The sequence below is a fragment of the Anabrus simplex genome, chromosome 3 (assembly GCF_040414725.1).
Source record: "Anabrus simplex isolate iqAnaSimp1 chromosome 3, ASM4041472v1, whole genome shotgun sequence".
Taxonomy (NCBI): Eukaryota; Metazoa; Arthropoda; class Insecta; order Orthoptera; family Tettigoniidae; genus Anabrus; species Anabrus simplex.
Window position 1 is genome coordinate 394,123,741 of NC_090267.1, and position 123,180 is coordinate 394,246,920.

General features: G+C 43.1%; 30 non-coding genes across 30 annotated transcripts; 18 read left to right on the top strand and 12 right to left on the bottom strand.

Annotated features, from left to right (window-relative positions):
• The first annotated feature begins 8,346 nt into the window (after nucleotides 1-8,346).
• Nucleotides 8,347-8,419, top strand: TRNAR-ACG (transfer RNA arginine (anticodon ACG)). Its single transcript has one exon. It is a non-coding gene; the product is annotated as a tRNA-Arg (tRNA).
• Nucleotides 8,420-12,051: 3,632 nt separating this feature from the next.
• TRNAK-CUU (transfer RNA lysine (anticodon CUU)) lies at nucleotides 12,052-12,124 on the bottom strand. The gene has a single exon. It is a non-coding gene; the product is annotated as a tRNA-Lys (tRNA).
• A 2,488-nt stretch (nucleotides 12,125-14,612) lies between these two features.
• Nucleotides 14,613-14,685, top strand: TRNAR-ACG (transfer RNA arginine (anticodon ACG)). The gene has a single exon. It is a non-coding gene; the product is annotated as a tRNA-Arg (tRNA).
• Nucleotides 14,686-18,286: 3,601 nt separating this feature from the next.
• On the top strand, nucleotides 18,287-18,359 carry TRNAR-ACG (transfer RNA arginine (anticodon ACG)). Its single transcript has one exon. It is a non-coding gene; the product is annotated as a tRNA-Arg (tRNA).
• A 4,105-nt stretch (nucleotides 18,360-22,464) lies between these two features.
• On the top strand, nucleotides 22,465-22,537 carry TRNAR-ACG (transfer RNA arginine (anticodon ACG)). Its single transcript has one exon. It is a non-coding gene; the product is annotated as a tRNA-Arg (tRNA).
• A 1,060-nt stretch (nucleotides 22,538-23,597) lies between these two features.
• TRNAK-CUU (transfer RNA lysine (anticodon CUU)) lies at nucleotides 23,598-23,670 on the bottom strand. Its single transcript has one exon. It is a non-coding gene; the product is annotated as a tRNA-Lys (tRNA).
• A 2,486-nt stretch (nucleotides 23,671-26,156) lies between these two features.
• On the top strand, nucleotides 26,157-26,229 carry TRNAR-ACG (transfer RNA arginine (anticodon ACG)). The gene has a single exon. It is a non-coding gene; the product is annotated as a tRNA-Arg (tRNA).
• Nucleotides 26,230-27,271: 1,042 nt separating this feature from the next.
• On the bottom strand, nucleotides 27,272-27,344 carry TRNAK-CUU (transfer RNA lysine (anticodon CUU)). The gene has a single exon. It is a non-coding gene; the product is annotated as a tRNA-Lys (tRNA).
• Nucleotides 27,345-30,005: 2,661 nt separating this feature from the next.
• Nucleotides 30,006-30,078, top strand: TRNAR-ACG (transfer RNA arginine (anticodon ACG)). Its single transcript has one exon. It is a non-coding gene; the product is annotated as a tRNA-Arg (tRNA).
• A 1,038-nt stretch (nucleotides 30,079-31,116) lies between these two features.
• Nucleotides 31,117-31,189, bottom strand: TRNAK-CUU (transfer RNA lysine (anticodon CUU)). Its single transcript has one exon. It is a non-coding gene; the product is annotated as a tRNA-Lys (tRNA).
• An 11,142-nt stretch (nucleotides 31,190-42,331) lies between these two features.
• On the top strand, nucleotides 42,332-42,404 carry TRNAR-ACG (transfer RNA arginine (anticodon ACG)). The gene has a single exon. It is a non-coding gene; the product is annotated as a tRNA-Arg (tRNA).
• Nucleotides 42,405-44,836: 2,432 nt separating this feature from the next.
• TRNAK-CUU (transfer RNA lysine (anticodon CUU)) lies at nucleotides 44,837-44,909 on the bottom strand. The gene has a single exon. It is a non-coding gene; the product is annotated as a tRNA-Lys (tRNA).
• A 2,639-nt stretch (nucleotides 44,910-47,548) lies between these two features.
• On the top strand, nucleotides 47,549-47,621 carry TRNAR-ACG (transfer RNA arginine (anticodon ACG)). Its single transcript has one exon. It is a non-coding gene; the product is annotated as a tRNA-Arg (tRNA).
• A 1,024-nt stretch (nucleotides 47,622-48,645) lies between these two features.
• On the bottom strand, nucleotides 48,646-48,718 carry TRNAK-CUU (transfer RNA lysine (anticodon CUU)). The gene has a single exon. It is a non-coding gene; the product is annotated as a tRNA-Lys (tRNA).
• A 15,461-nt stretch (nucleotides 48,719-64,179) lies between these two features.
• On the top strand, nucleotides 64,180-64,252 carry TRNAR-ACG (transfer RNA arginine (anticodon ACG)). The gene has a single exon. It is a non-coding gene; the product is annotated as a tRNA-Arg (tRNA).
• Nucleotides 64,253-65,277: 1,025 nt separating this feature from the next.
• Nucleotides 65,278-65,350, bottom strand: TRNAK-CUU (transfer RNA lysine (anticodon CUU)). Its single transcript has one exon. It is a non-coding gene; the product is annotated as a tRNA-Lys (tRNA).
• A 2,665-nt stretch (nucleotides 65,351-68,015) lies between these two features.
• TRNAR-ACG (transfer RNA arginine (anticodon ACG)) lies at nucleotides 68,016-68,088 on the top strand. Its single transcript has one exon. It is a non-coding gene; the product is annotated as a tRNA-Arg (tRNA).
• Nucleotides 68,089-69,121: 1,033 nt separating this feature from the next.
• Nucleotides 69,122-69,194, bottom strand: TRNAK-CUU (transfer RNA lysine (anticodon CUU)). Its single transcript has one exon. It is a non-coding gene; the product is annotated as a tRNA-Lys (tRNA).
• A 2,674-nt stretch (nucleotides 69,195-71,868) lies between these two features.
• TRNAR-ACG (transfer RNA arginine (anticodon ACG)) lies at nucleotides 71,869-71,941 on the top strand. The gene has a single exon. It is a non-coding gene; the product is annotated as a tRNA-Arg (tRNA).
• Nucleotides 71,942-72,912: 971 nt separating this feature from the next.
• On the bottom strand, nucleotides 72,913-72,985 carry TRNAK-CUU (transfer RNA lysine (anticodon CUU)). Its single transcript has one exon. It is a non-coding gene; the product is annotated as a tRNA-Lys (tRNA).
• A 2,669-nt stretch (nucleotides 72,986-75,654) lies between these two features.
• TRNAR-ACG (transfer RNA arginine (anticodon ACG)) lies at nucleotides 75,655-75,727 on the top strand. The gene has a single exon. It is a non-coding gene; the product is annotated as a tRNA-Arg (tRNA).
• Nucleotides 75,728-76,722: 995 nt separating this feature from the next.
• On the bottom strand, nucleotides 76,723-76,795 carry TRNAK-CUU (transfer RNA lysine (anticodon CUU)). Its single transcript has one exon. It is a non-coding gene; the product is annotated as a tRNA-Lys (tRNA).
• Nucleotides 76,796-79,450: 2,655 nt separating this feature from the next.
• Nucleotides 79,451-79,523, top strand: TRNAR-ACG (transfer RNA arginine (anticodon ACG)). The gene has a single exon. It is a non-coding gene; the product is annotated as a tRNA-Arg (tRNA).
• A 3,674-nt stretch (nucleotides 79,524-83,197) lies between these two features.
• Nucleotides 83,198-83,270, top strand: TRNAR-ACG (transfer RNA arginine (anticodon ACG)). Its single transcript has one exon. It is a non-coding gene; the product is annotated as a tRNA-Arg (tRNA).
• A 3,674-nt stretch (nucleotides 83,271-86,944) lies between these two features.
• On the top strand, nucleotides 86,945-87,017 carry TRNAR-ACG (transfer RNA arginine (anticodon ACG)). The gene has a single exon. It is a non-coding gene; the product is annotated as a tRNA-Arg (tRNA).
• A 1,026-nt stretch (nucleotides 87,018-88,043) lies between these two features.
• On the bottom strand, nucleotides 88,044-88,116 carry TRNAK-CUU (transfer RNA lysine (anticodon CUU)). The gene has a single exon. It is a non-coding gene; the product is annotated as a tRNA-Lys (tRNA).
• Nucleotides 88,117-90,789: 2,673 nt separating this feature from the next.
• TRNAR-ACG (transfer RNA arginine (anticodon ACG)) lies at nucleotides 90,790-90,862 on the top strand. The gene has a single exon. It is a non-coding gene; the product is annotated as a tRNA-Arg (tRNA).
• A 1,024-nt stretch (nucleotides 90,863-91,886) lies between these two features.
• On the bottom strand, nucleotides 91,887-91,959 carry TRNAK-CUU (transfer RNA lysine (anticodon CUU)). The gene has a single exon. It is a non-coding gene; the product is annotated as a tRNA-Lys (tRNA).
• A 3,437-nt stretch (nucleotides 91,960-95,396) lies between these two features.
• Nucleotides 95,397-95,469, top strand: TRNAR-ACG (transfer RNA arginine (anticodon ACG)). The gene has a single exon. It is a non-coding gene; the product is annotated as a tRNA-Arg (tRNA).
• A 9,312-nt stretch (nucleotides 95,470-104,781) lies between these two features.
• Nucleotides 104,782-104,854, top strand: TRNAR-ACG (transfer RNA arginine (anticodon ACG)). Its single transcript has one exon. It is a non-coding gene; the product is annotated as a tRNA-Arg (tRNA).
• Nucleotides 104,855-123,180: the final 18,326 nt, after the last annotated feature.

Here is a 123,180-nt window from a genome sequence, read left to right on the forward strand (position 1 = left end):
AGTAGACTAAATTTGCTACAATTTGAGAACAGGGATAGCTCTATAGAGCCACTGGTTCCCATGATACAGTTCTTCGAAAATAGGCAATTCTTTCCACAAAGTGAAATTTTATCGGAATGGTCACTTATTTTGTGAAATATCTTCTAAAATACGTATCCTACGTCAAATATTATACCAAATGAAGTTGTAGTAAATTAAATTAGCTTTCATTTAAGACCAGACTGGTACCTATAGGCCCAATGGTTCTCTCAAAAATGGCAGATAACCAAAAACAGTCATAAGTGGGTTTTGGGGGGAAATGTAAATAAACTGTTCTCAGGTCTTTTTATTGTTTTATTTATCAAACAGTTAAATTTTTATTGTTAAAAAATTATTTGATGAAAAAAGGTATATACCTATCGGGAATTACGTCATCGTCAAACAATTTTTTTATATACCTACACACTAAAATGCTTGTACAAACATCATGATACCTACTATAAGGACAAATTGCATTTACACAAAAAAGAAAACTAATACAAATCATGTAGATATTGTGTTTTGGTTGCTAAATCATGCCTTTTTATATTACATGGCCCGCGCTTGGGCTCGCACGAAAATGGTGTCTCGATGGCTGTGATGGACGCTGGGAGAGGCATCCAGTCTGTAGTCGGGTCATCTTCATCGTCCGAGCATTTCAGCTCCACATCCAGGACATTAATGCACAATTTGCCACCGCACGATTGGCAGAGGACTGAGCAGTGGAGTCCAGCCTTTCTGCACGAGCAGCTCCCAGAGCATCCTTTCCTGCATTTACATGAGATTTTTCGCAGAAGGGCAGGATCCATGGTGGTGGGGATGGGGGAGAGTCCCTGGGAAGACAGCTTCCAACCCCAATCAGTGGGATTCAATTTGACTACCTGCCACTTCTGCACTTGTAGGTAGCATCTTGCTGCATGGTGGCCTGCGGCATGTTCCGTCGGTGGCAAACGGGCGAGATTTATGCTCGTTGAAGTGACAAACTTCTTACACCTCAGGAAATCCCAAGTATCCCTCGCGATGTCACCCCCATATACAGCCACAAAGCACTTGATGCCTGCTTCTCTCACAGCTTGTGGGGTGAAATCTGGCCGAAGGAAGACCTCCACTTGCTCAGCAAGTGGTTCACTCTTGCTCAGGAGTGTGGTAATTTTGGTCTTTCCTTGGCCAAACGGTGCTGAGGTGGTATTGCACCCAGTAAACGCGTGGGTGAATAGTACCGTCCCTGGTGATCGCTGGGAGTCCTGGTGACTGTAGGAGGTCGTAGAGTAGTGACAGCAACCAGCTTCGCCCTTCGTGCTCTTCTGAAGGTAGACGTTTTCCTCTTCAGCGCCTAAACCGTTGAGAAGAACAAGCAGGTCGACGTCTTCTCGAACTATGACGACCCGATCGGCTACTGCTCTTCTTGAAAACGCCGTCATGACAATCTCTCGATCGGCATCTTCTTCGGCAACAGCCACTTCTACTCCCTCCTTCTGAAAGGCGCCACGGAGAAGATTTATTAGGCGTCTCTTGTTGTTCTCATTGCCCAATACATGCTCTTGAGCAATTTGAATTACTGTGGATTCATCGAACGTCAATTCGTAGCTGGAATAAGCTGCGTAGCGCCGGAGGCGCACCGATGTTTCGGTGTTTTTTTTTGGTAGCATCCTCGTGGTAGCCGTCAGAAACGATGGAGACGTTCTTCCCAAAGTGGTTACGGACGTATGTGGTATAACGCGCCAAACGTGCTCGAACTGTGCTCTTCCGGTCCCACACGACCTTGTGCAAGAGGTAGCCACCATCCAAAATGACGTGAGTGCTGGCATCTGTCGGCGTGTGTCTGGAAAGAGGAGTGAAGGCAGAGTACAGAGTGGATTTTGTGCCCTTGTGCATTGAACAGAGACGTCGGGAACGGGGCCAACTCATACTAGAAGTCATCCTTTAAATCCTCAGGACCTGTCAGAAAACCACTACAGATAGAAAGCAAACTGTCAGTTTTGGGAAATGGAGGGTGGAGAGCAAACCAGTTTTTGAGTTTTTCCACATCACTGTTATCTCAGACGATTCTAGAATGTCTCATGTCTACATGCTGCTCCCCAGTAGGATATGAGATGCTGCAAAATCCTTGAAGATCTTCACATATGTTCACCATAAACACCATTCCTGTTGTCCACCTTGCCAGCACACTGTCGGAGATTCCCCTTCCTTGGGTCAACCCACCGTAGGTCTTCATGGATCGCATCAGCTTCTGTTCATTTATTAGGTCTGACAACAACCCAGACCAAAACTTGTCAGACCGTCGAATGGTGAATGATCCTTTTGTGAACATGTCGTATTCTCTTTTATCCATCCGATCTTGTAGAGCCAACATATCCTGAAGGTAGAGGTGCGCGCTCTTAGCGTAAAAAATATGTCCAGCTTCGTGGACAAAATAAGGCATCTTGTGGACAATGTACATATAAAGGTTCCAATAAAAAAATAAAACCATATAAAGATGTGAAAACAGTTTATTTGCGTTTCCCCCCAAAACTCACTTATGACTGTTTTTGGTTATTTGCCGTTTTTGAGAGAACCCCTCGGTCTACAGGTACAACTCTGGTCTCAAATGAAAGGTAATTCATTTTACTACAACTTCATTTCATATAATATTTGACGCGGGATGCGTTTTTGGAAGATATTTCACAAAATAAGTGACAATTTCGAAAAAATTCACTTTTTGGAAAAAAATGCCTATTTTCGAATAACTGTATCTTAGGAACCAATGGCTGTATAGAGCTCGCCATGGTCTCAACTGTAGCACATTTAGTCTACTTTACAATTATATAGAGTGACGATACCGGTCAAACCCTTCCTTCACTGAGATATTGAGCAAAACCTTTAACAAGTCCGAATATTTCATGGTTTTTTGGGTACACCGCCGCTCGCACTGCACTTTGGAAATTGCAAATCTGTTTTTTAACATTGCTTTAGGTCCTAACAACATATACAAAATTCAGAACGACCGGACCTTTTGCAAGCACGACTCCCTTTTCGTGTTTAACTTGACTGGACTAATATGTCTGTGTTAAACAGTGGAGGGCTAACACGAATTCTAGCGGTGACTCTGGAACTAGAAAATCTTTCGTGCTAGGAAAGCTCTCATGCGGAGGAATTATTACTAACCAAGTGGGCAACGTTAAAACCTCAAGTTACAACAATGGTCCGCCTCTGTGGTGTAGTGGTTAGTGTGATTAGCCGCCACACCCGGAGGCCCGTTTTCGATACGCAGCTCCGCCACGAAATTTGAAAACTGGTACGACGACTGGAAGAGGGTCCTCTCAAACTCCGGATGTCAATTGAGAAGATTGGAGTTCGATTCCTTCCTTAACCCTTCCAATTTACCCATCCCCCATCAAGGCCCTTGTTCTGCATAGCAGATGACGCCGCCAGGCCGAGGTAGTGGTTCTCCAACCCTATTGTATACCCCACCAAATGTCTCACGCTCCAGGACACTGCCATTGAGGCGGTGGAGGAGGGATACGCAGTTGATTCCAGGGAGAAAACAAACGTTGGATTTAATAAATAAGTACATAAATAATAGTCCGCCTCTGTGGTGTAGTGGTTAGGGTGATTAGCTGCCACCCCCGGAGGCACGGGTTCGATTCCCGGCTCTGCCACGAAATTTGAAAAGTGGTACTAGGGCTGGAACGGGGTCCACTCAGGCTCGGGAGGTCAATTGAGTAGAAGTGGATTCGATTCTCACCTCAGCCAGTCTGGAAGTGGTTTTCCATGGTTTCCCACTTCTCCACCAGGCAAATGCCGGGATGGTACCTGAGTTAGGCCACTGCCGCTTCCTTCCCTTTTAATTGTCTATCCTTTCCAATCTTCTCATCCCCCGACAAGGCCCCTGTTCAGCGTAGCAGATGAGGCCGCCTGGGCGACGTGCTGGTAATTCTCCCCAGTTGTATCCAACGACCCAAAGTCTCTCGCTCCAGGACACTACCCTTGAGGCGGTAGAGGTGAGAACCCTCGCTAAGTCCGAGGGAAAAACCGTCCCCGGAGGGTAAACAGAAAAATAATAATAAGAAATATATAATAGTTGACCTAAAACAAAAGAAGATACTCTCGATACTACCTCACATATAAAATCAAGTGTCACATATGAACATACCATGTCTCAGCCTACATATGTCAATATAGAGACCCAATTCAGTCACAGGAAATAATCAGGAAACCCTCCTCCCCAAACACCTCATTACCATGGTAAAGAACGCCCGACTGAGGCCCTGCGGCGCAATAGATAACGGTCTGACTACGGATCAGAAGATTCCAGGTTCGAATCCTGGCAGGGTCGTTACGTCTTTCATCCTACAACTCCTTGAGAATTACATCCTGGCTTATTCATTTTTCGATCTCAGCATACAGACGTGACTTCGATTCACCTCTTCAGGAAGTCGAAATATTTTGTAACGAAACATTAACTTCTGAATTTCCGGCGTAATGGTGACCGGATGTGAAGCTAATCATGTTGTCTTAGTACCGAGGCTACAGATAATCTTTATCCTCCATTTCTCCTAGTCCTGATCAGTACGGAGATGGCAGAAAGGGAAACCAGATTGATTGATTATTTGCCATTCAGTGCAGCAATCGAAAAAAGAAAAGGAAATGTACTAAACCATCGAATAATTAAGGTTAAGGACTGAAGAGTGGAAAATAACATGAAATACGGTAAAATTAAACACTGCTAAGAGATTTCTTAGTACCATCCTGGTCAGAAGATAACAAAAGTTAACTAAGGGAGGTCGAGTGCTCAGGATAAAATGGCGTATCCACTACAAATTCGTGAAGAACATGTCAGAACTTCCTATGACTCAGGGATCAAGACATTGGATTCACAGGTTTTGAACAGGTTGGGAAGTTCTTCAGATAGGTGCAGAATTGGGTGGCTCAGAGAGTAGAGGCCTAGGCTTCTAACAATGGACACAGTTGAAAGTACACGCGCGCACACACACACACGCGCACACACACACGCGCGCGCGCAGGTTTTCGTAAAAATAGTATCACTAAAAATACTTTGAAAAGATCTCGAAATCGTCAAAGCTCGGCTGAGTACAAATATTAATTATATAAATTTACCGATCAGTATCACTGAATACAGTGTACTCTAATTCATTATTATCACACAGTGTGTCGGTTACCTTATTTTCATTCTTTCTTAGTCCGCTTACCGCCCAGGGTTGGTTTATTTTTTTCGCAGGCTCAGGGATATCCCAAAACTAGCACCTCAAGGGCAGTGTCCTGAAGAGTGAGACTTTTGGGTCGGGAGTACAACTGGGAAGGAGGAAAACTACTCCACCCAGGTGACTTCATCTGCTTTGCTCAACAGGTCTCTTTTGGGGATGGGAAGGTGGGAGTGGGCAAGTGGTTAGCACGTCAAGTCATATTCGCGTCGACGGACTTACAAATTCCCGCCCAACGTGGTTCTAGAACCCACGACCCTGAGATTAAGAGTCTCATGCTCGACCGACTGAGCTAGCCGGACAGTATCATCAAAACTCAATGACGGCGGCATACTTATCTACAACTAGGATGCGGGGATAAAGGGAAAGTAATCTCGGCTAGTTAGTCTGAGCTGACCCGGTGCCAACTCATTTCGTCTCTTCCTCTGATAAACAGTTGGTGTGGGTTACCCATCCAAATGGTGGAGATACAGAGGAATACAAGTGAATGGATAAACCGAATGTCTGTGAGTTCGATTCCCACCTCACCCACCCTGGAAGTGGTTTTCCGTTGTTTCCCACTTCTCTTCCAGGCAAATTCTGGGAGGGTACCAAACTTGGCTACGGCTGTTTTCTACCCTCTTCCTTAACTATCACTTCCAGCCCACCCATCCCTCACAAGGTCCCTTGTTCAGCATAGCAGGTGAGGCCTCTTCTACACTACTTGTATACCAGAAAAAACAACTAACGCTCCAGAACACTTCCCTTGAGGCGGTAGAGGTGGGATCAATTGCTGAGTCCGAAAAAAAAAAAAGAACGTGTATCAGGTAGCGTTTCTGAAATAACAATTATTACAGACTCGGAACATATGCTGCTCACAATTTGAGAAGGAAATCAATATTTTTCTCCGCCATTGTTACAGCTTTACAACATACTATCCTCATTTTCTCCGTATTGAAATTCTGTTAAATAGAGAACTATAAAACATTGATTCCAGCTATTCAATACATTAAAAGCAATTATAAATTTAGGATCACATCCTTATTTTATTGCTTAGTTGTTAAAACATATGACAGCCAGGCGCGTAGAGGCGCGCGGCTGTGAGCTTGCATCCGGGAGATAGTAGGTTCGAATGTCAATATCGGCAGCCCTGAAGATGGTTTTCCGTGGTTTCCCATTTTCACACCAGGCAAATGCAGGGGCTGTACCTTAATTAAGGCCACTGCCGCTTCCTTCTAACTCCTAGGCCTTTCCTATCCCATCGTGGCCATAAGACCTATGTGTTTTGGTGCGACGTAAAGCCCCTAGCAAAACAAGAAAAACATATGACAACTTTCGTTGATATTTCGAACATCTTCAGCTAAAAATATTCTTACAAGTTTAGATTGATAAGATTGTTCTAGAACTTGGACTTATGGTTTGCCACTAACAAACTTATCCATAATAGACTTAAAAAAACCTTTTAAATATAGAGCGTATATCTATTACGTGGTCTTAATGAAAATACTATTACTATTCATTTTGAAACTTTCAAAAATAACCTCATTCTAACATTCTAATAGTCATTATTACAGCTGTTCCATATTTTGGGAAATGATCCTTCGTTTAAGGTCTGTTGTGAGGTTGAAATAAGGGTTGCGAATTTTCTGCCGAATCGGATACATCTTCTGCATCGGAACTCACTTGTTCTTGTTTTTCACAATAGTCAGGCTACACACGAGACTGAGCACTTCTTTCTTTTTACCTCTCTTTCTTTGGCATTCTCTGACTTCTTGCACTGTTATTGAAAATAATGTTCTTTACGTTTAGCACACTCTGTGGTGTAGTGGTTAGCGTGATTAGCTGCCACCCCCGGTGGCCCGGGTTCGATTCCCGGCTCTGCCACGAAATTTGAAAAGTGGTACGAGGGCTGGAACGGGGTCCACTCAGCCTCGGGAGGTCAACTGAGTAGAGGTGGGTTCGATTCCCACCTCAGCCATCCCGGAAGTGGTTTTCCGTGGTTTCCCACTTCTCCTCCAGGCGAATGCCGGGATGGTACCTAACTTAAGGCCACGGTCGCTTCCTTCCCTCTTCCTTGCCTATCCCTTCCAATCTTCCCATCCCTCCACAAGGCCCCTGTTCAGCATAGCAGGTGAGGCCGCCTGGGCGAGGTACTGGTCATACTCCCCAGTTGTATCCCCCGACCAAGAGTCTGAAGCTCCAGGACACTGCCCTTGCGGCGGTAGAGGTGGGATCCCTCGCTAGGTCCGAGGGAAAAACCGAACCTGGAGGGTAAACAGATGATGATGATGATGACGTTTAGCACATGGCAATTTCATATGTGGAACAGAGTTAGATTTCAGCTTTCTCCTGCGGACTAACTGAAGTAAATCTGACTTCAGTCGTCCGGCTATGTCAGTCGGCAGAACATGAGACTCTTAATGTCAGAGTTGTGGGTTCGAGCCGCACGTTAGGCGGGAATTTGTCCGCCTCTGTGGTGTATTGGTTAGTGTGATTAGCTGCCACCCCCGGAGGCCCTGGTTCGATTCCCTGCTCTGTCACGAAATTTGAACAGTGGTGCGAGCGCTGAAACGGGGTCCAGTTAGCCTCGGGAGGTCACGTGAGTAGAGGTGGGTTCGATTCCAACCTCAGCCATCTTGGATTTGCTATACCGTGGTTACTCACACTTTTTTCAAGCAAAAGCCGGGATGGTGCCTAACTTGAGGCCACGACCGCTTCCTTCACTCTTCCTTTTGCATCCCTTCCAATCTTCCCATTCCCCCACAAGGCCCCTGTACAGCATAGCAGGTGAGGCCGCCTGGGTGAGGTACTAGTCATTCTCCCAAGTTGTATCCCCCGACCAAATATCTCACGCTCCAGGACACTGCCCTTGTGGCTGTGGACGTGGGATGCCGCGCTGAGTCCGAGAGAAAAACCAACCGTGGAGGGTAACGGGATGAAGAAAGGAAATAAATAAATAATAGTTGACCTGATGCGAAAGAAGATATCCTGGATACTCGCTCACATTTAAAATCAAGTGTCATATCTGAACATACCGTGTCTCTCAGCCTACATACGTGAATGTACAGGCCCAATTCAATCACACGAAATAATCAGGAAACCCTCCTAACCAAATATATCATTACCATGGTAAAGACGGTACTCGACAGGCCCTGTGGCGCAATGGATAACGCGTCTGACTACGGATCAGAAGATTCCAGGTTCGAATCCTGGCAGGGTCGTTACGCTTTTATTCCTACAACTCCTTGAGTCTTACATCCTGGCTTATACATTTCTGGACCTCAGATTCTAGACATGACTTCAGTTCACCTCTTCCGGAAGTGGAAATATATTGTAACGAGACCTTAACTTCTGAATTTCCGGCGTAGTGGTGGCCGGATTTGAAGCTAATCATTTTCTCTTACTACCGAGGCTACAGATTATCTTTATACCCCATTTCTCCTAGTGCATTTCTGATCAGTACGGAGATGGCAAAATGAATATATTGAACATTTATTGAACATAACAGGCGATTTTGCCCCTATACATGTTCACATACAGAGAAAAGGAAAAATAAACAATAGAGAATACAAATTTACTAACTACTGCAATAATAATAATAATAATAATAAACCACTCAGATCACCAAAAAAAGAAATAGAAGAGAAAATTATCTTATCCCCTGGGCATGTCATAAGGCTCGTTTGGACACTCCGGAAACGTGAAACCCTTAAAGTAGAGCCACCACAGCAGTCATCCTCAGAGCCTCGTGCCATGCCCCTCATTCCGTAGAATTAACACCCCAGAATCAAGAGAGTAAAACTAAAAAAGAGAATCATAGTAATAATAATAATGAAAGTAATAATAATAGTAATAATAATAATCTATGTATAAGAGTATTATTCGTAACAGTCGTTTGCTGTAGCAGTCTCTTATTCAATATTCAAGCATGCTCATCAAGTGTCCTTATTTCGTTCTGCGCTTTCGTCACTTTATTGTTACTGACCTACACCTAATCAATACTGCAAACAACACCACTCAGCATTTCAACACTTGCATTCCCACCAACTCTAACACAAACAGAAAGACCTTGCCTTCATGTAATCCCATATCATTACGCAACTCCCCATACTCAACTAAGTACACAACTCCTATCTTCCCTAGCTCATTTGAATCTTATCATACTATCCCCTTCCCTTATATACCCACTCTTCCCATATACATACGAAACTATTCCACCCCCCTACTCCCTTGTCCAACCTCTAACTCAGCCTCCTTCATTTTACTCTCGCAGGCCTTTTTTTGCCGCGCATAAATATCTGTTAAATTCACCCCCTTTTCCACACTGCTTAATAATCCATCTCAAGATTGCTTTCTCATCCCCCCTTCCCAATATTTTCCGATGCTCTTCACTCAATAATCCATGTCTTATCTCCCTCGTTTCCTCGCAATCTCTTAGCAAATGAAATTCATCATTCCCTGCTCCACAAAGTATACATCTTGTCTTATCCCTCCCCTGCATCCAACCTGTATTCCTGGGCAAACCTAAACACCACCACATCATTCCATATCGTTTTGACCTAACAACGTATCTAATATTGAACCCTGCTATCTCCTCTATTTTCGTCAAAACCTTTAACGAATTTCTCAGTCTGCTTTCCCCTAATAATTTCTGCCTATGTATATCTCTAATCCTCCTTTCCAATATCTTCATCCCTCTAACTTCTGTCTTCGACCATACCTCCCCCAACAGGTGTCCTAATCCTATCCTCTCCACATATCCCTTTATTTTTTCTAGCCAGCCCCCCCTATACATGGTCTTACATTGCTGTTCATACGCTGCCTGCAATATCTTCCCACCTTCCTGTCTTTTTAAATTCATGCAGTATCTCACTATTCTTTTTACCCCCTCTGATTCCAAATCCTCCCCACACATTAGTTCCGCCCCTGCATTTGCTGTGCACCTCGGTAAGCCCATTACTAACTTAGCAAAACTACTAACAATCCTTCTTAGTTCCTCTCTTTTCTCATCCAGCCCCCAAACTTCTGCGCTGTACAATACCCTCCCAAAAATTACCGACCTTAACACTAGCCTCAGGGTTTTATAACTGATACCCGGATATTTGGTTAGCATGTTTCTGAATGAGGCTAGGGCTGCCAATCCCCTGTTTTTCCCCCTTCTGATCTGGTCATTCCACGTTCCTTTGTCATTAAAAATAACTCCTAGATATTCCAACTTCCTTACCTGTTCCAAACTTTCTCCCTGTATTACCCAATTACCTTCTATCTTTCTTCTTTTGCCTACATGGACTACTAATAATTTAGACTTATTTCCATTAATTCTCAATCCCCATTTACTCGCAAATAGCGTCACTGCATTTAACGCTCTATTCATCCCCCCTGAAGTTAGCGTCATCAATAATACATCATCCGCAAATATCAGTACTGGTACCTCTAAACCATTAATTACCGGCACAGCCCAATTCTCAGCCCCAAATCCCTCTAAAATATCGTTGATAAATAAAATAAACAGTATTGGCGATAATTTACACCCTTGCTTTAAACCCACCCTGGACTCTAAGGGTCTACTCTGTCTCTCTTCTCCCAAATTGACACAAAACCTAACCACCCTATATATTCCTTCCACTGCCCTCAACATCTTTTCTGAAATCAATAACCTGCCTAATTTCTCTAATAGGGCATCTCTATTCACCTTGTCAAAAGCTTTCTCAAAATCTATTGCTGCTACGTAAACCGTACTTCTAGCCATACTTTTATACTTTTCTAGAATAGTCTTTACTATCATAATGTTGTCCACAGATGGCAAAATGGTAAAACAGACTGATTATTGATTTGCCACTCATTGCAGGAATCGAAGAATAATAATAATAATGTTATATGTTTTACGTCCCACTAACTACTTTTTAAGGTCTTCGGAGACGCCGAGGTGCCGGAATTTAGTCCCGCAGGAGTTCTTTTACGTGCCAGTAAATCTACCGACACGGGGCTGTCGTATTTGAGCACCTTCAAATACCACCGGACTGAGCCAGGATCGAACCTGCCAAGTCGGGGTTAGAAGGCCAGCGCCTTAACCGTCTGAGCCACTCAGCCCGGCAGGAATCGAAGAGAGGACAGGAAATGTTCTAAACCATCGAATATTTAGGGTATGGACTGAAGAGGGAAAATAACATGAGATATGGTAAAATTAAATACTGTTAAGAGATCGCTTACTACCATTCTGGTCAGAAGATTTTAAAAAAAATTAACGAAGGGAGGACGAGTACACAGATAACATGACGATTCTATTACAAATTCGTGAAGAGAACGTCAGAAGTTCCTAGGACTCAGCTATCAAGACATTGGACTCACAGGTTTTGAACAGGTTGGGAAGTTCTTCATATAGGTGCAGGGTTAGGTGGCTCAGAGAATAGAGGCCTAGTCTTCTAACAATCGACACAGAAGCAAGTCCACGCGCGCGTGCTCTCACACACACTGGTTTTGGTCAACGTCAGCTGAGTACAAATATTAATTATATAATTTTACCTATCAGTACCACTGAATACAGTGTACTCTGATTATTATCATACAGTTTGTCGGGTATCTTACTTTTTCATTCTTTCTTAGTCCGCTAACCGCTAAGGGTTAGTTTTTTTTTCCCGCAGACTCAGAAGTATCCCAACACTAGCACCTCAACGGCAGTGTCCTGGAGAGTGAGCCATTTGGGTCGGGAGTACAACTGAGAAGGAGAACCACTACTCAGCCCAGGTGACTTCATCTGCTTTGCTGAACAGGTCTCTTTTCGGGATGGGAAGACGGGAGTGGACAAGTAGTTATCAGGTGAAATCATATTCGCGTCGACGGGCTTAAAAATTCACGCCCAACGTGGGGCTCGGACCCACGACCCTGAGATTAAGAGTCTCATGCTCTACCGACTGAGCTAGCCGGGCGATGTACTCAAAATAAATGACGGCGGCATACTTATCTACAACTAAATTGAGGGGATAAAAGGACAGTACTCTCGGCTGGTTAGTCTGAGCTGACCCGGTGACAACTCATTTCGTCTCTTCCTCTGATAAACAGCAGGTGTGGGTTACCCATCCAAGTGGTGGAGATACAGAGGAATACGAGTGAATGGATAAACAGAATTTACGCCCCTGTGGTGTAGTGGTTAGTGTGATTAGCTGCCACCACCCGGAGATCCGGATTCGATTCCCGGCTCTGCCACGAAATTTGAAAAGTGGTACGAGCGTTGGAACGGGACCACTCAGCCACGAGAGTTCAAATGAGTAGAGGTGGGTTCGATTCCCACTTCAGCCACCCTGGAGGTGGTTTTCCGTTGTTTCCCACTTCTCCTTCAGGTAAATTCTGGGAGGGTACCAAACTTGGCTACGGCTGTTTTCTGCCCTCTTCCTTAACTATCAATTCCAGCCCACCCGTCCCTCACAAGGTCCCTTGTTCAGCATAGCAGGTGAGGCCTCCGAGGAGAGATACTGGTCCTCTACACTAGTTGTATCCCAGAAAAAACAGCTCACGCTCCAGAACACTTCTCTTGAGGCGGTAGAGCTGCAATCAATTGCTGAGTCCGAAAAAAAGAGAGTGTAACAGGTAGCATTTCTGAAATAACAATTATTACAGACTCGGAACATATGCTGCTCACAATTTGAGAAGGAAATCAATTTTTTTCTCCGCCATTGTTACAGCTTTGCAAGAGACTATCCACATTTTCTCCGTATTGAAATTCTGTTACAAAGAGAACAACAAAACTTTGATTCCACCTACTCAATACATTAAAAGCAATTATAAATTTAGGATCACATCCTTATTTTATTGCTTAGTTGTTAAAACAGATGACAGCCAGGCGCGTAGAGGCACGTGGCTGTGAGCTTGCATCCGGGAGATAGTAGGTTCGAATGTCAATATCGGCAGCCCTGAAGATGGTTTACCGTGGTTTCCCATTTTCACACCAGGCAAATGCAGGGGCTGTACCTTAATTAAGGCCACTGCCGCTTTCTTCCAACTCCTAGGAATTTCCTATCCCATCGTGGCCATAAGACCTATGTGTTTTGGTGCGACGTAAAGCCCCTAGCAAAACAAGAAAAACATATGACAACTTTCGTTGATATTTCCAACATCTTCAGCTAAAAATATTCATACAAGTTTAGATTGATAAGATTGTTCTAGAACTTGGACTTATAGTTTGCCACTAACAAACTTATCCATAATAGACTTAAAACAACCTCTTAAATATAAAGCGTATATATATTACGTCGTCTTAATGAAAATACTATTACTATTCATTTTGAAACTTTAAAAAAAAAATACCTTATTCTAACATTCTAATAGTTATTATTACAGCTGTTCCATATTTTGGGAAATGATCCTTCGTTTAAGGTCTGTTGGGAGGTTGAAATAAGGGGGCGAATTTTCTGCCGAATCGGATACATCTTCTGCATCGGAACTCACTTGTTCTTGTTTTTCACAATAGTCAGGCTACACACGAGACTGAGCACTTCTTTCTTTTTACCTCTCTTTCTTTGACTTTCTCTGACTTCTTGCACTGTTATTGAAAATAATGTTCTTTACGTTTAGCACATGGCAATTTCATATGTGGAGCAGGGTTAGATTTCAGCTTTCTCCTGCGGACTAACTGAAGTTAATCTGACTTCAGTCGTCCGGCTATGTCAGTCGGCAGAACATGAGACTCTTAATGTCAGAGTTCTGGGTTCGAGCCGCACGTTAGGCGGGAACTTGTCCGCCTCTGTGGTGTATTGGTTAGTGTGATTAGCTGCCACCCCCGGAGGCCCTGGTTCGATTCCCTGCTCTGTCACGAAATTTGAACAGTGGTGCGAGCGTTGGAATGGGGTCCAGTTAGCCTCGGGAGGTCACGTGAGTAGAGGTGGGTTCGATTCCAACCTCAGTCATCTTGGATTTGCTATACCGTGGTTACTCACACTTTTTCCAAGCAAAAGCCGGGATGGTGCCTAACTTGAGGCCACGACCGCTTCCTTCACTCTTCCTTGCACATCCCTTCCAGTCTTCCCATTCCCCCACAAGGCCCCTGTTCAGCATAGCAAGTGAGGCCACCTGGGTGAGGTACTAGTCATTCTCCCAAGTTGTATCCCCCGACCAAATATGTCACGCTCCAGGACACTGCCCTTGTGGCTGTGGACGTGGGATCCTGCGCTGAGTCCGAGGGAAAAACCAACCGTGGAGGGTAACAGGATGAAGAAAGGAAATAAATAAATAATAGTTGACCTGATGCGAAAGAAGATATCCTGGATACTCGCTCACATTTAAAATCAAGTGTCATATCTGAACATACCGTGTCTCTCAGCCTACATACGTGAATGTACAGGCCCAATTCAATCACACGAAATAATCAGGAAACCCTCCTAACCAAATATATCATTACCATGGTAAAGACGGTGCTCGACAGGCCCTGTGGCGCAATGGATAACGCGTCTGACTACGGATCAGAAGATTCCAGGTTCGAATCCTGGCAGGGTCGTTACGCTTTTATTCCCACAACTCCTTGAGTCTTACATCCTGGCTTATACATTTCTGGACCTCAGATTCTAGACATGACTTCAGTTCACCTCTTCCGGAAGTGGAAATATATCGTAACGAGACCTTAACTTCTGAATTTCCGGCGTAGTGGTGGCCGGAATTGAAGCTAATCATTTTCTCTTACTACCGAGGCTACAGATTATTTTTATACTCCATTTCTCCTAGTGCATTTCTGATCAGTACGGAGATGGCAAAATGGTAAAACAGACTGATTAATGATTTGCCACTCATTGCAGGAATCGAAGAGAGGAAAGGAAATGTTCTAAACTATCGAATATTTAGGGTATGGACTGAAGAGGGAAAATAACATGAGATATGGTAAAATTAAATACTGTTAAGAGATCGCTTAGTGCCATTCTGGTCAGAAGATTTAAAAAAAAAAATTAACGAAGGGAGGACGAGTACACAGATAACATGACGATTCTATTACAAATTCGTGAAGAGAACGTCAGAAGTTCCTAGGACTCAGCTATCAAGACATTGGACTCACAGGTTTTGAACAGGTTGGGAAGTTCATCATATTGGTGCAGGGTTAGGTGGCTCAGAGAATAGAGGCCTAGTCTTCTAACAATCGACACAGAAGCAAGTCCACGCGCGCGTGCTCTCACACACACTGGTTTTGGTCAACGTCAGCTGAGTACAAATATTAATTATATAATTTTACCTATCAGTACCACTGAATACAGTGTACTCTAATTGATTATTATCATACAGTTTGTCGGGTATCTTACTTTTTCATTCTTTCTTAGTCCGCTAACCGCTAAGGGTAAGTTTTTTTTTCCCGCAGACTCAGAAGTATCCCAACACTAGCACCTCAACGGCAGTGTCCTGGAGAGTGAGCCATTTGGGTCGGGAGTACAACTGAGAAGGAGAACCACTACTCAGCCCAGGTGACTTCATCTGCTTTGCTGAACAGGTCTCTTTTCGGGATGGGAAGATGGGAGTGGACAAGTAGTTATCAGGTGAAATCATATTCGCGTCGACGGGCTTAAAAATCCACGAACCCACGACCCTGAGATTAAGAGTCTCATGCTCTACCGACTGAGCTAGCCGGGCGATGTACTCAAAATAAATGACGGCGGCATACTTATCTACAACTAAATTGAGGGGATAAAGGGAAAGTACTCTCGGCTGGTTAGTCTGAGCTGACCCGGTGACAACTCATTTCGTCTCTTCCTCTGATAAACAGCAGGTGTGGGTTACCCATCCAAGTGGTGGAGATACAGAGGAATACGAGTGAATGGATAAACAGAATTTACGCCCCTGTGGTGTAGTGGTTAGTGTGATTAGCTGCCACCACCCGGAGATCCGGATTCGATTCCCGGCTCTGCCACGAAATTTGAAAAGTGGTACGAGCGTTGGAACGGGACCACTCAGCCACGAGAGTTCAAATGAGTAGAGGTGGGTTCGATTCCCACTTCAGCCACCCTGGAGGTGGTTTTCCGTTGTTTCCCACTTCTCCTTCAGGTAAATTCTGGGAGGGTACCAAACTTGGCTACGATTGTTTTCTGCCCTCTTCCTTAACTATCAATTCCAGCCCACCCGTCCCTCACAAGGTCCCTTGTTCAGCATAGCAGGTGAGGCCTCCGAGGAGAGATACTGGTCCTCTACACTAGTTGTATCCCAGAAAAAACAGCTCACGCTCCAGAACACTTCTCTTGAGGCGGTAGAGGTGCAATCAATTGCTGAGTCCGAAAAAAAGAGAGTGTAACAGGTAGCGTTTCTGAAATAACAATTATTACAGACTCGGAACATATGCTGCTCACAATTTGAGAAGGAAATCAATTTTTTTCTAAGCCATTGTTACAGCTTTGCAAGAGACTATCCACATTTTCTCCGTATTGAAATTCTGTTACAAAGAGAACAACAAAACTTTGATTCCACCTACTCAATACATTAAAAGCAATTATAAATTTAGGATCACATCCTTATTTTATTGCTTAGTTGTTAAAACAGATGACAGCCAGGCGCGTAGAGGCACGTGGCTGTGAGCTTGCATCCGGGAGATAGTAGGTTCGAATGTCAATATCGGCAGCCCTGAAGATGGTTTACCGTGGTTTCCCATTTTCACACCAGGCAAATGCAGGGGCTGTACCTTAATTAATGCCACTGCCGCTTTCTTCCAACTCCTAGGAATTTCCTATCCCATCGTGGCCATAAGACCTATGTGTTTTGGTGCGACGTAAAGCCCCTAGCAAAACAAGAAAAACATATGACAACTTTCGTTGATATTTCCAACATCTTCAGCTAAAAATATTCATACAAGTTTAGATTGATAAGATTGTTCTAGAACTTGGACTTATAGTTTGCCACTAACAAACTTATCCATAATAGACTTAAAACAACCTCTTAAATATAAAGCGTATATATATTACGTCGTCTTAATGAAAATACTATTAATATTCATTTTGAAACTTTAAAAAAAATACCTTATTCTAACATTCTAATAGTTATTATTACAGCTGTTCCATATTTTGGGAAATGATCCTTCGTTTAAGGTCTGTTGGGAGGTTGAAATAAGGGGGCGAATTTTCTGCCGAATCGGATACATCTTCTGCATCGGAACTCACTTGTTCTTGTTTTTCACAATAGTCAGGCTACACACGAGACTGAGCACTTCTTTCTTTTTACCTCTCTTTCTTTGACTTTCTCTGACTTCTTGCACTGTTATTGAAAATAATGTTCTTTACGTTTAGCACATGGCAATTTCATATGTGGAGCAGGGTTAGATTTCAGCTTTCTCCTGCGGACTAACTGAAGTTAATCTGACTTCAGTCGTCCGGCTATGTCAGTCGGCAGAACATGAGACTCTTAATATCAGAGTTGTGGGTTCGAGCCGCACGTTAGGCGGGAACTTGTCCGCCTCTGTGGTGTATTGGTTAGTGTGATTAGCTGCCACCCCCGGAGGCCCTGGTTCGATTCCCTGCTCTGTCACGAAATTTGAACAGTGGTGCGAGCGTTGGAATGGGATCCAGTTAGCCTCGGGAGGTCACGTGAGTAGAGGTGGGTTCGATTCCAACCTCAGTCATCTTGGATTTGCTATACCGTGGTTACTCACACTTATTCCAAGCAAAAGCCGGGATGGTGCCTAACTTGAGGCCACGACCGCTTCCTTCACTCTTCCTTGCACATCCCTTCCAGTCTTCCCATTCCCCCACAAGGCCCCTGTTCAGCACAGCAAGTGAGGCCACCTGGGTGAGGTACTAGTCATTCTCCCAAGTTGTATCCCCCGACCAAATATCTCACGCTCCAGGACACTGCCCTTGTGGCTGTGGACGTGGGATCCTGCGCTGAGTCCGAGGGAAAAACCAACCGTGGAGGGTAACAGGATGAAGAAAGGAAATAAATAAATAATAGTTGACCTGATGCGAAAGAAGATATCCTGGATACTCGCTCACATTTAAAATCAAGTGTCATATCTGAACATACCGTGTCTCTCAGCCTACATACGTGAATGTACAGGCCCAATTCAATCACACGAAATAATCAGGAAACCCTCCTAACCAAATATATCATTACCATGGTAAAGACGGTACTCGACAGGCCCTGTGGCGCAATGGATAACGCGTCTGACTACGGATCAGAAGATTCCAGGTTCGAATCCTGGCAGGGTCGTTACGCTTTTATTCCTACAACTCCTTGAGTCTTACATCCTGGCTTATACATTTCTGGACCTCAGATTCTAGACATGACTTCAGTTCACCTCTTCCGGAAGTGAAAATATATCGTAACGAGACCTTAAACTTCTGAATTTCCGGCGTAGTGGTGGCCGGAATTGAAGCTAATCATTTTCTCTTACTACCGAGGCTACAGATTATTTTTATACTCCATTTCTCCTAGTGCATTTCTGATCAGTACGGAGATGGCAAAATGGTAAAACAGACTGATTAATGATTTGCCACTCATTGGAGGAATCGAAGAGAGGAAAGGAAATGTTCTAAACTATCGAATATTTAGGGTATGGACTGAAGAGGGAAAATAACATGAGATATGGTAAAATTAAATACTGTTAAGAGATCGCTTAGTGCCATTCTGGTCAGAAGATTAAAAAAACAAATTAACGAAGGGAGGACGAGTACACAGATAACATGACGATTCTATTACAAATTCGTGAAGAGAACGTCAGAAGTTCCTAGGACTCAGCTATCAAGACATTGGACTCACAGGTTTTGAACAGGTTGGGATGTTCATCATATTGGTGCAGGGTTAGGTGGCTCAGAGAATAGAGGCCTAGTCTTCTAACAATCGACACAGAAGCAAGTCCACGCGCGCGTGCTCTCACACACACTGGTTTTGGTCAACGTCAGCTGAGTACAAATATTAATTATATAATTTTACCTATCAGTACCACTGAATACAGTGTACTCTAATTGATTATTATCATACAGTTTGTCGGGTATCTTACTTTTTCATTCTTTCTTAGTCCGCTAACCGCCCAGGGTTAGTTTTTTTTTTTTCCCGCAGACTCAGAGGTATCCCAACACTAGCACCTCAACGGCAGTGTCCTGGAGAGTGAGACATTTGGGTCGGGAGTACAACTGAGAAGGAGAACCACTACTCCTCCCAGGTGACTTCATCTGCTTTGCTGAACAGGTCTCATTTCGGGATGGGAAGATGGGAGTGGACAAGTAGTTATCAGGTGAAATCATATTCGCGCCGACGGGCTTAAAAATTCACGAACCCACGACCCTGAGATTAAGAGTCTCATGCTCTACCGACTGAGCTAGCCGGGCGATGTACACAAAATAAATGACGGCGGCATACTTATCTACAACTAAATTGAGGGGATAAAGGGAAAGTACTCTCGGCTGGTTAGTCTGAGCTGACCCGGTGACAACTCATTTCGTCTCTTCCTCTGATAAACAGCAGGTGTGGGTTACCCATCCAAGTGGTGGAGATACAGAGGAATACGAGTGAATGGATAAACAGAATTTACGCCCCTGTGGTGTAGTGGTTAGTGTGATTAGCTGCCACCACCCGGAGGTCCGGATTCAATTCCTGGCTCTGCCACGAAATTTGAAAAGTGGTACGAGCGTTGGAACGGGGCCACTCAGCCTCGAGAGGTCAACTGAGTAGAGGTGGGTTCGATTCCCACTTCAGGCACCCTGGAGGTGGTTTTCCTTTGTTTCCCACTTCTCCTTCAGGTAAATTCTGGGAGGGTACCAAACTTGGCTACGGCTGTTTTCTGCCCTCTTCCTTAACTATCAATTCCAGCCCACCCGTCCCTCACGAGGTCCCTTGTTCAGCATAGCAGGTGAGGCCTCCGAGGCGAGATACTGGTCCTCTACACTAGTTGTATCCCAGAAAAAACAGCTCACGCTCCAGAACACTTCTCTTGAGGCGGTAGAGGTGCAATCAATTGCTGAATCCGAAAAAAGAGAGTGTATCAGGTAGCGTTTCTGAACTAACAATTATTACAGACTCGAAACATATGCTGCTCACAATTTGAGAAGGAAATCAATATTTTTCTCCGCCATTGTTAGAGCTTTGCAAGAGACTATCCTCATTTTCTCCGTATTGAAATTCTGTTAAAAAGAGAACAATAAAACTTTGATTCCACCTATTCAATACATTAAAAGCAATTATAAATTTAGGATCTCATCCTTATTTTATTGCTTAGTTGTTAAAACAGATGACAGCCAGGCGCGTACAGGCACGTGGCTGTGAGCTTGCATCCGGGAGATAGTAGGTTCGAATGTCAATATCGGCAGCCCTGAAGATGGTTTACCGTGGTTTCCCATTTTCACACCAGGCAAATGCAGGGGCTGTACCTTAATTAATGCCACTGCCGCTTTCTTCCAACTCCTAGGAATTTCCTATCCCATCGTGGCCATAAGACCTATGTGTTTTGGTGCGACGTAAAGCCCCTAGCAAAACAAGAAAAACATATGACAACTTTCGTTGATATTTCCAACATCTTCAGCTAAAAATATTCATACAAGTTTAGATTGATAAGATTGTTCTAGAACTTGGACTTATAGTTTGCCACTAACAAACTTATCCATAATAGACTTAAAGAAACCTCTTAAATACAAAGCGTATATATATTACGTAGTCTTAATGAAAATACTATTACTATTCATTTTGAAACTTTCAAAAAAAGAACCTTATTCTACCATTCTGTCCGCCTCTGTGGTGTAGTGGTTAGCGTGATTAGCTGCCACCCCCGGAGGTCCGGGTTCGATTCCCGGCTGTGCCACGCAATTTGAAAAGTGGTACGAGGGCTGAACGGGGTCCACTCAGCCTCGGGAGGTCAACTGAGTAGAGGTGGATTCGATTCCCACCTCAGCCATCCTGGAAGTGGTTTTCCGTGGTTTCCCACTTCTCCTCCAGGCGAATGCCGTGATGGTACCTAACTTAAGGCCACGGCCGCTTCCTTCCCTCTTCCTTGCCTATCCCTTCCAATCTTCCCATCCCTCCACTAGGCCCCTGTTCAGCATAGCAGGTGAGGCCGCCTGGGCGAAGTACTGGTCATACTCCCCAGTTGTATCCCCCGACCAAGAGTCTGAAGCTCCGGGACACTGCCCTTGAGGCGGTAGAGGTGGGATCCCTCGCTAAGTCCGAGGGAAAAGCCGAACCTGGAGGGTAAACAGATGATGATGATGATGATGATTCTAACATTCTAATAGTTATTATTACAGCTGTTCCATATTTTGGGAAATGATCCTTCGTTTAAGGTCTGTTGGGAGGTTGAAATAAGGGGGCGAATTTTCTGCCGAATCGGATACATCTTCTGCATCGGAACTCACTTGTTCTTGTTTTTCACAATAGTCAGGCTACACACGAGACTGAGCACTTCTTTCTTTTTACCTCTCTTTCTTTGACTTTCTCTGACTTCTTGCACTGTTATTGAAAATAGTGTTCTTTACGTTTAGCACATGGCAATTTCGTATGTGGAGCAGGGTTAGATTTCAGCTTTCTTCTGCGGACTAACTGATGTAAATCTGACTTCAGTCGTCCGGCTATGTCAGTCGGCAGAACATGAGACTCTTAATGTCAGAGTTGTGGGTACGAGCCGCACGTTAGGCGGGAATTTGTCTGCCTCTGTGGTGTATTGGTTAGTGTGATTAGCTGCCACCCCCGGAGGCCCTGGTTCGATTCCCTGCTCTGTCACGAAATTTGAACAGTGGTGCGAGCGTTGGAACGGGGTCCAGTTAGCCTCGGGAGGTCACGTGAGTAGAGGTGGGTTCGATTCCAACCTCAGGCATCTTGGATTTGCTATACCGTGGTTACTCACACTTTTTCCAAGCAAAAGCCGGGATGGTGCCTAACTTGAGGCCACGACCGCTTCCTTCACTCTTCCTTGTACATCCCTTCCAGTTTCCCATTCCCCCACAAGGCCCCTGTTCAGCATAGCAAGTGAGGCCACCTGGGTGAGGTACTAGTCATTCTCCCAAGTTGTATCCCCCGACCAAATATGTCACGCTCCAGGACACTGCCCTTGTGGCTGTGGACGTGGGATCCTGCGCTGAGTCCGAGGGAAAAACCAACCGTGGAGGGTAACGGGATGAAGAAAGGAAATAAATAAATAGTAGTTGACCTGATGCGAAAGAAGATATCCTGGATACTCGCTCACATTTAAAATCAAGTGTCATATCTGAACATACCGTGTCTCTCAGCCTACATACGTGAATGTACAGGCCCAATTCAATCACACGAAATAATCAGGAAACCCTCCTAACCAAATATATCATTACCATGGTAAAGACGGTACTCGACAGGCCCTGTGGCGCAATGGATAACGCGTCTGACTACGGATCAGAAGATTCCAGGTTCGAATCCTGGCAGGGTCGTTACGCTTTTATTCCTACAACTCCTTGAGTCTTACATCCTGGCTTATACATTTCTGGACCTCAGATTCTAGACATGACTTCAGTTCACCTCTTCCGGAAGTGGAAATATATTTTAACGAGACCTTAACTTCTGAATTTCCGGCGTAGTGGTGGCCGGATTTGAAGCTAATCATTTTCTCTTACTACCGAGGCTACAGATTATTTTTATACTCCATTTCTCCTAGTGCATTTCTGATCAGTACGGAGATGGCAAAATGGTAAAGCAGACTGATTAATGATTTGCCACTCACTGCAGGAATCGAAGAGAGGAAAGGAAATGTTCTAAACTATCGAATATTTAAGGTATGGACTGAAGAGGGAAAATAACATGAGATATGGTAAAATTAAATACTGTTAAGAGATCGCTTAGTGCCATTCTGGTCAGAAGATTTAAAAAAAAAAAATTAACGAAGGGAGGACGAGTACACAGATAACATGACGATTCTATTACAAATTCGTGAAGAGAACGTCAGAAGTTCCTCGGACTCAGCTATCAAGACATTGGACTCACAGGTTTTGAACAGGTTGGGAAGTTCTTCATATAGGTGCAGGGTTAGGTGGCTCAGAGAATAGAGGCCTAGTCTCCTAACAATCGACACAGAAGACAGTCCACGCGCGCGTGCTCTCACACACACAGGTTTTGGTCAACATCAGCTGAGTACAAATATTAATTATATAATTTTACCTATCAGTACCACTGAATACAGTGTACTCTAATTGATTATTATCATACAGTTTGTCGGGTATCTTACTTTTTCATTCCTTCTTAGTCCGCTAACCGCCAAGGGTTAGTTTTTTTTTTCCCCCGCAGACTCAGAGGTATCCCAACACTAGCACCTCAACGGCAGTGTCCTGGAGAGTGACATTTGGGTCGGGAGTACAACTGAGAAGGAGAACCACTACTCCGCCCAGGTGACTTCATCTGCTTTGCTGAACAGGTCTCATTTCGGGATGGGAAGATGGGAGTGGACAAGTAGTTATCAGGTGAAATCATATTCGCGTCGACGGGCTTAAAAATTCACGCCCAACGTGGGGCTCGAACCCACGACCCTGAGATTAAGAGTCTCATGCTCTACCGCCTGAGCTAGCCGGGCGATGTACTCAAAATAAATGACGGCGGCATACTTATCTACAACTAAATTGAGGGGATAAAGGGAAAGTACTCTCGGCTGGTTAGTCTGAGCTGACCCGGTGACAACTCTTTTCGTCTCTTCCTCTGATAAACAGCAGGTGTGGGTTACCCATCCAAGTGGTGGAGATACAGAGGAATACGAGCGAATGGATAAACAGAATTTACGCCCCTGTGGTGTAGTGGTTAGTGTGATTAGCTGCCACCACCCGGGGGTCCGGATTCAATTCCTGGCTCTGCCACGAAATTTGAAAAGTGGTACGAGCGTTGGAACGGGGCCACTCAGCCTCGAGAGGTCAACTGAGTAGAGGTGGGTTCGATTCCCACTTCAGCCACCCTGGAGGTGGTTTTCCGTTGTTTCCCACTTCTCCTTCAGGCAAATTCTGGGAGGGTACCAAACTTGGCTACGGCTGTTTTCTGCCCTCTTCCTTAACTATCAATTCCAGCCCACCCGTCCCTCACGAGGTCCCTTGTTCAGCATAGCAGGTGAGGCCTCCGAGGCGAGATACTGGTCCTCTACACTAGTTGTATCCCAGAAAAAACAGCTCACGCTCCAGAACACTTCTCTTGAGGCGGTAGAGGTGCAATCAATTGCTGAGTCCGAAAAAAGAGAGTGTATCAGGTAGCGTTTCTGAACTAACAGTTATTACAGACTCGAAACATATGCTGCTCACAATTTGAGAAGGAAATCAATATTTTTCTCCGCCATTGTTAGAGCTTTGCAAGAGACTATCCTCATTTTCTCCGTATTGAAATTCTGTTAAAAAGAGAACAATAAAACTTTGATTCCACCTATTCAATACATTAAAAGCAATTATAAATTTAGGATCTCATCCTTATTTTATTGCTTAGTTGTTAAAACAGATGACAGCCAGGCGCGTATAGGCACGTGGCTGTGAGCTTGCATCCGGGAGATAGTAGGTTCGAATGTCAATATCGGCAGCCCTGAAGATGGTTTTCCGTGGTTTCCCATTTTCACACCAGGCAAATGCAGGGGCTGTACCTTAATTAAGGCCACTGCCGCTTTCTTCCAACTCCTAGGAATTTCCTATCCCATCGTGGCCATAAGACCTATGTGTTCTGGTGCGACGTAAAGCCCCTAGCAAAACAAGAAAAACATATGACATCTTTCGTTGATATTTCGAACATCTTCAGCTAAAAATATTCTTACAAGTTTAGATTGATAAGATTGTTCTAGAACTTGGACTTATAGTTTGCCACTAACAAACTTATCCATAATAGACTTAAAAAAACCTCTTAAATATAAAGCGTATATATATTACGTCGTCTTAATGAAAATACTATTACTATTCATTTTGAAACTTTCAAAAAAAAAACCTTATTCTAACATTCTAATAGTTATTATTACAGCTGTTCCATATTTTGGGAAATGATCCTTCGTTTAAGGTCTGTTTGGAGGTTGAAATAAGGGGGCGAATTTTCCGCCGAATCGGATACATCTTCTGCATCGGAACTCACTTGTTCTTGTTTTTCACAATAGTCAGGCTACACACGAGACTGAGCACTTCTTTCTTTTTACCTCTCTTTCTTTGACTTTCTCTGACTTCTTGCACTGTTATTGAAAATAATATTCTTTACGTTTAGCACATGGCAATTTCATATGTGGAACAGAGTTAGATTTCAGCTTTCTCCTGCGGACTAACTGAAGTAAATCTGACTTCAGTCGTCCGGCTATGTCAGTCGGCAGAACATGAGACCCTTAATGTCAGAGTTGTGGGTTCGAGCCGCACGTTAGGCGGGAATTTGTCTGCCTCTGTGGTGTATTGGTTAGTGTGATTAGCTGCCACCCCCGGAGGCCCTGGTTCGATTCCCTGCTCTGTCACGAAATTTGAACAGTGGTGCGAGCGCTGGAACGGGGTTCAGTTAGCCTCGGGAGGTCACGTGAGTAGAGGTGGGTTCGATTCCAACCTCAGGCATCTTGGATTTGCTATACCGTGGTTACTCACACTTTTTTCAAGCAAAAGCCGGGATGGTGCCTAACTTGAGGCCACGACCGCTTCCTTCACTCTTCCTTGTGCATCCCTTCCAATCTTCCTATTCCCCCACAAGGCCCCTGTTCAGCATAGCAGGTGAGGCCGCCTGGGTGAGGTACTAGTCATTCTCCCAAGTTGTATCCCCCGACCAAATATCTCACGCTCCAGGACACTGCCCTTGTGGCTGTGGACGTGGGATGCCGCGCTGAGTCCGAGGGAAAAACCAACCGTGGAGGGTAACGGGAAGAAGATAGGAAATAAATAAATAATAGTTGACCTGATGCGAAAGAAGATATCCTGGATACTCGCTCACATTTAAAATCAAGTGTCATATCTGAACATACCGTGTCTCTCAGCCTACATACGTGAATGTACAGGCCCAATTCAATCACACGAAATAATCAGGAAACCCTCCTAACCAAATATATCATTACCATGGTAAAGACGGTACTCGACAGGCCCTGTGGCGCAGTGGATAACGCGTCTGACTACGGATCAGAAGATTCCAGGTTCGAATCCTGGCAGGGTCGTTACGCTTTTATTCCTACAACTCCTTGAGTCTTACATCCTGGCTTATACATTTCTGGACCTCAGATTCTAGACATGACTTCAGTTCACCTCTTCCGGAAGTGGAAATATATTGTAACGAGACCTTAACTTCAGGATTTCCGGCGTAGTGGTGGCCGGAATTGAAGCTAATCATTTTCTCTTACTACCGAGGCTACAGATTATTTTTATACTCCATTTCTCCTAGTGCATTTCTGATCAGTACGGAGATGGCAAAATGGTAAAACAGACTGATTAATGATTTGCCACTCATTGCAGGAATCGAAGAGAGGAAAGGAAATGTTCTAAACCATCGAATATTTAGGGTATGGACTGAAGAGGGAAAATAACATGAGATATGGTAAAATTAAATACTGTTAAGAGATCGCTTAGTACCATTCTGGTCAGAAGATTAAAAAAAAAAATTAACGAAGGGAGGCCGAGTACACAGATAACATGCCGATTCTATTACAAATTCGTGAAGAGAACGTCAGAAGTTCCTCGGACTCAGCTATCAAGACATTGGACTCACAGGTTTTGAACAGGTTGGGAAGTTCTTCATATAGGTGCAGGGTTAGGTGGCTCAGAGAATAGAGGCCTAGTCTTCTAACAATGGACACAGAAGAAAGTCCACGAGCGCGTGCTCTCACACACACTGGTTTTGGTCAACGTCAGCTGAGTACAAATATTAATTATATAATTTTACCTATGAGTACCACTGAATACAGTGTACTCTAATTGATTATTATCATACATTCTTTCATTCTCTCTTAGTCCGCTAACCGCCCAGGGTTAGTTTTTTTTTCTCCCGCAGACTCAGAGGTATCCCATCACTAGCACCTCAACGGCAGTGTCCTGGAGAGTGAGACATTTGGGTCGGGAGTACAACTGAGGAGGAGAACCACTACTCCGCCCAGGTGACTTCATCTGCTTTGCTGAAGAGGTCTCTTTTCGGGATGGGAAGATGGGAGTGGACAAGTAGTTATCAGGTGAAATCATATTCGCGTCGACGGGCTTAAAAATTCACGCCCAACGTGGGGCTCGAACCCACGACCCTGAGATTAAGAGTCTCATGCTCTACCGACTGAGCTAGCCGGGTGATGTATTCAAAACTAAATGACGGCGGCATACTTATCTACAGCTAAATTGAGGGGATAAAGGGAATATTCTCTCGGCTGGTTGGTCTGAGCTGCCCCGGTGCCAACTCATTTCCTCTCTACCTCTGATAAACAGCAGGATTTGGTTACCCAGCCAAGCGGTGAAGATACAGAGGAATACAAGTGAATGGATAAACAGAATGTAGTGGTTAGTGTGATTAGCTGTGGTCCGGAATCGTTTCCCGGCTCTGCCACGAGGTTTGGAACGGGGCCACACAGTTTGGGAGGTCAACCGAGTAGAGGTGGGTTCGATTCCCACTTCTGCTACCCAGGAAGTGGTTTTCCGTTGTTTCCAACTTCTCCTTCATTTAAATTCTGGGAGGATACCAAACTTGGCTACGGCTGTTTCCTACCCTCTTCCTTAACTATCAATTCCAGCCCACCCGTCCCTCACAAGGTCCCTTGTTCAGCATTGCAGGTGAGGCCTCAGAGGCGAGATACTGATCCTCTACGCTAGTTGTATCCCAGAAAAAACAACTCACGATCCAGAACACTTCCCTTGAGGCGGCAGAGGTGGAATCAATTGCTGAGTCCGAAAAAAAGAGAGTGTATCAGGTAGCGTTTCTGAAATAAAAATTATTACACACTCGGAACATATGCTGCTTTCAATTTGAGAAGGAAATCAATATTTTTCTCCGCCATTGTTGCAGCTTTGCAAGAGACTATCGTCATTTTCTCCCTATTGAAATTCTGAAAAAATGGAGAACAATAAAACTTTGATACCACCTATTCAATACAGTAAAAGCAATTATAAATTTAGGATCTCATACTTATTTTATTGCTCAGTTGTTAAAACATATGACAGCCAGGCGCGTAGAGGCGCGCGGCTGTGAGCTTGCATCAGGGAGATGGTAGGTTCGAATGCCAATATCGCCAGCCCTGTATTGTTTTTTTTTTTTTTGCTAGTTGTTTTACGTTGCACAGACACAGATAGGTCTTACGGCGACGATGGGACAGGAAAGGGCTAGGAGTGGGAAGGAAGCGGCCGTGGCCTTAATTAAGGTACAGCCCCAGCATTTGCTTGGTGGGAAAATGGGAGACCACGGAAAACCATTTTCAGGGCTGCCGACAGTGTGGTGCGAACCAGCCCTGATTTGGTTTTCAGTTGGTTCCCATTTTCACACCAGGCAAATGCTGGGTCTGTACCTTATTCATTTCCACTGCCGCTGCCATCCAACTCCTAGGCCTTTCCTATCCCATAATCGCCATAATACCCATCTGTTTTGGAGCGACGTAAAGCCCCTGCCAAAAAAAAGAGGTAAAATATGACATGTTTCTATCATATTTTGAACATCTTCAGCTAAAAATGTTCTTACAAGTTTAAATTGATAAGATTGTTCTAGAACTTGGACTTAATGGTTTCCAATTAACAAACTTATCGATAATAAACTTTAAACACCTTTTAAATTTAAAGCGTACCGTATATATGTTACGTCGTCTTAATGAAAATACTATTACTATTTATTGAGTTTGAGACTTTCAAAAAATACCTTATTCTAACATTCTAATAGTTATTGTTACAGCTGTCTCATATTTTGGAAAATGATCCTTCGTTTAAGCTCTGTTGGGGGGTTGAAATAAGGGTTGCGAATTTTCTGCCGAATCGGATACATCTTCTGCATCGGAACTCACTTGTTCTTGTTTTTCACAATAGTCAGGCTACACACGAGACTGAGCACTTCTTTCTTTTTACCTCTCTTTCTTTGGCATTCTCTGACTTCTTGCACTGTTATTGAAAATAATGTTCTTTACGTTTGGCACATGGCAATTTCATATGTGGAGCAGGGTTAGATTTCAGCTTTCTTCTGCGGACTAACTGATGTAAATCTGACTTCAGGCTTCCGGCTATATCAGTCGGCAGAGCATGAGACTCTTAATGTCAGAGTTGTGGATTCGAGCCACACGTTGGGTGGGAATTTGTCTGCCTCTGTGGTGTATTGGTTAGTGTGATTAGCTGCCACCCCCGGATGCCCTGGTTCGATTCCCTGCTCTGTCACGAAATTTGAAAAGTGGTGCGAGCGTAGGAACGGGGTCTAGTTAGCCTCGGGAGGTCACGTGTGTAGAGGTGGGTCCGATTCCAACCTCAGCCATCTTTGATTTGGTACACCGTGATTACTCACTCTTTTTTCAGGCAAAAGCCGGGATGGTGCCTAACTTGAAGCCACGACTGCTTCCTTCCCTCTTCCTTGTACATCCCTTCCAATCTTCCCATTCCCCCACAAGGCCCCTATTCAGTATAGCAGGTGAGGCTGCCTGGGTGAGGTACTAGTCATTCTCCCAAGTTGTATCCCCCGACCAAATATCTCACGCTCCAGGATACTGCCCTTGTGGCTGTAGACGTGGGATCACGCGCTGAGTCCGAGGGAAAAACAAACCCTGGAGGGTAACGGGAATAAGAAAGGAAATAAATAAATGATAGTTGACCTGATGCGAAAGATGATATCCTGAATACCCCCTCACGTTTAAAATCAAGTGTCATATCTGAACACACCGTGTCTCTCAGCCTACATATGTGAATGTACAGACCCAATTCAATCACACGAAATAATCAGGAAACCCTCCTCACCAAATATATCATTACCATTGTAAAGACCGTTGCGACAGGCCCTGTGGCGCAATGGATAACGCGTCTGACTACGGATCAGAAGATTCCAGGTTCGAATCCTGGCAGGGTCGTTACACTTTTATTTCTACAACCCCTTGAGACTTACATCCTGGCTTATACATTTCTGGCACTCAGATTATAGACATGACTTCAGTTCACCTCTTCCGGAAGTGGAAATATTTTGTAACGAGACCTTAACTTCTGAATTTCCGGCGTAGTGGTGGCAGGATTTGAAGCTAATCATGTTCTCTTACTACCGAGGCTACAGATGATCTTTATACTCCATTTCTCCTAGTGCATTTCTGATCAGTACGGAGATGGCAGAAGGGTGAAATCGACTCATTAATGATTTGCCACTCACTGCAGGAATCGAAGAGAGAAAAGGAAATGTTCTAAACCATCGAATATTTAGGGTATGGACGGAGGAGGGGATAATAACATGAGGTACGGAAAAATTAAATACTGCTAAGAGATCGCTTAGTAGCATTCTGGTCAGAAGATAACAAAAGTTAACGAAGGGACGTCGACTGCTCAGGATAACATGGCGATTCTATTATAAATTCGTGAAGAGAACGTCAGAAGTTCCTAGGACTCAGCTCTCAAGACATTGGACTCACAGGATTTGAACAGGTTGGGAAGTTCTTCAGATAGGTGCAGGGTTAGGTGACTCAGAGAATAGAGGCCTAGTCTTCTAACAATGGACACAGAAGATTGTCAGTGCGCCCACGCTCACACACACTGGTTTTGGTAAAAAATTATGTCATTAAAAACACTTTGAAAATATCTCGTAATCGTCAACGCTCAGCTGAGAACAAATATTAATTAAATAATTTTACCGATCAGTATCACTGAACACAGAGTACTGTAATTGATTAATATCATATAGTTTGACGGGTATCTTACTTTTTCATTCTTTCTTAGTCCGCTAACCGCCCAGGCTTAGTTTTTTTTCCGCATGCTCAGAGGTATTCCGTCACTAGGCACTTTCAAGGGCAGTGTCCTGGAGAGTGACACTTTGCTGAACAGGTCTCTTTTGGGGATGGGAAGATGGTAGTGGACAAGTGGTTATCAGGTCAAATCATGTTCGCATCGACGGACTTAAAAATTCCCGCCCAACGTGGGGCTCGAACCCACGACCCTGAGATTAAGAGTCTCATGCTCTACCGACTGAGCTAGCCGGGCGATGTTGCCTAAATTAAATGACGGCGGTGTACTTATCTACAACTAAGTTGCGGGGATAAAGGGAAAGTTCTCTCGGCTGGTTGGTCTGAGCTGCCCCGGTGCCAACTCATTTCCTCTCTTCCTCTGATAAACAGCAGGATTTGGTTACCCAGCCAAGCGGTGGAGATACAGAGGAATACAAGTGAATGGATAAACAGAATGGCCACCCCTGTGGTGTAGTGGTTAGTGTGATTAGCTGTGGTCCGGATTCGATTCCCGGCTATGCCACGAGGTTTGGAACGGGGCCACACAGTTCGGGAGGTCAACTGAGTAGAGGTGGGTTCGATTCCCACTTCAGCTACCCAGGAAGTGGTTTTCCGTTGTTTCCAACTTCTCCTTCATTTAAATTCTGGGAGGGTACCAAACTTGGCTACGGCTGTTTCCTACCCTCTTCCTTAACTATCAATTCCAGCCCACCCGTCCCTCACAAGGTCCCTTGTTCAGCATTGCAGGTGAGGCCTCAGAGACGAGATACTGATCCTCTACGCTAGTTGTATCCCAGAAAAAACAACTCACGATCCAGAACACTTCCCTTGAGGCGGCAGAGGTGGAATCAATTGCTGAGTCCGAAAAAAGAGAGTGTATCAGGTAGCGTTTCTGAAATAAAAATGATTACAGACTCGGAAGATATGCTGCTCTCAATTTGAGAAGGAAATCAATATTTTTCTCCGCCATTGTTGCAGCTTTGCAAGAGACTATCCTCATTTTCTCCCTATTGAAATTCTGAAAAAATGGAGAACAATAAAACCTTGATTCCACCTATTCAATACATTAAAAGCAATTATAAATTTAGGATCTCATACTTATTTTATTGCTCAGTTGCTAAAACATATGACAGCCAGGCGCGTAGAGGCGCGCGGCTGTGAGCTTGCATCAGGGAGATAGTAGGTTCGAATGCCACTATCGCCAGCCCTGATTTTTTTTTTCCTAGTTGTTTTACGTTGCACAGACACAGATAGGTCTTACGGCGATGATGGGACAGGAAAGGGCTAGGAGTGGGAAGGAAGCGGCCGTGGCCTTAATTAAGGTACAGCCCCAGCATTTGCCTGGTGGGAAAATGGGAGATCACGGAAAACCATTTTCAGGGCTGCCGACAGTGTGGTGCGAACCAGCCCTGAATTGGTTTTTCCGTTGGTTCCCATTTTCACACCAGGCAAATGCTGGGTCTGTACCTTATTCAAGGCCACTGCCGCTTCCATCCAACTCCTAGGCCTTTCCTATCCCATCGTCGCCATAATACCCATCTGGTTTGGAGCGACGTAAAGCCCCTACCAAAAAAAAAAGAGATAACATATGACAAGTTTCCATCATATTTTGAACATCTTCAGCTAAAAATATTCTTACAAGTTTAAATTGATAAGATTGTTCTAGAACTTGGACTTAATGGTTTCCAATTAACAAACTTATCCATAATAAACTTTAAACACCTTTTAAATATAAAGCGTACCGTATATATATTACGTCGTCTTAATGAAAATACTATTACTATTTATTGAGTGTGAGACTTTCAAAAAAATACCTTATTCTAACATTCTAATAGTTATTGTTGCAGCTGTCTCATATTTTGGAAAATGATCCTTCGTTTAAGGTCTGTTGGGGGGTTGAAATAAGGGTTGCGAAAACAACTCACGATCCAGAGTAGTATAATGGGAGAGTTCTGCGGCCTCCTCCCGCGGGAAATTTGAATTCTGGCGGGAAATTTGAATTTTTGGCGGGGAATTTGAATTTTGGCGGGAGATTTGAATTTGTAAACAAAGCCACGTGCTTTTTGACAGCTGTCATCGACAACAACGCATCGGTAACCTCACTGCTGCCATCTTGACGGGCCTAAACCTCAGTAGTGCCAACTTAACCTAACTAGCGCGAGGTAAACAAAGCCACGTGTTTTTTGACAGCCACATGCTTTTTGACAGACAACAACGCATCGCTAACCTCAGTACTGCCATCTTGACGGGCCTAAACCTCAGTGGTACCAACTTAACCTAACTAGCGTGAGGTAAACAAAGCCACGTGTTTTTGACAGCCACGTGCTTTTTGACAGACAACAATGCATCGCTGACCTCAGTACTGCCATCTTGACGGGCCTAATCCTCAGTAGTACCAACTTAACCTAACTAGCGCGTGGTAAACAAAGCCACGTGCTCTTTGACAGCCACGTGCTTTTTGACAGCTGTCATCCGCCATCTTTAAACTACAGAGCACTGTGCTGCCCTCTTTATCGTAGTAGATGTAAAATTCGTCACCTGTCATCGGCAGTGCTGCCATCTTGGCGGGCCTAAACCTTAGTGCTACCAACTTAACCTCTCTAGTGTGAGATAAACAAATCCACGTGCTTTTTGACAGCTGTCACCAGCCATCTTTAATGTATAGAGCACAGTGCTGCCCTCTTTAGTGGTCGTGACCTCACGGTCACGTAATCAATCCTTAGCTCTACGTCGTTGAGAGCAGCATTAGGATTAGCTATGTTTAAAAATCCTAGGAACAGAGCAGCGGTATGAATAGCCATGTTTTAAAGCATGTAGACATCACCTATCGATTTTACATGCATCAAATATCGCACTAATCTTCTTCCGCTAGATCGTGCTGCTATCTTAGCATAACCTATACGTATGAACTTAAAGTATAAAGAATAGCCATGTTTCAAAGCGTGTACACATTACCTATCGATTTTGCATGCATCGACTCTCGTACTAAACTTCTTCCGGTAGATTGTGCTGCTATCTTAGCATAACCTATACGCGTGACCTTAAAGTACAAAGAATAGCTATGTTTCAAAGCCTGTACACATCACCTATCGATTTTGCATGCATCGACTATCATACTAAACTTCTTCCACTAGATTGTGCTGCTATCTTAGCATAATTTATACACATGAACTTAAGGTACAGAGAATAGCCATGTTTCAAAGCGTGCACACATTACCTATTGATTTTACATGAATCGACTATCATGATAAACTTCTTCCGCTAGATTGTGCTGCTATCTTAGCATAACCTATACGCATGAACTTAAAGTACGAAGAATAGTCATGTTTCACAGCGTATACACATCACCTATCGATGTTGCATACATCAACTATCACACTAAACTTCTTCTACTAGATTGTGCTGCTATCTTAGCATAAACTATACGCACGAACTTAAAGTACAAAGAATAGCCATGTTTCACAGCGTGTACACATTACCTATCGATTTGCATGCATCAGCTATCGTACTAAACTTCTTCCGCTAGATTATACTGCTATCTTAGCATAACCTATACGCACGAACTTAAAGTACAAAGAATAGCCATGTTTCACAGCGTGTACACATCATCTATCGATTTTGCATGCATCAGCTATCGTACTAAAATTCTTCCTCTAGATTGTGCTGCTACCTTAGCATAACCTATACGCACGAACTTAAAGTACAAAGAATAGCCATGTTTCAAAGCGTGTACATATTACTTATCGATTTTGCAAGCATCGACTCTCGTACTAAACTTCTTCCTCTAGATTGTGCTGCTATCTTAGCATAACCTATGTGCATGAACTTAAAGTACAAAGAATAACCATGTTTCAAAGCGTGTACACATCACCCTGAACTTCTTCCGCTAGATTGTACTCCTATCTTAGCATAGCCTATACGCACGAACTTAAAGCACAAAAAATAACGATGTTTAACAGCGTGTACACATCACCTATCGATTTTGCATGCATCGACTATCGTACTAAACTTCTACCGCTAGAGTGTACAACGTTCGCAATTGTGTGCTGCTACCGATGTGCGTGAACTTAAAGCACAAAGAATAGCGTGTACACAATACCTGTCAATTTTGCACGCATTAACTGTTGTACTAAACTTCTTCTACTAGAGCGTGCGATCATTGCTTGTGCATGCCGCAATCTTAACATAACCTATGTGCACGAACTTAAAGCACAAAGAATAGCCAAGTTCAAAGCGTGTACACATCACCTATCGATTTTGCATGCATCGTCTTTCTTACTAAACTTTTTCCACTAGAGCCTGCAACAACCTTATAAGTATGCTGCTAACTTAGTATAACTTATACGCATGAACTTAAAGCATAAAGAATAGCGATGTATAAAAATCTTGTGAACATAGCAGCAGCAGTAAGAATAGCAATGTTTTAAAAGCGTGTACGCATTGCCTATCGATTGTACATGCAACAACTAGAGTACAAAACTTCTCCCGCTAGAGTTTGCTGCTATCTTAGCATAACCTATGTGCACGGATTTAAAGCACGAAGAATAGTTAAGTTTTAAAGTGTGTACACAACACCTATCGATTTTGCATGCATCAACTATCGCACTAAACCCATCCCGCTAGAATGTACAATGTTCACATGTGTTTGCGCTTCTACTTAAGCATGACCTAAGCGAACGAACTTAAAGCACAAAGAATACCGGTGTTTGAAAATCTTGCGAACATAGTAGCAGTAAGAATAGTAAGGTTTACAAGCGTGTACATATCACCTTTTGATAATGCATACATCAACTATCGTACTAAACAACCTCTACGCGAGCGTGCGAACATCGCTTGTACTTGTGCTGCTATCTTAACATAACCTATGCAGGAACTTAAAGCATAAAGAATAGTTATGTGTAAAAATCTTGTGAACATAGCAGAGTGTTAACTACGTAGGTGTAGACATTGAACTTTGCATGCTGAAGCAGCATACTACGTGACCGTGACGTCGCGACCACGTGCTCTTGTTTGGTAAACATAGCCACGTGCTTTTTTGACAGCTGTCTTCTTGACGAACCCTAACCTCACTTTGAAGGACAATAGAGCGTCGCTAACCTCACTGCTGCCAACTTTACGGCGGTAAACCTCAAGGCTGCCACCTTATGCATGTTATAGCGCGGAATTTAAAATCCAACAGCAGAACGTCGCTAACCTCACTCTTGCCATCTTGATGGGCTCAAACCTTACTGTTGCTACCTTGGTTATACGCTTTTGTGTTAGTTTACTGTTAATCGCTAAGCTGTTCGCATCATCGAAGTAGAGAGTAACAAATGTCGAGTAGATTTAAAGAAGAATCTGTTAGCAGAAGATAAAAGTCCGTCATAGAAAAACCTATGTCTAGGTATATTTGCGAAGAGTGTGGAAAAGCATTTTCCCGAAGCTATCACAGGAGACGTCATGAGATATCATGTAGGACAATTTTTCAATGCAAACATTGTAGAAGAGAGTTCAAGAACGCATACAACGCTCAACGTCATGAAGCCGCGTGTAATGTAGCTTCATCGGGAACAAAATACAAAGAGCTCAACCATATTCCAGCGAACACTGATTTATGTTTAAAAAGTACACCTCTGCGGGAGATTTTTAATTCTCCCTTGTTGTCTAGGCCTGCTGCAAGTTCTGTTACTAAGCACAAACTTCAAGATAAAGAGAGGCAAGATCACGATTATGATAATAAGGATAATGATGTTGATCAAAACAGTAGTAAAGGGAAAGTAGAAGAAGAAGAAGAAAATTCATTGCTATTACAGCTTGATGATTTTACTTCATTTCCTAAGCCTACTACACGTTCTGTCGCAGTGCAAACATCTCAAGAAGAGATGCAAGGTAAAGAAGAAGGAAATTTCAACGCTTCATCGCTATCGAAACAAGTTAAGTTTGTACCTAGAAACGCTACTGCTGAAGCACGTATTACATCAAAACAAGTCCCTGCACATCAACTGTCTGCATATAGACTTCAAGTTCACAACAAGCCTCTGTTACCCTATGTAGATATAAGGTACTGTAAAGACCCCAACGTACTCGTAAAACGTTTACAACTGCTAAGAGCCTATCATGATGCTGGTTACACACAGTACAAAGAAGATATTTTTGAAATAGAGCATGAAATACGTCGTGGAGGTATTATTAAGTAAGCGCTTACCCTCACCTAAGTCATCCATCTGTAGTATATAGTCGATCGAGTAGCTATATTCGAATAGATTATTTCCCAACATTCTCCCTTCCTTAGGGTGTTAACTCCGCCTCTAGTTGTAGAGCCGGTCTCAAGCCCGGATAAAGAGAGGAGAGGCACCCTAGCCCTTTAGCCCATTAGCCCTTTAGCCCTTTAGCCCTTTTGCCCTTTTGTTCATTAGCCCTTTAGCCTATTAACCCTACAGGGAATGTGCAGTAACCTAATCTTCTTAGAATAAAGGTATCCCCTGACATGTTCTAAACACATGTTGTATCGAGTACAGTGTTCGGTTCTACATATTTAGCGTTCTAAACACTTCAATCAATGTTCCGATCACATGATAAAGTTAACGGCATAGAGTGCAGTGTTCGATTCTAGTCTTGTTATGTTTCTTTAGTGATTTGCAAATCTAAACATGCATAATGACGTCATCACTGCAGCACGTGCTTACTCTAGCTATCCCGATGCAGGTTTAAACTTGTTCGATAGAGCTATGCCTTGACATAAGAGGAGGCCTTAACAGCTTATGTATAGCCGCTATTGTTTAAAGATAGCTGCTGTTAAGAAAAAGCAAGTAGAATTTTTCAAATTACCCGCCACCACATTTCAAAGGTATGAGGTTTAGTGCTGTAGAGATACCTGCACGATGCAAACCTAGCTTTCTTCATCAGAGCAGCCACCATCTTGTGTGAGCACCTCTAGGCCGTATCATAAGGAGCTGTGTATAGTCACCGTCTTGTCGCTGCTACCTTGCGCAAGCACCCCTAGGGAGTCTCATAAGAGCAGCAGGCACCTTGTGCAAGCGCTCTTAAGCTGTCACATAAGAAGCTATGTATAGCCCCCATCTTGTAGAATTAGATAGCTGCCAATGCCAAAGGGCCTAAGTAGGGATCGAACAGTCGATCTCATCATTAGACTATGTTTTTCTTGTTCCTCGTACTGGGAACCGAGGTACTGGGCAGAAATTTTTTTGTCCGTTTTGCTCTACGATGCACCGCTTTCGAGATATTTAACATTTTGCATTTAAGCCCCAAATTTAATGAATCGAACTAGCACGACACGTTAGCCTCTAAGCTAGCTTTCTTCATAAGAGCAGCAGCCATCTTGCGCAAGCACCCTTAAGGCGTCTCATAAGGAGACGTGTATAGCCGCCATCTTGTGTCCGCCATCTTGCGCAAGCATCCTTAGGGCGTCTCTAGCCATCTTGTGCAAGGACCCTTAAACCGCCTCATAAGAGCAACCGCCATCTTGCGCAAGCATCCCTAGGGCATCTCATAAGGAGCCATGTATAACTGCCATCCTGCGCAAGCATCCCAAGGGCGTCTCATAAGAACCTATGTATAGCCGCCATCTTGCATAACCACCTTTAAGGAGTCATGTATAGCCACCATCTTGTGCAATTAGCGTCGAGAGATGGCTGCTGTAGAATTTTTCTTTTTTTAAATTATCCGCCACCATATTTCAAAGGTATGTACCTAAAGAGTGTAGCACTGAGGTTTGCGATGTACGATGGCGGATGACAGCTGACAAAAAAGCGCGTGAGTTTGTTTACTAAACAAGAGCACGTGGAATTTTTCAATTTGCCGCCACCACATTTCAAAGGTATCTAGCTAAAGATGGCAGCACGGTGCACTCTTGATTAAAGATGGCGGATGACAGCTAACAGAACTTTTCAAATTGCCCGCTACTACATGTCATGAAGAGGGCAGCACGGTGTTCTGTGGATTAAAGATGGCGGATGACAACTGACGAAACTGTCTGCATGATAGCAGCATAGTGCTCTATTGATTAAAGATGGCGGATGACAGCTGTCAAAAAGCACGTGGCTTTGTTTCCAAACAAGAGCACATAGAATTTGCCGCCACCACATTTCAAAGGTATCTAGCTAAAGATGGCTAACAGAACTTTTCAAATTGCCCGCTACTACATGTCATAAAGAGGGCAGCAAGTGCTCTGTGGATTAAAGATGGCGGATGACAGCTGACGAAATTGCCCGCATGATAGCAGCACAGTGCTCTATTGATTAAAGATGGCAGATGTCAGCTGTCAAAAAAGCACGTGGCTTTGTTTCCAAACAAGAGCACATAGAATTTTTCAAATTGCCACCACCACATTTCAAAGACATCTAGCTAAAGAGTGCAGCACTGAGGTTTGTGATGCAAGATGGCGGATGACAGCTGTCAGAAAAAAGCACGTGAGTTTGTTTCCAAACAAGAGCATGTAGAATTTCCCGCCACCACAAAGAGGGCAGCACTGTGCTCAAAGATGGCTGCTGTCAAAAAGCATTTTTTAAATTATCCGCCACCACATTTCAAAGGTAAGTAGCTAAATAGGGCAGCACTGTGCTCTATAGATTAAAGATGGCTGGTGACAGCTGTCAAAAAGCACGTGGATTTGTTTATCTCACACTAGTGAGGTTAAGTTGGTAGCACTAAGGTTTAGGCCCGCCAAGATGGCAGCACTGCCGATGACAGGTGACGAATTTTACATCTACTACGATAAAGAGGGCAGCACAGTGCTCTGTAGTTTAAAGATGGCGGATGACAGCTGTCAAAAAAGCACGTGGCTGTCAAAGAGCACGTGGCTTTGTTTACCACGCGCTAGTTAGGTTAAGTTGGTACTACTGAGGTTTAGGCCCGTCATGATGGCAGTACTGAGGATAGCGATGCGTTGTTGTCTGTCAAAAAGCACGTGGCTGTCAAAAAACACGTGGCTTTGTTTACCTCACCCTAGTTAGGTAACGTTGGTACCACTGAGGTTTAGGCCCGTCAAGATGGCAGTACTGAGGTTAGCGATGCGTTGTTGTCTGTCAAAAAGCACGTGGATGTCAAAAAACACGTGGCTTTGTTTACCTCGAGCTAGTTACGTTAAGTTGGCACTACTGAGGTTTAGGCCCGTCAAGATGGCAGCAGTGAGGTTAGCGATGCGTTGTTGTCGATGACAGCTGTCAAAAAGCACGTGCCTTTGTTTACAAATTCAAATCTCCCGCCAAAATTCAAATTTCGCGCCAAAATTCAAATTTCCCTCCAAAATTCAAATTTCCCGCGGGAGGAGGCCGCAGAACTCTCCCATTATACTACTATCCAGAACACTTCCCTTGAGGCGGCAGAGGTGGAATCAATTGCTGAGTCCGAAAAAAGAGAGTGTATCAGGTAGCGTTTCTGAAATAAAAATTATTACAGACTCGGAACATATGCTGCTCTCAATTTGAGAAGGAAATCAATATTTTTCTCCGCCACTGTTGCACCTTTGCAAGAGACTATCCTCATTTTCTCCCTATTGAAATTCTGAAAAAATGGAGAACAATAAAACCTTGATTCCACCTATTCAATACATTAAAAGCAATTATAAATTTAGGATCTCATACTTATTTTATTGCTCAGTTGCTAAAACATATGACAGCCAGGCGCGTAGAGGCGCGCGGCTGTGAGCTTGCATCAGGGAGATAGTAGGTTCGAATGCCACTATCGCCAGCCCTGATTTTTTAAAAGTTGTTTTACGTTGCACAGACACAGATAGGTCTTACGGCGACGATAAGACAGGAAAGGGCTAGGAGTGGGAAGGAATCGGCCGTGGCCTTAATTAAGGTACAGCCCCAGCATTTGCCTGGTGGGAAAATGGGAAACCACGGAAACCCATTTTCAGGGCTGCCGACAGTGGGGTACGAACCAGCCCTGAATTTGGTTTTCCGTTCGTTCCCATTTTCCCACCAGACAAATGCTGGGTCTGTACCTTATTCAAGGCCACTGCCGCTTCCATCCAACTCCTAGGCCTTTCCTATCCCATCGTCGCCATAATACCCATCTGTTTTGGAGCGACGTAAAGCCCCTACCAAAAAAAAAAGAGATAACATATGACAAGTTTCTATCATATTTTGAACATCTTCAACAAAAACTATTCTTACAAGTTTAAATTGTTAAGATTGTTCTAGAACTTGGACTTAATGGTTTCCATTTAACAAACTTATACATAATAAACTTTAAACACCTTTTAAATACAAAGCGCACCGTATATATATTACGTCGTCTTAATGAAAATACTATTACTATTTATTGAGTTTGAGACTTTCAAAAAATACCTTATTCTAACATTCTAATAGTTATTGTTACAGCTGTCTCATATTTTGGAAAATGATCCTTCGTTTAAGGTCTGTTGGGGGGTTGAAATAAGGGTTGCGAATTTTTTGCCGAATCGGATACATCTTCTGCATCGGAACTCACTTGTTCTTGTTTTTCACAATAGTCAGGCTACACACGAGACTGAGCACTTCTTTCTTTTTACCTCCCTTTCTTTGGCATTCTCTGACTTCTTGCACTGTTATTGAAAATAATGTTCTTTACGTTTAGCACATGGCAATTTCATATGTGGAGCAGGGTTAGATTTCAGCTTTCTTCTGCGGACTAACTGATGTAAATCTGACTCAGTCTTCCAGCTTTATCAGTCGGCAGAGCATGAGACTCTTAATGTCAGAGTTGTGGATTCGAGCCGCACGTTGGGCGGGAATTTGTCTACCTCTGTGGTGTATTGGTTAGTGTGATTAGCTGCTACCCCCGGAGGCCCTGGTTCGATTCCCTGCTCTGTCACGAAATTTCAAAAGTGGTGCGAGCGTAGGAACGGGGTCTAGTTAGCCTCGGGAGGTCACGTGTGTAGAGGTGGGTCCGATTCCAACCTCAGCCATCTTTGATTTGGTATACCGTGGTTACTCACTCTTTTTTCAGGTAAAAGCCGGGATGGTGCCTAACTTACGGCCACGGCCGCTTCCTTCCCCCTTCCTTGCCTATCCCTTCCAATCTTCCCATCCCTCCACTATGCCCCTGTTCAGCATAGCAGGTGAGGCCGCCTGGGCGAGGTACTGGTCATACTCCCCAGTTGTATCCCCCGAACAAGAGTCTGAAGCTCCAGGACACTGCCCTTGAGGCGGTAGAGGTGGGATCCCTCGCTGAGTCCGATGGAAAAACCGAACCTGGAGGGTAACCAGATGATGATGATGATGATGATAGTTGACCTGATGCGAAAGATGATATCCTCGATACTCTCTCACGTTTAAAATCAAGTGCCATATCTGAACATACCGTGTCTCTCAGCCTACATATGTGAATGTACAGACCCAATTCAATCACACGAAATAATCAGGAAACCCTCCTCACCAAATATATCATTACCATGGTAAAGTACGTTGTGACAGGCCCTGTGGCGCAATGGATAACGCGTCTGACTACGGATCAGAAGATTCCAGGTTCGAATCCTGGCAGGGTCGTTACACTTTTATTTCTACAACCCCTTGAGACTTACATCCTGGCTTATACATTTCTGGCACTCAGATTATAGACATGACTTCAGTTCACCTCTTCCGAAAGTGGAAATATTTTGTAACGAGACCTTAACTTCTAAATTTCCGGCGTAGTGGTGGCAGGATTTGAAGCTAATCATGTTCTCTTAACACCGAGGCTACAGATAATCTTTATATTCCATTTCTCCTAGTGCATTTCTGATCAGTACGAAGATGGCAAAAGGGTAAAATCGACTCATTAATGATTTGCCACTCACTGCAGGAATCAAAGAGAGAAAAGGAAATGTTCTAAACCATCGAATATTTAGGGTATGGACGGAGGAGGGGATAATAACATGAGGTACGGTAAAATTAAATACTGCTAAGAAATCGCTTAGTAGCATTCTGGTCAGAAGATAACAAAAGTTAACGAAGGGACGTCGAGTGCTCAGGAGAACATGGCGATTCTATTACAAATTCTTGAAGAGAGCTTCAGAAGTTCCTAGGACTCAGCTATCAAGACATTGGACTCACAGGTTTTGAACAGGTTGGGAAGTTCTTCAGATAGGTGCAGGGTTAGGTGGCTCAGAGAATAGAGGCCTAGGCTTCTAACAATGGACACAGAAGTCTTCAGTGCGCCCACGCTCACACACACTGCTTTTGGTAAAAAATTATGTCATTAAAAACACTTTGAAAATATCTCGTAATCGTCAACGCTCAGCTGAGAACAAATATTAATTATATAATTTTACCGATCAGTATCACTGAACACAGTGTACTCTAATTGATTATTATCATATACACTGACTGACAGAGCAAATGCAACACCAAGAAGGAGTGGTCAGAACTTTATGCTAATTGCAGGGTAGACTGACGTAACTGAGGTATGCTCATGATGTGAAATGCGCCGCTGTGCTGCGCACGTAGCGAACGATAAATGGGACACGGCGTTGGCGAATGGCCCACTTCGTACCGTGATTTCTCAGCCGACAGTCATTGTAGAACGTGTTGTCGTGTGCCACAGGGCACGTGTATAGCTAAGAATGCCAGGCCGCCGTCAACGGAGGCATTTCCAGCAGATAGACGACTTTACGAGGGGTATGGTGATCGGTCTGAGAAGGGCAGGTTGGTCGCTTCGTCAAATCGCAGCCGATACCCATAGGGATGTGTCCACGGTGCAGCGCCTGTGGCGAAGATGGTTGGCGCAGGGACATGCGGCACGTGCGAGGGGTCCAGGCGCAGCCCGAGTGACGTCAGCACGCGAGGATCGGCGCATCCACCGCCAAGCGGTGTCAGCCCCGCACGCAACGTCAACCGCCATTCTTCAGCATGTGCAAGACACCCTGGCTGTTCCAATATCGACCAGAACAATTTCCCGTCGATTGGTTGAAGACGGCCTGCACTCCCGGCGTCCGCTCAGAAGACTACCATTGACTCCACAGCATAGACGTGCACGCCTGGCATGGTGCCGGGCTAGAGCGACTTGGATGAGGGAATGGCGGAACGTCGTGTTCTCTGATGAGTCACGCTTCTGTTCTGTCAGTGATAGTCACCGCAGACGAGTGTGGCGTCGGCGTGGAGAAAGGTCAAATCCGGCAGTAACTGTGGAGCGCCCTACCGCTAGACAACGCGGCATCATGGTTTGGGGCGCTATTGCGTATGATTCCACGTCACCTCTAGTGCGTATTCAAGGCACGTTAAATGCCCACCGCTACGTGCAGCATGTGCTGCGGCCGGTGGCACTCCCGTACCTTCAGGGGCTGCCCAATGCTCTGTTTCAGCAGGATAATGCCCGCCCACACACTGCTCGCATCTCCCAACAGGCTCTACGAGGTGTACAGATGCTTCCGTGGCCAGCGTACTCTCCGGATCTCTCACCAGTCGAACACGAGTGGGATCTCATTGGACGCCGTTTGCAAACTCTGCCCCAGCCTCGTACGGACGACCAACTGTGGCAAATGGTTGACAGAGAATGGAGAACCATCCCTCAGGACACCATCCGCACTCTTATTGACTCTGTACCTCGACGTGTTTCTGCGAGCATCGCCGCTCGCTGTGGTCATACATCCTACTGAGTCGATGCCGTGCGCATTGTGTAACCTGCATATCGGTTTGAAATAAACATAAATTATTCGTCCGTGCCGTCTATGTTTCTTCACCAACTTTCATCCCTTTCGAACCACTCCTTCTTGGTGTTGCATTTGCTCTGTCAGTCAGTGTAGTTTGACGGGTATCTTACTTTTTCATTCTTTCTTAGTCCGCTAACCGCCCAGGCTTAGTTTTTTTTCCGCATGCTCAGAGGTATTCCGACACTAGTACCTCAAGCGCAGTGTCCTGGACAGTGACACTTTGCTGAACAGGTCTCTTTTGGGGATGGGAAGATGGTAGTGGACAGTGGTTATCAGGTCAAATCATATTCGCATCCAACGTGGGGCTCGAACCCACGACCCTGAGATTAAGAGTCTCATGCTCTACCGACTGAGCTAGCCGGGCGATGTTGTCTAAATTAAATGACGGCGGCATACTTATCTACAACTAAGTTGCGGGGATAAAGGGAAAGTTCTCTCGGCTGGTTGGTCTGAGCTGACCCGGTGCCAACTCATTTCGTCTCTTCCTCTGATAAACAGCAGGTTTGGGTTACCCATCCAAGTGGTGGAGATACAGAGGAATACAAGCGAATGGATAAACAGAATGGCCACCCCTGTGGCGTAGTGGTTAGTGTGATTAGCTGTTGTCCGGGTTCGATTCCCGGCTCTGCCACGAGGGTTGGAACGGGGCCACACAGCCTCTGGAGGTCAACTGAGTAGAGGTGGGTTCGATTCCCACTTCAGCTACCCAGGAAGTGGTTTTCCGTTGTTTCCAACTTCTCCTTCATTTAAATTCTGGGAGGGTACTAAACTTGGCTACGGCTGTGTCCTACCCTCTTCCTTAACTATCAATTCCAGCCCACCCGTCCCTCACAAGGTCCCTTGTTCAGCATTGAAGGTGAGGCCTCAGAGGCGAGATACTGATCCTCTACGCTAGTTGTATCCCAGAAAAAACAACTCACGATCCAGAACACTTCCCTTGAGGCGGCAGAGGTGGAATCAATTGCTGAGTCCGAAAAAAGAGAGTGTATCAGGTAGCGTTTCTGAAAAAAAATTTATTACAGACTCGGAACATATGCTGCTCTCAATTTGAGAAGGAAATCAATATTTTTCTCCGCCATTGTTGCAGCTATGCAAGAGACTATCCTCATTTTCTCCCTATTGAAATTCTGTTAAAATGAGAACAATAAAACTTTGATTCCACCTATTATACATTAAAAGCAATTATAAATTTAGGATCTCATCTTTATTTTATTGCTTAGTCGTTCAAACATATGACAGCCAGGCGCGTAGAGGCGCGCGGCTGTGAGCTTGCATCAGGGAGATAGTAGGTTCGAATGCCACTATCGCCAGCCCTGATTTTTTTAAAAGTTGTTTTACGTTGCACAGACACTGATAGGTCTTACGGCGACGATGGGACAGGAAAGGGCTAAGAGTGGGAAGGATTCGGCCGTGGCCTTAATTAAGGTACAGCCCCAGCATTTGCCTGGTGGGAAAATGGGAAACCACGGAAAACCATTTTCAGGGCTGCCGACAGTGGGGTACGAACCAGCCAGGAAATTGGTTTTCCGTTGGTTCCCATTTTCACACCAGGCAAATGCTGGGTCTGTACGTTATTCAAGGCCACTGCCGCTTCCATCCCACTCCTAGGCCTTTCCTATCCCATCGTCGCCATAATACCCATCTGTTTTGGAGCGACATAAAGCCCCCACCAAAAAAAGAGATAACATATGACAAGTTTCTATCATATTTTGAACATCTTCAGCTAAAAATATTCTTACAATTTTAAATTGATAAGATTGTTCTAGAACTTGGACTTAATGGTTTCCAATTAACAAACTTATCCATAATAAACTTTAAACATAAACTTTAAATATAAAGCGCACAGTTTATATATTACGTCGTCTTAATGAAAATACTATTACTATTATTGAGTTTGAGACTTTCAAAAAAATACCTTATTCTAACATTCTAATAGTTATTGTTACAGCTGTCTCATATTTTGGAAAATGATACTTCGTTTAAGGTCTGTTGGGGGGTTGAAATAAGGGTTGCGATTTTTCAGCCGAATCGGATACATCTTCTGCATCGGAACTCACTTGTTCTTGTTTTTCACAATAGTCAGGCTACACACGAGACTAGCACTTAATTCTTTTTACCTCCCTTTCTTTGGCATTCTCTGACTTCTTGCACTGTTATTAAAAATAATATTCCTTACGTTTGGCACATGGCAATTTCATATGTGGAGCAGGGTTAGATTTCAGCTCTCTTCTGCGGACTAACTGATGTAAATCTGACTTCAGGCTTCCGGCTATATCAGTCGGCAGAGCATGATACTCTTAATGTGAGAGTTGTGGATTCGAGCCGCACGTTGGACGGGAATTTGTCTGCCTCTGTGGTGTATTGGTTAGTGTGATTAGCTGCCACCCCCGGAGGCCCTGGTTCGATTCCCTGCTCTGTCACGAAATTTGAAAAGTGGTGCGAGCGTAGGAACGGGGTCTAGTTAGCCTCGGGAGGTCACGTGTGTAGAGGTGGGTCCGATTCCAACCTCAGCCATCTTTGATTTGGTATACCGTTATTACGCACTCTTTTTTCAGGCAAAAGCCGGGATGGTGCCTAACTTGAGGCCACGACTGCTTCCTTCCCTCTTCCTTGTACATCCCTTCCAATCTTCCCATTCCCCCACAAGGCCCCTATTCAGTATAGCAGGTGCTGCTGCCTGGGTGAGGTACTAGTCATTCTCCCAAGTTGTATCCCCTGACCAATTATCTCACGCTCCAGGACACTGCCCTTGTGGCTGTAGACGTGGGATCCCGCGCTGAGTCCGAGGGAAAAACAAACCCTGGAGGGTAACGGGAATAAGAAAGAAGATGCGAAAGAAGATATCCTAGATACTCCCTCACGTTTAAAATCAAGTGTCATATCTGAACATACCGTGTCTCTCAGCCTACATATGTGAATGTACAGACCCTATTCAATCACACGAAATAATAAGGAACCCTCCTCACCAAATATGCCATTACCGTAGTAAAGACCGTTGCGACAGGCCCTGTGGCGCAATGGATAACGCGTCTGACTACGGATCAGAAGATTCCAGGTTCGAATCCTGGCAGGGTCGTTACACTTTCATTTCTACAACCCCTTTTGACTTACATCCTGGCTTATACATTTCTGGCACTCAGATTCTAGACATGACTTCAGTTCACCTATTTTGAAAGTGGAAATATTTTGTAACGAGACCTTAACTTCTAAATTTCCGGCTTAGTGGTGGCAGGATTTGAAGCTAATCATGTTCTCTTACTACCGAGGCTACAGATAATCTTTATACTCCATTTCTCCTAGTGCATTTCTGATCAGTACGAAGATGGCAGAAGGGTGAAATCGACTCATTAATGATTTGCCACTCACTGCAGGAATCGAAGAGAGAAAAGGAAATGTTCTAAACGATCGAATATTTAGGGTATGGACGGAGGATGGGATAATAACATGAGGTACGGTAAAATTAAATACTGCTAAGAGATCGCTTAGTAGCATTCTGGTCAGAAGATAACAAAAGTTAACGAAGGGACGTCGAGTGCTCAGGATAACATGGCGATTCTATTACAAATTCTTGAAGAGAACGTCAGAAGTTCCTAGGACTCAGCTATCAAGACATTGGACTCACAGGTTTTGAACAGGTTGGGAAGTTCTTCAGATAGGTGCAGGGTTAGGTGGCTCAGAGAATAGAGGCCTAGGCTTCTAACAATGGACACAGAAGTCTGTCAGTGCGCCCACGCTCACACACACTGCTTTTGGTAAAAAATTATGTCATTAAAAACACTTTGAAATTATCTCGTAATCGTCAACGCTCAGCTGAGAACAAATATTTTACCGATCAGTATCACTGAACACAGTGTACTCTAATTGATTATTATCATATAGTTTGACGGGTATCTTACTTTTTCATTCTTTCTTAGTCCGCTAACCGTCCAGGCTTAGTTTTTTTTCCGCATGCTCAGAGGTATTCCGACACAAGTACCTCAAGGGCAGTGTCCTGGAGAGTGACACTTTGCTGAACAGGTCTCTTTTGGGGATGGGAAGATTTTAGTGAACAAGTGGTTATCAGGTCAAATCATATTCGCATCGACGGGCTTAAAAATTCCCGCCCAACGTGGGGCTCGAACCCACGACCCTGAGATTAAGAGTCTCATGCTCTACCGACTGAGCTAGCCGGGCGATGTTGTCGAAATTAAATGAAGGCGGCATACTTATCTACAACTAAGTTGCGGGGATAAAGGGAAAGATTTCTCGGCTGGTTGGTCTGAGCTGACCCGGTGCCAACTCATTTCGTCTCTTCCTCTGATAAACAGCAGGTTTGGGTTACCCATCCAAGTGGTGGAGATACAGAGGAATACAAGTGAATGGATAAACAGAATGGCCACCCCTGTGCTGTAGTGGTTAGTGTGATTAGCTGTGGTCCGGATTCGATTCCCGGCTCTGCCACGAGGGTTGGAACGGGGCCACACAGCCTCTGGAGGTCAACTGAGTAGAGGTGGGTTCGATTCCCACTTCAGCTACCCAGGAAGTGGTTTTCCGTTGTTTCCAACTTCTCCTTCATTTAAATTCTGGGAGGGTACCAAACTTGGCTACGGCCGTTTCCTACCCTCTTCCTTAACTATCAATTCCAGCCCACCCGTCCCTCACAAGGTCCCTTGTTCAGCATTGCAGGTGAGGCCTCAGAGGCGAGATACTGATCCTCTACGCTAGTTGTATCCCAGAGAAAACAACTCACGATCCAGAACACTTCCCTTGAGGCGGCAGAGGTGGAATCAATTGCTGAGTCCGAAAAAAGAGAGTGTATCAGGTAGCGTTTCTGAAATAAAAATTATTACAGACTCGGAACATATGCTGCTCTCAATTTGAGAAGGAAATCAATATTTTTCTCCGCCATTGTTGCAGCTATGCAAGAGACTATCCTCATTTTCTCCCTATTGAAATTCTGTTAAAAAGAGAACATTAAAACTTTGATTCCACCTATCAATACATTAAAAGCAATAATAAATTTAGGATCTCATCCTTATTTTATTGCATAGTTGTTAAAACATATGACAGCCAGGGGCGTAGAGGCGCGCGGCTGTGAGCTTGCATCAGGGAGGTAGTAGGTTCGAATGCCACTATCGCCAGCCCTGTTTTATTTTTTAGTTGTTTTACGTTGCACAGACACGGATAGGTCTTACGGCGACGATAGGACAGGAAAGAGCTAAGAGTGGGAAGGAAACGGCCATGGCCTTAATTAAGGTACAGACCCAGCATTTGCCTGGTGGGAAAATGGGAAACCACGGAAAACCATTTTTTGGGCTGCCGACAGTGGGGTACGAACCAGCCAGGAAATTGGTTTTCCGTTGGTTCCTATTTTCACACCAGGCAAATGCTGGGTCTGTACCTTATTCAAGGCTACTGCCGCTTCCATCCCACTCCTAGGCCTTTCCTATCCCATCGTCGCCATAATACCCATCTGTTTTGGAGCGACATAAAGCCCCTACCAAAAAAAAAGAGATAACATATGACAAGTTTCTATCATATTTTGAACATCTTCAGCTAAAAATATTCTTACAATTTTAAATTGATAAGATTGTTCTAGAACTTGGACTTAATGGTTTCCAATTAACAAACTTATCCATAATAAACTTTAAACATAAACTTTAAATATAAATTGCACCGTATATTGTACCCTGATGAGATAGGCCCTAGTTTCATGATTTGATTTTGATATGAGAAATACAGATATATAGAAATATTAAATGAATACAGTGTCAGTTTTGTGTGGACGGGAAAATTTCGAAATGACCTAGACATATCGCGACTGCCAGTCGCCACAGTAAGCTTGTCATTAAGGGGAAAATGTTTCTTGGTCAGAAGGTAAGAGGATTAAATCTAGAGCTCACAACAACAGAATAATGACTACCAGGAAGTAGAAGAGTATATATTTCGGACCAAGGCCGAGCAGGTGTATCACCAATACCGAGAATATGACGTGCCAGTTTACCCACGCCCGAGGCATTTGGTGTTGTCAACGTTACAAGGAAGAGATTTCAAACTAACCGAAGCGGTGTTGACCAATGAGAAAATATATCACAGGCCCGCAGGTAAACCAACATAAGAAAAACTCAGAGTGAACTCCAGTTAGCTTCTCCGATAACAATAATTAAATTATTCCAACCACATAATTGAATAGAGGGGATTTTTGTGATATCGTTCCCATGTTGAATAATTGTAATCGTAATAAATTAAAGTAATGAATTCGTGGAAATGACCCACGCTATCTCGCCATTGGTCGAGATGAGCACGCCATCAGGGACGCCGAGTTAGCGCGCGAAAGGTGGAGGACAGAAATTAAGTGATATTTCCATGATCACCGAACGATAGGAGTTCAGAATACGACACATGAATGTGTATCACCAGTGTATTAAGTAGGATAAAGCAAGAGATCCAACTCCGCCTGCATATGCCGATTTAGGATAACCAACCCCCCTCTCCAGGAGTTGACCGCGGATGACCCCGGCGGGAAATCATATCGTCCATAAAAGTCCAGAGCGGACCTCACATCACTCAGTTCTTACCAGTCACCAGTCGTTATCGGTCACCAGTCGTGTCAGTCGTAATGGAGTAGTTGAGACTCTGACACGTTGACTCTGTAAGTCAGTACCTCGGGACGCATTCGAAATCAGTTAGAGCTGAAAGTACGTGAATTATTAGGAGAATGAATACGAACAGTGAAATTATCAATAGTACCGAGTGTGTATAATCAGTATAATGTTGAATTTAATGAATGTCATGTGTTTAAATAATAAATAACTAACGGAACGCCGATAGTACCTTGGGAAGGCAGTGTGCGGAGCCTGAAGTAAACACCTCAAGATAGACGGTGAATAACTATCCGAGCAGGGAACCATAGGAGCTAGGCGATTATCAAGACGGCTTAGAAATAAACCAGGAAGTGCCGATTGAAGACGCGATACGCGCCGGTTCAAATGAACGACATTTCGTCGTAATGTGCCACGACGTGTGTTTCGGGCGTATATGAAGATTATATTGTGCGAGTGTCAGGGGTCTAGGAGCACCTATAAGTGTTTTTTCTTGTTATTAGTATTCCTGTGTAAAATAGTGTAATAAGGTATTAATCATGGGTAGTCACCCAGAAGTGTTTTATTGTGTTAAATTTGTATTGTGCGACATGATGAACGAGTAGATCACCATGGGGCCGTAGGGCCTATACCTCCTCCGCTACGAGACAATGGAATTCTACATAGGAATGAGTACACAATTTTGATATTGGGGAATGTTATCGCGACTAAACGGGGTTCAGTGTAAATTAATTATGGTTACTTAACATGGTCCGCTTCCCGAGTCCATGATTTTATTTTTTTGTTAGACGGACGAACTAATTTATATTAACGTAATAATGGGTTAGATTAATTAATTTGAGTATTTGTTTGTTGTATATAATGTAAATATGGGATATATTTCTTTCAATTTGCTGTTTGTAATACTTTGAATTAAGTTCATTTCAAGTGTTAAATTCTTTTTTTGTGCTAACCCATTTATTTGAATTTCATTCACTGCGGTGATCATTTGTATTTTAATTAGGAATAATTTCTATTAGACAGCCAGATTATGAAAGAGCCAGAGTATGGAAGATTTGTGTTGCGTACGGAAGGTCATTAAAATACTAATAATAATCATGTTTGTGAGTCGACAAAGGAAAGTAAAATAATAATAATAATAATAATAATAATAATAATAATAATAATAATAATAATAATAATAATAATAATAATAATATTTGGGCGTGTGCAAGTTAAAGTATAATAATAATAATAATGACAGTGCTTCGTGAGTTAGCCAGTGCAAATATAATAATCAATGTGGAGATGACATGTAGCGTTAATGACTTCATTCGCGTAGTCAGTTTGATTTTACGTAAATTTTTGATTTTACGTTTTTGGACTTTAATTTAACCATTAAAATTTTGTTTAAAAGCGATATAGGCACGTGAATTAGAATGGTCACGATATGTTAAAAGCCCAGAATGATTTGAGCCCATATTTAGAGTTGGAAGTCATGAGGGACGAATATCCGACGTGAAATAAATTGAGCCGTATTGTTTGTAATGATGAAATAGATGAATCTCAAGGCCTAAGATGATATAAATGCATATGCCGGTGTTATTAGTGGTAGAATCCACGCACCGAGGATTATTTTATGAATTAAATGTTTGAAGAGTTCCGATGAAAGGAAATGGACTTCAAATTTGAAGGAATAGTTTAGCAATCGCCGGCATTGGAGGTATTTGCCCAGCCGCGATGTGCCATAGGTTGTGAGATGTGTCTTGGGAGGACAGGTGTCCCCATATAAAATTAACGGCAGTACGAAGTTGAAGGTACGGTCCCGAATACCGTGTTGTCCCGACTAATATAAAGCAGATCTTAGTGGTTCATAACGGGATTTAACATATGTGACTAAATTCTAAAGAGTGGATATTAAAATATCATCTTTCCATTTTTAATAATAATAATAACAATAATCATACTCCAAGTGAATCTTGTCTTAAATCAAGTGCTTAGTGCCAAGATAAATCGGAATTGTAAAAGGGGTCATGCGTTAAACATATTAAGAGTGAACTACCGTGTAACAGGCGAAATTAAGTTTTTTTTAAATAATAATAATAATAAATATTAAAACTAAGCTACTTTTTTTTTGAATAATTTACTTTCTTTATATTTTGGACATAATAATGATGTTGGGAGATGAAATGAAAGATCTGAGATTTTTAACTAATAATAATAATAAATAAAATATTTGAAGAAGGAGAAGAAGAACAACCAATGAAGCTACTTTTTTTTATTTTTTTGATGAAAATAATAAGAGCGAGAAGTTGAAGTATTATAGCAAGGATGATTACGGGTTACGATAATCACGATTTCCACTATTAATAATAATAATAATACTAATAATAATAATAATAATAATAATAATAATAATAATAATAATAATAATAATAATAATAATAATAATAATGAAAAGTTGAAGGAGCAGAAGATAAAGAACTTGCAATAGTAATTTGAGAATAATAATTATGATGAAAGGAAATTAAGATATTTAATGGGCGACGATTCATTGTTACAAATATCATAATAAAAATAATATTAATAATAATAATAATAATAATAATAATAATAAATATTTATGAGGAAGCTGATCATTATATTGTGCGGATAAATTAGTAGGAAGAACGACCCTTCGTTTGAAACGTCGGCAAGGGTTGGCATATAATCATCCCGGATGACAAATGATAATAATCAAAAATTGGATTATAATTGAAATTAATGATAATAATAAAATTAATTGATGGTAGTCAAAGAATATGCTAATGATCAGATAAAGAATGGTAATGATATTATCTAATAATAATAGGAGGATATGCTAGGGACAGTCATCCTGTGTCGAACTGCTCTGAACCAGATGTTGGGTTTTCACGGGGAGATTGTTAGCAGTAGATACGTAAATAACCCACGGACGGCACATGTTTTCATGGTCAGAGCATAGTAATGAACCTTTCCGTACGTCTTGTCGTATTGACAAGTGTAAATATTAAAGTAGCTTTTGAGTTAATGAACTCTACCTGGTGTGTTTGTGAATCTGGAAATAATAGGCTAGAGTTTGTCCGTATTATAAATTCCCGTTTTTTCGAGGCGATAACATTTTTCACGGTGGGTGTCCGGCTCACCAGAATGTACATACCGGAAGTGTCTCATGTCCAAACGGAACGAGGAGACGACAGTAAAAAGTTACTGTCGTGCCTTCGTCCCCGAAAGAAGATCTCCAGCGGTGAAACGTCCAATCATACGGATGTGAATTCGATCCCCAGTAACCAATTGGGACGAATTCACCAGATGTTTTACACTACCAGAGTAGTGAGGTAAAATCCAAGTATTATGTCATTTATTTTTCAGGATGAAAGTGTCCCAATGTAAAATTGTCATCATGTGTAGTATGCAAAATAAGTGAATAAATTGCTCTTCATTGCAATTTCAATAGGAAACAGTTTCCATATCTTTTCATTGTAGTTAGTCCAGTATGCCCATGGAATTTAAGTGGTCACTTCCCAGTCCTATGGTGGAGTCAAAAATTTGTATCCATGAATGAGTCGTCCCCCGTAACCTTAAATTTGCATGCCCCGTTCATCCCTGTGTTCATTTGATGCGCCGATATATATTTTTTTGAAATTCTTTATATAATTTTTTTTTATCGTTTTCGAACTGATCACCCCTGAGATAAATGCTAGTCTGGGACTCAGGAGGTGGGCGGGTGCATAATGGCGCCCAACGTAAAAGGGCCTATTGCATCATGTTTGAGCAACGGGTGACTTTATCATTTTTTACGCAAAAAAAAAAATCTGAACTTTTTGTTGTATTAGCGACGATATCATTGGCGACCAGCTCAGTGCCCGATTGCATTATAGATAGGCCCAGTTGTTTAACTTCAATGTAAACCCAATCGGGATATTTCATTAAATTTTGACCGCATCATGGTTGAATAGTGGTTTTAGATATGTCAAGTAGTATTTCATGTTAAAGTAAGGGTAGTTTCGAACGGGGCTAGACTTGATAATTATACAAGAGTAGTTTATTGCTATAAACACTCATTCAATTAATAATTCCCTATTCTATGAAATTAAAATTTTATTGTGATTTAGTGAGACTCCACATAAATGTAACTATCCATAGGCAGGAATTTTATATAGGAAAAATTTATTAGGAATACTGTATTTGGTAAATATGTGACTGAGAACCAGATTCAAGTATTAATAAAAAGATAATGGAACTGTGTAAGTTAAATTTAAATTATTTCAAGACAGGTGACTTCAAGTTTTCCATCGTTGTATTATCGATTGTTGTTGTTGTTATTGTCATAGTCTGGAGTGACTAATGATATGTATTTCAGGCATTATAAGCACGTGATGGCAATTAATATGCAAATTTGAATTACGTTATATAATAATTCGCTATGTGAAAGCGAAAAATATTGTTTTGGTTTTGAATTTGGAAATTTAAAATTTTTAGAAATTATTAACGAGGATATAACCGTATGATAGGGCCTAGACCCAAAATTGTCGTAATCGTGTGCGATAGGATGAGAGGCTGATCGGCCCTCTTTTCTCATTTGATATAATGTCAGACGAAGGTGGGGAGCGTCCCCTAGGTGAACAGTTAGAAGGACAGGGAGAGGTGAAAGCTCTCACTTTGGAAGACTTAATGCGAGTTATGGCTCTAAATAAACAAGAACTCACGGAACAGATGCAGGCCGCTAGTGTTTCTACTAAACAGAAACTGACATCTATATTTCAGGCCGCTAGTGTTTCTACTAGACAGGAACTGACGGAACAAATACATGCCGCTAATGTTTCATTAGAGAATAAAGTCGAGATGGTACAGGCCGCGTGTGAATTTAATAAAATAAAACTCACAGAACAAATAGCTGAGGTTCATGCCGCCAGTATATCACTGGGACAGGAATTACGGGACCGAATGACCCAAGTCCAGGAGGCGTGTCATTTCGCTAAGGACGAATTGAAAGGGCATATCGACTCCTGTATTATTAGTGTCAATGAAAAGGTCGACCGATTCAGGGATGAGGCGTTACTAGAACGTAACGAAATTAAGGAGAAATTAAAGGCCAGTATTCAGGAGATTTCAGCTCAGAGGTTGGTCGACCGCGAAGATTTAAAGGCGCACATCGAAGAGGTGAGGGGTGAATGTCGCAAGGAAAACGATATCATCTGAAGCCACGTGGAAAGTAAAGGTGCACATACTGCAAATACTTTGGACAGGCACGAAAAGGGAATCGATGAGTTACGAGGTGAAACTGTTCGTACCCTAGTACTAGTAGCCGGTCTCAGAAATGAAATTCAGGATATAAAGACGAATTCGGAAGATCGTAGCCGTAGACTCACACAGTGTGAGGAGGCAAATATAGCATTGTTCAGAAAGACTGATGGGTTAGCGGAACAAAGCCAGACGATCGCTGACACAGAGGTCAGAATAGTGGAACAATTTAAGGTCCACACGGGGCAGAATTCAGTGGCCAAGAAAATGTCAGACAGTAATACCGAAAGGCTGGAAGAAATTAGAAAGGATCTGGAACAGGTCAAGGCCAGGTTAGAACAGCCAGGGTCACTTCAGTACTTCCATCTCCAGTACCGAGAGTTCGAGACCCCAGACAATCAGGGCTTTCATAAAAAGGAAGGCATGTCACAAGCCGATACGACCGGACTTAAGTTTGAAGTAGGAGACGGATCGTCATCATCATCAAATGCCCTTCCGACATCTGTGGTCCACGTCATCAAAATGTCAGACGACAAACCACCTAGATACGACGCTCGAGGACATATAACCCCTAAAGGCTTCATCCGCGAGATCACTAACTATATTAGTGAAAATAAAATTCCGGCGGAGCGACAATTACGAACTGTAGAGAAGTTTTTGGACGGAGCACCTGCAATGTGGTTCAGGGCCTTCTTATACACATTCGAGGATTTCATGGGATTCCGACAGGCGTTTTTGCAAAAATTCTGGAGTATCCAAGAACAGCAAGATCTTAGGTTGGAGTTGTATTCTAGGCGTTATTCAACATCATCCCCAACTAAATATTCAGAGTATTTCGTATCCCAATTTCATAAGATGCGGGAATTAGACAATCCGGTAAGTGAGACAGAACTCATTAGCGCTATCGGGAAGCAGTTACCATTTGAGGTCCAGCGGATGATGATTGCGTCGAATATTCAGACTGCAGTACAAGCGGAAGCTCTGTTACGTCAATTAGATCAGACCACGTATCACTCTAACCAGAGGCAACCCAGGCCTAGAGAGCAACAGATAAATAACGTCGAGAGGCAGACGGAAACTAGAACCATCAGTACTAGAAGTCAAGGAACGAGTACCGATCCAGAACCCAAGAGGATGTATGATCCAGGATGGAGACCCCGACAATGGAATCACGGAGGAGGATTTGCGGAAGGCAACTGGCAAACGAAGCATGTTAAATTCCATGACGAAAGGGGATACCGTGGATATCGGAATGGAAGGAGCGAAACTCAGCCGTACCACCGAAGAAATCAGAATAACCGAAGGCATTACACGGAGGAATACCGTAGAAATGGGGATGATCGACACCCAGAAACCCAGCAGTACCTCGATGAGCTGAAGAAGAGGAAATGGAAGGAGGCAATCCAAAATCATGACCGAAAGGATGACCAGCCATGTAGTGTTTGGGACCGAGACGATGGGAAGCCATACATAGAGGCGACGATACAAACTATGGAGGAGCTACATCACGAGACCAAGCAATATTTAGAAGACAAATGGAAGAAGGAGGCAAATGGTGGTCACAACGGGGAAAGGAACGCGCCGATGCCACAATACCAATATAATAGCCAGCTAAATCCAAACGCCCCTAGATTCGAGGACGAACGACCACTCGGAGCTAGGAGAAAAACGAGAGAGTTTCAATAAAGCAGAGGATGAACAAGAAGAAGATGAGGACGAAGGAGAGGATGATGAAGAAGAAGATGGAAGAGAAGAAGAAGTCCAACTGATCCATAGGCAAATAGAAGCAAGACCATGCCCAGAATGCGGAGAGATCGACAGTGATGTCCAAGATTTCGTTAACAGGATCCACATGATTCAACGAGAGAATGAAGAATTGAGACTCAATAACCACAATCTGCGGGACGAGATCAGTCACCATCGAAAAGGAACGAAAGCAGTAATCAAATCATGATGAAAGTATGATGCGGATATATAAAAAAATCTCATGATTATCACAAGATTTTTTTTACCGAGCAACAGGAAAATGTACCCTGATGAGATAGGCACTAGTTTCATGATTTGATTTTGAAATGAGAAATACAGATATATAGAAATATTAAATGAATACAGTGTCAGTTTTGTGTGGACGGGAAAATTTCGACATGACCTAGACATATCGTGACTGCCAGTCGCCACAGTAAGCTTGTCATTAAGGGGAAAATGTTTCTTGGTCAGAAGGTAAGAGGATTAAATCTAGAGCTCACAACAACAGAATAATGACTACCAGGAAGTAGAAGAGTATATATTTCGGACCAAGGCCGAGCAGGTGTATCACCAATACCGAGAATATTACGTGCCAGTTTACCCACGCCCGAGGCATTTGGTGTTGTCAACGTTACAAGGAAGAGATTTCAAACTAACCGAAGCGGTGTTGACCAATGAGAAAATATATCACAGGCCCGCAGATAAACCAACATAAGAAAAACTCAGAGTGAACTCCAGTTAGCTTCTCCGATAACAATAATTAAATTATTCCAACCACATAATTGAATAGAGGGGATTTTTGTGATATCGTTCCCATGTTGAATAATTGTAATCGTAATAAATTAAAGTAATGAATTCGTGGAAATGACCCACGCTATCTCGCCATTGGTCGAGATGAGCACGCCATCAGGGACGCCGAGTTAGCGCGCGAAAGGTGGAGGACAGAAATTAAGTGATATTTCCATGATCACCGAACGATAGGAGTTCAGAATACGACACATGAATGTGTATCACCAGTGTATTAAGTAGGATAAAGCAAGAGATCCAACTCCGCCTGCATATGCCGATTTAGGATAACCAACCCCCCTCTCCAGGAGTTGACCGCGGATGACCCCGGCGGGAAATCATATCGTCCATAAAAGTCCAGAGCGGACCTCACATCACTCAGTTCTTACCAGTCACCAGTCGTTATCGGTCACCAGTCGTGTCAGTCGTAATGGAGTAGTTGAGACTCTGACACGTTGACTCTGTAAGTCAGTACCTCGGGACGCATTCGAAATCAGTTAGAGCTGAAAGTACGTGAATTATTAGGAGAATGAATACGAACAGTGAAATTATCAATAGTACCGAGTGTGTATAATCAGTATAATGTTGAATTTAATGAATGTCATGTGTTTAAATAATAAATAACTAACGGAACGCCGATAGTACCTTTGGAAGGCAGTGTGCGGAGCCTGAAGTAAACACCTCAAGATAGACGGTGAATAACTATCCGAGCAGGGAACCATAGGAGCTAGGCGATTATCAAGACGGCTTAGAAATAAACCAGGAAGTGCCGATTGAAGACGCGATACGCGCCGGTTCAAATGAACGACATTTCGTCGTAATGTGCCACGACGTGTGTTTCGGGCGTATATGAAGATTATATTGTGCGAGTGTCAGGGGTCTAGGAGCACCTATAAGTGTTTCTTTTTTGTTATTAGTATTCCTGTGTAAAATAGTGTAATAAGGTATTAATCATGGGTAGTCACCCAGAAGTATTTATTGTGTTAAATTTGTATTGTGCGACATGATGAACGAGTCTACGAGACAATGGAATTCTACATAGGAATGAGTACACAATTTTGATATTGGGGAATGTTATCGCGACTAAACGGGGTTCAGTGTAAATTAATTATGGTTACTTAACATGGTCCGCTTCCCGAGTCCATGATTTTATTTTTTTGTTAGACGGACGAACTAATTTATATTAACGTAATAATGGGTTAGATTAATTAATTTGAGTATTTGTTTGTTGTATATAATGTAAATATGGGATATATTTCTTTCAATTTGCTGTTTGTAATACTTTGAATTAAGTTCATTTCAAGTGTTAAATTCTTTTTTTGTGCTAACCCATTTATTTGAATTTCATTCACTGCGGTGATCATTTGTATTTTAATTAGGAATAATTTCTATTAGACAGCCAGATTATGAAAGAGCCAGAGTATGGAAGATTTGTGTTGCGTACGGAAGGTCATTAAAATACTAATAATAATCATGTTTGTGAGTCGACAAAGGAAAGTAAAATAATAATAATAATAATAATAATAATAATAATAATAATAATAATAATAATAATAATAATAATAATAATAATATTTGGGCGTGTGCAAGTTAAAGTATAATAATAATAATAATGACAGTGCTTCGTGAGTTAGCCAGTGCAAATATAATAATCAATGTGGAGATGACATGTAGCGTTAATGACTTCATTCGCGTAGTCAGTTTGATTTTACGTAAATTTTTGATTTTACGTTTTTGGACTTTAATTTAACCATTAAAATTTTGTTTAAAAGCGATATAGGCACGTGAATTAGAATGGTCACGATATGTTAAAAGCCCAGAATGATTTGAGCCCATATTTAGAGTTGGAAGTCATGAGGGACGAATATCCGACGTGAAATAAATTGAGCCGTATTGTTTGTAATGATGAAATAGATGAATCTCAAGGCCTAAGATGATATAAATGCATATGCCGGTGTTATTAGTGGTAGAATCCACGCACCGAGGATTATTTTATGAATTAAATGTTTGAAGAGTTCCGATGAAAGGAAATGGACTTCAAATTTGAAGGAATAGTTTAGCAATCGCCGGCATTGGAGGTATTTGCCCAGCCGCGATGTGCCATAGGTTGTGAGATGTGTCTTGGGAGGACAGGTGTCCCCATATAAAATTAACGGCAGTACGAAGTTGAAGGTACGGTCCCGAATACCGTGTTGTCCCGACTAATATAAAGCAGATCTTAGTGGTTCATAACGGGATTTAACATATGTGACTAAATTCTAAAGAGTGGATATTAAAATATCATCTTTCCATTTTTAATAATAATAATAACAATAATCATACTCCAAGTGAATCTTGTCTTAAATCAAGTGCTTAGTGCCAAGATAAATCGGAATTGTAAAAGGGGTCATGCGTTAAACATATTAAGAGTGAACTACCGTGTAACAGGCGAAATTAAGTTTTTTTTAAATAATAATAATAATAAATATTAAAACTAAGCTACTTTTTTTTTGAATAATTTACTTTCTTTATATTTTGGACATAATAATGATGTTGGGAGATGAAATGAAAGATCTGAGATTTTTAACTAATAATAATAATAAATAAAATATTTGAAGAAGGAGAAGAAGAACAACCAATGAAGCTACTTTTTTTTATTTTTTTGATGAAAATAATAAGAGCGAGAAGTTGAAGTATTATAGCAAGGATGATTACGGGTTACGATAATCACGATTTCCACTATTAATAATAATAATACTAATAATAATAATAATAATAATAATAATAATAATAATAATAATAATAATAATAATAATAATAATAATGAAAAGTTGAAGGAGCAGAAGATAAAGAACTTGCAATAGTAATTTGAGAATAATAATTATGATGAAAGGAAATTAAGATATTTAATGGGCGACGATTCATTGTTACAAATATCATAATAAAAATAATATTAATAATAATAATAATAATAATAATAATAATAAATATTTATGAGGAAGCTGATCATTATATTGTGCGGATAAATTAGTAGGAAGAACGACCCTTCGTTTGAAACGTCGGCAAGGGTTGGCATATAATCATCCCGGATGACAAATGATAATAATCAAAAATTGGATTATAATTGAAATTAATGATAATAATAAAATTAATTGATGGTAGTCAAAGAATATGCTAATGATCAGATAAAGAATGGTAATGATATTATCTAATAATAATAGGAGGATATGCTAGGGACAGTCATCCTGTGTCGAACTGCTCTGAACCAGATGTTGGGTTTTCACGGGGAGATTGTTAGCAGTAGATACGTAAATAACCCACGGACGGCACATGTTTTCATGGTCAGAGCATAGTAATGAACCTTTCCGTACGTCTTGTCGTATTGACAAGTGTAAATATTAAAGTAGCTTTTGAGTTAATGAACTCTACCTGGTGTGTTTGTGAATCTGGAAATAATAGGCTAGAGTTTGTCCGTATTATAAATTCCCGTTTTTTCGAGGCGATAACATTTTTCACGGTGGGTGTCCGGCTCACCAGAATGTACATACCGGAAGTGTCTCATGTCCAAACGGAACGAGGAGACGACAGTAAAAAGTTACTGTCGTGCCTTCGTCCCCGAAAGAAGATCTCCAGCGGTGAAACGTCCAATCATACGGATGTGAATTCGATCCCCAGTAACCAATTGGGACGAATTCACCAGATGTTTTACACTACCAGAGTAGTGAGGTAAAATCCAAGTATTATGTCATTTATTTTTCAGGATGAAAGTGTCCCAATGTAAAATTGTCATCATGTGTAGTATGCAAAATAAGTGAATAAATTGCTCTTCATTGCAATTTCAATAGGAAACAGTTTCCATATCTTTTCATTGTAGTTAGTCCAGTATGCCCATGGAATTTAAGTGGTCACTTCCCAGTCCTATGGTGGAGTCAAAAATTTGTATCCATGAATGAGTCGTCCCCCGTAACCTTAAATTTGCATGCCCCGTTCATCCCTGTGTTCATTTGATGCGCCGATATATATTTTTTTGAATTTCTTTATATAATTTTTTTTATCGTTTTCGAACTGATCACCCCTGAGATAAATGCTAGTCTGGGACTCAGGAGGTGGGCGGGTGCAATATATAAATTACGTCGTCTTAATGAAAATACTATTACTATTTATTGAGTTTGAGACTTTCAAAAAATACCTTATTCTAACATTGTAATAGTTATTGTTACAGCTGCCTCATATTTTGGAAAATGATCCTTCGTTTAAGGTCTGTTGGGGGGTTGAAATAAGGGTTGCGAATTTTCTGCCGAATCGGATACATCTTCTGCATCGGAACTCACTTGTTCTTGTTTTTCACAATAGTCAGGCTACACACGAGACTAGCACTTAATTCTTTTTACCTCCCTTTCTTTGGCATTCTCTGACTTCTTGCACTGTTATTAAAAATAATATTCCTTACGTTTGGCACATGGCAATTTCATATGTGGAGCAGGGTTAGATTTCAGCTCCCTTCTGCGGACTAACTGATGTAAATCTGACTTCAGTCTTCCGGCTATATCAGTCGGCAGAGCATGAGACTCTTAATGTCAGACTTGTGGATTCGAGCCGCACGTTGGGCGGGAATTTGTCTGCTTCTGTGGTGTATTGGTTAGTGTGATTAGCTACCACCCCCGGAGGCCCTGGTTCGATTCCCTGCTCTGTCACGGAATTTGAAAAGTGGTGCGAGCGTAGGAACGGGGTCTAGTTAGCCTCGGGAGGTCACGTGTGTAGAGGTGGGTCCGATTCCAACCTCAGCCATCTTTCATTTGGTACACCGTGATTACTCACTCTTTTTTCAGGCAAAAGCCGGGATGGTGCCTAACTTGAGGCCACGACTGCTTCCTTCCCTCTTCCTTGTACATCCCTTCCAATCTTCCCATTCCCTCACAAGGCCCCTATTCAGTATAGCAGGTGAGGCTGCCTGGGTGAGGTACTAGTCATTCTCCGAAGTTGTATCCCCCGACCAAATATCTCACGCTCCAGGACACTGCCCTTGTGGCTGTAGACGTGGGATCCCGCGCTGAGTCCGAGGTAAAAACAAACCCTGGAGGGTAACGGGAATAAGAAAGGAAATAAATAAATGATAGTTGACCTGATGCGAAAGATGATATCCTGGATACTCCCTCACGTTTAAAATCAAGTGTCATATCTGAACATACCGTGTCTCTCAGCCTACATATGTGAATGTACAGACCCAATTCAATCACACGAAATAATCAGGAAACCCTCCTCACCAAATATATCATTACCATGGTAAAGACCGTTGCGACAGGCCCTGTGGCGCAATGGATAACGCGTCTGACTACGGATCAGAAGATTCCAGGTTCGAATCCTGGCAGGGTCGTTACACCTTTATTTCTACAACCCCTTGAGACTTTCATCCTGGCTTATACATTTCTGGCACTCAGATTATAGACATGACTTCAGTTCACTTCTTCCGGAAGTGGATATATTTTGTAACGAGACCTTAACTTATAAATTTCCGGCGTAGTGGTGGCAGGATTTGAAGCTAATCATGTTCTCTTACTACCGAGGCTACAGATAATCTTTATACTCCATTTCTCCTAGTGCATTTCTGATCAGTACGAAGATGACAGAAGGGTGAAATCGACTCATTAATGATTTGCCACTCACTGCAGGAATCGAAGAGAGAAAAGGAAATGTTCTAAACCATTCAATATTTAGGGTATGGACGGAGGAGGGGATAATAACATGAGGTACGGTAAAATTAAATACTGCTAAGAGATCGCTTAGTAGCATTCTGGTCAGAAGATAACAAAAGTTAACGAAGGGACGTCGAGTGCTCAGGATAACATAGCGATTCTATTACAAATTCTTGAAGAGAACGTCAGAAGTTCCTAGGACTCAGCTATCAAGACAATGGACTCACAGGTTTTGAACAGGTTGGGAAGTTCTTCAGATAGGTGCAGGGTTAGGTGGCTCAGAGAATAGAGGCCTAGGCTTCTAACAATGGACACAGAAGTCTGTCAGTGCGCCCACGCTCACACACACTGCTTTTGGTAAAAAATTATGTCATTAAAAACACTTTGAAAATATCTCGTAATCGTCAACGCTCAGCTGAGAACAAATACTTTACCGATCAGTATCACTGAACACAGTGTACTCTAATTGATTATTATCACATAGTTTGACGGGTATCTTACTTTTTCATTCTTTCTTAGTCCGCTAACCGCCCAGGCTTAGTTTTTTTTTCCGCATGCTCAGAGGTATTCCGACACTAGTACCTCAAGGGCAGTGTCCTGGAGAGTGACACTTTGCTGAACAGGTCTCTTTTGGGGATGGGAAGATTTTAGTGGACAAGTGGTTATCAGGTCAAATCATATTCGCATCGACGGGCTTAAAAATCCCCGCCCAACGTGGGGCTCGAACCCACGACCCTGAGATTAAGAGACTCATGCTCTACCGACTGAGCTAGCCGGGCGATGTTGTCTAAATTAAATGACGGCGGCATACTTATCTACAACTAAGTTGCGGGGATAAAGGGAAAGTTCTCTCGGCTGGTTGGTCTGAGCTGACCCGGTGCCAACTCATTTAGTCTCTTCCTTTGATAAACAGCAGGTTTGGGTTACCCATCCAAGTGGTGGAGATACAGAGGAATACAAGTGAATGGATAAACAGAATGGCCACCCCTGTGGTGTAGTGGTTAGTGTGATTAGCTGTGGTCCGGATTCGATTCCCGGCTCTGCCACGATTGTTGGAACGGGGCCACACAGCCTCCGGAGGTCAACTGAGTAGAGGTGGGTTCGATTCCCACTTCAGCTACCCAGGAAGTGGTTTTCCGTTGTTTCCAACTTCTCCTTCATTTAAATTCTGGGAGGGTACCAAACTTGGCTACGGCTGTTTCCTACCCTCTTCCTTAACTATCAATTCCAGCCCACCCGTCCCTCACAAGGTCCCTTGTTCAGCATTGCAGGTGAGGCCTCAGAGGCGAGATACTGATCCTCTACGCTAGTTGTATCCCAGAAAAAACAACTCACGATCCAGAACACTTCCCTTGAGGCGGCAGAGGTGGAATCAATTGCTGAGTCCGAAAAAAGAGAGTGTATCAGGTAGCGTTTCTGAAATAAAAATTATTACAGACTCGGAACATAGGCTGCTCTCAATTTGAGAAGGAAATCAATATTTCTCTCCGCCATTGTTGCAGCTATGCAAGAGACTATCCTCATTTTCTCCCTATTGAAATTCTGTTAAAAAGAGAACAATAAAACTTTGATTCCACCTATCAATACATTAAAAGCAATTATAAATTAAGGATCTTATCCTTATTTTATTGCAACGTTGTTCAAACATATGACAGCCAGGGGCGTAGAGGCGCGCGGCTGTGAGCTTGCATCAGGGGGATAGTAGGTTCGAATGCCACTATCGCCAGCCCTGATTTTTCTTTTTAGTTGTTTTACGTTGCACAGACACGGATAGGTCTTACGGCGACGATGGGACAGGAAAGGGCTAAGAGTGGGAAGGAATCGGCCGTGGCCTTAGTTAAGGTACAGACCCAGCATTTGCCTGGTGGGAAAATGGGAAACCACGGAAAAGCATTTTCAGGCCTGCCGACAGTGGGGTACGAACCAGCCAGGAAATTGGTTTTCCGTTGGTTCCCATTTTTACACCAGGCAAATGCTGGGTCTGTACATTATTCAAGGCCACTGCCGCTTCCATGCCACTCCTAGGCCTTTCCTATCCCATCGTCGCCATAATACCCATCTGTTTTGGAGCGACATAAAGCCCCTACCAAAAAAAAGAGATAATATATGACAAATTTCTGTCATATTTTGAACATCTTCAGCTAAAAATATTCTTACAATTTTAAATTGATAAGATTGTTCTAGAACTTGGACTTAATGGTTTCCAATTAACAAACTTATCCATAATAAACTTTAAACATAAACTTTAAATATAAAGCGCACCGTATATATATTACGTCGTCTTAATGAAAATACTATTACTATTTATTGAGTTTGAGACTTTCAAAAAAATACCTTATTCTAACATTCTAATAGTTACTGTTACAGCTGTCTCATATTTTGGAAAATGATCCTTCGTTTAGGTCTGTTGGGGGCTGAAATAAGGGTTGCGAATTTTCTGCCGAATCGGATACATCTTCTGCATCGGAACTCACTTGTTCTTGTTTTTCACAATAGTCAGGCTACACACGAGACTAGCACTTAATTCTTTTTACCTCCCTTTCTTTGGCATTCTCTGACTTCTTGCACTGTTATTAAAAATAATATTCCTTACGTTCGGCACATGGCAATTTCATATGTGGAGCAGGGTTAGATTTCAGCTCTCTTCTGCGGACTAACTGATGTAAAACTGACTTCAGGCTTCCGGCTATATCAGTCGGCAGAGCATGAGACACTTAATGTCAGAGTTGTGGATTCGAGCCGCACGTTGGGCGGGAATTTGTCTGCCTCTGTGGTGTATTGGTTAGTGTGATTAGCTACCACCCCCGGAGGCCCTGGTTCGATTCCCTGCTCTGTCACGAAATTTGAAAAGTGGTGCGAGCGTAGGAACGGGGTCTAGTTAGCCTCGGGAGGTCACGTGTGTAGAGGTGGGTCCGATTCCAACCTCAGCCATCTTTGATTTGGTATACCGTGATTACTCACTCTTTTTTCAGGCAAAAGCCGGGATGGTGCCTAACTTGAGGCCACGACTGCTTCCTTCCCTCTTCCTTGTACATCCCTTCCAATCTTCCCACTCCCTCACAAGGCCCCTATTCAGTATAGCAGGTGAGGCTGCCTGGGTGAGGTACTAGTCATTCTCCGAAGTTGTATCCCCCGACCAATTATCTCACGCTCCAGGACACTGCCCTTGTGGCTGTAGACGTGGGATCCCGCGCTGAGTCCGAGGGAAAAACAAACCCTGGAGCGTAACGGGAATAAGAAAGGAAATAAATAAATGATAGTTGACCTGATGCGAAAGATGATATCCTGGATACTCCCTCACGTTTAAAATCAAGTGTCATATATGAACATACCGTGTCTCTCAGCCTACATATGTGAATGTACAGACCCAATTCAATCACACGAAATAATCAGGAAACCCTCCTCACCAAATATATCATTACCATGGTAAAGACCGTTGCGGCAGGCCCTGTGGCGCAATGGATAACGCGTCTGACTACGGATCAGAAGATTCCAGGTTCGAATCCTGGCAGGGTCGTTACACTTTTATTTCTACAACCCCTTGAGACTTACATCCTGGCTTATACATTTCTGGCACTCAGATTATAGACATGACTTCAGTTCACCTCTTCCGGAAGTGGAAATATTTTGTAACGAGACCTTAACTTCTAAATTTCCGGCGTAGTGGTGGCAGGATTTGAAGCTAATCATGTTCTCTTACTACCGAGGCTACAGATAATCTTTATACTCCATTTCTCCTAGTGCATTTCTGATCAGTACGAAGATGGCAGAAGGGTGAAATCGACTCATTAATGATTTGCCACTCACTGCAGGAATCGAAGAGAGAAAAGGAAATGTTCTAAACCATCGAATATTTAGGGTATGGACGGAGGAGGGGATAATAACATGAGGTACGGTAAAATTAAATACTGCTAAGAGATCGCTTAGTAGCATTCTGGTCAGAAGATAACAAAAGTTAACGAAGGGACATCGAGTGCTCAGGATAACATGGCGATTCTATTACAAATTCGTGAAGAGAACGTCAGAAGTTCCTAGGACTCAGCTATCAAGACATTGGACTCACAGGTTTTGAACAGGTTGGGAAGTTCTTCAGATAGGTGCAGGGTTAGGTGGCTCAGAGAATAGAGGCCTAGGCTTCTAACAAAGGACACAGAAGTCTGTCAGTGCGCCCACGCTCACACACACTGCTTTTGGTAAAAAATTGTCATTAAAAACACTTTGAAAATATCTCGTAATCGTCAACGCTCAGCTGAGAACAAATATTAATTATATAATTTTACCGATCAGTATCACTGAACACAGTGTACTCTAATTGATTATTATCATATAGTTTGACGGGTATCTTACTTTTTCATTCTTTCTTAGTCCGCTAACCGCCCAGGCTTAGTTTTTTTTCCGCATGCTCAGAGGTATTCCGACACTAGTACCTCAAGGGCAGTGTCCTGGAGAGTGACACTTTGCTGTACAGGTCTCTTTTGGGGATGGGAAGATGGTAGTGGACAGTGGTTATCAGGTCAAATCATATTCGCATCGGCGGGCTTAAAATTTCCCGCCCAACGTGGGGCTCGAACCCACGACTCTGAGATTAAGAGTCTCATGCTCTACCGACTGAGCTAGCCGGGCGATGTTGTCGAAAGTAAATGACGCGACATACTTACCTACAACTAAGTTGCGGGAATAAAGGGAAAGTTCTCTCGGCTGGTTGATCTGAGCTGACCCGGTGCCAACTCATTTCGTCTCTTCCTCTGATAAACAGCAGGTTTGGGTTACCCATCCAAGTGGTGGAGATACAGAGGAATACAAGCGAATGGATAAACAGAATGGCCACCCCTGTGGTGTAGTGGTTACTGTGATTAGCTGTGGACCGGATTAGATTCCCGCCTCTGCCACGAGGGTTGGAACGGGGCCACACAGCCTCTGGAGGTCAACTGAGTAGAGGTGGGTTCGATTCCCACTTCAGCTACCCAGGAAGTGGTTTTCCGTTGTTTCCAACTTCTCCTTCATTTAAATTCTGGGAGGGTACCAAACTTGGCTACGGCTGTTTCCTACCTTCTTCCTTAACTATCAATTCCAGCCCACCCGTCCCTCACAAGGTTCCTTGTTCAGCATTGCAGGTGAGGCCTCAGAGGCGAGATACTGATCCTCTACGCTAGTTGTATCCCAGAAAAAACAACTCACGATCCAGAACACTTCCCTTGAGGCGGCAGAGGTGGAATCAATTGCTGAGTCCGAAAAAAGAGAGTGTATCAGGTAGCGTTTCTGAAATAAAAATTATTACAGACTCGGAACATATGCTGCTCTCAATTTGAGAATGAAATCAATATTTTTCTCTGCCATTGTTGCAGGTATGCTAGAGACTATCCTCATTTTCTCCCTATTGAAATTCTGTTAAAAAGGGAACTATAAAACTTTGATTCCACCTATTCAATACATTAAAAGCAATTATAAATTTAGGATCTCATCCTTGTTTTATTGCTTAGTTGCTCAAACATATGACAGCCAGGCGCGTAGAGGCGCGCGGCTGTGAGTTTGCATCAGGGAGATAGTAGGTTCGAATGCCACTATCGCAAGCCCTGAATTTTTTTTTGCTAGTTGTTTTACGTTGCACAGACACGGATAAGTCTCACGGCGACGATGGGACAGGAAAGGGCTTGGAGTGGGAAGGAAGCGGCCGTGGCCTTAATTAAGGTACAGCCCCAGCATTTGCCTTGTGTGAAAATGGGAAACAACGGAAAACCAATTTCAGGGCTGGTTCGTACCCCACTGTCGGCAGCCCTGAAAATGGTTTTCCGTTGGTTCCCATTTTCACACCAGGCAAATGCTGCGCTGTACCTTGTTTAAGGCCACTGCCGCTTCCTTCCAACTCCTAGGCCTTTCCTATCCCATCGTCGCCATACTACCCATCTGTTTTGGAGCGACATAAAGCCCCTACCAAAAAAAAAAGAGAGATAACATATGACAAGTTTCTATCATATTTTGAACATCTTCAGCTAAAAATATTCTTACAATTTTAAGTTGATAAGATTGTTCTAGAACTTGGACTTAATGGTTTCCAATTAACAAACTTATCCATAATAAACTTTAAACATAAACTTTAAATATAAAGCGCACCGTATATATATATTACGTCGTCTTAATGAAAATACTATTACTATTTATTGAGTTTGAGACTTTCAAAAAAATACCTTATTCTAACATTCTAATAGTTATTGTTACAGCTGTCTCATATTTTGGAAAATGATCCTTCGTTTAAGGTCTGTTGGGGGGTTGAAATAAGGGTTGCGAATTTTCTGCCGAATCGGATACATCTTCTGCATCGGAACTCACTTGTTCTTGTTTTTCACAATAGTCAGGCTACACACGAGACTAGCACTTAATTCTTTTTACCTCCCTTTCTTTGGCATTCTCTGACTTCTTGCACTGTTATTAAAAATAATATTCCTTACGTTTGGCACATGGCAATTTCATATGTGGAGCAGGGTTAGATTTCAGCTCTCTTCTGCGGACTAACTGATGTAAATCTGACTTCAGTCTTCCAGCTATATCAGTCGGCAGAGCATGAGACTCTTAATGTCAGAGTTGTGGATTCGAGCCGCACGTTGGGCGGGAATTTATCTCCCTCTGTGGTGTATTGGTTTGTGTGATTAGCTGCCACCCCCGGAGGCCCTGGTTCGATTCCCTGCTCTGTCACGAAATTTGAAAAGTGGTGCGAGCGTAGGAACGGGGTCTAGTTAGCCTCGGGAGGTCACGTGTGTAGAGGTGGGTCCGATTCCAACCTCAGCCATCTTTGATTTGGTATACCGTGGTTACTCACTCTTTTTTCAGGCAAAAGCCGGGATGGTGCCTAACTTGAGGCCACGACTGCTTCCTTCCCTCTTCCTTGTACATCCCTTCCAATCTTCCCATTCCCCCACAAGGCCCCTGTTCAGCATAGCAGGTGAGGCCGCCTGGGTGAGGTACTAGTCATTCTTCCAAGTTGTATCCCCCGACCAAATATCTCACGCTCCAGGACACTGCCCTTGTGGCTGTAGACGTGGGATCCCGCGCTGAGTCCGAGGGAAAAACAAACCCTGGAGCGTAACGGGAATAAGAAAGGAAATAAATAAATGATAGTTGACCTGATGCGAAAGATGATATCCTGGATACTGCCTCACATTTAAAATCAAGTGTCATATCTGAACATACCGTGTCTCTCAGCCTACATATGTGAATGTACAGACCCAATTCAATCACACGAAATAATCAGGAAACCCTCCTCACCAAATATATCATTACCATGGTAAAGACCGTTGCGACAGGCCCTGTGGCGCAATGGATAACGCGTCTGACTACGGATCAGAAGATTCCAGGTTCGAATCCTGGCAGGGTCGTTACACTTTTATTTCTACAACCCCTTGAGACTTACATCCTGGCTTATACATTTCTGGCACTCAGATTATAGACATGACTTCAGTTCACCTCTTCCGGAAGTGGAAATATTTTGTAACGAGACCTTAACTTCTAAATTTCCGGCGTAGTGGTGACAGGATTTGAAGCTAATCATGTTCTCTTACTACCGAGGCTACAGATAATCTTTATACTCCATTTCTCCTAGTGCATTTCTGATCAGTACGAAGATGGCAGAAGGGTGAAATCGACTCATTAATGATTTGCCACTCACTGCAGGAATCGAAGAGAGAAAAGGAAATGTTCTAAACCATCGAATATTTAGGGTATGGACGGAGGAGGGGATAATAACATGAGGTACGGTAAAATTAAATACTGCTAAGAGATCGCTTAGTAGCATTCTGGTCAGAGGATAACAAAAGTTAACGAAGGGACGTCGAGTGCTCAGGATAACATGGCGATTCTATTACAAATTCGTGAAGAGAACGTCAGAAGTTCCTAGGACTCAGCTATCAAGACATTGGACTCACAGGTTTTGAACAGGTTGGGAAGTTCTTCAGATAGGTGCAGGGTTAGGTGGTTCAGAGAATAGAGGCCTAGTCTTCTAACAATTATCACAGAAGACTGTCAGTGCGCCCACGCTCACACACACTGGTTTTGGTAAACAATTATGTCATTAAAATCACTTTGAAAATCGTCAACGCTCAGCTGAGAACAAATATTAATTATATAATTTTACCGATCAGTAGCACTGAACACAGTGTACTCTAATTGATTATTATCATATAGTTTGACGGGTATCTTACTTTTTCATTCTTTCTTAGTCCACTAACCGCCCAGGCTAAGTTTTTTTTCCGCATGCTCAGAGTGACACTTTGCTGAACAGGTCTCTTTTGGGGATGGGAAGATGGTTATCAGGTCAAATCATATTCGCATCGACGGGCTTAAAAATTCCCGCCCAACGTGGGGCTCGAACCCACGACCCTGAGATTAAGAGTCTCATGCTCTACCGACTGAGCTAGCCGGGCGATGTTGTCTAAATTAAATGACGGTGGCATACTTATCTAGAACTAAGTTGCGGGGATAAAAGGAAAGTTCTCTCGGCTGGTTGATCTGAGCTGACCCGGTGCCAACTCATTTCGTCTCTTCCTCTGAAAAAACAGCAGGTTTGGGTTACCCATCCAAGTGGTGGAGATACAGAGGAATACAAGTGAATGGATAAACAGAATGGCCACCCCTGTGGTGTAGTGGTTAGTGTGATTAGCTGTGGTCCGGATTCGATTCCCGGCTCTGCCACGAGGGTTGGAACGGGGCCACACAGCCTCTGGAGGTCAACTGAGTAGAGGTGGGTTCGATTCCCACTTCAGCTACCCAGGAAGTGGTTTTCCGTTGTTTCCAACTTCTCCTTCATTTAAATTCTGGGAGGGTACCAAACTTGGCTACGGCTGTTTCCTACCCTCTTCCTTAACTATCAATTCCAGCCCACCCGTCCCTCACAAGGTCCCTTGTTCAGCATTGCAGGTGAGGCCTCAGAGGCGAGATACTGATCCTCTACGCCAGTTGTATCCCAGAAAAAACAACTCACGATCCAGAACACTTCCCTTGAGGCGGCAGAGGTGGAATCAATTGCTGAGTCCGAAAAAAGAGAGTGTATCAGGTAGCGTTTCTGAAATAAAAATTATTACAGACTCGGAACATATGCTGCTCTCAATTTGAGAAGGATATCAATATTTTTCTCCGCCATTGTTGCAGCTATGCAAGAGACTATCCTCATTTTCTCCCTATTGAACTTCTGTTAAAAAGAGAACAATAAAACATTGATTCCAACTATCAATACATTAAAAGCAATTATAAATTTAGGATCTCATCCTTATTTTATTGCACAGTTGTTAAAACATATGACAGCCAGGCGCGTAGAGGCGCGCGGCTGTGAGCTTGCATCAGGGAGATAGTAGGTTCGAATGCCACTATCACCAGCCCTGATTTTTTTAAAGTTGTTTTACGATTCACAGACACGGATAGGTCTTACGGCGACGATGGGACAGGAAAGTTCTAAGAGTGGGAAGGAATCGGCCGTGGCCTTAATTAAGGTACAGCCCCAGCACTTGCCTGGTGGGAAAATGGGAAACCACGGAAAACCATTTTCAGGGCTGCCGACAGTGGGGTACGAACCAGCCAGGAAATCGGTTTTCCGTTGGTTCCCATTTTCACACCAGGCAAATGCTGGGACTGTACCTTATTCAAGGCCACTGCCGCTTCCATCCCACTCCTAGGCCTTTCCTATCCCATCGTCGCCATACTACCCATCTGTTTTGGAGCGACATAAAGCCCCTACCAAAAAAAAAGAGAGATAACATATGACAAGTTTCTATCATATTTTGAACATCTTCAGCTAAAAATATTCTTACAATTTTAAATTGATAAGATTGTTCTAGAACTTGGACTTAATGGTTTCCAATTAACAAACTTATCCATAATAAACTTTAAACATAAACTTTAAATATAAAGCGCACCGTATATATATTACGTCGTCTTAATGAAAATACTATTACTATTTATTGAGTTTGAGACTTTCAAAAAATAACCTTATTCTAACATTCTAATAGTTATTGTTACAGCTGTCTCATATTTTGGAAAATGATCCTTCGTTTAAGGTCTGTTGGGGGGTTGAAATAAGGGTTGCGAATTTTCTGCCGAATCGGATACATCTTCTGCATCGGAACTCACTTGTTCTTGTTTTTCACAATAGTCAGGCTACACACGAGACTAGCACTTAATTCTTTTTACCTCCCTTTCTTTGGCATTCTCTGACTTCTTGCACTGTTATTAAAAATAATATTCCTTACGTTTGGCACCTGGCAATTTCATATGTGGAGCAGGGTTACATTTCAGCTCTCTTCTGCGGACTAACTGATGTAAATCTGACTTCAGTTTTCCAGCTATATCAGTCGGCAGAGCATGAGACTCTTAATGTCAGAGTTGTGGATTCGAGCCGCACGTTGGGCGGGAATTTATCTCCCTCTGTGGTGCATTGGTTTGTGTGATTAGCTGCCACCCCCGGAGGCCCTGGTTCGATTCCCTGCTCTGTCACGAAATTTGAAAAGTGGTGCGAGTGTAGGAACGGGGTCTAGTTAGCCTCGGGAGGTCACGTGTGTAGAGGTGGGTCCGATTCCAACCTCAGCCATCTTTCATTTGGTATACCGTGATTACTCACTCTTTTTTCAGGCAAAAGCCGGGATGGTGCCTAACTTGAGGCCACGACTGCTTCCTTCCCTCTTCGTTGTACATCCCTTCCAATCTTCCCATTCCCCCACAAGGCCCCTATTCAGTATAGCAGGTGAGGCTGCCTGGGTGAGGTACTAGTCATTCTCCGAAGTTGTATCCCCCGACCAAATATCTCACGCTCCAGGACACTGCCCTCGTGGCTGTAGACGTGGGATCCCGCGCTGAGTCCGAGGGAAAAACAAACCCTGGAGCGTAACGGGAATAAGAAAGGAAATAAATAAATGATAGTTGACCTGATGCGAAAGATGATATCCTGTATACTGCCTCACATTTAAAATTAAGTGTCATATCTGAACATACCGTGTCTCTCAGCCTACATATGTGAATGTACAGACCCAATTCAATCACACGAAATAATCAGGAAACCCTCCTCACCAAATATATCATTACCATGGTAAAGACCGTTGCGGCAGGCCCTGTGGCGCAATGGATAACGCGTCTGACTACGGATCAGAAGATTCCAGGTTCGAATCCTGGCAGGGTCGTTACACTTTTATTTCTACAACCCCTTGAGACTTACATCCTGGCTTATACATTTCTGGCACTCAGATTATAGACATGACTTCAGTTCACCTCTTCCGGAAGTGGAAATGTTTTGTAACGAGACCTTAACTTCTAAATTTCCGGCGTAGTGGTGACAGGATTTGAAGCTAATCATGTTCTCTTACTACCGAGGCTACAGATAATCTTTATACTCCATTTCTCCTAGTGCATTTCTGATCAGTACGAAGATGGCACAAGGGTGAAATCGACTCATTAATGATTTGCCACTCACTGCAGGAATCGAAGAGAGAAAAGGAAATGTTCTAAACCATCGAATATTTAGGGTATGGACGGAGGAGGGGATAATAACATGAGGTACGGTAAAATTAAATATTGCTAAGAGATCGCTTAGTAGCATTCTGGTCAGAAGATAACAAAAGTTAACGAAGGGACGTCGAGTGCTCAGGATAACATGGCGATTCTATTACAAATTCTTGAAGAGAACGTCAGAAGTTCCTAGGACTCAGCTATCAAGACATTGGACTCACAGGTTTTGAACAGGTTGGGAAGTTCTTCAGATAGGTGCAGGGTTAGGTGGCTCAGAGAATAGAGGAATAGGCTTCTAACAATGGACACAGAAGTCTGTCAGTGCGCCCACGCTCACACACACTGCTTTTGGTAAAAAATTATGTCATTAAAAACACTTTGAGAATATCTCGTAATCGTCAACGCTCAGCTGAGAACAAATATTAATTATATAATTTTACCGATCAGTATCACTGAACACAGTGTACTCTAATTGATTATTATCATGTAGTTTGACGGGTATCTTACTTTTGCATTCTTTCTTAGTCCGCTAACAGCCCAGGCTTAGTTTTTTTTCCGCATGCTCAGAGTGACACTTTGCTGAACAGGTCTCTTTTGGGGATGGGAAGATGGTAGTGGACAAGTGGTTATCAGGTCAAATCATATTCGCATCGACGGGCTTAAAAATTTCCGCCCAACGTGGGGCTCGAACCCACGACCCTGAGATTAAGAGTCTCATGCTCTACCGACTGAGCTAGCCGGGCGATGTTGTCGAAATTAAATGACGGCGGCATACTTATCTACAACTAAGTTGCGGGGATAGAGGGAAAGTTCTCTCGGCTGGTTGGTCTGAGCTGACCCGGTGCCAACTCATTTCGTCTCTTCCTCTGATAAACAGCAGGTTTGTGTTACCCATCCAAGTGGTGGAGATACAGAGGAATACAAGTGAATGGATAAACAGAATGGCCACCCCTGTGGTGTAGTGGTTAGTGTGATTAGCTGTGGTCCGGATTCGATTCCCGGCTCTGCCACGAGGGTTGGAACGGGGCCACACAGCCTCTGGAGGTCAACTGAGTAGAGGTGGGTTCGATTCCCACTTCAGCTACCCAGGAAGTGGTTTTCCGTTGTTTCCAACTTCTCCTTCATTTAAATTCTGGGAGGGTACCAAACTTGGCTACGGCTGTTTCCTACCCCCTTCCTTAACTATCAATTCCAGCCCACCCGTCCCTCACAAGGTCCCTTGTTCAGCATTGCAGGTGAGGCCTCAGAGGAGAGATACTGATCCTCTACGCTAGTTGTATCCCAGAAAAAACAACTCACGATCCAGAACACTTCCCTTGAGGCGGCAGAGGTGGAATCAATTGCTGAGTCCGAAAAAAGAGAGTGTATCAGGTAGCGTTTCTGAAATAAAAATTATTACAGACTCGGAACATATGCTGCTCTCAATTTGAGAAGGATATCAATATTTTTCTCCGCCATTGTTGCAGCTATGCAAGAGACTATCCTCATTTTCTCCCTATTGAAATTCTGTTAAAAAGAGAACAATAAAACTTTGATTCCACCTATCAATACATTAAAAGCAATTATAAATTTAGGATCTCATCCTTATTTTATTGCATAGTTGTTAAAACATATGACAGCCAGGGGCGTAGAGGCGCTCGGCTGTGAGCTTGCATCAGGGAGATAGTAGGTTCGAATGCCACTATCGCCAGGCCTGTTTTTTTTAAAGTTGTTTTACGTTGCACAGACACGGATAGGCCTTACGGCGACGATGGGACAGGAAAGTTCTAAGAGTGGGAAGGAATCGATCGTGGCCTTAATTAAGGTACAGCCCCAGCATTTGCCTGGTGGGAAAATGGGAAACCACGGAAAACCATTTTCAGGGCTGCCGACAGTGGGGTACGCACCAGCCAGGAAATTGGTTTTCCGTTGGTTCCCATTTTCACACCAGGCAAATGCTGGGTCTGTACCTTATTCAAGGCCACTGCCGCTTCCATCCCACTCCTAGGCCTTTCCTATCCCATCGTCGCCATAATACCCATCTGTTTTGGGCGACATAAAGCCCCTACCAAAAAAAAAGAGATAACATATGACAAGTTTCTATCATATTTTGAACATCTTCAGCTAAAAATATTCTTACAATTATAAATTGATAAGATTGTTCTAGAACTTGGACTTAATGGTTTCTAATTAACAAACTTATCCATAATAAACTTTAAACATCAACTTTGAATATAAAGTGCACCGTATATATATTACGTCGTCTTAATGAAAATACTATTACTATTTATTGAGTTTGAGGCTTTCAAAAAAATACCTTATTCTAACATTCTAATAGTTATTGTTACAGCTGTCTCATATTTTGGAAAATGATCCTTCGTTTAAGATCTGTTGGGGGGTTGAAATAAGGGTTGCGAATTTTCTGCCGAATCGGATACATCTTCTGCATCGGAACTCACTTGTTCTTGTTTTTCACAATAGTCAGGCTACACACGAGACTAGCACTTAATTGTTTTTACCTCCCTTTCTTTGGCATTCTCTGACTTCTTGCACTGTTATTAAAAATAATATTCCTTACGTTTGGCACATGGCAATTTCATATGTGGAGCAGGGTTAGATTTCAGCTCTCTTCTGCGGACTAGCTGATGTAAATCTGACTTCAGTCTTCCGGCTATATCAGTCGGCAGAGCATGAGACTCTTAATGTCAGAGTTGTTGATTCGAGCCGCACGTTGGGCGGGAATTTGTCTGCCTGTGTGGTGTATTGGTTAGTGTGCCCCCCGGAGGCCCTGGTTCGATTCCCTGCTCTGTCACGAAATTTGAAAAGTGGTGCGAGCGTAGGAACGGGGTCTAGTTAGCCTCGGGAGGTCACGTGTGTAGAGGTGGGTCCGATTCCAACCTCAGCCATCTTTGATTTGGTACACCGTGATTACTCACTCTTTTTTCAGGCAAAAGCCGGGATGGTGCCTAACTTGAGGCCACGACTGCTTCCTTCCCTCTTCCTTGTACATCCCTTCCAATCTTCCCATTCCCCCACAAGGCCCCTGTTCAGCATAGCAGGTGAGGCTGCCTGGGTGAGGTACTAGTCATTCTTCCAAGTTGTATCCCCCGACCAAATATCTCACGCTCCAGGACACTGCCCTCGTGGCTGTAGACGTGGGATCCCGCGCTGAGTCCGAGGGAAAAACAAACCCTGGAGCGTAACGGGAATAAGAAAGGAAATAAATAAATGATAGTTGACCTGATGCGAAAGATGATATCCTGGATACTGCCTCACATTTAAAATCAAGTGTCATATCTGAACATACCGTGTCTCTCAGCCTACATATGTGAATGTACAGACCCAATTCAATCACACGAAATAATCAGGAAACCCTCCTCACCAAATATATCATTACCATGGTAACGACCGTTGCGACGGGCCCTGTGGCGCAATGGATAACGCGTCTGACTACGGATCAGAAGATTCCAGGTTCGAATCCTGGCAGGGTCGTTACACTTTTATTTCTACAACCCCTTGAGACTTACATCCTGGCTTATACATTTCTGGCACTCAGATTATAGACATGACTTCAGTTCACCTCTTCCGGAAGTGGAAATGTTTTGTTACGAGACCTTAACTTCTAAATTTCCGGCGTAGTGGTGACAGGATTTGAAGCTAATCATGTTCTCTTACTACCGAGGCTACAGATAATCTTTATACTCCATTTCTCCTAGTGCATTTCTGATCAGTACGAAGATGGCAGAAGGGTGAAATCGACTCATTAATGATTTGCCACTCACTGCAGGAATCGAAGAGAGAAAAGGAAATGTTCTAAAACATCGAATATTTAGGGTATGGACGGAGGAGGGGATAATAACATGAGGTACGGTAAAATTAAATACTGCTAAGAGATCGCTTAGTAGCATTCTGGTCAGAGGATAACAAAAGTTAACGAAGGGACGTCGAGTGCTCAGGATAACATGGCGATTCTATTACAAATTCGTGAAGAGAACGTCAGAAGTTCCTAGGACTCAGCTATCAAGACATTGGACTCACAGGTTTTGAACAGGTTGGGAAGTTCTTCAGATAGGTGCAGGGTTAGGTGGCTCAGAGAATAGAGGCCTAGTCTTCTAACAATGATCACAGAAGACTGTCAGTGCGCCCACGCTCACACACGCTGGTTTTGGTAAACAATTATGTCATTAAAATCACTTTGAAAATCGTCAACGCTCAGCTGAGTACAAATATTAATTATATAATTTTACCGATCAGTAGCACTGAACACAGTGTACTCTAATTGATTATTATCATATAGTTTGACGGGTATCTTACTTTTTCATTCTTTCTTAGTCCACTAACCGCCCAGGCTAAGTTTTTTTTCCGCATGCTCAGAGTGACACTTTGCTGAACAGGTCTCTTTTGGGGATGGGAAGATGGTAGTGGACAAGTGGTTATCAGGTCAAATCATATTCGCATCGACGGGCTTAAAATGCTCTACCGACTGAGCTAGCCGGGCGATGTTGTCCAAAGTAAATGGCGGCGACATACTTACCTACAACTAAGTTGCGGGGATAAAGGGAAAGTTCTCTCGGCTGGTTGATCTGAGCTGACCCGGTGCCAACTCATTTCGTCTCTTCCTCTGAAAAAACAGCAGGTTTGGGTTACCCATCCAAGTGGTGGAGATACAGAGGAATACAAGTGAATGGATAAACAGAATTTCCACCCCTGTGGTGTAGTGGTTAGTGTGATTAGCTGTGGTCCGGATTCGATTCCCGGCTCTGCCACGAGGGTTGGAACGGGGCCACACAGCCTCTGGAGGTCAACTGAGTAGAGGTGGGTTCGATTCCCACTTCAGCTACCCAGGAAGTGGTTTTCCGTTGTTTCCAACTTCTCCTTCATTTAAATTCTGGGAGGGTACCAAACTTGGCTACGGCTGTTTCCTACCCTCTTCCTTAACTATCAATTCCAGCCCACCCGTCCCTCACAAGGTTCCTTGTTCAGCATTGCAGGTGAGGCCTCAGAGGCGAGATACTGATCCTCTACGCTAGTTGTATCCCAGAAAAAACAACTCACGATCCAGAACACTTCCCTTGAGGCGGCAGAGGTGGAATCAATTGCTGAGTCCGAAAAAAGAGAGTGTATCAGGTAGCGTTTCTGAAATAAAAATTATTACAGACTCGGAACATATGCTGCTCTCAATTTGAGAAGGATATCAATATTTTTCTCCGCCATTGTTGCAGCTATGCAAGAGACTATCCTCATTTTCTCCCTATTGAAATTCTGTTAAAAAGAGAACAATAAAACTTTGATTCCACCTATCAATACATTAAAAGCAATTATAAATTTAGGATCTCATCCTTATTTTATTGCATAGTTGTTAAAACATATGACAGCCAGGGGCGTACAGGCGCGCGGCTGTGAGCTTGCATCAGGGAGATAGTAGGTTCGAATGCCACTATCGCCAGCCCTGATTTTTTTTTAGTTGTTTTACGTTGCACAGACACGGATAGGTCCTACGGCGACGATGGGACAGGAAAGGGCTAAGAGTGGGAAGGAATCGGCCGTGGCCTTAATTAAGGTACAGCCCCAGCATTTGCCTGGTGGGAAAATGGGAAACCACGGAAAACCATTTTCAGGGCTGCCGACAGTGGGGTACGAACCAGCCAGGAAATTGGTTCTCCGTTGGTTCCCATTTTCACACCAGGCAAATGCTGGGTCTGTACCTTATTCAAGGCCACTGCCGCTTCCATCCCACTCCTAGGCCTTTCCTATCCCATCGTCGCCATAATACCCATCTGTTTTGGAGCGACATAAAGCCCCTACCAAAAAAAAAAGAGATAACATATGACAAGTTTCTTACATATTTTGAACATCTTCAGCTAAAAATATTCTTACAATTTTAAATTGATAAGATTGTTCTAGAACTTGGACTTAATGGTTTCCAATTAACAAACTTATCCATAATAAACTTTAAACATAAACTTTAAATATAAAGCGCACCGTATATATATTACGTCGTCTTAATGAAAATACTATTACTATTTATTGAGTTTGAGACTTTCAAAAAAATACCTTATTCTAACATTCTAATAGTTATTGTTACAGCTGTCTCATATTTTGGAAAATGATCCTTCGTTTAAGGTCTGTTGGGGGGTTGAAATAAGGGTTGCGAATTTTCTGCCGAATCGGATACATCTTCTGCATCGGAACTCACTTGTTCTTGTTTTTCACAATAGTCAGGCTACACACGAGACTAGCACTTAATTCTTTTTACTTCCCTTTCTTTGGCATTCTCTGACTTCTTGCACTGTTATTAAAAATAATATTCCTTACGTTTGGCACATGGCAATTTCATATGTGGAGCAGGGTTAGATTTCAGCTCTCTTCTGCGGACTAACTGATGTAAATCTGACTTCAGTCTTCCGGCTATATCAGTCGGCAGAGCATGAGACTCTTAATGTCAGAGTTGTGGATTCGAGCCGCACGTTGGGCGGGAATTTGTCTGCCTCTGTGGTGTATTGGTTAGTGTGATTAGCTGCCACCCCCGGGGGCCCTGGTTCGATTCCCTGCTCTGTCACGAAATTTGAAAAGTGGTGCGAGCGTAGGAACGGGGTCTAGTTAGCCTCGGGAGGTCACGTGTGTAGAGGTGGGTCCGATTCCAACCTCAGCCATCTTTGATTTGGTACACCGTGATTACTCACTCTTTTTTCAGGCAAAAGCCGGGATGGTGCCTAACTTGAGGCCACGACTGCTTCCTTCCCTCTTCCTTGTACATCCCTTCCAATCTTCCCACTCCCTCACAAGGCCCCTATTCAGTATAGCAGGTGAGGCCGCCTGGGTGAGGTACTAGTCATTCTTCCAAGTTGTATCCCCCGACCAAATATCTCACGCTCCAGGACACTGCCCTTGTGGCTGTAGACGTGGGATCCCGCGCTGAGTCCGAGGTAAAAACAAACCCTGGAGGGTAAAGGGAATAAGAAAGGAAATAAATAAATGATAGTTGACCTGATTCGAAAGATGATATCCTGAATACCCCCTCACGTTTAAAATCAAGTGTCATATCTGAACATACCGTGTCTCTCAGCCTACATATGTGAATGTACAGACCCAATTCAATCACACGAAATAATCAGGAAACCCTCCTCACCAAATATATCATTACCATGGTAAAGACCGTTGCGGCAGGCCCTGTGGCGCAATGGATAACGCGTCTGACTACGGATCAGAAGATTCCAGGTTCGAATCCTGGCAGGGTCGTTACACTTTCATTTCTACAACCCCTTGAGACTTACATCCTGGCTTATACATTTCTGGCACTCAGATTATAGACATGACTTCAGTTCACCTCTTCCGGAAGTGGAAATATTTTGTAACGAGACCTTAACTTCTAAATTTCCGGCGTAGTGGTGGCAGGATTTGAAGCTAATCATGTTCTCTTACTACCGAGGCTACAGATAATCTTTATACTCCATTTCTCCTAGTGCATTTCTGATCAGTACGAAGATGGCAGAAGGGTGAAATCGACTCATTAATGATTTGCCACTCACTGCAGGAATCGAAGAGAGAAAAGGAAATGTTCTAAAACATCGAATATTTAGGGTATGGACGGAGGAGGGGATAATAACATGAGGTACGGTAAAATTAAATACTGCTAAGAGATCGCTTAGTAGCATTCTGGTCAGAGGATAACAAAAGTTAACGAAGGGACGTCGAGTGCTCAGGATAACATGGCGATTCTATTACAAATTCGTGAAGAGAACGTCAGAAGTTCCTAGGACTCAGCTATCAAGACATTGGACTCACAGGTTTTGAACAGGTTGGGAAGTTCTTCAGATAGGTGCAGGGTTAGGTGGCTCAGAGAATAGAGGCCTAGTCTTCTAACAATGATCACAGAAGACTGTCAGTGCGCCCACGCTCACACACACTGGTTTTGGTAAACAATTATGTCATTAAAATCACTTTGAAAATCGTCAACGCTCAGCTGAGAACAAATATTAATTATATAATTTTACCGATCAGTAGCACTGAACACAGTGTACTCTAATTGATTATTATCATATAGTTTGACGGGTATCTTACTTTTTCATTCTTTCTTAGTCCACTAACCGCCCAGGCTAAGTTTTTTTTCCGCATGCTCAGAGTGACACTTTGCTGAACAGGTCTCTTTTGGGGATGGGAAGATGGTAGTGGACAAGTGGTTATCAGGTCAAATCATATTCGCATCGACGGGCTTAAAATGCTCTACCGACTGAGCTAGCCGGGCGATGTTGTCCAAAGTAAATGGCGGCGACATACTTACCTACAACTAAGTTGCGGGGATAAAGGGAAAGTTCTCTCGGCTGGTTGATCTGAGCTGACCCGGTGCCAACTCATTTCGTCTCTTCCTCTGAAAAAACAGCAGGTTTGGGTTACCCATCCAAGTGGTGGAGATACAGAGGAATACAAGTGAATGGATAAACAGAATGGCCACCCCTGTGGTGTAGTGGTTAGTGTGATTAGCTGTGGTCCGGATTCGATTCCCGGCTCTGCCACGAGGGTTGGAACGGGGCCACACAGCCTCTGGAGGTCAACTGAGTAGAGGTGGGTTCGATTCCCACTTCAGCTACCCAGGAAGTGGTTTTCCGTTGTTTCCAACTTCTCCTTCATTTAAATTCTGGGAGGGTACCAAACTTGGCTACGGCTGTTTCCTACCCTCTTCCTTAACTATCAATTCCAGCCCACCCGTCCCTCACAAGGTTCCTTGTTCAGCATTGCAGGTGAGGCCTCAGAGGCGAGATACTGATCCTCTACGCTAGTTGTATCCCAGAAAAAACAACTCACGATCCAGAACACTTCCCTTGAGGCGGCAGAGGTGGAATCAATTGCTGAGTCCGAAAAAAGAGAGTGTATCAGGTAGCGTTTCTGAAATAAAAATTATTACAGACTCGGAACATATGCTGCTCTCAATTTGAGAAGGATATCAATATTTTTCTCCGCCATTGTTGCAGCTATGCAAGAGACTATCCTCATTTTCTCCCTATTGAAATTCTGTTAAAAAGAGAACAATAAAACTTTGATTCCACCTATCAATACATTAAAAGCAATTATAAATTTAGGATCTCATCCTTATTTTATTGCATAGTTGTTAAAACATATGACAGCCAGGGGCGTACAGGCGCGCGGCTGTGAGCTTGCATCAGGGAGATAGTAGGTTCGAATGCCACTATCGCCAGCCCTGATTTTTTTTTAGTTGTTTTACGTTGCACAGACACGGATAGGTCCTACGGCGACGATGGGACAGGAAAGGGCTAAGAGTGGGAAGGAATCGGCCGTGGCCTTAATTAAGGTACAGCCCCAGCATTTGCCTGGTGGGAAAATGGGAAACCACGGAAAACCATTTTCAGGGCTGCCGACAGTGGGGTACGAACCAGCCAGGAAATTGGTTCTCCGTTGGTTCCCATTTTCACACCAGGCAAATGCTGGGTCTGTACCTTATTCAAGGCCACTGCCGCTTCCATCCCACTCCTAGGCCTTTCCTATCCCATCGTCGCCATAATACCCATCTGTTTTGGAGCGACATAAAGCCCCTACCAAAAAAAAAAGAGATAACATATGACAAGTTTCTTACATATTTTGAACATCTTCAGCTAAAAATATTCTTACAATTTTAAATTGATAAGATTGTTCTAGAACTTGGACTTAATGGTTTCCAATTAACAAACTTATCCATAATAAACTTTAAACATAAACTTTAAATATAAAGCGCACCGTATATATATTACGTCGTCTTAATGAAAATACTATTACTATTTATTGAGTTTGAGACTTTCAAAAAAATACCTTATTCTAACATTCTAATAGTTATTGTTACAGCTGTCTCATATTTTGGAAAATGATCCTTCGTTTAAGGTCTGTTGGGGGGTTGAAATAAGGGTTGCGAATTTTCTGCCGAATCGGATACATCTTCTGCATCGGAACTCACTTGTTCTTGTTTTTCACAATAGTCAGGCTACACACGAGACTAGCACTTAATTCTTTTTACCTCCCTTTCTTTGGCATTCTCTGACTTCTTGCACTGTTATTAAAAATAATATTCCTTACGTTTGGCACATGGCAATTTCATATGTGGAGCAGGGTTAGATTTCATCTCTCTTCTGCGGACTAACTGATGTAAATCTGACTTCAGTCTTCCGGCTATATCAGTCGGCAGAGCATGAGACTCTTAATGTCAGAGTTGTGGATTCGAGCCGCACGTTGGGCGGGAATTTATCTCCCTCTGTGGTGTATAGGTTAGTGTGATTAGCTGCCACCCCCGGGGGCCCTGGTTCGATTCCCTGCTCTGTCACGAAATTTGAAAAGTGGTGCGAGCGTAGGAACGGGGTCTAGTTAGCCTCGGGAGGTCACGTGTGTAGAGGTGGGTCCGATTCCAACCTCAGCCATCTTTGATTTGGTATACCGTGATTACTCACTCTTTTTTCAGGCAAAAGCCGGGATGGTGCCTAACTTGAGGCCACGACTGCTTCCTTCCCTCTTCCTTGTACATCCCTTCCAATCTTCCCACTCCCTCACAAGGCCCCTATTCAGTATAGCAGGTGAGGCTGCCTGGGTGAGGTACTAGTCATTCTTCCAAGTTGTATCCCCCGACCAAATATCTCACGCTCCAGGACACTGCCCTTGTGGCTGTAGACGTGGGATCCCGCGCTGAGTCCGAGGGAAAAACAAACCCTGGAGGGTAACGGGAATAAGAAAGGAAATAAATAAATGATAGTTGACCTGATGCGAAAGATGATATCCTGGATACTCCCTCACGTTTAAAATCAAGTGTCATATCTGAACATACCGTGTCTCTCAGCCTACATATGTAAATGTACAGACCCAATTCTATCACACGAAATAATCAGGAAACCCTCCTCACCAAATATATCATTACCATGGTAAAGACCGTTGCGACAGGCCCTGTGGCGCAATGGATAACGCGTCTGACTACGGATCAGAAGATTCCAGGTTCGAATCCTGGCAGGGTCGTTAAACCTTTATTTCTAAAACCCCTTGGGACTTACATCCTGGCTTATTACATTTCTGGCACTCAGATTCAGGACATGACTTCAGTTCACCTCTTTTGGAAGTGGAAATATTTTGTAACGAGACCTTAACTTCTAAATTTCCGGCGTAGTGGTGGCAGGATTTGAAGCTAATCATGTTCTCTTACTACCGAGGCTACAGATAATCTTTATACTCCATTTCTCCTAGTGCATTTCTGATCAGTACGAAGATGGCAGAAGGGTGAAATCGACTCATTAATGATTTGCCACTCACTGCAGGAATCGAAGAGAGAAAAGGAAATGTTCTAAACGATCGAATATTTAGGGTATGGACGGAGGAGGGGATAATAACATGAGGTACGGTAAAATTAAATACTGCTAAGAGATCGCTTAGTAGCATTCTGGTCAGAAGATAACAAAAGTTAACGAAGGGACGTCGAGTGCTCAGGATAACATGGCGATTCTATTACAAATTCTTGAAGAGAACGTCAGAAGTTCCTAGGACTCAGCTATCAACACATTGGACTCACAGGTTTTGAACAGGTTGGGAAGTTCTTCAGATAGGTGCAGGGTTAGGTGGCTCAGAGAATAGAGGCCTAGGCTTCTAACAATGGACACAGAAGTCTGTCAGTGCGCCCACGCTCACACACACTGCTTTTGGTAAAAAATTATGTCATTAAAAACACTTTGAAAATATCTCGTAATCGTCAACGCTCAGCTGAGAACAAATATTTTACCGATCAGTATCACTGAACACAGTGTACTCTAATTGATTATTATCATATAGTTTGACGGGTATCTTACTTTTTCATTCTTCCTTAGTCCGCTAACCGCCCAGGCTTAGTTTTTTTTTCCGCATGCTCAGAGGTATTCCGACACTAGTACCTCAAGGGCAGTGTCCTGGAGAGTGACACTTTGCTGAACAGGTCCCTTTTGGGGATGGGAAGATGGTAGTGGACAAGTGGTTATCAGGTCAAATCATATTCGCATCGACGGGCTTAAAAATTGCCGCCCAACGTGGGGCTCGAATCCACGACCCTGAGATTAAGAGTCTCATGCTCTACCGACTGAGCTAGCCGGGCGATGTTGTCCAAATCAAATGACGGCGGCATACTTATCTACAACTAAGTTGCGGGGATAAAGGGAAAGTTCTCTCGGCTGGTTGGTCTGAGCTGACCCGGTGCCAACTCATTTCGTCTCTTCCTTTGATAAACAGCAGGTTTGGGTTACCCATCCAAGTGGTGGAGATACAGAGGAATACAAGTGAATGGATAAACAGAATGGCCACCCCTGTGGTGTAGTGGTTAGTGTGATTAGCTGTGGTCCGGATTCGATTCCCGGCTCTGCCACGAGGGTTGGAACGGGGCCACACAGCCTCTGGAGGTCAACTGAGTAGAGGTGGGTTCGATTCCCACTTCAGCTACCCAGGAAGTGGTTTTCCGTTGTTTCCAACTTCTCCTTCATTTAAATTCTGGGAGGGTACCAAACTTGGCTACGGCTGTTTCCTACCCTCTTCCTTAAATATCAATTCCAGCCCACCCGTCCCTCACAAGGTCCCTTGTTCAGCATTGCAGGTGAGGCCTCAGAGGGGAGATACTGATCCTCTACGCTAGTTGTATCCCAGAAGAAACAACTCACGATCCAGAACACTTCCCTTGAGGCGGCAGAGGTGGAATCAATTGCTGAGTCCGAAAAAAGAGAGTGTATCAGGTAGCGTTTCTGAAATAAAAATTATTACAGACTCGGAACATATGCTGCTCTCAATTAATTTGAGAAATAAATCAATATTTTTCTCCGCCATTGTTGCAGCTATGCAAGAGACTATCCTCATTTTCTCCCTATTGAAATTCTGTTAAAAAGAGAACAATAAAACTTTGATTCCACCTATCAATACATTAAAAGCAATTATAAATTTAGGATCTCATCCTTATTTTATTGCATAGTTGTTAAAACATATGACAGCCAGGGGCGTAGAGGCGCGCGGCTGTGAGCTTGCATCAGGGAGATAGTAGGTTCGAATGCCACTATCGCCAGCCCTGTTTTAATTTTTAGTTGTTTTACGTCGCACAGACACGGATAGGTCTTACGGCGACGATGGGACAGGAAAGGGCTAAGAGTGGGAAGGAATCGGACGTGGCCTTAATTAAGGTACAGACCCAGCATTTGCCTGGTGGGAAAATGGGAAACCACGGAAAACCATTTTCAGGGCTGCCGAAAGTGGGGTACGAACAGCCCAGGAAATTGGTTTTCCGTTGGTTCCCATTTTCACACCAGGCAAATGCTGGGTCTGTACCTTATTCAAGGCCACTGCCGCTTCCATCCCACTCCTAGGCCTTTCCTATCCCATCGTCGCCATAATACCCATCTGTTTTGGAGCGACATAAAGCCCCTACCAAAAAAAAAAAGAGATAACATATGACAAGTTTCTATCATATTTTGAACATCTTCAGCTAAAAATATTCTTACAATTTTAAATTGATAAGATTGTTCTAGAAATTGGACTTAATGGTTTCCAATTAACAAACTTATCCATAATAAACTTTAAACATAAACTTTAAATATAAAGCGCACCGTATATATATTACGTCTTCATAATGAAAATACTATTACTATTTATTGAGTTTGAGACTTTCAAAAATATACCTTATTCTAACATTCTAATAGTTATTGTTACAGCTGTCTCATATTTTGGAAAATGATCCTTCGTTTAAGGTCTGTTGGGGGGTTGAAATAAGGGTTGCGAATTTTCTGCCGAATCGGATACATCTTCTGCATCGGAACTCACTTGTTCTTGTTTTTCACAATAGTCAGGCTACACACGAGACTAGCACTTAATTCTTTTTACCTCCCTTTCTTTGGCATTCTCTGACTTCTTGCACTGTTATTAAAAATAATATTCCTTACGTTTGGCACATGGCAATGTCATATGTGGAGCAGGGATAGATTTCAGCTCTCTTCTGCGGACTAACTGATGTAAATCTGACTTCAGTCTTCCGGCTATATCAGTCGGCAGAGCATGAGACACTTAATGTCAGAGTTGTGGATTCGAGCCGCACGTTGGGCGGGAATTTGTCTGCCTCTGTGGTGTATTGGATAGTGTGATTAGCTGCCACCCCCGGAGGCCCTGGTTCGATTCCCTGCTCTCTCACGAAATTTGAAAAGTGGTGCGAGCGTAGGAACGGGGTCTAGTTAGCCTCGGGAGGTCACGTGTGTAGAGGTGGGTCCGATTCCAACCTCAGCCATCTTTCATTTGGTATACCGTGATTACTCACTCTTTTTTCAGGCAAAAGCCGGGATGGTGCCTAACTTGAGGCCACGACTTCTTCCTTCCCTCTTCCTTGTACATCCCTTCCAATCTTCCCATTCCCTCACAAGGCCCCTATTCAGTATAGCAGGTGAGGCTGCCTGGGTGAGGTGCTAGTCATTCTCCGAAGTTGTATCCCCCGACCAAATATCTCACGCTCCAGGACACTGCCCTTGTGGCTGTAGACGTGGGATCCCGCGCTGAGTCCGAGGGAAAAACAAACCCTGGAGGGTAACGGGAATAAGAAAGGAAATAAATAAATGATAGTTGACCTGATGCGAAAGATGATATCCTGGATACTCCCTCACGTTTAAAATCAAGTGTCATATCTGAACATACCGTGTCTCTCAGCCTACATATGTAAATGTACAGACCCAATTCAATCACACGAAATAATCAGGAAACCCTCCTCACCAATTATATCATTACCATGGTAAAAACCGTTGCGACAGGCCCTGTGGCGCAATGGATAACGCGTCTGACTACGGATCAGAAGATTCCAGGTTCGGATCCTGGCAGGGTCGTTACACTTTTATTTCTACAACCCCTTGAGACTTACATCCTGGCTTATACATTTCAGGCACTCAGATTATAGACATGACTTCAGTTCACCTCTTCCGGAAGTGGAAATATTTTGTAACGAGACCTTAACTTCTAAATTTCCGGCGTAGTGTTGGCAGGATTTGAAGCTAATCATGTTCTCTTACTACCGAGGCTACAGATAATCTTTATACTCCATTTCTCCTAGTGCATTTCTGATCAGTACGAAGATGGCAGAAGGGTGAAATCGACTCATTAATGATTTGCCACTCACTGCAGGAATCGAAGAGAGAAAAGGAAATGTTCTAAACCATCGAATATTTAGGGTATGGACGGAGGAGGGGATAATAACATGAGGTACGGTAAAATTAAATACTGCTAAGAGATCGCTTAGTAGCATTCTGGTCAGAAGATAACAAAAGTTAACGAAGGGACGTCGAGTGCTCAAGATAACATGGCGATTCTATTACAAATTCTTGAAGAGAACGTCAGAAGTTCTTAGGACTCAGCTATCAAGACATTGGACTCACAGGTTTTGAACAGGTTGGGAAGTTCTTCAGATAGGGGCAGGGTTAGGTGGCTCAGAGAATAGAGGCCTAGGCTTCTAACAATGGACACAGAAGTCTGTCAGTGCGCCCACGCTCACACACACTGCTTTTGGTAAAAAAATATGTCATTAAAAACACTTTGAAAATATCTCGTAATCGTCAACGCTCAGCTGAGAACAAATATTTTACCGATCAGTATCACTGAACACAGTGTACTCTAATTGATTATTATCATATAGTTTGACGGGTATCTTACTTTTTCATTCTTTCCTAGTCCGCTAACCGCCCAGGCTTAGTTTTTTTTCCGCATGCTCAGAGGTATTCCGACACTAGTACCTCAAAGGCAGTGTCCTGGAGAGTGACAATTTGCTGAACAGGTCTCTTTTGTGGATGGGAAGATGGTAGTGGACAAGTGGTTATCAGGTCAAATCATATTCTCATCGACGGGCTTAAAAATTCCCGCCCAACGTGGGGCTCGAACCCACGACCCTGAGATTAAGAGTCTCATGCTCTACCGACTGAGCTAGCCGGGCGATGTTATCTAAATTAAATGACGGCGGCATACTTATCTACAACTAAGTTGCGGGGATAAAGGGAAAGTTCTCTCGGCTGGTTGGTCTGAGCTGACCCGGTGCTAACTCATTTCGTCTCTTCCTCTGATAAACAGCAGGCTTGGGTTACCCATCCAAGTGGTGGAGATACAGAGGAATACAAGTGAATGGATAAACAGAATGGCCACCCCTGTGGTGTAGTGGTTAGTGTGATTAGCTGTGGTCCGGATTCGATTCCCGGCTCTGCCACGAGGGTTGGAACGGGGCCACACAGCCTCTGGAGGTCAACTGAGTAGAGGTGGGTTCGATTCCCACTTCAGCTACCCAGGAAGTGGTTTTCCGTTGTTTCAAACTTCTCCTTCATTTAAATTCTGGGAGGGTACCAAACTTGGCTACGGCTGTTTCCTACCCTCTTCCTTAACTATCAATTCCAGCCCACCCGTCCCTCACCAGGTCCCTTGTTCAGCATTGCAGGTGAGGCCTCAGAGGCGAGATACTGATCCTCTACGCTAGTTGTATACCAGAAAAAACAACTCACGATCCAGAACACTTCCCTTGAGGCGGCAGAGGTGGAATCAATTGCTGAGTCCGAAAAAAGAGAGTGTATCAGGTAGCGTTTCTGAAATAAAAATTATTACAGACTCGGAACATATGCTGCTCTCAATTTGAGAAGGAAATCAATATTTTTCTCCGCCATTGTTGCAGCTATGCAAGAGACTATCCTCATTTTCTCCCTATTGAAATTCTGTTAAAAAGAGAACAATAAAACTTTGATTCCACATATCAATACATTAAAAGCAATTATAAATTTAGGATCTCATCCTTATTTTATTGCATTGTTGTTCAAACATATGACAGCCAGGGGCGTAGAGGCGCGCAGCTGTGAGATTGCATCAGGGGGATAGTAGGTTCGAATGCCACTATCGCCAGCCCTGATTTTTCTTTTTTGTTGTTTTACGTTGCACAGACACGGATAGGTCTTACGGCGACGATGGGACAGGAAAGTGCTAAGAGTGGGAAGGAATCGGCCGTGGCCTTAGTTAAGGTACAGACTAAGCATTTGCCTGGTGGGAAAATGGGAAACCACGGAAAACCATTTTCAGGGCTGCCGACAGTGGGGTACGAACCAGCCAGGAAATTGGTTTTCCGTTGGTTCCCATTTTTACACCAGGCAAATGCTGGGTCTGTACCTTATTCAAGGCCACTGCCGCTTCCATGCCACTCCTAGGCCTTTCCTATCCCATCGTCGCCATAATACCCATCTGTTTTGGAGCGACATAAAGCCCCTACCAAAAAAAAAAAGAGATAATATATGACAAATTTCTGTCATATTTTGAACATCTTCAGCTAAAAATATTCTTACAATTTTAAATTGATAAGATTGTTCTAGAACTTGGACTTAATGGTTTCCAATTAACAAACTTATCCATAATAAACTTTAAACATAAACTTTAAATATAAAGCGCACCGTATATGTATTACGTCGTCTTAATGAAAATACTATTACTATTTATTGAGTTTGAGACTTTCAAAAAAATACCTTATTCTAACATTCTAATAGTTATTGTTACAGTTGTCTCATATTTTGGAAAATGATCCTTCGTTTAGGTCCGTTGGGGGCTGAAATAAGGGTTGCGAATTTTCTGCCGAATCCGATACATCTTCTGCATCGGAACTCACTCGTTCTTGTTTTTCACAATAGTCAGGCTACACACGAGACTAGCACTTAATTCTTTTTACCTCCCTTTCTTTGGCATTCTCTGACTTCTTGCACTGTTATTAAAAATAATATTCCTTACGTTTGGCACATGGCAATTTCATATGTGGAGCAGGGTTAGATTTCAGCTCTCTTCTGCGGACTAACTGATGTAAATCTGACTTCAGTGTTCCGGCTATATCAGTCGGCAGAGCATGAGACTCTTAATGTCAGAGTTGTGGATTCGAGCCGCTCGTTGGGCGGGAATTTGTCTGCTTCTGTGGTGTATTGGTTAGTGTGATTAGCTGCCAACCCCGGAGGCCCTGGTTCGATTCCCTGCTCTGTCACGAAATTTGAAAAGTGGTGCGAGCGTAGGAACGGGGTCTAGTTAGCCTCGGGAGGTCACGTGTGTAGAGGTGGGTCCGATTCCAACCTCAGCCATCTTTGATTTGGTACACCGTGATTACTCACTCTTTTTTCAGGCAAAAGCCGGGATGGTGCCTAACTTGAGGCCACGACTGCTTCCTTCCCTCTTCCTTGTACATCCCTTCCAATCTTCCCACTCCCTCACAAGGCCCCTATTCAGTATAGCAGGTGAGGCCGCCTGGGTGAGGTACTAGTCATTCTCCCAAGTTGTATCCCCCGACCAAATATCTCACGCTCCAGGACACTGCCCTTGTGGCTGTAGACGTGGGATCCCGCGCTGAGTCCGAGGGAAAAACAAACCCTGGAGCGTAACGGGAATAACAAAGGAAATAAATAAATGATAGTTGACCTGATGCGAAAGATAATATCCTGGATACTCCCTCACGTTTAAAATTAAGTGTCATATCTGAACATACCGTGTCTCTCAGCCTACATATGTGAATGTACAGACCCAATTGAATCACACGAAATAATCAGAAACCCTCCTCACCAAATATATCATTACTAGGGCCCGGATTCATATGCACTAAAATCTCCGAAAATATGCATGCTCATATGCACTAAAAATGTTATAAATATGCATGAAAATATGCACTAAAAATAAAACAAAACACGCTTACCAGACGCATTATTTAATTTTAACTCGGTGTTAAATTGATAAAATATGTTTCATTCCTTGCAAAATGATGTATGTGAGTAAGTTTCAACAGTTTTTCAAAGTTTTCAGGCGTCAATAAGTTTCTGTTGTCGGCCAGAATTAATTGATAGGCTGAAAATGATCGTTCTACGTCGACGGATGTAAGTGGGTAATACCTGAACACTGGGACTGACTGCTCGGAACATTCTTCTGGCAAAATTTTTAGGCATTTTTTCAGTTTAATCTGGTGAAACACTGCAGTAGACGAAGAGCAAGTTAACAGATGAACGCACTTGTTTAAGCAAATCTTGGGAGGCTACTGTAAGGAGAAGGAAGGAGGAATGTCAGTTAGAAGGAAATAGCTATTGTGAAAAGCGTCATTATCCGTCTACCTGCTTGTATTGATACACAGAAAGCTTTATCCTTGATCAGGGAAGGGTTCTTATGTTGCCAAGGGATGTACAGCATACAGAGTTCATTAGATTTTTCATTTCGTTCAAAAATATTAGATAATCGATCACACATAATAGAAAAATATGCCTTTGTATGCAATAACGCTCAAAATATGCACTAACGTTCAAAATGTGCATTTGCATATGCGCATATGCATTTTTTTAAATCCGGGCCCTAATCATTACCATTGTAAAGACCGTTGCGACAGGCCCTGTGGCGCAATGGATAACGCGTCTGACTACGGATCAGAAGATTCCAGGTTCGAATCCTGGCAGGGTCGTTGCACTTTTATTTCTACAACCCCTTGAGACTTACATCCTGGCTTATACATTTCTGGCACTCAGATTATAGACATGACTTCAGTTCACCTCTTCCGGAAGTGGAAATATTTTGCAACGAGACCTTAACTTCTAAATTTCCGGCGTAGTGGTGGCAGGATTTGAAGCTAATCATGTTCTCTTACTACCGAGGCTACAGATAATCTTTATACTCCATTTCTCCTAGTGCATTTCTGATCAGTACGAAGATGGCAGAAGGGTGAAATCGACTCATTAACCCTAGAACTGCCAAACGTCGCGCTTGCGACTCAATAGAGTGTCACTAGAATGCCAACGTCGCACGCGCGACGCATAGTACATGCATTCGCTCAATCAGTCATAACATCATTTATCGTTCACTTACGTTATTTTAATAAGTAAGACATTGAAGAGGAAGCTTCAAGTCTTTCATCACACATTCCTCACTAGCCGGAAGTGACTCAGTCAAGGTCAGGGTAGGTATAAATGCAGCTACTCTTTCCTGATCTCCCTGGCGTCTCAGTTGCTATGTAACTTTGCACTCGCTCGCTGTTCCTGTGAGTTTCTGTGAATATCTTTCGTTATCTTTCAACAGATTGAGTTTATTATTAAATTGTTTCTTTTGAAGTGTAAACTTTCATCCTGGATGATGAGCTACGTGATTCAAGTGATATTCCCAAAGTTCTTGAAGATGATTGGGATGCTTCCTCTTCCAGCGATATATTTTCTTTAGCTGATGATTCTTCTGAGAGCGGAGAAGAATATATTCCAGAATCTGAAGTTGAAAGTGATTCCGATGAAGAGAGCAGGCCTGCCGACTTTTCATTGGATGCTACTGTTTTCGTAACACCAAAGTGGTGCAGGGTTTATCCACCCGAACCGGAGTTCGATGTTTCCGGGAAGTTCCGCGAAAGGGATCCTCGCATTTTGATCTATCCGCCCCGAAACAGTCCACCTATTACGTATTTATACTTGTTCTTTACGGATTTGATTTTGAAGCTCTTGGTAAAAGAAAGTAATGACTATGCGGCGAAAAAAAAACCTAAAAGACGTTCTGGAGAAATGTAGGCCTCTTCACGTATGCGAACCTGGTTTGATGAAACTGTCTCCGAAATTAAACAGTAAATTGCCATTTTAATAAATATGGGGTGCACCGTGAATGCTATCATAAACTGCAGCATTTCTGGAGGCCTCTGAGGCACGGCAGGAAAAGAAAACTCTCCGAGAATGACTCCCAGTAATGCTCGGCGGCTGGCGGAACTGTGTGCAGCTCGGAAATTTTAATCATTTTGCGATTTTATTTTATTTTTACTTTTGGGAACTTAATACTTTTAAAAACTAGACGAAATTTGGCATGTTTTGTATATAGTGATTTTTGAAATGAGTGGTTATTTATTAATAATGGTGAACTTGAAAATAGGAAAAACACTTTTTTTTTTTTAGTTTTCCAAATTTTTGATCGCCTGATACGCACCAGATATGCAAGTAAATGATCTAATACTTATGTAAGTATCTTAAATAAAGCTTTCTGAGTAATATGGTGTGCCGCATTCCTAAAGTTTCTGCACTGAACATGCTTAAATTTGTTAAAAACATAAATGTGTAATACATGCGAAAATGGCCTGGCATTTAGGGAAAAACACTCGGCACTTCTAGGGTTAATGATTTGCCACTCACTGCAGGAATCGAAGAGAGAAAAGGAAATGTTCTAAACGATCGAATATTTAGGGTATGGACGGAGGAGGGGATAATAACATGAGGTACGGTAAAATTAAATACTGCTAAGAGATCGCTTAGTAGCATTCTGGTCAGAAGATAACAAAAGTTAACGAAGGGACGTCGAGTGCTCAGGATAACATGGCGATTCTATTACAAATTACTGAGCTATCAAGACATTGGACTCACAGGTTTTGAACAGGTTGGGAAGTTCTTCAGATAGGTGCAGGGTTAGGTGGCTGAGAGAATAGAGGCCTAGGCTTCTAACAATGGACACAGAAGTCTGTCAGTGCGCCCACGCTCTCACACACTGCTTTTGGTAAAAAATTATGTCATTAAAAACACTTTGAAAATATCTCGTAATCGTCAACGCTCAGCTGAGAACAAATATTTTACCGATCAGTATCACTGAACACAGTGTACTCTAATTGATTATTATCATATAGTTTGACGGGTATCTTACTTTTTCATTCTTTCTTAGTCCGCTAACCGCCCAGGCTTAGTTTTTTTCCCGCATGCTCAGAGGTATTCCGACACTAGTACCTCAAGGGCAGTGTCCCGGAGAGTGACACTTTGCTGAACAGGTCTCTTTTGGGGATGGGAAGATGGTAGTGGACAAGTGGTTATCAGGTCAAATCATATTCGCATCGACGGGCTTAAAAATTCCCGCCCAACGTGGGGCGCTAACCCACGACCCTGAGATTAAGAGTCTCATGCTCTACCGACTGAGCTAGCCGGGCGTTGTTGTCTAAATTAAATGACAGCGGTATACTTATATACAACTAAGTTGCGGAGATAAAGGGAAAGATATCTCGGCTGGTTGGTCTGAGCTGACTCGGTGCCAACTCATTTCGTCTCTTCCTCTGATAAACAGCAGGTTTGGGTTACCCATCCAAGTGGTGGAGATACAGAGGAATACAAGTGAATGTATAAACAGAATGGCCACCCCTGTGGTGTAGTGGTTAGTGTGATTAGCTGTGGTCCGGATTCCACTCCCGGCTCTGCCACGAGGTTTGGAACGGGGCCACACAGCCTCGGGAGGTCAACTGAGTAGAGGTGGGTTCGATTCCCACTTCAGCTACCCAGGAAGTGGTTTTCCGTTGTTTCCAACTTCTCCTTCATTTAAATTCTGGGAGGGTACCAAACTTGGCTACGGCTGTTTCCTACCCTCTTCCTTAACTATCAATTCCAGCCCACCCGTCCCTCACAAGGTCCCTTGTTCAGCATTGCAGGTGAGGCCTCAGAGGCGAGATACTGTTCCTCTACGCTAGTTGTATCCCAGAAAAAACAACTCACGATCCAGAACACTTCCCTTGAGGCGGCAGAGGTGGAATCAATTGCTGAGTCCGAAAAAAGAGAGTGTATCAGGTAGCGTTTCTGAAATAAAAATTATTACAGACTCGGAACATATGCTGCTCTCAATTTGAGAAGGAAATCGATATTTTTTCTCTGCCATTGTTGCAGCTATGCTAGAGACTATCCTCATTTTCTCCCTATTGAAATTCTGTTAAAAAGAGAACAATAAAACTTTGATTCCTCCTATTCAATACATTAAAAGCAATTATAAATTTAGGATCTCATCCTTATTTTATTGCTTAGTTGTTCAAACATATGACAGCCAGGCGCGTAGAGGCGCGCGGCTGTGAGCTTGCATCAGGGAGATAGTAGGTTCGAATGCCACTATCGCCAGCCCTGAATTATTTTTTTTTTTGCTAGTTGTTTTACGTTGCACAGACACGGATAGGTCTCACGGCGACGATGGGACAGGAAAGGGCTAGGAGTGGGAAGGAAGCGGCAGTGGCCTTAAATAAGGTACAGCGCAGCATTTGCCTGGTGTGAAAATGGGAACCAACGGAAAACCAATTTCAGGGCTGGTTCGTACCCCACTGTCGGCAGCCCTGAAAATGGTTTTCCGTTGGTTCCCATTTTCACACCAGGCAAATGCTGCGCTGTACCTTATTTAAGGCCACTGCCGCTTCCTTCCAACTCCTAGGCCTTTCCTATCCCATCGTCATCATAATACCCATCTGTTTTGGTGCGACGTAAAGCCCCTACCAAAAAAAAAACATGTGACGAGCTTCTATCATATTTTGAACATTTACGCTAAAAATATTCTTACAAGTTTGAACTGATAAGATTGTTCTAGAACTTGGACTTAATGGTTTCCAATTAACAAACTTATCCATAATAAAATTTAAACACCTCTTAAATATGAAGCGTACCGTATATATATTACGTCGTCTTAATGAAAATACTATTACTATTTATTGATTTTGTACTTTCAAAAAAACACCTTATTCGTACATTCTAATAGTTATTATTACAGCTGTTCCATATTTTGGGAAATGATCCTTCGTTTAAGGTCTGTTGGGAGTTTGAAATAACGGTTGCGAATTTTCTGCCGAATCGGAAACATCGTCTGCATCGGAACTCACTTGTTCTTGTTTTTCACAATAGTCAGGCTACACACGAGACTGAGCACTTCTTTCTTTTTACCTCTCTTTCTTTGACTTTCTCTGACTTCTTGCACTGTTATTAAAAATAATATTCCTTACGTTTGGCACATGGCAATTTCATATGTGGAACAGAGTTAGATTTCAGCTTTCTTCTGCGGACTAACTGAAGTAAATCTGACTTCAGTGGTTCGGCTATATCAGTCGGCAGAGCATGAGACTCTTAATGTCAGAGTTGTGGATTCGAGCCGCACGTTGGGCGGGAATTTGTCTGCCTCTATGGTGTATTGGTTAGTGTGATTAGCTGCCACCCCCGGAGGCCCTGGTTCGATTCCCTGCTCTGTCACGAAATTTGAAAACTGGTGCGAGCGCTGGAACGGGGTCCTGTTAGCCTGAGGAGGTCACGTGAGTAGAGGTGGGTTCGATTCCAACCTCAGCCATCTTGGATTTGCTATACCGTGGTTACTCACACTTTTTTCAAGCAAAAGCCGGGATGGTGCCTAACTTGAGGCCACGACCGCTTCCTTCACTCTTCCTTGTGCATCCCTTCCAATCTTCCCATTCCCCCACAAGGCCCCTGTTCAGCATAGCAGGTGAGGCCGCCTGGGTGAGGTACTAGTCATTCTCCCAAGTTGTATCCCCCGACCAAATATCTCACGCTCTAGGACACTGCCCTTGTGGCTGTGGACGTGATATGACGCGCTGAGTCCGAGGGAAAAACCAACCGTGGAAGGTAACGGGATGAAGAAAGGAAATAAATAAATAATAGTTGACCTGATGCGAAAAAAGATATCCTTGATACTCGCTCACATTTAAAATCAAGTGTCATATCTGAACATACCGTGTCTCTCAGCTTACATACGTGAATGTACAGGCCCAATTCAATCACATGAAATAATCAGGAAACCCTCCTAAACAAATATATCATTACCATGGTAAAGACGGTACTCGACAGGCCCTGTGGCGCAATGGATAAGGCGTCTGACTACGTATGAGAAGATTCCAGGTTCGAATCCTGGCAGGGTCGTTACGCTTTTATTCCTACAACTCTTTGAGTCTTACATCCTGGCTTCTGGACCTCAGATTCTAGACATGACTTCAGTTCACCTCTTCCGGAAGTGGATATATATTTTAACGAGACCTTAACTTCTGAATTTCCGGCGTAGTGGTGGCCGGATTTGAAGCTAATCATTTTCTCTTACTACCGAGGCTACAGATTATTTTTATACTCCATTTCTCATCATCATCATCTGTTTACCCTCCAGGTTCGGCTTTTCCCTCGGACTCAGCGAGGGATCCCACCTCTACCGCCTCAAGGGCAGTGTCCTGGAGCTTCAGACACTTGGTCGGGGATACAACTGGGGAGAATGACCAGTACCTCGCCCAGGCGGCCTCACCTGCTATGCTGAACAGGCGCCTTGTAGAGGGATGGGAAGATTGGAAGGGATAGGCAAGGGAGAGGGAAGGAAGCGGCCGTGGCCTTAAGTTAGGTACCATCCCGGCATTCGCCTGGAGGAGAAGTGGTAAACCACGGAAAACCACTTCCAGGATGGCTGAGGTGGGAATCGAACCTACCTCTACTCAGTTGACCCCCCGAGGCTGAGTGGACCCCGTTCCAGCCCTCGTACCACTTTTCAAATTTCGTGTCAGAGCCGGGAATCGAACCCGGACCTCCGGGGGTGGCAGCTAATCACACTAACCACTACACCACAGAGCCGGACATACTCCATTTCTCCTAGTGCATTTCTGATCAGTACGGAGATGGCAAAATGGTAAAACAGACTGATTAATGATTTGCCACTCATTGCAGGAATCGAAGAGAGGAAAGGAAATGTTCTAAACCATCGAATATTTAGGGTGTGGACTGAAGAGGGAAAATAACATGAGATATGGTAAAATTAAATACTGTTAAGAGATCGCTTAGTACCATTCTGGTCAGAAGATTAAAAAAAAAAATTAACGAAGGGAGGACGAGTACACAGATAACATGACGATTCTATTACAAATTCGGGAAGAGAACGTCAGAAGTTCCTAGGACTCAGCTATCAAGACATTGGACTCACAGGTTTTGAACAGGTTGGGAAGTTCTTCATATAGGTGCAGGGTTAGGTGGCTCAGAGAGTAGAGGCTTAGTCTTCTAACAATGGACACAGAAGGAAGTCCACGCGCGCGTGCTCTCACACACTGGTTTTGGTCAACGTCAGCTGAGTACAAATATTAATTATATAATTTTACCTATCAGTACCACTGAATACAGTGTACTCTAATTGATTATTATCATACAGTTTGTCGGGTATCTTACTTTTTCATTCTTTCTTAGTCCGCTAACCGCCCAGGGTTAGTTTTTTTTTCCCCCGCAGACTCAGAGGTATCCCAACACTAGCACCTCAACGGCAGTGTCCTGGAGAGTGAGACATTTGGGTCGGAGGTACAACTGAGAAGGAGAACCACTACTCCGCCCAGGTGACTTCATCTGCGTTGCTGAACAGGTCTCTTTTCGGGATGGGAAGATGGGAGTGGACAAGTAGTTATCAGGTGAAATCATATTCGCGTCGACGGGCTTAAAAATTGGCGCCCAACGTGGGGCTCGAACCCACGCACCTGAGATTAAGAGTCTCATCCTCTACCGACTGAGCTAGCCGGGCGATGCACTCGGAACTAAATGACGGCGGCATACTTATCTACAACTAAATTGAGGGGATAAAGGGAAAGTACACTAGGCTGGTTAGTCTGAGCAGACCCGGTGACAACTCATTTCGTCTCTTCCTCTGATAAACAGCAGGTGTGGGTTACCCAACCAAGTGGTGGAGATACAGAGGAATACGAGTGAATGGATAAACAGAATGTACGCCCCTGTGGTGTAGTGGTTAGTGTGTTTAGCTGCCACCACCCGGAGGTCCGGATTCAATTCCTGGCTCTGCCACGAAATTTGAAAAGTGGTACGAGCCTTTGAACGGGGCCACTCAGCCTCGAGAGGTCAACTGAGTAGAGGTGGGTTCGATTCCCACTTCAGGCACCCTGGAGGTGGTTTTCCGTTGTTTCCCACTTCTCCTTCAGGTAAATTCTGGGAGGGTACCAAACTTGGCTACGGCTGTTTTCTGCCCTCTTCCTTAACTATCAATTCCAGCCCACCCGTCCCTCACGAGGTCCCTTGTTCAGCATAGCAGGTGAGGCCTCCGAGGCGAGATACTGGTCCTCTACACTAGTTGTATCCCAGAAAAACAGCTCACGCTCCAGAACACTTGTCTTGAGGCGGTAGAGGTTCAATCATTTGCTGAGTCCGAAAAAAGAGAGTGTATCAGGTAGCGTTTCTGAAATAACAATTATTACAGACTCGGAACATATGCTGCTCACAATTTGAGAAGGAAATCAATATTTTTCTCCGCCATTGTTAGAGCTTTGAAAGAGACTATCCTCATTTTCTCCGTATTGAAATTCTGTTAAAAAGAGAACAATAAAACTTTGATTCCACCTATTCAATACATTAAAAGCAATTATAAATTTAGGATCTCATCCTTATTTTATTGCTTAGTTGTTAAAACAGATGACTGCCAGGCGCGTAGAGGCACGTGGCTGTGAGCTTGCAGCCGGGAGATAGTAGGTTCGAATGTCAATATCGGCAGCCCTGAAGATGGTTTTCCGTGGTTTCCCATTTTCACACCAGGCAAATGCAGGGGCTGTACCTTAATTAAGGCCACTGCCGCTTCCTTCCAACTCCTAGGCCTTTCCTATCCCATCGTCGCCATAAGACCTATGTGTTTTGGTGCGACGTAAAGCCCCTAGCAAAACAAGAAAATCATATGACAATTTTCGTTCATATTTTGAACATCTTCAGCTAAAAATATTCTTACAAGTTTAGATTTTAAGATTGTTCTAGAACTTGGACTTATGGTTTGCCACTAACAAACTTATCCATAATAGACTTTAAAAAACCTCTTAAATATAAAGCGTATATATATTAAGTCGTCTTAATGAAAATTCTATTATTATTCATTTTGAAACTTTCAAAAAAAAAAACCTCATTCTAACATTCTAATAGTTATTATTACAGCTGTTCCATATTTTGGGAAATGATCCTTCGTTTAAGGTCTGTTGGGAGGTTGAAATAAGGGTTGCGAATTTTCTGCCGAATCGGATACATCTTCTGCATCGGAACTCACTTGTTCTTGTTTATCACAATAGTCAGGCTACACACGAGACTGAGCACTTCTTTCTTTTTACCTCTCTTTCTTTGACTTTCTCTGACTTCTTGCACTGTTATTGAAAATAATGTTCTTTCCGTTTAGCACATGGCAATTTCATATGTGGAACAGAGTTAGATTTCAGCTTTCTCCTGCGGTCTAACTGAAGTAAATCTGACTTCAGTCGTCTGGCTATGTCAGTCGGCAGAACACGAGACTCTTAATGTCAGAGTTGTGGGTTCGAGCCGCACGTTAGGCGGGAATTTGTCTGCCTCTGTGGTGTATTGTTTAGTGTGATTAGCTGCCACCCCCGGAAGCCCTGGTTCGATTCCCTGCTCTGTCACGAAATTTGAACAGTGGTGCGAGCGCTGGAACGGGGTCCAGTTAGCCTCGGGAGGTCACGTGAGTAGAGGTGGGTTCGATTCCAACCTCAGCCATCTTGGATTTGCTATACCGTGGTTACTCACACTTTTTTCAAGCAAAAGCCGGGATGGTGCCTAACTTGAGGCCACGGCCGCTTCCTTCACTCTTCCTTGTGCTTCCCTTCCAATCTTCCCATTCCCCCACAAGGCCCCTGTTCAGCATAGCAGGTGAGGCCGCCTGGGTGAGGTACTAGTCATTCTCCCAAGTTGTATCCCCCGACCAAATATCTCACGCTCTAGGACACTGCCCTTGTGGCTGTGGGCGTGGGATCCCGCGCTGAGTCCGAGGGAAAAACCAACCGTGGAGGGTAACGGGATGAAGAAAGGAAATAAATAAATAATAGTTGACCTGATGCGAAAGAAGATATCCTGGATACTCGCTCACATTTAAAATCAAGTGTCATATCTGAACATACCGTGTCTCTCAGCCTACATACGTGAATGTACAGGCCCAATTCAATCACACAAAATAATCAGGAAACCCTCCTAACCAAATATATCATTACCATGGTAAAGACGCGACAGGCCCTGTGGCGCAATGGATAACGCGTCTGACTACGGATCAGAAGATTCCAGGTTCGAATCCTGGCAGGGTCGTTACGCTTTTACTCCTACAACTCCTTGAGTCTTACATCCTGGCTTATACATTTCTGGACCTCAGATTCTAGACATGACTTCAGTTCACCTCTTCCATAAGTGGAAATATATTGTAACGAGACCTTAACTTCTGAATTTCCGGCGTAGTGGTGGTGGCCGGATTTGAAGCTAATCATTTTCTTTTACTACCGAGGCTACAGATTATTTTTATACTCCATTTCTCCTAGTGCATTTCTGATCAGTACGGAGATGGCAAAATGGTAAAACAGACTGAGTAATGATTTGCCACTCATTGCAGGAATCGAAGTGTTTTGAACGTAACTCACTCACTTGATTAAATAATAACATTTATTACATTTACGACACTTATATAACACATTATAATACATAACACTGAGTATTGATGGGCAGATTGCCCCGATAACAATCAGTCACATGTTCTCATCTCCTCTCGCACGAGGCACCCAAACATAACAGTCTCTCATCCCCTTCCATCCACACCACTTCCGGCTGGGTGCTGAAGGGTGCTGCTATCTGTCCTAAAGTGGTAGCGAGTAACTAGGTGGTCTAGCCATAGCTAGGCCGGAACATGCTCCCCACCGTTGAATCACCATGATTCAACTGAATTAAATTGCCTGATATGCCCTCATGAGAGTTCAGTTCAAATATCACACAGGCACTGACATACAGAGTTCATGTACAGTAACCAAAATGAGTTGATCATTCAACAAAATATACATATAAACATAGGCAAACCAGAAACACAAGCAACAAAATATTTACACACTGTTAACAGAAGGTACTAAGTAGGTTGACTGTGTCCTCATCCATTATTATGCAGTATGAATTAAGCACACTATAAGTTCTCAGTTCAAATCACGCACACACAACACCATAATTACACTCTGAAATGAACAAGAAAAAATATTCACATGAAACACATTATATTTTAGCCACAACGATCCTGTTTAGTTCTCAATAGGTAATGGAATTAACTTGTTAACAGGTCGTTTAAAAAGACCACTGGTTGTTCTGATGGTAGCCACTCGTGCAAGTCCATCCTTCCCAGGGTGAACAGTCTCCACCACAGCCAACTTCCAACAGAGAGGAGGAAGATTGTCCTCCTTCAGAAGAACAACTGTACCAGTAGCTAGGTTCTCCTTGGGACAGGTCCATTTTTTCCTCTGCTGCAGTGAGTTCAGGTAATCGGCAGACCACTTCTTCCACAACTGCTGCTGCATTGACTGGATACGCTGCCATCGAGCCAATCTGTTGATGGGCAGGTCAGTAATGTCAGGCTCAGGGATGGTTGTAAGGGGGGCACCAATTAGGAAATGAGCAGGTGATAAATAATTAAGGTCACTGGGGTCATTAGATAAGGCAGATAGGGGGCGAGAATTAAGACAGGCTTCTATCTGTGCAGTAAGGGTGCATAGCTCCTCAAATGTCAATAGCGCATTACCTGCAACTCTTCTCAAGTGGTACTTCATGGACTTGACAGCTGCTTCCCACAGTCCACCAAAGTGTGGAGAGCTGGGAGGTATAAAGTGCCACGTGATGCCTTCCATCGCTAATGAATTCCTTATCTCTTCACAAAAGCTGGTTGAAAGGAATAGTTTTTGGAGATCCTGCATTCTTCTATTGGCACCAATGAAGTTAGTCCCATTATCACTATAGATGATGGAGCATTTCCCACGTCGAGCTATGAATCTCCTCAGGGCTGCCATAAAGGCATCAGTAGAGAGATCACTCACCACCTCCAGGTGAAGAGCCTTGGTAGCCAGGCAGATGAACAATGCAATATAGCTCTTCGTTGTCTGTTTGCTTCTCACATTTCCCCTCTTGACGAAGAAAGGACCAGCATAATCAGTTCCTACATTGAGAAATGGACGACTCTGTTGCACTCTGGTAACTGGGAGCTATCCCATCAGCTGTTCAGCTGTTGACGCCTTGAATCTAAAACAGGTTAGGCACTTGTGGATGACTCTTCGAACAACTGCCCTAGCCGTGGGAATCCAGAATCTTTCTCTTAATGATGCAATTACTAATTGAGCACCTGCATGTAAAAGCCTAATGTGTTCTGCCATCACAACAAGGTTTGTGAGAGCATGCTGGGGAGGAAGGATAAGCTGGTGCTTATTGTCATAAGGTAGTTTTGAATTTACTAGTCTTCCTCCTACCCTTAGCATTCCCTTATCATCTAAGAAAGGATGTAAATCTGCAATTTTACTTTTCCTTGAAATGCAACACTTAGAGTTGAGACTGGCTATCTCTTGAGCGTAACACACTTGCTGTGCAATTTTGATACAGGAGTGCAAGGCCATCTGCAGCTCTTGTGTACTTAATATCCCTAACCTCTTGTCTTGAGGATTGGCACTATTGTGAATAAATCGCCAACAATATGTAGTAACTCGAGTCAGTCGGGACAGTGACGAGTACTTCAGCATAAGTTCATCCCAGTTTGTACCTATCAACATAAATACAGGAAGTGTGCTTCGTGACTCAGGTAGTTCCTCTTCTGCATGGGCTGAGCTTGTGTCTGGCCATGATTCAGTGGGCTCACTTAACCAGGATGGTCCGTGCCACCACAGGTTCATACCTCGTAGTTGTTCTGGAGCAACACCTCTGGATATTAAATCTGCTGGATTACAACTGGTAGGAACATGTCTCCATTCAGCCTTGTGAGTGTATTCTTGAATTGAAGAGACTCGGTTGGCCACAAACGTTTTCCAGCTAGTAGCAGGAGATGCGATCCAGGCTAATACAATGGTGGAGTCTGTCCACAGGTACAGCTTGCTGACTGGCAGAGACAAAGCTGGAAGGGTCTTGTGGAGTAGTCGGGCAAGTAGTAGCGCTCCACACAGTTCAAGTCTTGGTAGTGTCAGTTTCTTCACCGGTGCTACTCTGGATTTAGAACATAATAATCTGACACAGGTCTGTCCCCCTTTGTCGACAGACCGTACATAAAGACAAGCTCCATAAGCTTGTTCTGAAGCATCAGAAAAACCATGAATTTGTATATCAACAGGGGGTCCCTTACATGTGATTAACCGCTCAATATAAAATTCTCTTACTGCCTGTGGCTTAAAGTGAAGTTCTTCCCATTCTCTGACTAGTTGAGATGGTAGTCTGTCATCCCAGTTCAGATTGACTAGCCAAAGTTTCTGCATAAAAACCTTGTAAGAAATTACCAAAGGGCTGACCAACCCAAGTGGATCAAATATTGATGCAATAACAGATAAGACCTTTCGTTTAGTTACATGAGAGTCAGCATGATAGGGACTGTCTGAATACAGATTGCCACAAATGAGAAAATGATCAGTAACTGGATGCCATAACAGGCCTAAAGATTTCACGCTAGTGCCTTCATCAAGACTTAAAGGCAGCTGGGTTTCCCTGTCCTCTTCTGAAACTGCTTCTAGTAATGCAGGGTGGTTTGAACACCATTTCCTGAGGTGAAATCCTCCACTCTCTAGTAAATTAATAATTTCAGACTGCAACTGAAGAGCATCCTGGATATCGTCACAGCCGCTTAATAAATCATCAACATAAAAATCTCTGCGAACAACTTGTGCTGCTCTGGGGAACCTCGATTCTTCATCTTCAGCAAGTTGCTGCAGTCATCTGGTAGCTAGGAAGGGTGCTGATGCTGTACCATATGTTACAGTTGTCAGTTCATAGTGAGAGGGTGGGTCCCTAGGTGATTCCCTCCAAATAATCCGCTGAAGTTTCCTATCATCTGCATGAACCATGACTTGCCGATACATTTTAGCAATATCTGCGGTGAAGGCAAAGGTATGCATTCTGAATCTTAGAATGATAGAGTAAAGATCCTCTTGTATTGTCGTTCCAACCATTAATATGTCATTCAATGAAATGTTGTTAGAAGTTTTAGAAGATGCATCAAATATTACCCTAGTTTTGGTAGTCGAGCTACTAAGCTTAAAAACTGGATGATGGGGTAGATAATAGCTTCCACCTTTATTCCCTGACTGAGTAGATGTATCCACCTTAACCATATGCCCCATCGCCTCATACTCGTGAAGAAAGTTAGAGTACCCGTGCTTAAGTGAGGGCTGCCTACTGAAACGCCGTTCTAATTGAGTTAGTCTTGACATGGCATGATTGAAGGAGTTTCCCAGAACCTCAGGTTTCTGCTTGAGGGGTAAGCGAACTATGAATCTACCTGTAGCATCCCTAGTAGTATTCTCTGTAAAGTGTTTTTCGGTAGCTCTCTCTTCTCTTGTCATGACTCGTGACGTAAGCTCTTCTATTTCCCAGAACCGTTGTAGTTGTGGTCTAACCTGTCCTCTGACTTCAAGAAACATGTATTTAGAGTAGGATTTTTCTCTTCCCTACGATGGTAGTGTCCAGCAATTATCCATCCTAGTTCAGTGTCTTGAAGGATAGGATAATCTGGTGATCGAGTTCTGCGCCCAGGTTTCAGTAATGAAAAGAAATGTTCTGCGCCTATTAACAATTCAATGTCACCTGGCTGGAAGAACTTGGGGTCAGCGAGCTTCAAATCAGTGGGCAAGTTCCAATGCTCATGCTGAATGTAACTACTGGGCATGTTACCTGTGATACGTGGAAAGACAGAGCAAGTCATACTCACAGTGAAGTTACTTACAGTGGATTGCAATTCTAACTGAACACTGTACCTTGATTGAGAAATGGAATCATTTATGCCGCTGATTGGTATGGGATTCTTCATTTTCTTAAGGCCTAATCGCTGTGCTAGACTTTCGGTGCAAAGATTAACCTGGCTGCCACTGTCAAGAAGTGCCCGGCAGACCTGCATTTGCCCCCTAGAATCTAGTACCTTGACCATGGAAGTGGACAGCAGAACCCCTACAGGGTCTTTTGTATTGCAGTATGTGTGAGAGGAGTTGGATGCAGTTTGATGGGCTGTACCTCCCTCTCTACCTGATGGATTATGTAATGAGGTGTGATGCTTCCTACTACATAATTTACAGCCACGTGATTTGCACTGTTTGGCAGAATGCTGTGTACGCAAACAGTTAAAACATAAGTCCATTTCCTTAACCCTTCTTTGTCTATCTTCCACACTGAGAGCTGCAAACTCTTCACATTTAAATATCGGGTGATTACCATGACAGCAGGGACACTTTATGAGACTGGTAGTGGTGTAAGTGTAACGTGGTTGAGTATCCCCTTGAGGTTTAGGCTTATTTCTGTCAGCTTGTTGTCTGTGCGATGGTGCAGTGTGCTGTGAGCTAGGGAAGTTCTCCAGAGCTTGCCGTTTATGCTCAACAAATGACAGCAAGTCATCAAGTGATGGAACCCGAGTGTCTGCTTGTGATAATTCCCAGTCTCGTCTAGTACAAGCATCAAGTCCTTGAGCATACAGTTGAGTCAAAATAACTTCATGCAATGGAATGTTAAGTTCTAGGGCCTTGAGTGCATTCAAATGACTATTAAAAGTGTTAGAGTACCTTAACAGTTCTGTGGCTGTTTCACTGGAGACTGATTTTAAAGTTAAGAGTGCCTTAACATGAGTAGCTGCTATTAGTTTCTTGTTCTCAAATCTGTCCTTCAACATTTTCCACGCTACCTCATAATTTGCCTCTGTGATGGGTAAATTTTGAATTAATTGGCTGGCTGGGCCCTTGAGAACAGATGCTAAGTAGTGAAATTTCTGGACACTTGGCAGATTATTGTTGTTATGAATCATAACTTGAAAACTGTCTGCGAATGAGAGCCAGTTTTCGTATTTTCCATCGAAATGTGGAATGTTAATAGCCGGTAACTTTAAACTCGCGACACTGCTGACCTGAGTTTTTCCTGAATCTACCATGTCGCGTGATGACTCTTCAAGGTTCGCTATTATTTTACTCATTTCGCCCTTTACCTTGTAGTATTTGGTTTCGAATTCGGCACGCGCCTGATCATGAGCTTGCTCGTTTTCAACGTCTCCTAATTCTAATTCTGACTGCACGTCATCAAACTTCGACATTAATGCACTCATGTCTTCGTATCGCAGTTTAATTTCATGTGAATTCGAATGTTGTTGAGCGATGAAATTCTCAACGAAGGTTTCCGAGCGGGTAAGTTGCGCTTTAAATCGCGACCTCTGCTTAAGAAGCTTTTGCCTTGTTGAGGATTCCATGATGGAGGGGGTAAGACAATAACAAGGAGAAAGGAGAGCCTTAAATGAATAGTACTGACCTGCCTTCAGTTTAGTTTACCTCTGGTGCTGGAACATCGAACCTGGGACTACCAGATGATGTCATTGAAGTGAACTTCCAAGTATTTCCACGTTACTGTAGAAACTAGTCGTCCATTCTACACGCCACGCTGCTTTCATGAGGTCCTCGTGGTGTAGATAATCCGGCCCGGTAATTGGACCATGTTTTGAACGTAACTCACTCAATTGATTAAATAATAACATTTATTACATTTACGACACTTATATAACACATTATAATACATAACACTGAGTATTGATGGGCAGATTGCCCCGATAACAATCAGTCACATCTTCTCATCTCCTCTCGCACGAGGCACCCAAACATAACAGTCTCTCATCCCCTTCCATCCACACCACTTCCGGCTGGGTGCTGAAGGGTGCTGCTATCTGTCCTAAAGTGGTAGCGAGTAACTAGGTGGTCTAGCCATAGCTAGGCCGGAACACGAAGAGAGGAAAGGAAATGTTCTAAACCATCGAATATTTAGGGTATGGACTGAAGAGGGAAAATAACATGAGATATGGTAAAATTAAATACTGTTAAGAGATCGCTTAGTACCATTCTGGTCAGAAGATTAAAAAAAAATTAACGAAGGGAGGACGAGTACACAGATAACATGACGATTCTATTACAAATTCGTGAAGAGAACGTCAGAAGTTCCTAGGACTCAGCTATCAAGACATTGGACTCACAGGTTTTGAACAGGTTGGGAAGTTCTTCATATAGGTGCAGGGTTAGGTGGCTCAGAGAATAGAGGCCTAGTCTTCTAACAATGGACACAGAAGAAAGTCCACGCGCGCGTGCTCTCACACACACTGGTCTTGGTCAACGTCAGCTGAGTACAAATATTAATTATATAATTTTACCTATCAGTACCACTGAATATAGTGTACTCTAATTGATTATTATCATACAGTTTGTCGGGTACCTTACTTTCTCATTCTTTCATAGTCCGCTAACAGCCCAGGGTTAGTTTTTTTTCCCCGCGGACTCAGAGGTATCCCAACACTAGCACCTCAACGGCAGTGTCCTGGAGAGTGAGACATTTGGGTCGGGAGTACAACTGAGAAGGAGAACCACTACTCCGCCCAGGTGACTTCATCTGCTTTGCTGAACAGGTCTCTTTTCGGGATGGGAAGATGGGAGTGGACAAGTAGTTATCAGGTGAAATCATATTCGCGTCGACGGGCTTAAAAATTGACGCCCAACGTGGGGCTCGCCCACGACCCTCAGATTAAGAGTCTCATGCTCTACCGACTGAGCTAGCCGGGCGATGTACTCAAAACTAAATGACGGCGGCATACTTATCTACAACTAAATTGAGGGGATAAAGGGAAAGTACTCTCGGCTGGTTAGTTTGAGCAGACCCGGTGACAACTCATTTCGTCTCTTCCTCTGATAAACAGCAGGTGTGGGTTACCCATCCAAGTGGTGGAGATACACAGGAATACGAGTGAATGGATAAACAGAATTTACGCCCCTGTGGTGTAGTGGTTAGTGTGATTAGCTGCCACCACCCGGAGGTCCGGATTCAATTCCTGGCTATGCCACGAAATTTGAAAAGTCGTACGAGCGTTGGAACGGGGCCACTCAGCCTCGAGAGGTCAACTGAGTAGAGGTGGGTTCGATTCCCACTTCAGGCACCCTGGAGGTGGTTTTCCGTTGTTTCCCACTTCTCCTTCAGGTAAATTCTGGGAGGGTACCAAACTTGGCTACGGCTGTTTTCTGCCCTCTTCCTTAACTATCAATTCCAGCCCACCCGTCCCTCACGAGGTCCCTTGTTCAGCATAGCAGGTGAGGGCTCCGAGGCGAGATACTGGTCCTCTACACTACTTGTATCCCAGAAAAAACAGCTCACGCTCCAGAACACTTCTCTTGAGGCGGTAGAGGTGCAATCAATTGCTGAGTCCGAAAAAAGAGAGTGTATCAGGTAGCGTTTCTGAAATAACAATTATTACAGACTCGGAACATATGCTGCTCACAATTTGAGAAGGAAATCAATATTTTTCTCCGCCATTGTTAGAGCTTTGAAAGAGACTATCCTCATTTTCTCCGTATTGAAATTCTGTTAAAAAGAGAATAATAAAACTTTGATTCCACCTATTCAATACATTAAAAGCAATTATAAATTTAGGATCTCATCCTTATTTTATTGCTTAGTTGTTAAAACAGATGACAGCCAGGCGCGTAGAGGCACGTGGCTGTGAGCTTGCATCCGGGAGATAGTAGGTTCGAATGTCAATATCGGCAGCCCTGAAGATGGTTTTCCGTGGTTTCCCATTTTCACACCAGGCAAATGCAGAGGCTGTACCTTAATTAAGGCCACTGCCGCTTCCTTCCAACTCCTAGGCCTTTCCTATCCCATCGTCGCCATAAGACCTATGTGTTTTGGTGCGACGTAAAGCCCCTAGCAAAACAAGAAAATCATATGACAACTTTCGTTCATATTTTGAACATCTTCAGCTAAAAATATTGTTACAAGTTTAGATTGATGAGATTGTTCTAGAAGTTGGACTTATGGTTTGCCACTAACAAACTTATCCATAATAGACTTAAAAAAACCTCTTAAATATAAAGCGTATATATATTACGTGGTCTTAATGAAAATACTATTACTATTCATTTTGAAGCTTTCAAAAAAAAAAATTCTAACATTCTAATAGTTATTATTACAGCTGTTCCATATTTTGGGAAATGATCCTTCGTTTAAGGTCTGTTGTGAGGTTGAAATAAGGGTTGCGAATTTTCTGCCGAATCGGATACATCTTCTGCATCGGAACTCACTTGTTCTTGTTTATCACAGTAGTCAGGCTACACACGAGACTGAGCACTTCTTTCTTTTTACCTCTCTTTGACTTTCTCTGACTTCTTGCACTGTTATTGAAAATAATATTCTTTACGTTTGGCACATGGCAATTTCATATGTGGAACAGAGTTAGATTTCAGCTTTCTCCTGCGGTCTAACTGAAGTAAATCTGACTTCAGTCGTCCGGCTATGTCAGTCGGCAGAACACGAGACTCTTAATGTCAGAGTTGTGGGTTCGAGCCGCACGTTAGGCGGGAATTTGTCTGCCTCTGTGGTGTATTGGTTAGTGTGATTAGCTGCCACCCCCGGAAGCCCTGGTTCGATTCCCTGCTCTGTCACGAAATTTGAACAGTGGTGCGAGCGCTGGAACGGGGTCCAGTTAGCCTCGGGAGGTCACGTGAGTAGAGGTGGGTTCGATTCCAACCTCAGCCATCTTGGATTTGCTATACCGTGGTTACTCACACTTTTTTCAAGCAAAAGCCGGGATGGTGCCTAACTTGAGGCCACGACCGCTTCCTTCACTCTTCCTTGTGCATCCCTTCCAGTCTTCCCATTCCCCCACAAGGCCCCTGTTCAGCATAGCAGGTGAGGCCGCCTGGGTGAGGTACTAGTCATTCTCCCAAGTTGTATCCCCCGACCAAATATCTCACGCTCTAGGACACTGCCCTTGTCTCTGTGGACGTGGGATGCCGCGCTGAGTCCGAGGGAAAAACCAACCGTGGAGGGTAACGGGATGAAGAAAGGAAATAAATAAATAATAGTTGACCTGATGCGAAAGAAGATACCTTGGATACTCGCTCACATTTAAAATCAAGTGTCATATCTGAACATACCGTGTCTCTCAGCCTACATACGTGAATGTTCAGGCCCAATTCAATCACACGAAATAATCAGGAAACCCTCCTAACCAAATATATCATTACCATGATAAAGACGGTACTCGTCAGTCCATGTGGCGCAATGGATAACGCGTCTGACTACGGATCAGAAGATTCCAGTTTCGAATCCTTGCAGGGTCGTTACGCTTTTATTCCTACAACTCCTTGAGTCTTACATCATGGCTTATACATTTCTGGACCTCAGGTTCTAGACATGACTTCAGTTCACCTCTTCCGGAAGTGGAAATATATTGTAACGAGACCTTAACTTCTGAATTTCCGGCGTAGTGGTGGCCGGATTTGAAGCTAATCATTTTCTCTTACTACCGAGGCTACAGATTATTTTTATACTCCATTTCTCCTAGTGCATTTCTGATCAGTACGGAGATGGCAAAATGGTAAAACAGACTGATTAATGATTTGCCACTCATTGCAGGAATCGAAGAGAGGAAAGGAAATGTTCTAAACCATTGAATATTTAGGGTATGGACTGAAGAGGGAAAATAACATGAGATATGGTAAAATTAAATACTGTTAAGAGATCGCTTAGTGCCATTCTGGTCAGAAGATTTAAAAAAAAATTAACGAAGGGAGGACGAGTACACAGATAACATGACGATTCTATTACAAATTCGTGAAGAGAACGTCAGAAGTTCCTAGGACTCAGCTATCAAGACATTGGACTCACAGGTTTTGAACAGGTTGGGAAGTTCTTCATATAGGTGCAGGGTTAGGTGGCTCAGAGAATAGAGGCCTAGTCTTCTAACAATGGACACAGAAGAAAGTCCACGCGCGCGTGCTCTCACACACTGGTTTTGGTCAACGTCAGCTGAGTAAAAATATTAATTATATAATTTTACCTATCAGTACCACTGAATACAGTGTACTCTAACTGATTATTATCATACAGTTTGTCGGGTATCTTACTTTTTCATTCTTTCTTAGTCCGCTAACCGCCCAGGGTTAGTTTTTCTTTTTTTTCCGCAGACTCAGAGGTATCCCAACACTAGCACCTCAACGGCAGTGTCCTGGAGAGTGAGACATTTGGGTCGGGAGTACAACTGAGAAGGAGAACAACTACTCCGCCCAGGTGACTTCAACTGCTTTGCTGAACAGGTCTCTTTTGGATGGGAAGATGGGAGTGGACAAGTAGTTATCAGGTCAAATCATATTCGCGTCGACGGGCTTAAGAATTCCCGCCCAACGTAGGGCTCGAACCCACGACCCTGAGATTAAGAGTCTTATGCTCTTTCGACTGAGCTAGCCGGGCGAAGTACTCAAAACTAAATGACGGCGGCATACTTATGTACAACTAAATTGAGGGGATAAAGGGAAAGTACTCTCGGCTGGTTAGTCTGAGCAGACCCGGTGACAACTCATTTCGTCTCTTCCTCTGATAAACAGCAGGTGTGGGTTACCCATCCAAGTGGTGGAGATACAGAGGAATACGAGTGAATGGATAAACAGAATGTCCGCCCCTGTGGTGTAGTGGTTAGTGTGATTAGCTGCCACCACCCGGAGGTCCGGATTCGATTCCCGGCTCTGCCACGAAATTTGAAAAGTGGTACGAGAGTTGGAATGGGGCCACTCAGCCTCGAGAGGTCAACTGAGTAGAGGTGGGTTCGATTCCCACTTCAGCCACCCTGGAGGTGGTTTTCCGTTGTTTCCCACTTCTCCTTCATGTAAATTCTGGGAGGGTACCAAACTTGGCTACGGCTGTTTTCTGCCCTCTTCCTTAACTATCAGTTCCAGCCCACCCGTCCCTCACAAGGTCCCTTGTTCAGCATAGCAGGTGAGGCCTCCGAGGCGAGATACTGATCCTCTACACTAGCTGTATCCCAGAAAAAACAGCTCACGCTCCAGAACACTTCTCTTGAGGCGGTAGAGGTGCAATCAATTGCTGAGTCCGAAAAAAGAGAGTGTATCAGGTAGCGTTTCTGAAATAACAATTATTACAGACTCGGAACATATGCTGCTCACAATTTGAGAAGGAAATCAATATTTTTCCCCGCCATTGTTAGAGCTTTGCAAGAGACTATCCTCACTTTCTCCGTATTGAAATTCTGTTAAAAAGAGAACAATAAAACTTTGATTCCACCTATTCAATACATTAAAAGCAATTTTAAATTTAGGATCTCATCCTTATTTTATTGCTTAGTTGTTAAAACGGTTACGTGCCAGATGCGACCGTGCCGGATGCGACCCGGCCATTATCGTGCCAATAGCGACCGAGCGGATAAGCATCGTGCCGCATTCGACCCATCAATCACTTACATTTGATCTGCATTAAGGGCTGTCACCAAGTGGCAGATTGCTTATAAGTAGCTAACTTGGTATTTTCAAAAATATAGGTCTGACACCATTGTTAGCAGGTTCGAGTGCCGTTGGTCGAAAGAAAAATATAATAATGTTGCTGGCTGTACGTCCCAGTAACTAATTTTATGGTTTAAGGAGACGCCAAGGTGCTGGAATTTAGTCCCGCAGGACTTATTTTACGTGCCAGTAAATCCACCGACACAAAGCTGACGTGTTTGAGCATGTTCAAATACCACCGGGCTGAGCCAGGATCGAACCTGCCAAGTTGGAGTCGGAAGACCAGCATTTCAACCGTCTGAGCCACTTAGCCTGGATGAAAAAAAAATGACCATCGGAATGTTGGCCGGCAGGGTAGGGAAGTTGGTGGTAGACAGTTTTTAATCATTAGATTGCATGCCAAAAGCCGGGATTCAAATCCAAACCTTTTCGCAGTTTTCAAATGGAGTGAGGGGATATGATGCTGTTGATGGTGATTCGGCCGTCGGATGGCGACGTAAAGCATTGAGCAGACCCCTTGATATTATTCGAGAGGAGTAGACTACGTGCCGAAAACGGGTTTCATCTCTCCCTACTTCACTATCATAATCCCACATCCAGACGCGCAGGCCGCCCAAGGGAGTCAGGTAGAAAGACCTGCACTAGGCAGGGAATGGGAAGGAAGCGGCCCTGGTCAAGTACAGCCCCAGCATTCGCCTGGTGTGAACATGGGAAACCACGGAAAACCATCTTCAGGGCTGCCGACAGTGAGATTCGAACCCACTATCTCCCGGATGCAAGCTCAGGGCCGCGCGCCTCTAACCGCATGGCCAACTCGCCCGGTGGGAAAAGACGTAAACGCATCATCATATTTCGTGTTTTAAAACGAGTTTCCCCCAGAAGTGTTATGTAAAGTAGGGGCAGTAACTCCTTGTAGGACTTATTGAAATGGCATTGCACTTCGTTTAGCTTACCTTATCTTGGGTGATGACACAATTTATCAAATGACAATTTGTTTGTCAACGCCGTTCGCATCCGGCACGGTTACAGATTATGCGGTCGCTAGTGGCACGGGTCGCATGCGGCACGGTCGCATCTGGCACGCCACCGTTAAAACAGATGACAGCCGGGCGCGTAGAGGCACGTGGCTGTGAGCTTGCATCCGGGAGATAGTAGGTTTGTATGCCACTATCGGCAGCCCTGAAGATGGTTTTCCGTGGTTTCCCATTTTCACACAAGGCAAATGCTGGTGCTTAATTACCTTAATTTTATTAAGGCCACTGCCGCTTCCTTCCAACTCCTAAGCCTTTCCTATCCCATCGTCGCCATAAGACCTATCTGTTTTGGTGCGACGTAAAGCCCCTAGCAAAATAAGAAAAAAGAAAAACATATGACAACTTTCGTTCATATTTTGAACATCTTCAGCTAAAAATATTCTTACAAGTTTAAATTGATAAGATTTTTCTAGAACTTGGACTTAAGTTTTGCCATTAACAAACTTATCTATAATAAACATAAAAGACCTCTTAAATATAAAGCGTATATATATCACGTCGTCTTAATGAAAATACTATTACTATTTATTGAGTTTGAAACTTTCAAAAAAAGACCTTATTCTAACATTCTAATAGTTATTGTTACAGCTGTTTCATATTTTGGAAAATGATATTTCGTTTAAGGTCTGTTGCGAGGTTGAAATAAGGGTTGCGAATTTTCTGCCGAATCGGATACATCTTCTGCATCGCAACTCACTTGTTCTTGTTTTTCACAATAGTCAGGGTACACACGAGACTGAGCACTTCTTTCTTTTTACCTCTCTTTCTTTGACTTTCTCTGACTTCTTGCACTGTTATTAAAAATAATATTCCTTACTGTACCCGATGCATTTACTGGACGTATTCCAAAATGGCGCCTACGGAAGGTAGAGACCAGCCAAGGCAAAGGAGTGTGTAGCAGAGTATCGATATTATGTATGTTAGAAGGCCATGACTGATTTAAATCTACCACTATGAAGGCAATGTACAACAGAGTAGAATCGATTAAATTGTTTTAAAAAAATAAGAAGGATCAAACGGATTATTATAAAAACTTACTTAAAAAAATTGACTTGGTAACGACAAGACGTGCTGAACATAGCTCTCAAGAATTAAGCAAGATTGACAGTTTCTAACGAGAATATTAAGTTGAGACGACGGTAATATGGAAGGAAACGAAGTGCTAAACCCTGAAATACAGTAAGGAGGATATAAACCCCGGAAATTCTGAAAAGTTAGTCCGGATACTTATACGCTAATCGTCTTGAAGCAAAAGGTTGACCGAGACGCGAGAGCTGGAGAGTGAACTACAACAGGAGAAAATAATAGCAACGATATCGTAAATAAAGAGGCGATCATTGAAAAGTTATACTTCACAAAGGAAAATAAGCTAACTTTGAATATACGAGTAGACGAAGCAAATAATCTTCTACTGGCCTCAAGGAATAAGAAAATATTTCTGCAGAGGAAGGCTAGCAAATATATATACAGTTATCAACGATAAATACTAAGACTTCACAGAACCATGATGAATACATATGTTTCTGAATTGATGTACATTATCTACAGTATTCCTGAGGAAATGATGGCTTGCTAAATCGGCATAGACCAACCTGGAGAGAGATGTCTCCTGGCAGTTAAAACCACCCGACCCGAGAGGAGGAGGTTACTCAACCTGAGCTACCAGAGATGGAGGATCCATCCAGTTGTCGATCCAAGGCCTGTGACCAGACCGTGGAGCAGTTGAAGAAGAGCAACTAACGCCCGAGATATTGAATGGCGAGCTAAGTAATAGTAATAAGTAGTATAATTTCTTATGTAAAGTATTACCAGTATATGCAATGGAACTGAATAGCCTAAGCGTGAAATAATTAAGTGTGCAATTAATATAAGGAAGTGCAGTGTGAAATATTTAAGATGGTATTAACATATATTAAGTCAGTCTGAACTTAAGACGATATCTCGTGATATAATGGTTACGTATTTACTATTTATCTTAACCAGAGGAGTGAGAATACGGTTTTAAAAGTGACATAGTGTAACAGACATTTGCAAAGAATCCCGATTAGCTAAAAAGATCCATGAATGATATAGTACCATCCGAACCCAGATTACGTCACAGAGGGACGCATGTTTTGAATTGTTTAATTTAAGTTACCATACTCCTTGCTGAATGATTATATTGGAAGAGTAGATACCGTATTTGAGGTTATGTGTTGAATTGTACGATAAGTCGTGTTGTAAGAAATGAATTCTGCGCTAAAGGAATGTCACGTCCTGTTACATTTAATGAAATTTGGAAGTTAAATGCGTTAATTGCAGATGTTGAATAAGTTAAATATACAGTAGGTTGAAATGAAGGTTATAGATTAAATAATGGAAGTGTATGTGATGTTTAAGTGAAATATTGCGCAGATTAATAAGAAATGAGACGTATATGATATAAATAATGTGCGATATAAGGGCACAAGTAAAGCAACTACGGAAAGGAAATATGCCCCAGGGAAGAACTATAGCAAGGTATGGATAGTAAAATTATATATATTTAGATGAAGTTTGACAGTGGTTTGACAGTAGTAACAACTGGTGATGGGTAGATTTATGTATGATTATGTCGTTTTCTGAGTGAATGTTGTTTGCATGGAAGATGAAACTAGTATGTAACCAGTATGATAATATAATATTGAGATATCGTAATGCAGGCACTTGCACATCTATATATGATAAATGCTTATTGGCTGTGTGCATATTGAGCTGGAATACGTTACATAAGAAATTATCTAGCTAGAGTAGGGAAATAATATGAGATTCACGTAGGATGTCATCGATGTTTTTAATTTGAAATACTATAAGAGCGAATATTAAGCTAGGAGCCGTATTTTAAAAGGCAATCGGACCAAGAAACTTAGTACGTCATTCGATTTCTCATTTTCTTCACTTTATTCAGCACCAACGAACTCAGATAATTTTTAATATAATTCAGATCACTGATATTAGAATTCAGGACACTTTATTGAAATTCAGATCATTCCTACGATAATACGAATAATGTAATGGTAGCATTTTTTATAATGGTGAATAGTTAACACCGCAAGTGATAGAATTATTTATTGAAATATTGAACTTTGACTGTGGTCAGAAGATTATGATATATTTATGTACATAAATGACCAGACTTAAGTTTTGATAGGAAGATGAAACAGAATGTGAATTCTTTTCAGGAATACTCAACCCAGAATGTTGTGATATGAAAATTTAGATTAGAAATAAGCCAGCGCTGACATAAAATTATTGATTCAGAAGTTAAAATATTTGTTTTATTAGGTTAATGACTGAAAGTTCACGAACTTATTTTGACATTTAACCATTTCTTCCGCGATTCTCAGTAATTAAATAAATATGTTCTTGATTATGTTTTACATAATTGAATGAGTTCTCATTTGTAGTGATAGACTGTAGTTGTATTTAGTGAATAAGGTACCCGATAAGCGAATATGTCTTAGGAAATGATGATTGAAGTATACGTATGCGGAGTTCACAATTGAGCGTTGAATTACGGAATTTTGAACTGCGTAGGGTGTCACTATTTCTCTTTGGACGCACGTTAAACCGAATTATAGAAAAATGAACCATTTTTCTGGAAACATGGATACCCTGAGACGTTTATCTGACTAGTTGGGAAAATAACTGTGGTCACCCTCACCCGAAGGGTGCATTACGTTTAGCACATGGCAATTTCATATGTGGAGCAGAGTTAGATTTCAGCTTTCTTCTGCGGACTAACTGAAGTAAATCTGACTTCAGTCTTCAGGCTATATCAGTCGGCAGAGCATGAGACTCTTAATGTCAGAGTTGTGGGTTCGAGCCGCACATTGGGCGAGAATTTTTCTGCCTCTGTGGAGTATTGGTTAGTGTGATTAGCTGCCACCCCCGGAGGCCCTGGTTCGATTCCCTGCACTGTCACGAAATTTGAACAGCGGTGCGAGCGCTGGAACGGGGTCCAGATAGCCTTGGGAGGTCACGTAAGTAGAGGTGGGTTCGATTCCAAGCTCAGCCATCTTGGATTTCGTATACCGTGATTACTCACACTTTTTTCAGGCAAAAGCCGGGATGGTCCCTAACCCGAGGCCACGACCGCTTCCTTCCCTCTTCCTTGTACATCCCTGCCAATCTTCCCATTCCCCTACAAGGCCCCTGTTCAGCATAGCAGGTGAGGCTGCCTGGGTGAGGTACTAGTCATCCTCCCAAGTTGTATCCCCCGACCAAATATCTCACGCTCCAGGACACTGCCCTTGTGGCTGTAGACGTGGGATCCCGCGCTGAGTCCGAGGGAAAAACCAACCCTGGAGGGTAACGGGATTAAGAAAGGAAATAAATAAATAATAGTTGACCTGATGCGAAAAACACGGAAATACAAACTCAACTACTGGAATACAGGTCGCAAAAGTGGAACAACCACCTCAGACTTTTCGACACCAACACCAGGCCAGTGTGGAACTTAGCGAGACACTTCACGCGAGAAACACACAGCATCCCTACCATCAAGGGACCTAACGGCCCAGTATACGAGAACCGTGATAATGCCGAAATCATAGCGGACTCCATAGAGGCGGCTTTCACTCCAAACGAAATACCATCTGACCCAGCCTTCATCAGGCTAACTGAGGCAAAGGTAGCAGAATTCCTTGAAAACGCACCTAAGCCGGAGGTTAAGAGGACAAATATACACGAAATTAAGTGGATTATAGGTCATGTTAACTCTAAGAAGGCGCCTGGCCCAGACGAGATCCAGAACATAATAATTAAGAAATTAACTCACAAAGCCCTAACACTACTTACCAGCATCTTCAATGCAATGTTCAGACTTCAATATTACCCTGAACAATGGAAGAGGGCTAGGATACTCGTATTTGGAAAACCAGGCAAAGACAAGTCAGACCCCAACAACTACAGGCCCATCAGTCTTCTGGACCCCCTCAGTAAAGTATTCGAGAAAATACTATTGAAAAGGTTAATAGGGCATATCAAGGAAAACGGTATAATTCGCAACGAGCAGTTTGGCTTTAGGAACGGACATTCTGCCCCACAACTGCTCACTCGATTCATA